The following is a 118,957-nucleotide window of genomic DNA, read 5'->3' as shown; positions in this document are numbered from 1 at the left end:
CATGTGCAGCCTACTTGGCCGCACTCCAAGAGGCCTTCAGGTGGCACCTCATGTATCAGGAGCGGGTGGCAGGTTCATTAATGAAAAGCTAACTGAGCGACCACACTTCACTATTGATGATAAAGTGGAGAGCCTCCCGCGGACGGTTGGCTGTATGTTGAGGCAGGCATTGCTCATTCACATCTGGTATCAGGGGTAAACCCGACCAAAAGGCTAATGAGTTACAGTTTAATCTGAGAAATTGGGGTTACCATGGCTCAGAGCGTAAATGTTTACTTACGTTATTCACTGAAGCCAGTACAACTGCTTTCTGCTTTTAGTTATTAATACATGTGTTTTCATGTATTGTCTTTTAAAAGAAGAATATGACATGAATATCTCATGGTATACATGTATTCTGAATGCATGCCTAATAATTGTTTTTCAGGAAATCTCCTTGTTGTGCATTACCCCAAACAATTTACTTTATTGTCAAGGAAACACTGAATTGCAGGGTACCATCCCATCTGGTGTAAATTACTAAATACCAACATATTCATGTCAGATGTGCAAACATTTCAGTCTGTGCAAGATGGAAAATGCAACCTTGAATGAGAAAAAACAGAGCTCCACTGGTGGACAAAGCCCTCCCAAGCTCCACATACTCCCCAGGACCGTGCATGGCTTACGGCGGAATATATTGGCTCTCCTCTCCCATTGCTTGCTTCACCATGACAGCAACGCTGGGGCAGATTAGCTGCCATTCCCGCAGTCTGTGCCGGGGTTTTGTGTGAGCCACGGACATGTGGTTCCAATAGAAGAATGCACAAACCCATCAGAAACACTTTCCACACCCACAGCTTCAAATTCCAGCCAGGCCCTGGGAGACTCTTACTGCAGTTACATAGCCCCCCTGATTAAATCCCAGATTAAGTGGAGAAGATAAGAAAAGCTGTCAGTAGGGATAAGGGATTGAGGCGATGGTCATCTTTCAGAAAGTTGAAGAAATAGCAGATGGTGGATCAATTTTAATATTTATTTTTAGAGATAGAGAGCAGGTTAATCAAATGTATCTGTCCATGAGCAAAAAATAGGAAACTCAGTGTTTTAGTCAGTCTGATTTGTGAACTCTCGAAGAGTCAGGACAGCTGTAATAGAATATTTCACAATATTATAAATACAGTCTGGTTTATTCCACCTTAGAAAGGACCTGCTATCCCGATCTTAAAGTCTTGATCAAGTTTCCATCAGATGGATTTGGAAAACGCTTTGATCTGTATTGACTCAATATATCAGCCTCCAAAGCCTTATAAGATTTGTCAGAAATGAAAAACATTGAGTTAAGACTGCACAATGCTGGGGGCAGTTATTAACTAAGCATCACTCCATCCTGTGTCAGGGTCATTGGGTGAAGACTGTCACTAGAGTCTTGAAATTACTATACCCTTAGCCTCATTAATGGACAAAAAAAATATGATTTAATGCTCATTAAAATCTGCAGAGCTGCCTGCTGGCCACTGTTCTGAGCTTTGATCTTAGCAAGATTTATCTTGGCCTTGAAGCGTAGCTATTGTGACACAGCAGATCCCTGAAGTAGTAGAACAACGTTAACACGTTCCAACCAAGCTGAAAAATATGGCTGCACACTCAAATGGTGGACTGAAGCAAGCTGAGCGAAGTCTGTCATGAAGTATTTGGTTGTATTTTTATTTGTCAGTAGAACCCTTTATATTAATAAGTTCCACAATCGAGTCCACTTTTTGCACCAAATTGTACAGTGTGCACAAAATGTTACTACACAGAGTTTAAAAGGGAGCTGATTTAAAAGGGAGCTGGTAAGAAGAGCACTGAAAAGTAGTGGGGGCAAAAGGGCACGGATGAAACACCTTTTTTTTTTTTTGTAAATGATCTTCAGGATGTGTAATTTTAGGCGGCGAAAATGGAGGATCGTGTGAGGTCTGTGTTTAACCCGTAAATAAAAAGAAAACAACTCTTTTAAATGTTTTTTATTTTGCTTCCCTCCACATTTATTACTCTTATTATTATTGCAATTTGAAAGTAAACAAAGTGTTCACAAGTAAAGGGCACTAACAAGTATAGAGGCCTAGTGTCATCTTAATGCAATGTGATAAAAATCCTATTGTTATTATTTTTTGACAAATACTGCTATTGTGACATGATCTACGATTAGTGGGAATGATTATCAGTGACAAAAAAACTATTAGAATCATGAAGATGTGACATTCGATGGGGTCTGTACCAAACAAACATGTCTTTCTTACATGTGGAGAACAAGATTTGACATGTATACAGCACTACATAATGCTTTTTCCTCACACCTTTGAGCTTTATCAAAACATTGCACCCTCTTGGGATTTGGATACTGCACTTAGCCATACTGCAATATTGATTATCACAACTGTGCAGCCCTACGACGTTTTAACTCTGAAGGCACTGAAATTCAAATTTGTATCATTACAAAAATCCTTAAATTATGACTTATTATGACTTATGTTTACTTATATGCATATACATCACAGGCGGTTAATCAGAAACTTGCACTTTCTACACAGAGAAAGGCCACGTGCCTTTCCAGGGTCATTTTTACGGATTAGTTAAGGGCTTATGGGCTACTGTACCTTTTGAGCTACTGCTCAAATACTGCCATCTTGTGGTTTACTTGCGTAAAACGTTTCCCATCTCTCCCAACTTAATGATCATTCTATTCACCTCCTGTGAAATCCTAGAGTATTTTTTATCGTCACAAAATCTGCTCAACTCAGATGTGTTGTGTCATCGAGTCATGTGACTGCGGAGGGACACAACAATCATTCAAGGGGCTTCAGATATTAAATGAATACTTTTCCTAATGCTAATATTATCTATTAGTGTGAGGCCATAAGCAAGTTTTTCTCTCGATGATGAAAAAACATACAATTAAACGTTTTCAACAGAGGATGATTGACGGGCGCATTAAAATTTCCCACCCACTTTTTCAACCAATCAGAGGGAAGAGGCGGGATCTCGCACTAATCCCTACAAAATGGCGGCTGTTGTTGTTTTGCCGCAGGGTCACTGAACAAATCCGTTTTTCGTTGCAATAATTTTCTGCACTAAATTGCATAAACAGCGCAACAAAACCAGACTAGGCGTCCCGACGGTCGGCTCCGTGTGGACTGAGATGAAAGGTAAAGAGCGGTCGCCGATTAAAAAACGCTCCCGGGCCTTGGACGATATTCGAGACAGGGGAGGATGCCACCCGACCAGCAAGAAAATGGGGGCTCTCTCCGTTTCCAGTGGGAGTAATAATGGAAACAGCTCGACCAAAAGCGACGGCGGCTCGACGAGAAGGAGCCTGCTCGGCGAAAAAAGAGACAGGGACTTCGACGGACATTGTAGGACTGGGAATAACCACAGTTTGTCAGCTGCCGCCAGCTCCGTCGGCAAAAACCACAACCTGAGCCTGACGCTGGATTTAGCCTCACCGAGGACAACTTCCCGGGGGGAGCAGCGGGTCCAGCCGCCCAGCGCCGAGAGTGAGTACAAGACCCTCAAAATAAGCGACCTCGGCACCCAGCTGAGCGACGAAGACATAGAGGATGGACTATTTCACGAATTTAAAAAATTCGGTGATGTGAGTGTTAAGATAAGCCGCAGCAACGACGAACGGATAGCATTCGTGAATTTCAGGAAGCCCGACGACGCCAGAGCTGCTAAGCACGCCAGGGGCCGGCTGGTGCTGTACGACCGGCCGCTGAAAATTGAGGCGGTGTACATCAACAGGAGGAGAAGCCGGTCCCCCGTGGAGAGAGACTTGTATGGTGCAGCTCAAAGCCATAGACATTTGCAGAGACCTCTCTCGCCCACCGGGCTGGGATATAGAGACTACCGGCTACAGCAGCTGGCCCTGGGTCGGCTCCCCCCTCCCCCGCCGCCCCCTCTGCCCAGAGAGCTGGAGCGGGACCGGGAGTTTGCCCTGTTTGAAGCCAGGGCACGTCCAGCTTTCATTGCAGAGCGAGCAGCTTTTCGTGAGGAGGATTTTATATCTCCGGAAGATGACCAAAGAGCCAATAGGACGTTGTTTTTAGGTAACCTGGACATAACTGTTACAGAAGCGGACCTGAGGAGAGCTTTTGACAGGTTTGGGGTCATAACAGAAGTGGATATCAAAAGACCCACACGGGGACAAATCAGCACGTATGGGTTTCTGAAATTTGAGAACCTTGACATGGCCCACCGTGCTAAGCTTAGTATGTCTGGCAAGGTAGTAGGCCGCAACCCTATAAAGATAGGTTATGGGAAAGCAACTCCTACAACACGCCTGTGGGTGGGTGGACTCGGACCTTGGGTCCCTCTAGCTGCACTGGCAAGAGAGTTTGATCGTTTTGGCACGATAAGGACCATTGACTACAGAAAGGGGGATACGTGGGCCTACATTCAGTATGAAAGTCTGGATGCTGCACAAGCGGCATGCACACACATGAGGGGCTTCCCGCTGGGAGGCCCAGAGAGGAGACTCAGAGTGGACTTTGCTGATGCTGAGCATCGGTACCAGCAGCAGTTCCTGCAGCCTCTCCCAATACCACCGTTCGACATGGTGGCTGAGTCGTTTGTCCACCGTGCCACTCCGGAACCTCTGCGGGTCAGGGAACGGACTCCACCGCAGCTTCACTTCAGGGAGAGAGAGCTCTTTCCTGCAACTGAGTGGCCCAACCCAGCTATTCGTGATCGGGTACGTGCCTCACCCTTTGAGCCTCTGGAGCACCTGGAACGTGAGCGGCGGGCGCGGGAGCCCTGGTCCTTGGAACGAGAGCTGCAGGGACGAGAACCTGCACGGAAGCGCCGTGTACTGGAGGATGGACGCCACATAGACCACTCCCCTGACAGTACCGATAGGACAGTAAGACGTAGGCGTGCTTCTCCAGATGGTAGTCCTGGAGGTAGCAGCAGAGACGGAGGGCGCTTCAGTGACTCAGAGCGCCCCCTGCGGGGTGAAAGACCCTCCCCCGCACGAGAACATCACAGTGGACTAGAAAGGGTTGGGGCTGAAAGGAGACTCAAAAGCCAGAGTCTTTCAGAAAAAGGACCTTCAAGCAGCAACGTTTTAGCAGTTGGAGAGCGTAAGCGCAAAGCTGGCGATGGTGGTAAGGGGCCAGCCAAGAGAGAACGTTCTGAGAGCAGCACCAAGGGTGGTCAGTCATCCAAACCTGACGGCACCAGACTCGGTTTGGCCTGGCATGGCATGCTATTGCTCAAAAACAGCAACTTTCCAGCCAATATGCACCTGCTGGAGGGCGATCATAACGTAGCCAGCGACCTGCTTGTTGAAGGCACAACAGGGAGGCAGGTGAATGAGCTAAAGATTACCCAACGTCTCCGTCTGGACCAGCCCAAGCTTGACGAGGTGTCACGACGCATCAAGGTGGCGGGTCCCGGAGGCTACGCCATCCTGCTAGCAGTTCCTGGCGCCACGGAGGATGCATCTTCATCTGACCCTGCAGCTTCAACTCAGCGGCCACTTCGCAACCTGGTGTCCTACCTCAACCAAAAACAAGCAGCTGGAGTCATCAGCCTGCCTGTGGGGGGCAGCAGAGATAAAGACAACACAGGGGTTCTTCATGCTTTCCCTCCCTGTGATTTCTCCCAGCAGTTCCTGGATTCCTCTGCCAAAGCTCTGGCTAAAAGTGAAGAGGACTATCTGGTCATGATTGTTGTTCGTGGAGCATCTTGAAAAACATCAGAACACACTAAGTTCGAGTGGTGTAAAAAAGAAAAAAAAAAAACCTGCTGTATGTCAGTAACTATTGCATGCTGTGTGTTCTGCATTATGGGGTACACTAGTATGGTTCTTGAGTGTTTGTATGTTGCCATGTAATCCACTAAAAGGACAAACACTGCCCTCCTACAAAATTCAAATGATGTGTGTTTTTGAAATTATTTTCAAAGAGTGCATAAATTGCTCTCAAGGTCATAAACCTGCAGTAATCCAGTACAGTGAAACAGGAAAATATGAGGAGAATTTGCCGAATCTATTTTATTTAAGAAGAGATGCATCAAATAGAAAACAAATATTTGGTTCATTCACAGGGTTAAAAATGTACCCACCCCCAGTTCCATTACAAGAAAAGCAAATGTAGAAATGCCATGAATGGACACAGTAACACCTCAGACTCCCTCAGAAGCTACTGTAGTGTCGAATGTCACATCTATCAGACACATTATTCACAAAATCTAAAAATGACAAGCTTAAAGTTCACTTATACTGAGCTGTCTGAGATCGTATAGGTGTTGTTGTGTCTATCTCCTGCACTGGTATTTATGAGGGGAAGGGAATGGGAAAACATCCTTTTCAAAGCTTTGAATTACAGTGCAATAATATTTCTACTATAATCACTTTGTTTGACGGATGGAGACAAAAGAGTGCATGACATTTTTGAATTGAAAGTTTTCAGTAATGGTGTAGTGAATGATTTGGTATTGCAGTTACAAAGCTAATCTCTTTGGAGAAGGAATCCTGGTTACATTTTGAAGGTCAGAGCATGTTGGACAAGTCTTCTTCAGCACAACACACTCGCCAGACATGTTCACCTTGCCTTCCACAAGTAACATACTTGATGACAAAAAGATAACTCTCCTGAATGGAGTTTGGTGTACTGAAGAAGAATTGTACGCTGTTTTTTTAATTTTAAAGGTCTCTAGATACAATTCACTATTTCAGTTACCTGTGTTGTGAATAATGTTTGACAAGTGACAGATTATGTTCAGGTTCATGGTTTGGATTTGAGTGTATCTATTTTTAACTTGTGCCGCAATGTCGGAACACCAAATTGCAAGATAGACAATGAACTCAGTGTGTGTCCACTGGTCAGACTACGTTGTCAACTCAATGTGGAATGCTCAATACTAACAGATGTGAGGGGGTTTTTTTTGCCTAGGGGACAGCCCATAACACAACACGTATAGCGTAGTAAATCAAATACTAACATGTTTTTCATAATTTCTTTTTTTACTCCATATTTTATTTCGTGCATCTCTATGAAAATCTACAGTAGTAATGGATGAAAAATAAGCTTAGAGAGGTTTGTGTTGTTTCATTTATTGCTCTGAAACCAGTTGGTCCTCCAAGAATAATAATATTCAGTATAAGTAAAATGTTGGTACAAAATAACCTGCTATTTGTTCAGTGTAATTTTAAAGTTTTAAAAACAATAACAGTTAATGTTTGAATTTAAAGTCTGAAGAGCTAAATTTGACAGTATTTTATTCATGCCTGCCAACATGTTCCCAAGGCCTACTTACCGTATTTGGTTTTGACATTGTATGTTCGTCATGCAATAGTTACCCACCCTGAATTATAATTTGCTGAGTTTGGTTTAATGTGTATTGAAAACATTGATATGTCAGAAAACTGTTACATGTGTGAACACGTCACACCCACTTCAGCGTTGGACTCATGAGGAACCAAGTGCAGAGCTGAACACCTCTGCAGAGAAGTGTTTGTGAGTCCTCGCTAATGAGGCAGCTTTTAAGTTGTGTGTCCCCTCTGCACCTGTGATGACTCCTGTTTTTAAATGGAAAATTTGAGCAGTGTACACTTGTCAACAATGTCATGGGAAAGGAAAATCCGTAGAGCCCATGCGAAGCTGTTCACATACCTGCAAGTGCGTTTGGGCACTTAATGTGACCGATTGTCAATAAATTGTTCATTTGAAGGGAAACATGTTTCTTCGATGGAAGTGAATTGAAGAAAAGAGCTGCCATGCCTTATTGTGTTTCGAAGGAGTTTGTCACTTGAAATTGTGTTTTCCTGCACACGAAAAAGGGAGACAATTAACAGTATGTTTAGCACCAGAAGAGAGACCCAGGATCACTGACAGGCTTGTTCCGAGCTTCTAAGTTGCCCATCTTAAATTACCCCCCTGTTACACCCACATCTGTTCCTGTTGGCATGTGAACACCTGATCAGGATCGAGGAACCTGCACTGCCCCTTGTTTACAGCCAGTTTGCAGTGTGAAAAGGTGACAGCTGTGCAGTCCGGGAGTCGAGGGCTGGAGCAAACAGCAGCACGTGCCAGTATCCTGTTGTCTTCCCTGCTCATTACTCAAATGGTTTCATGTGCGTTGTTCCTGGTTCTGAATAGGAGCTGAGGAAACCCCATCACCGCCTGTCACACACTCCACTCGGGAGATTGTGGGTGACACTGCTCCGAAATTTCCATACAGTTCAGGCTGTCTCGCTGCAGAGGCCAAGCTGAACCACTGGGCTGATTTGTCTTTATTAAACTTTGCCCAGTTTGATTTGATTTGACTAAATGTTTGGCGCAGGGAAGAGGATTGGCCCAAACCTCAGCTAGGAATATTGTTTGCTCCCGTCTTTGTGTTCTCCTCTGATTGAACCCTCTCCGAGGAGACGAGTGAAGAAGTGTTTTGCCGTGCCGAAGCTGTACTTCATCATCATCATCATCTGAGGTCGGCTGCAGCATGGAAATGAAACGTGAACAGGGCAGATTGTTTTCCCTTTTCGACATCGCTGGAAGGAATCCACGTTGCGGATGCCACCACTCCCCAAAATTCTTCTAGGAGACCTGTTTGTTTAAGTTTAAGGCTGCTTTACACAGGAGAGAAGGTTTTCCATTTCCTCCTGCCATCCATTTTAGTCATATTAGTGTGAAAACAAAAGCTGTGTCCTGTGCTGAGAAGGAGCCCTGCACTACACTAGAGAAACATTGCCATCTTGAGGACCGTGGTGCTCCTGCCTTCCCCTCACAGTCTACCTGACAAATCACACTCATGCACATCAGACAGCCAGGACAGAGCTGGTATCAGTGTCCGACTGCTGCGTAGAAATGGCATGAGGGTGAGTACAGAGGAAATGTGCTGTCTGCCAGGTCTGTATCGGTGGCTAAGGCAGCAGTGGTAAGTATAAAGTGTCAACACCACATGTTTTATAATAACAAATGCAAAGTGGCACACTATTTTTTTTTTTTTTTTTAGTTTGTTTTGTTTTTAACCAAAGTCCTTACCGACAGTATCTCAAATGGCTGGCATTAGTCCAGTTGTGTACGATAATACAATGACCCATCGCATAGCGCTGCTTTGAACAGCAGCTTAAGAGTCAACAGAACAACATGATGATGAATTGTCTCAAATGGTGAACACTTCAGTACCCAAATGTATTTTTTAATAATACACTCACACAGAGGCTTATGTTTACATTAATTGCAAAACTCATGTAAAAACATCAGAAGTATCATTCATGTGATGATTTATTATGTCTGATGAAAAAGAAGTACGGGCAGAGTGATGTAGGCCTCATTGTTTCTCGCAAAACAAAAACAGCTTCAAGCTGCTTGATTACATTCATATTGCGTACACAACTCTTGATAGATAATGTTATTGGTCCTGCTAAAAGGGAACCTTAAGATAATTTCTTGTGCAAGACTGAAGCATTACTATCAGTAACCAGCTGAGCAAACGTTATTCAAGGAATTATAATAACATTAAGAAGTTGCTTCTGCTACAGAATCATCTTTAGCATTAGGTGATGGGCCACAAATGATAACCCCCAGTTAATTAAATGGAGAATATTAATGTGATTTTCAGAGGAGGTAATCAGACATCATATGCCACCAGCTGGTGATCAGAATGTAGCTTGTGAAAATAAAATCAATCTCTTGTCAATAGGTGGTGAATCTAGAAGCCGGCACTTCACTGATAGTATAGTAAGGTTGTTTGAGCAGCTATGTGCCATCTGTCAAATAAATCACAGCCAGCTAAATATTTAATCGTCATATATCAATCTCAATCAATATGATTTGTGGCTGAGGGTTCTGTACAGAAAAAAAAAAAACATTCACAAATTATGGTCAGTAAAAAAAACAAAAAACAAAGAGAAACAAGTGTTTGTAGAAATTGATTTATAGGCTGGACCCTGGTTAGGTTTTGTCTTGAGACACTGTTAATAAAATAGGCAAATTTTTACCCCTTAAAACAAGGATAATAATAACCTAATATTTTACAAAATTGTAAGATGACTTTTTGAAGCAATGTACCAAAATCTGGAGAAATTAAAACAGTACATTAAATCCATCATTAAAATATATACTGACTCTGGTATTATTGCACCAGTTTTCCAAGTAAGTGTACTTACCTATAATCTAAAGCAATGGTAAATATTCTAATTTTATGCCAGTCATACTACGATATCTCAACATTCTGAAAATGCAGACTGTGGTAAGATTTGGTAATGTACAATCACCTCAGCTCAGCATTTCTCATTTCATAGTATTTGCTAATGCGTATTGCCAGAAAGGTTATCTGTTTTAATCGGAGCCAACAGTAATTATTCGGGATGATGACATGGATTTTTTTTTTTCAGCCAATACAATAACCGATAATTAGATGCTTTTTATGGCCGATAACAATGAGATAGCTGCTTATTTTGTATTGCTGTAGTTAATTACCTTCAGTTTATTTGAACCTCTTATTTTCCTTCTGGCAGATCGCAGACCAACTTTAAAAGTGCAGACCACTGTATGTAAGGGTGTAGACAGTCAAAGCAATCTGGATTCATATTATTTACTTTATTAGTTGGCTAAAGGTTCACTGATATTGATAAGTAGCAGATAAATAATATGAATTTCCCAGTATCAGGCCGACAAATGTATCAGTCCAATATTATTGTGCATCCCTAACAATTTATAAAGCCACAAATAATCAATTTCACACTTGACTTACGTTATCCATGCTGATCGCAGTGTAGTTCATCTTGGTGTAAAGCCCCTAGTTGGATATAAGGTTATTGATAAGCATTTATATCTTGTAAAAACAAGCATTAACTTGCCATAACAATCATTTACACTGTCATAGTAAACATTCACGTTTGTTTCCTTTACAGAGTTTCCTGAACAGGTGCATCACTTTGTTTCCTGGCACTAAACACAACATCAGCTGACGTCTACTGTAAGTACCTTGGCTTTGATACCATTATTTTTACAATTTGAAACAACAAGTGAAATAATCGGAAACATTTGTTGGATTTACTTTTGAAAACAAAATGAAAATGAATGTAATATATAAATGAATCATTTGTTTATTCAAGTCAGTATGTCTTAATAATGTCTCAATAAAACATGTTGAAGATGTAAAAAGCTGTGAATGTTTTTGTGGCCTCAGTGCATTTATTGCCGAATCACACAGGAACAGACTTGAGTCACATGTCAGTTTATTACAGCTGACCACGCACTGTTACAAGGCTTAAAAATGAACTCTACGGGCTTGGAAGAGGATATCTATGATTGGTTTAGCATGTTTCCTAATCTATCTGTTAACAAATGTAGGAGCAGAGTAGTGACAAAACAGTGCTTTACCCTTAAATGCATTCACTGCAGCAAAAACACAAAATCAAACGCCACCAAGTAGAACTCAGTTCCTTATCGGCAGAGTTTAAGACATACCAAAGGGACACAAAAATCCTTTCAAGATATTTCTCAAACATACATTTCCCTAAACCTAACAAGTAAAATAAACCCCAAACCAAAATCTACTTTAAAGCGTCAAATACTTTTCATAAAAGATTTATTATGGTACAAAATATTCAGTGGTCCTCAATCACAAAAGCATACTGGTGCTGAATGCAACTCGTGAGCCAAAAGAGCTTTTGTGCATGACTGTCGTTATTGAAACAATACAAAGAGCCTTGCTCAGTATTGTGAAAGTGAGTTGAGGGGGAATAATTTGGTACTAATTGAGACAGCATTCTTTGAGTAAGAGCGCTCCTCTGCCACACGAGGGCAGCGTAACAACACACATGTCCATCATTACAGTCTGGGCTGTCCTCAAGACTTGGAGATGACTGGATAATGATCATAGTGGTTTCAATTATTTAAACTCTCCAAACTGTTTATTATTAAACTAATGATAAGCTTCAAGTTGTAGGTAGGTTTCTAATGTGTCTTTGGCTGACATCACAGGAAGGTTAGTAAAGATACAGTACAGTACCTTATAAGGCAAACTGGTGGAAACACAAAAACCCCTATTACATAAAAAAAAAAAAGATTCAACAACCAACAGACTCCCATATATAAACAAAACACAACTACAAGTTGCAATGCCATTAATTGGCTGCCTGCAGGCACTGTTAAGGCTTGGCAACAGTTTCCAATCAGTCCAGTGGGGCGACGTGCATCCACACACATCTACAAGGGCAACTCCAGCGAAACATCTTTGTTACACAGTTGGTCAGATGATTTACAGACATACATGATTGACAAAATGACACGTTTCTCACCCTCATCAGCTCCGTCGCCCCTCAGTCTAACTGTGATCAAAATATTGAGGAATCACACTTAAATCTTGGCTTCAGGAACAACAGTTAAAATGCTGTCCAAGCGAGCTGTTAATGACAGGAAAACCCCTCTCTGTGTGCGCTTGCATAGAACAGCTCACAAACGATGAGCAAGGCGTGACTGTATGCCAAGTAACTGGAGTTATTAAAATTCACACTATCATTACTAACCCACAAACAGAGAAAGGCAGTTTGTAGATTCGTTGTAGCATTTAAAAGGTCACAACTGAGGTTTCGATTAAAAAGAAAGTAAAGAGAAATTGAAGTGTGCTCGTCTGCACTGAAAACTGTACAAACACTGTAAACAGGTAAAAATGTGCTTAAAGTTGGAGCGTCAGTGGCGGTGTCAGTTTGATGTGTCATTTGAAGTGTAAGCATGAAAAAAAAAGCTGAGGTGTGAGTTGAACTGCAAAGTGGCTGAAATAAGTTGAAGTGTACTGATTAAAATCATGTGATATGTGATAGCTGAAGTTGAAAAGTCTACCCTGTGTAAGCGGTTGGAATTGAAGCGGTTAAAGCAACATTATGTAGAAACTAGCATTGCGAGCACAGTTTCTGATTGGACACCACTGCCGTAAATACAAATCCCAGATCTGCAACAGTTTGGCAGGTGCTAACTACAAACGAAACTCACCATTCATGACAATATGTGTTGAAAGCTTGTATGTTGGAGTAAACATTACACAGTGCAGAGACAAGTGATAGGAGGGCAGAGTCAGTTTTAAAGTGCATTATGTAGTTTTGGGGACAAAATTCTAATCACTAGAGAAAAAGTGCCTGAGCAAACTGAATAAACAAACTCTTCATTTTGGCGGACCCTGCCACCTTTCTAGCTTCAAACAGTGTTCTGGGACCTTATTTTCCCCTGAGAACAACTTGTTTACTCAGTTCTGGAAAAATGAAACATTTCTCTGTTTGTATTATTACATCATTAATATTGTGAATATCAAAAAATCTGAGTTAGATTATCCTTTTCCAGAACTACATAGTGCACCTTCAAGGGTTACTTTATGTGAATCAGTAAAAGAAGTTGACGGGTCAGTTTTTGTACTGAACACAGCTGAGAATGTTTTTAAACTTCTAAATGCCTCTGAATGCTCTGCTGCAAGAAGTCGGTGCCCCCAGCACAGTATACACACATTATAACTCCTGAACAGCTCTGAAAAAAGTTTAAAGCTTCGTCTGTGATTCCAGAAAAAGTGTGATATATGAAAAGACTTAACCAAAGGGTTAAACTGTATATGGATGTAAGTAGGAATTATGAAATGGAAAAGGAGTTTGAAAAATGTTAAACTTTTGAACTTTCTGCCCATTCACTTCAATGGGAATATTGGTGAGTGTAGGTGAAAGAAGGCCTAAGTAAGTTGATGGACAAAAAGCGTCCAGAATATTATTGATAAAGATATAAATACGAGAGTATGAGTGTGCATCAGCGAAAGCGAGTAAGTCATACCTCGAGATGCTATATAATGCATGCCATACAATCTATAATTATCTTGTAGGGACAAGAGATACCGTTTCTACTGAAGCAGCTGCTGCTTTTTTGGCTTTAAGGAGCAGATTACACATTGTGTCATACAAGCAGGCTGCAGTTAAGTGGTTTGCTCAGTATCTTAACTATCTGGCAGTTAAAGGTCAGAGGAAATGACATGCAGCATAATCACATATTGGCCCAAAGTGCATATCAGTGAGTACAAGTTTACAGATAACAGGTAAAGGCTTCCCAAAGGATTCAGGTGATGAGTATTTCTTCATGGATGTGTGCTTTCATTAATGGAAAGAACCAGCTGAGCTCAACCACACAGCTTAGCTCCCAGCAGTATTGAGTGTGTGCATGGAGAGGTTTCTGCAGAGTGAGCGCAGTTTCGTTGTTGCACTGGGAAAAAATCTGTAATATGTTTTAATAAGTTATGGTTGCACAGCTGCTAATATTAAAATATATGCTTGAACATATTTGTAGGGGATTAACTTCAGGTCGGATGCATGTACCTCTGATAAGAACAATAAGAGGGGATAAAATATTTTGCAGAACTCTAAAATTTTGGCTTTTTAAAAGTTCAACTTAATCATCGTCCGGTCTACTGTATGTTCTCAGACATCTTAGGCAGGACATCACTTTCCTCTCCTCGGGTCACTCGGGTCCCGACTTTAAGCTGGAGTCTAGGGTATGCAGGCCTATGTCAAGTTATGAGCGTGCTGGCTCAAGATCCAAGGCCTTCCCTGGGTTTCATTCCTACACAGCGCCGTTCTGTAGGCGGTCGGGGGTGAAGCAGCCGTTGGTCCTACAGCTGCTTTCTGCCCTCTTGTCCCAGGTCAGTTTGTTCCGGGCCCTCCACCGCTGAGCCAGCGGCTCCAGGAAGAGGGAGAGGGAGGAGAGCAGATAGCAGAGCCCAGCCAGGTAGAAAGAACAGTCGTAAGTCTGAGTGTAGTCGTACAGGAAGCCTGAAATACACACAGACAACACAGGAGCACTTTCAAAAGTCTGGTTCATTCACAAGCTGTGGAAACAAACTGACGGTGCTTGGATTATTAATTTGTTTTTTTTTTTAAAGAAAATTCGAAAATTGGGAATTTACAATAGCATTTGTAGACTTTAAAGCAAAACTTAGATAGATAGATACTTTATTGATCCCGGAGGAAATTCAAGAAATATTATGCAGTCGAGATTCCCACATTTGGGGAATTCGCAGGGGTCAGCACGACCGGAGTGCAATGGCCGAGCCTCGCCCTGGGTGAACCACCTTCTTGATCATGGTGTCTCCCCTGCCAGGTAGAAGGTTCAACACAACAAGTATATATATATATATATATATATATATATATATATATATATATATATATATATATATATATATATATATATATACTTGTTGTGTTGAACCTTCTTAGTGTTTTGAAAATACCAATTATGATGCTATTGCTGAAGTGCCCCAGCACTCCCACTGAGAATGAGTTTGACCTGAAAATGAAAATACGGTAAATCATAAGAGTGCCTCTTTGGTTGTAATTTACATGAAGGTTTGACTCATATACATTCACAACAAAAGCCTAGGTTGCATTTTGGCAAGAGTTTCGCCTTAAGACAGAAAATCAAGCTTGGATCAAATTATTAAACATGATTTCATTTCTTAAAATGTGGCCTCTATTTGTGTGTATCATCAGTGAAACAATATTTTTTAACAAGCCTGAACTGTTCTGTAACGATAATGTGAGCAGCTAAAGATTTATACATTTCTACTGGAGCACATGTGACTTTTCTTGTGTTTTAGGTTTTGGCAACTTGGTTAAATCATTGGACTTGTAGCTGAGATTATACTGAAAAAAGGCACCATGCATGTGGGTAAAGAGAATAAAAGGTGGAAAAAGATGATGAATGACAATCAGAAACCCAAAATGACACTGGACTCCCACGGTATAACATGAGGTGAGAGCAAAAAAATCAGACACCACTGTCGAATATGGCACCGTGAATAAAGAGTGTTTGTAAGTAGGGTTTCAACGATATACCATTTTCATTTTGCATGCAACCCCCCTTTTTATTTTCAGTCCTACTAATAAAAACCATCGTGAAACTGTGAACCTGTAATATTCTCAGAGGTGGTTATCGCACCATGAAAATCTCATATTGTTGCAACCCTATTTTTTAGTTGTAGCTTATTCCTTTATAATGATCAATATTATCAAATTATTTAGCCAGTAATAAGAAGAATCAACAGTTGCCAGGTAGTGAAAATCCCCGTGGTTAATGTTTGATGTGTTTCAGCAAAACGGTTCTTTTAAAATGCAACATCTCAACCAAAATCTGATGATTAATAAAATGTATAGACATTTATAGCTGCAGACTCGATATTTTTCCTGAACTCACAAATTCCTTATTAATGATTAATTATTTTGTATAAGTGCAGATTTGGTTTGTTGGAAAGGGAAAACCCCAAGAGTGTTTCCTTATGCACTATGAACCTTAATAACAGCATTACTACCAAAAACTACAGGATAAACACCATCCAGGAAGGTTTTTCACAACCTGGCAACCCAAATACTTATAACTGCCTTTCAAATGATCAGTTAATGACAGAACCATTAAGAAAGCCATTCATTACAGCTAGACCCTTTGTAAAGGTTTCCTTTAAGGAAGGCGGCACTAAAATTAGATGCATTTCTCATTTGACATATTCACATTACAGCACGGCGAGGGATCACATGTTTAGCATGAATGATCTCAGTGTAAACTATACTGCAGGTGACTCATAACTTCCGGTGTTCCCGTGATTGTTGTCTCTGCATGATCCATGTTGACTTTTCAGTTCAGACAAGCGAACTGGTGTGAGACAAGAGCCCCTGAGCCAGATAAAACGCATGTTAGACAACAGCAAAAAGCTGCCGCTGTGGACATTAGCGGCCAGCTGGCTACCCTGAAGAGATGGACAAGACAACAGGAATGTTATCACGATCCGTGGCATGAAAGCCTAACGTCAGTTTCTGACTCGAACCGCATGGATGGTAAACAGAGCCACACGCTATTTCCATTCCACCCTGAGGGGGGTCATTAGTCACATTTCAAACTTGAAATCCATAAGCTCCTCTGAGGGGATTGCCTAACATGTCAATAGGTTCAAGGGAACCCCCCCCTGCTCTCTCTGGGGCCAAATGTTACCTCTGAGGGCAGGAAGAACATTTCCTAGAAACACACACACACACACACACACACACACTCACAGAAAAAAAACATAGTGTGGGTGGACATTAATCACAATGCGACATGCTCTGTTAAGTTTAAAGAAGCCTTAGTGTCCCATTTAATGAAGATTCAAAAACTGGTTTGGTTCATGCCCAAGTTCTTGTGCTAAGAACATGATTGATATCTGACCTAGAAAAGGCGCAGTTCAACTTGACGTAACACAAAAGCATGCGTCCCAGATTAGAAACAGCTCTCAAAGACAAATAAAGGCAATCTGCCATCACTTAAACAAAGTGAGTCAAAGCCAGGCATGAACACAATGTTGTTTTTCTTAGAGTTAGGTCTGGCTTAGGTGGAGCCAGGATGAAACTTGACCCAGTAACCCCTGCGTGAGCTTTTTCGTCAAGGCAACCCCAAAATCCCAGCCTGCACTGTGGGCGGCTCCATAACCAGCTATAGGTTGTTTTTCTCCTGTGTGTTTCAGTTTTCACACTCTGCGGTGAGTGCAAGCACATGGACGGGCAAACACACACTTTGAGGCGCTGGGAGGAATTCAGGGCCCCATGAAAATATGTACCACAACAGCCCCCCCCCAAAATATATCTTCATATATGTCCCCCCATTCGCTAACTACACACACACACACACACACACACACACACACTAGAACAAGCAGAAACGCATACAAACTTCACCTTGCCCTCTGTGTAACAAATCACTATCTGATACATGCATATGCAGTTCATATGTGTGCACTTGTTTCTGTATACTTGTGAAAAAGTGAGTTAGCACATGTCTAACTCCTGAAGGTATACAATGACGTGATCCACTCACCTGCCAAAGGAGGCCCCGTGAGGCATCCCAGGCCCACGAAGAACATGGAGAAGCCCATGGAGTTGTTGAGTTTGTCCGCCCCGACGAGATCGACCTGCAAAACAAGAAACATCACATTCCACCTGAATCTCTTCTTTCTTATTACATTAAACAAAACAAAAAAATAAGATGCATGCATGTTAGCACTGTACAAGTCACATATACATCACATTTCAACCAGATTATCACAAACATTTTTCAATAATTCAATTTGAAATAAAAAGCTACCAGACAACATGAAAGAAAAGGCGCAGACTCTGAGACACGTTTAAACTGTGCTGTGACTTAAGATAAAAAGATTATATAAAAAGCTTGTGTGTTGATATTAAAAGGTTTAAAATGCTTTATTATCAAAGCTGAGCGTCATAATCTATCTCAATTGTAATCATGTGAACTAAATCAACAAAGATAATTGGATATAAAGGTGTATGTCACTTCTTTTTAAACTTAACCGATAAGAATCTTTTAACTGAGTCAGAAAACATTAATAACTCAGATTTAGTTGTTCTCTACTGTGAGCTGCTGAAAGACCTGTCAGTCAATTTGTGAGTGACTGCAGGTTTCAGACTTGTTTCCGTTGTTGTTTTAATGCGTATGTCTGACAACACAAAAAATGAGCCGCTGCTATCCAGTTCAAACTAGATTATGATATGGGAGAGGTTAACAAGTACATGCCCTCCTTTTCAAACTCTTCTCATCAACTCGCTCATCACCATCAGCAGGCAGAGACAAGCTCTAGTAACGTTTTCAACCTGCTTGAGGAAGAAAACTGGTTTGACTGTTTCTTCCGTTCACATTCAAAGAAAAAAAAAAAAGAACTGATCGCACTTCTCTACATTTAGGCCCAGAGGCATGTCTTGGCCTATGAGACCACACCACCACCAGGTGAAATCACACCGCATGATTATCGTCCTCATGTTTTTGTTTTCAGGTGTGATATGACCTGACGATACTGGATACTCGCTGACTTAATATGTCGTTCCACCCAAATGATGCAGTTGGGAAACATCTCCAATGATCTACTTCAAGGATACTTTTCCCTCTCAGTGCGTGACACGATGATGTAATGTAGCCACTTTTAGATGATGCAAAAGCCCCCGCATGTAAACACAATTATTGTGAAGTCCCCAGATTTGGAGTCTGATACTGTCGCGGCACGTGGTTAATGAACTACAGACTGATAATGAAGTGAGACTGAAGAGAAATGATAATGATGCAGCACTATCTATGGGTACCACAGACTCTTCAACAATGCCTTGTTTTTGATTTTCTAGAAAATCTGTAGCAAAAGTTAGCTAACTGTTCATTTCATGAATTTAAAATGTTCTTACAATTTAATTGGCAAGTTCCCCGAAAAGAGTAAGCATGTAGAGTAGGTGCTGGCTCGTCATTGAGAGAAACCACTCTGATTGGCTGCTCAGGTAAGCGGATCAGTGTGCGATAAAAGATATGGAAAAAAATGCAGGAAAGCCCTAAATGATTTGATTCATTTACTCAGTTTCTCTTTAAGTTTTGTTTTCACCCCTTTGCCAGCGCCATTTGCAATTTTTCATGAGACATATTCTGTGGCTATATTAGCAAGTGGTGTCAACAACAGTCCACCATCGGCACAGCTCCGTCCCTGATGTCAGTTTGGTGTTTCAGGGCTGCAACGATTAGTTGATTAATTCTATATTCAGTTGCAAGAAAAATGAGTCACCCTCTATTTTCATAATCAATCATTCGTTTACCAGTCACTGGTTCCTGATTTTCTGCTTTTCATCGTAAATGAAGAGGCTTTACGTTTGGGATTGTTAGATGGACAAAAGAGACGACTCAAAGACGTCACTCTGGGCTCTGGGAAACTGAGCATTTCTTTTGCCATTTTATTGACTAAATAGTAAAACATAAAAGTAATCTGCAGATCGATAAAAGATAAACACGATCGTTGTTTGCTGTGATACAGCAGGAGTAGCTGTCGTCACAATTGTCCCAAAAAAAATATGTTTCCGCACTGACAGCTATGCTATTGTAAGATTTAGACTTTTATCCCCTGACTACTGCCATTTACATTTTTTATGAGGTGCACTTGAAAACATCATGTCGTCCCCGCTTATCCTTCGCCATACAGAGCGATGTAGAGTGTGAGATGTGCACCTGAATGCACCATCAAGTCCCTCTGAGAGTGTCAAACCCGGGCACAGACAGACAGACAGACAGACAGACAGCAGTGGAGAGAAGCAGAGACGAATCTACGGAGATCAACGCCACCAAAACACGACAGAGACGCGCAGCAGAGTTTTGTGGATACTGCATTTGATTTTGATTGTAGAAACTGACAGCTCATTTTGACAAATTTCCGTGTTAAACTGTGTTAAACACTTCTCCCTCACTTTAGTAAATCCCTGCAGACATGTGAAGACAGCGGGGCAGAGATGCTGATACATTACACCAGCGTCCAGTGCCAATACAGATGTCAGGTGGATGCTCTACACACATCAGGTGGGTCGGTCGTATCTGCCTTCTGTCGTTTACAGTGCGTGGAAGGCACGTGCCTGTTGGCATCAGAGCTCAATCATCCTGTGCATCTACGATTTATGTTTAATTGCTGAAATGCATCAGGAAACACGATTTCCTGGAGAAGACTCTTTCTCTTCGTTGAGCCATTGTTGTCACGACTGACACAGCTGTTTCCGAGCCGTGACAGCAGGGATGTGACTGCCTGAGAGTGCATTTATTACCATACCCTCTGGTCTACATTACAGTTCGGGCAGCCTTCCTGCACTTCGCAGAATTAACTTATTGGAATGAATCTGAAACACTGTCCCTGTTTGCCTACAGTAAGAATGAAAATAGCCCACTCCTTTGGATTTGGAGTTACATATCAGCAATTTCCACACAACTACAAAACCTGTGGGGTAAAGCAATACTGAATATTATGTCACTACTTGTAATAGTACAAATGAATAGGCATGTTCAAGATCAAGTGGTCTTCTTACTAGAACGGGAAGCAGCAGAGCCATGTATCCACCGCAGAAGATGGCGAAGAAGATGGCGTAAACCATCAGCAGGATGTAGGATGTCGCTAGTGGGGAGAGCAGGTTGACGAGGCCACAGAGGATCAGGTAGGCCTTGTGGTAGTGGTATTTATGGAACAGGTTCCTGTCTGTCACCCAGCCTGAGGCCAGCTGAGCGATGGTCTCTGTGATACCTGCGACAGACAGAGGCAGACAGGTGAGGCTCATGAGGCTAGTGAAAGAAAGGAGAGTAAAAAAACTTGAAGCTTCTACAGTTTAATGATTTTATACAAGTGTTCAACACAAACAATCAGTGGACAGATCGGTTTGTGATTCCACCGTTGTTGTTTTTTTTGCACCCAGAGCTCCTTGGAAATCTCTCTATCTCTTTCTCTATCTATAGTAAGAGTTTTATCTGATAAAATGTGAAGCAAGATGTTCCTGTTTCTTCGAGGGAGGACTAAGAGAAGAGGGACAGGCTGTGGAAGGCAGACAATGAAATATTCAGGTAGTAACAGGAAGATGCTCTGTGGTAATGGAGTTTTTGATGGAATCCAGAAGACAACAAGAGCATCGCTGCTCTCTTCACCTTTCGGACAGAAATCTCTGCAAAAGTCAGAAGCTTCACATTTGCTAATCAGCCCATTCATTAGTTGTGACTTTTACAAAGCGCGGAAATACTGTACTCTTATTTCCTTGTAAGATGTTTAAACCAAGGCTGTTTAAGCAGAGGAAATTCAAGAGAATCAAACTGTCCTAAATATGTCAATTGTTTTGTTTGCTGCACTTTTGTACATATAGTGTATTCTTTCTGTCATAGTGAAAATGAAGTGGAGAGATGTGTTTCCTGGACTATGACACTAAGATGGCATGAAACAATTAATACCTTTGTTCTTTCCTACACCGATGCAACAAAGACTGACAAAGTATGTAGCTACTCAGAAAGAGTTAAATGTCAAAGTCAGCCATGACACTGCAGGGTGTGGTTCGGGTGCAGCTGAGGCAGCCTAGACATGCGTCTACTCATAACAACAAGCAGGGACCTGTGCACATTCCACTTCTTGTTTCTTTAAAATTAATGCAGTTTAATAAAAACAAAGCCTTTAGGAAGAGGTGGTGTGTACCGATACCTGTGTGTGTGTATGTGTGTGTGTGTGTGTGTGGGTGTGTGTGTGTGTGTGTGTGGGTGGGTGAGGGTGGAGCAAAGAAAGTGTGCAACGGAAGGCTGATGCTCTGCAGCAAAACTACACCGGTCTGCATTAATATAAACATGATGTCTAGACGAGTCTACTTCCTGTTGCTCCCGTTCTCTGAAACGAGAATGCTGGCAGGAGCAGTGAGTGGCAACATGTACATTTCTTAACATCTGTAAAACACCAAGCAAACTCCTCATTACGCTCCACCCCATCTGATTGATTGCGTGCTCCAGCGGGGTATGATGACTGGGCAGATATATCCTCCTCTCTGCTGAGGTCAACTGGAACGCGATAGGCGGTGCGGAAGCTGCAGTGGCGTATTGACCGTCGCAGGAATAGCTACACACGGGCAGCCCTGAGCCACTGATCAATGAAACAAACTGGTTCTATGCAGATCAGAGATACCCACCCTCCGCTCCGCTCAGCCTCTGCACCACAACCGCACAGGCTGCAGCCACGGAGACACTCAGCTTGAACCCCAAACAGAGGAACTGCTGAATATGGATGAGCTTGCCTACAGTATGTATCACTAAGTAAACTTTTATTGTGGCTAAAACTCACATTGATCTACATGAATTAACATATCCCTGTAATAAAGGCTGACGAACGCTGAAATGCCTCGTTAGCGAACACCTCTGCCTTCCTTACATAACTGGCTCCAGAGCGTTTCTCTCCTCCAAGGTTACGGAGATGACATGAGGCAGCTGTGCAGTGTTTATGTGTCCTCCTCTAGCGACCCAAGACAGCGTCCTGGGGTGTCCCCTGCTTGCACACAGACAAGTTGTGAGTTTGTTTGTGTGTTTTAGTCTCAGCAGGTTGGTCCAGGCCTGCAGCTGTTCCTGTTCAAACTCAGCTCAATGCAGTTTAAATTTGGCTTTGCCAAGTAGCATCTTAAGCCAACTGCACCAGGGACATTATTGGTTCTGTCCCTTTCCCTCTGCGGAGCTGGCAGATATAAAAGGTGTATGTGCATGCCTCTGGGCAGAGGAACAGTTTGTCACTAAAATAAAGCAGAGGGTTGTAAAAGGCATGTTGGTTTTCCCAGCTTCTCTGATCTGCAGTTGGCTGGTCCTCTTGCCTCCTCTTTTGTACGCACTGCTCAGTGCTCCTCTGCAAAGTATCAGCCACTTTAGAGCTGGACTCGAACAAAATTGGGAGCCCCTCTTGTCACCACGCCAGCAAATTTACTCAGTTAGCTGTTGCTTAGCGACTTTGGTTAGCTCCAGTGTTGGCGGCTGAGGGTTGACGAACAGACTGACCCGGACGATAGCTGCCTCCCTCCCTCAGCCGAGTCAATGGGCCTCTATGACAAGCGCAGGGTCAGGGGAAAGAGGGACAGCGGGACACTGGCATGGTGTCTTTGTGGTGTGGGTGGCACCACATCTCTCCATCTCTGTCTCTCTTTCTAGCTCAGTGCAGTGCACGTGACCAGCGAATGGGACAGAACAAACGTGTGCGAATCACTGGCTAGAAGCTCGCGAGGAACCCTGCAGACCGCCAGGGAAAATTCAGACACCTATATCCTCTGGTTTTTGTTACACTTCCATGGAAACTTTGTCATTTTATCCAGCAGTGTTATTTGGCCTCAGTCTCAGTTGTGCCTAAATCCAAAAATGTTTCATCCCAGCTATGTAGCTTAGGTGCACATATGTTTTTCTTGAGACCTCTTTCTTTAATTCTTCCACATTTTCTCTTGTCGCTGCACAGCTATACTGACAAAACGAACCCTGAATTTTTCCTGACTGTCTGGATACAGTAATTTAAAATGACAGTCCTTAAGGCGCCCTGAGACCATTTCCTCAAAAGCACGGATGCATAATTCAAACAATCACATCACATTTAAGAGATGTGAGGTTAAAAATGGATTAAAATTCAGCCTGTGTGTATGTCTGCGCACTTCTCCCGTATCTTCTCTTTTCATTACCTACAGTAACTGATAACGATGATGTGCTTCAAACCATTTCACCGTCATTACTCTTGTCTACAAGACACCTTTCTCTAAAGGTGATGCTGTATCTGTTCTCTAACGACTGATTACTGATCGATGGATTACAAAACAGAAGCATGTAACTCATGAAGGTACCACCCCATCTGGAGCGTTTTAATAATTCACAAAGCCTGACCGAGCACTCGTAGAGAATCACATGCACATGTGTTTGCTGGTCAAGATGTTAATGCTGTTTTCTGTTCATATGGAGTGGCCTCATCAGTGGCATACTGCTGAACCCACCCGCCCTGGCCAGTGGACCAAAGTTCAGCTTTTATGTAAGCACATTCATTACATAAGACTGCAGAGTCTGAGCAGCTCACAAATAATTAATGCCTAGAAGTTGACTGAGAACTGTTTTTTTTTTTTTTTTTTTTTTGCATTGCTTCTTAAACCAAGCCTTAAAGTAACCTGGACCTCCCCTGGCTCAGTCACTGTGGAGTCCCTGCTGGAAGCTGCTTTCAAAGACAGACAGCAGGAAACGACTGTGTACTGAACTGTCTGTTATTTATAAAGAGTGTCTGGTTTATTATTTGACTTTATGCTGTGAAATAAATCAGGCACTGTCAATTGCATCACTGGTGTCTAATGTAGAAGACAGAGAGCAGGTGAGATGCGGTGCTGGTGTTGGATGGAGAAGACACCACATCTACTCTACAGTCAGGAGAAATACTGCACCTTACAGGGGCACCCAGAAGAGGAAGCCTTTTAAATTGCCTTGAACAAATGTGAAGTATTAGAAACGTATTACAAATATTCAAATGAATGAAATGCCTCCATTAATCTACATGCCCATGTCCTATGACTTGCCTTAGGGATACAGTATGTTTCATCAGTGCGTATACAACATTGACATCGTATGATAGAAGGAACATTTATTTGTCTCATGTGTCGGAACAACTCCAAGAGACGACCTTAATGAGTTTCCATCTTAAAGATTATTCACTTTAGAATAAAGTAAGATTGGCTTGACCCAACTCAACTGATACTAAAATAGGGAGCCATAATCAGTCTGACATTTTAAATTAGTGAGCTTTAAAGGTGTTGGTAGGAGGATTTTGTTACCTTAGGACTGTTTTCACCTGTTTCCCATCTTTCTGCTAGGCTAAGCTAACTTTCTGTAGCTTCATTTTCACTGCACTGATCATAAAAGTGAAGGTACTGCTCTTTCCAAAAGGTCAGACTAATCCCTTAAGGTGGACCATAAAAACACAGTAGGATTGGCTATTGGCCCGGTGAGTATCTTACCTGCCACAGAGATGATAAAGGAAGCATCCATGGCATCGATGCCCAGGGTTCTGGCACGAGCAGACAGATGGAAGTAAGGGATGAAGTAGGCCAGCTGGCTGAAGACCAGAGACCACGTGTAGATGCAAAAGAAGGGGTTCTTGAGCAGGGAGAAATCCAGTACTTTGGTTTTTGTGACAGGTACCTCAGTCGGCGTGCTGGCATGTGAGGGAAATCCAACAATGGTGGAGCCATTCATGCTGCCGTTCACCTCTGCAGGGCTGTCTGGAGTTGTGGGTTTACACTGACCCAAGTCATGGTGGGGCTCATGGCCATTCACTCCATTGAGGACCAGTCTGGTCAGTTCAGGGTTCACTGACTGGTCCTGGAGTCCCTGAGTACATTGGCTCCCCAGGACCTCAGTATCCCCATGAGGAGCAGGAGGAGGGGAGGGGACTGAGTGTGATTTGGAGATGCCATTGGATAAGTGAGAGGAGCCATTAGAGCTGCTCTTAGTGTATTCCTTCTCCGAGGAGCTCTTGATGGAGACAGCAGGGCTCTTTTGGATGGGAGAGGAGGTAGGGTTTGCCACGGGAGGCTTCACATTGATGGGTCGCAGCAGCATCCCCGTGGCCACCAGATTGAGCATGAGACCTCCGAGAATCAGCATCGCCCCTGTTGAGGATAAAGAGAGCTCAGGACCAACAATGTTACGTTATAGTTACTGTATTTCCTCTATACTCTCCATCATATTCAGTTTTTCTCCTCCTATGTTCCTGTTACTTATGAGGTCCCTCATCCCTGGGGTCATGTTTTCATTAGTGTCCGTTTGTTTGTTTGTTGGTTGGTTGGTTTTGTCAGCAAAATTACACAAAATGTTCAGAACAGGTTTCTACAAAACTTGGAGGGAGGATTGGTCTCAGCCCGGAACAGACCCCATTAACTTTTGGTGCAGAACGCAATTCTTTTGTTGGTTTCTCAGGGAATAATACATAGATCTTAAAAGAAAATTCATATTTAGGTGGCCGGTATCTATGAGTAAGTTGAAAACAGGACTGTTGGGCCTTGGTGGAGGTATGCACGCTACTGAGTGCCATTCCAGTTAGAAAGTAGTGCTGCTGAGCTATTCCAAACATTAGTTGATAGTTAGCATCAACATGGGGGAAAGAGGGAATTAAACATGTTTTAGATTGAGAAATCAATATATAGGTTATAACATGTGAGGAATTAGAAGGGGGGGGGGTTGTCAGGTGAGGGGGGTGATTCCTTTTACCTAAGGTGTTATCATTAAGTCAGATTAGCTAACAGTCGTTGTCTTGCCAAACATCAGAGGGCCACTGCCCCGGGAAAGGCATGATTATTAACTTGTCATTAACTTGCTTGCAGTTGGTCCAAAATGCAGCTGCAAAATGATGGAACTGGAAATAAAAAAGCATGAGCACATCTTCACTGCTGTCCATTGGCTCCCTGTTCATTTTACAACTCAACTTAAGACCTTGCTGATTATTTCCAACCCTCTCATTGGTCAGACTCGCTGTTACATCACAGGTCTCTGTATTCTCTCCCTTGTTGTTCATTGTTGTGTCTTTATTCCTAACTTTACATTTGAATGTTCTTTTGTGCAGCACTTTGATCAGTCTTAAGCTGTGTTGAAACGTCCTCTAGAAAATAAACTTGACTTGAATTATATAATGTGCACCAATCAAAGAAAGTGTTTTAGGACCTGACACTGCCAGCTCCTGAACAGCTCTGCCTACCTTGCCAAGCATACTGGTCCAGCAGCAGCTGAGTGAACGGAGCGAGGGCAAAGGTCAAACCCATGCCAGAGCGCCCGATCGCATACGCCGTCGCTAGCCTCTTTCTGAAGTACTGCGCTGTGACCACTGAGAAGGATTGGTATAGTAGAGCAAAACCCATTCCTAAGAGGAGAAAAAGAAGGTTACAGTGATCAGGTATTTGCAGACGGACAAGATGTAGACAAAACGTCCTTCATGACCTCTGATCATAAATAGCTTTCTTTATGCTTGGCTTCGCTTTGCTGCCTCAGAGTCATCAGGAGGGTGTGAGTCTCATTGAGGTATTTTGGCTCACACAGACTTCTACTCACCAACTATGACTCCCATGCTGATGTAGAGGAACACCACACTACTGGCGGAGATACTCATGAGGAAGCCTCCACTAACCAGAACGGCCCCAGCGATGGAGGTCACCCTGGTTCCCAGCTTAGCACAGGCCACAGAGGCAAGGGGTGCTACAGACGACACAGGAGAGGAAAACCTCAAACTTTTCTGTTTTCAGCACCCACGTTGCAACATGTGAGAGGAACTGTGGCTCGAAAATGTTTAAACTTTGCAATCTTTTTTCTTAGAAACTCATTTGGATCATGAGGGAGAGAGGACACAATGGCACAAAAAGCATCTCTGAGATATAATCATCTTTAGATCCAGCCTATGGATTCAGCGCAGAGCTGAGTCAGGGATGCAGAGTTTGCTGTTCTCGGTACGGACCTCCGGACAGACGCAGACTCGACATGATGGAACCGATCCAGCTGATGCTCTCTGACGATCCTCCAAACTCATCTTGAAATGCCACGAAGAAGATCCCAAAGCTTTTCAGGGTTCCCATCACGAGGACATTTACCTGCACACACACACACACACGAACACACACAATTGTCAAGTGACCCGTGCTTGCAGAGAAAACATCTATTAAAATGTGTTTGGCTTATTTTGTGTTTTAGTGAAACGATGAGCTCTGTAAAACAAACACGAGGGGGAAAATGAGAAAACAGAAACTACATGATTGAACACAGTATATTTGCATTTGATCACAGCAGTTGGGAAAACTACCAGCAGTAGTTGTAGAACTCCTGCACTGTTAGAAATGGTTGGGTTAAATGTTTGCCTGTTTGAGGATGAAGGATTGTAAACATTTCAGGTGGACATACCAGGAAGCAGTGCAGCACCACCATCCAGCCCCACCCTCCATCTGGAGGATCCTCGTACTGGATCTCTTTCTCCTTCTCCTTCTTGGTGGTCATGGCGTCCTTCCTGAACAGGTTCATGGCTGCCTTGGTTTCACTAAGGAAACAAAGAGAAATCATCCATCTCAGAAACGTTCATTGCATTACAGATCAAACAAATACAAACGTGCATCACACGTTTTAAATGTAGGTGATGTTGATACATACACAGTTGTGGTTGGTGTACAGTAACAGAGTAACACATGTGCTGTCAAGTGTTGATATCCATTCAGTTTATTTCTATTCTGAGAGCCAGTCGCTTGGTTTTGATGTAACAGCTGCAGAGGCACAACAGTGTGTAGCATATTAGAGAGTTTGAGGAGAAAGATGAACAAAGAAAAGCTTGAACACTTTCCAAATAAACCGCCATATAGATTTCTTCTGCAGAGCTTTTGCTTCAAGCAGCTTTCCAGGAATCCTTCAACCAAAAAAAAAAAACACCAAAAAAACAAATTTTGAGCCATTCAAGGAGACAAATGAAGATCTGTTAACTTCATGTCTTACAGTGACCCTGTGGGGATAACTGACAGTAGACAGTAATAAGGTATTAACTTGTTGAGTCACCGAGCTGTGAAACAGGCCAGTTACAGAACAGCTAACCCTGGTTACTTTTCCACCTCTTTTGCTCTGATTACAACTCCTACTGCGACTGAATGTCTCAGCAGTGTTTACATTAAGTGTGTCTGTGTCGCAGCAAGGATTAATATTCAATCATGCGTACTTCCAAGCTCCATCGCAGCATGGACTGTGTCAGCCTGCCATCTGCATGATGGCCAAAGTTTGCTTGGATGATGATGTTATAACTTGGTGAGAGGTCTCCTCTGGCTCATTGCTGTGGCTTTGCAAAGTTATCCCTATACTCAGTAAAACTTCTTCTAGGAACTGACTTTTGAACAACTTGAAACCAATGCCGCCTGAAAAACACGACTGACCCGCTGATGTTTTAGTCGGATTTGGAGATTAATTCATTTTCGTGCAATGAATGAAGTTACAGTGATGACTGTTCCATTCGTCCCACTGCTGACAGAAAAGCACTTTTCCCGTCACATAACTGGCACAATCGTGTCATAACTTGTGTTAGAAACCAACTTAAGTGTATTCATGGCAGAGAATTCAGTTCATGAAAACAAAGTAAGTTACGGTAGAATTCAGATTAATCAAGTGAACACAGTTTATTAGATAATACAGGTGGATGTCTGTACTGGTACACGGCAGAGGGGGGCTGCAGAGGGTGATAATGGATCACCGACTGCATTGATAATTCAGTGTGTCTCAGTTTAATGTCCTGTTTGGCATACACAATGTTCTGCAGTGCATGTGTGTCCACACGTGTGTTTATCCTATATGGTTTATGTGTAATTTACGAAGTTAAGACGTAAGCTGTTAAGGCTGCAGCTTTGTGAAATGACCCTGCGCTCCTGCTGTGTGGATTCATGCCTGTGTTATGAACCGACTGTACTGCAGTTTGACTCGGCACCCCAACATGCAACGTGGGACCTTGAATCACTTTGAGCCCTTCTTGGTAAAAAAAAACCTGCCAAACGATCCTGTTCTGACTCGTGTGAGCAGATATTTTATGAGAGGAAACATCTTTTCAGTCATAGTCAGTTATTTTATTTTTTTCACTGACCTTCTGATACAATTGATTATACAACAGCAGCTACACTAACCTGTTTAAGAGCTGCCATTATTATTACCATGTCATAATCAGATGCCAGATGTGAACTACAAGCTTGTCTCCAAACCATAAAACACACTGACATAACCTGAACTAACTAGACTGGCGCGTTCTGGCTCTCCTGTTTTGAGCCACATGAACTTGATAGACAAAACTCTTACTAGTATATATTTCAAATATAGCAATAAAATTAGTGATCTCGTTGTTTTTACTTGTTTTGGTAGTAAAAGTTAAATATTCCCATTGACTAAAAAGTAAACATCTATATTGACTGACCACCCCCCTGTATCTGCATGAAATGGTTCAGTCCTGCCTTAGCACACTTATCAGTGAAAGTGTTCAATTGCAGTCAGTAGATGAGCCAGAACTGCAGTGATCACAATGTCAAAAAGAAAAGAAAGAGAAGAGAGGAAAGACAAAAGAAAGGGTGTGATTCAGTTTTTCACCAATAAAGGTGGGTAGCCTTCAGCCTGTGAGTGGTATTAACCTGTTGGCTTAATGTCCATAGTGAAATAAGCTAGCTAGCTACAGACTAGTGTTAGCCTATATTTCATCAACATTTAATCAGTGCAGGGAAATGTTTAGCACGATATTCATATTCAATCCTTGTCCCTGCTTCTTCTAGCAGACTAAACAACAGATGAGTCAGCAGCAGCCCAGTCTCCCCATAACTGTCCCTCCCTGTCCCAGTGAAGAAGGTGAGCAACATTGTGTTCAAAGACATCAGCATCATTGCAGGGAGTCTGTGGGGATTTCTCTGTCGCTCTTGCTGTTTTTAACATTACAAAAAAGAAAATGAAATATTTATTAATGACAGAAATTCAACCACAAATTATTTTCTCACATAATGATCAATGAGGCAGAGTATGATTAAAACAAACATGTCGTTTGAACAGATAAGTCAAGTGCATCATCATCATCAGTCAGCCCCCTGTAAAATAAAAATAGCCTGTAATCCATATTTATTTCAGAATGATTTTCATGTATTAAAAACAGTTCTGAAATAAAAAGAGCATATGTATGTGTACATATGATATAATTCAAATTCAGCTATCACTAAAATAGAATGTTTGGTCAGTAGTTCAGGACTCTTGCCCCTCTGTTTTGCAGTAGAAACAGAGGAGAACATTTCTGGTGCATGCAGACTGTGTGACTCAATACAACTCTCAGTACAATCAGGGAAATGTTTATATTTTCTGGAAATCAGACAATTAAATTGCGGGACTACAAGCGAGACAGTGAGCAGTAACCACGTGACTGTCATGTTGGTATTTTCACAAATATAGGAATGATAGTCAAAAATATCATTAAAATGCATAGTTTTATATAAAAACGGCATCAGATTATACAAGTGCCCAATTAGATTTCTTTTCATGGGGCCCAAAATCCCTGGTGGCGCCCCTGGTTATACAAGTCGGACCTAGATAGTAATACTATGCTTGTGATGTCAGTAATTATGCTGTAAATCAAAACATAGTGCATTGTTGTCTCTGTTGGCAGGGAAGTGAGTTCCAACCTGTCAAGTGATCGCACTCAACATTCAGGCCCCTTTGCCAAGAAGTTTTCAATATGTACAGTGTGAGATAGCCCACACAGCTAAAATGGACAACATAGAAACTCAACTGCCTCAACCAGGTGATACATTCGAAATCAGTTCGAGGAGATTTCATTATACTTTACTTTTATGCAAGGATTACAAAGAAAACGAAGGGTTACAAAATCCTCAGTCCTATGGGCTGTTTCAAACGGGAGGGCTTCAGTTTGAAAAATTATCACTAAAAAAATATATATAAGTATATATATGAAAAAGGTGCATTTACTCAAGTACTGTACCTAACCTTATTTAACATGTGTATGTGCAATATGTACCGAGCAAATCAGCACATCCGTAACCGGATCTCAGGATCAGGTGGCCCATCGAATACTTGAACGTCAAACAAAACCACTTTGGTTGCATGCTTATTGAAACTCACCTGTCTTACACTGTCAACACACAGAGAGCGCGAGCAGACGTAGTGTAGTAAACCTGTGTTTATCAGCAGTCTTCTGTAGCCTGCATCACTCACTCAGTCTGACTTAGACGCGTATAAGAAGCCAAGGCCAAATTAGGCAGAGAGCGCAGAGCGGATTAAAAGGGGAATGAATTGGGCCAGTGTACTGTGAGGAAAGTATTTCCCCCCATGTGCTGTTCACAAGTTGTCCTCAGAGTGTGCTTGAGTGCATGTTTGTGAATGTGCTGGGGGTCTGAGGGTTTGGAGCGATGGGGGATTGGCGATCTGAGCTTTGTAGTGTGGTATTAACAACGTGTTCCTGCAGACTTCCACCAGGAGATTCCTCTCTCAGACTTTTACACCGTGAAATACAAAAAAAACAAAAAACAAAAACATTTCCTGTAAAAGGAGCCATCGAGATACAGTCAACAGGTCTTCTCACTGTCATTATCTAAGTCTGATCTGGGCAAACTGGAAAGACAAGTCTTAAAGGGGCCCTGTGGAGTCCACTTGTAAACAAACAACAGTTTATGTTTGTATTTGTGTTTTTCATCCTTAACATCGAACACATGTGTTCACATGTTAAAAATGAAAATAAAAAAATGTCTAAAGCCAAATCATTTAAAAGCATTTCAAATACAGCGTTGTTTACCTCGGTGTTTGCTAGCTCACAGTCCTCCACCTTCCTGCTTCTGCCTGCACAGTGCAGCGTATTTTGGCTCGTAACTGCCGACTGTTGATCAGTGAATTAGTGTGAAATCATTGGCAGGAGTATGTATAGAAACATGCACTTCAAAAGAAAAAGGGGACCCTCTCAGAAAAGAAAGAAAATTGGAGCCATAACATGGCTAGAAGTGAACAAAAAAAACTTGACAGGGAACCTCTTGAAAAGGAGCCTATACGTGTATCAGCTTTCAGTGAATTGCATGAAAATATTGATACCGCTCTCGTAACTGTCCATTCAGTATGAAGCTGCAGCGAGCAGCCGCATAGAAGCTGTAAGGGCAATAGAAATCCACCTGCAGCACCTTGAGAGGTCATTGCATCTTGTTTGTCTTGTTTGCTAATTCAATTTCAACTTGATAAATCACATTCACATCTCTGCACTTTCATGAAAAACGCACGCTTTCTCATTCACACGTAACCTACAAAGTTGGTCAGAAAAAGTCCAAAGTTTCAGTTTCTACCGTCCCTCTACCACAACTCAACAAGTTCCAGAAATGAAGGACCAACAAAACTTTAAAGTTGGAAGATACCAACTTGATTTGACTAATTCAGACTGCTGGAGCTCGACATTAACTTCATCTTAACCTTATCCTTCAGCTTTTCTGCGCAGCACAGGGATTGATGGATTTTGGAGCTTCTTAAATTGGAACATTTTCTGGTCTCCTCACTCCCCTATGACACTAAAGTGAACTTATTTGGGTCGTGGGCAAAACAGGACATTTGATATTGGGCTTTTGGAAACACTGATTGACATTTCATTCACCAAAAAACATTTTCAAATGTTTAGTGACACAGCAAAATAAATTAGCAGGAAAGGAATCTAAGACACCTGAGAAAGGCATCAGCGGCTCACTGTCAGAGATGTCCTGATCAAACCAGTCTTTATAATTACCTCTGGTGCTGATTTGTTCAGTGCCTGAAGACTCTGTCTTGAGATGACGGATAAACTCAGCAGTCCTATTCTCTGAGTGTCATCCTCAGGTTGGCTGAAGAGGCACTTGTAACTATGGCTGCATCAAGATTAGAGGTACACCTGCGACAAGAAGAGCACAAGGAGGGCGGTGAGAAAATGAATTTGAACATTAGTAGCACTCTCCAAACAACAATGTGGATGTGGGGTGGGAATATTTCTGTAATGACAGTATTGTACAGTCAGTCCATCCTGTGATTATCGACACATTTCCCTCTTATCCTCAGAAAGACAGAAAGGTCTTCACAGAAGTTACTAAATCTCATTCTCTGGAGATAACCAGCGTCTCTTATCACTGCACGGGCTCGAAATAAGACACATTAAAACACTTTCTGCTTCCTCCAGCCAGATGCCCCCTACGTTGCAGACTTCCGAGCTCTCCCCACAAGCGTCCACACCTGCAGGCATTAGGGGACACCCTCCCCCCCTCTTTCCACAGCTGTGCTTTAAGTGACTCAGCCGACAGCTTTTACAGGTTTTAAAGGTCGAGGTTTGTCCGGTCCAGGCATTCTGTTTTAGTCCAGTGTCCAGCTCGACGGGAACCTTTGCAAGAAAATATTATTTGAACCAGCACAAGAGTCTGAGGGTTGACTGATGGAAGAGCTCCGTGCATGTTAGAGTTCTGACAAGAGTACTCACTGACACTGATGGACAAAAACTGAGGACAGATACTGATGGACAGCTTACTCAATCTTTTTTCAGCTTTAAATCAAGAAATGACACTAAAGATCTCACAGAGGTCCAACATGAAAATTTGGATATGGATTTGTCAGACAAATGAGTGTAGATACCATATCACAATATTTAAACGGCACCTCCTCCTTATCCCTCAATATGCAAACATACTAACTGCTGGACACAAGATCAGCGTCAAGTCCATTCTCAGCGCGTGTGCACTGGAGGCTTCAAGTTACCACATCACACTGTGGCGTCCAAACTATTTGTGATGTCACAAATCACACCTCTTGAAAACAACATTTCTTCAATGAGTAGAAAAATGCACACTTTCAGCAATAAATGTGAAGGAAACATTAAACTGGAGGAAAGAAAAAGAAAGAAAACACACTTTTGCCTGGAGGAAGACTCTGCATGGACTCGTCTTGAGCTTAATAGCCACAGCCAAAACAGCAGACAAATCAAATGCTGACACTTTAAATGGGCCGTTCATAGGAGCCTAGCGCTAAGAGGCAAATCAGCCTCCAGGCAATTGTATAAAAAGTGGGTCAAAGAAGGATCCCGCTTCCAAAATAGTTACAAACTTCACACCACCTCTGCAAAAAAAAAAAAAAAAAAAAAAAAAAAGTATTCAGGTCTGCAGTGTGAAAAACGTCCACATCACATCAGCTGGGCCCCCCCGTAACAGATCTGTTATACACAGGGCACAGCTTGGTACATATGTCTCCCTCTGCATCATTACAAATGCAGCCTGTCAACTTTCTTTAAAACTCTCTGAAGTCCTCTCACACCAGTGGTGAAACATCCTGCTCGAACCCTTCAAGGGGATCAGAGGTGAGTAAATGCACGTTCAGTGCAGCCACCGTGTTCGATTGTAAAGTTTAAAGGCCCACCAGAAAGACACTCATTTACTCACCAAGTCAAAATATCAGGATTTTGGCCTCATTCCAATCCTGCCAGCAACCCACTTTTTTATTGCAGGTTATGCATTGATAGCTGGAGGGATTGCTGTGTTACTATTGTGAAAGTCATTTTCTCTTTTGTGTGTGTCTTTTATTTTATTTTATTTTATTTTATTTCACTATTTTATCCATCAAAGTAGAACCTGGAGGCTCCACCCCTGACCACAGCCCTGAGCTCTGAGGGCAGCCAGTCGTGAGATTATGTAGTGCGGTGTTGCGCTGAGGGCGTTTGGCTCGGGGACGCACACGCAAAACCCCGCATTATCGCGAGGAGAGAACAGGGTGGTCTCACCGTGTACAGCTGTGGACGAGTTGTTATCTTCACCCCACAGGCCTGTTGCATCGTGACCCTCACTCGACTCAGCACAATGCTGCTGGGGAAGGCAAGAACAGAGTCGGTCAGTCGGACGCACTTTACGCGTCGGGAAGACGTCACCTGGCATTTGACATCTGTCAGTAAAGAGGCACAAAACTCGCACTGACGCGAGAGAAAAAGAAAAAAAAAAGTTTTGAATGAAAACTACGAGCGCATTTGGAAGCGTCAGAGAGCAGTTTGCCGGAGGAGTTCTGTTTATTTCTCAGGGGAAAAGTTTGTTTTGACAAATAAATCACCAAAGAAAAAGTGACACAACAATCTGATCTTCTAATATCACGATGAACGTGTCAGTTTAAATAAATGTGCAATAATAATAATAATAATAATAATAATAATAATAATAATAATAATAATAATAATGAATAAATACATACCTGGAATCTTTTGAGCTCCTGTCCCAATTTTCACTTAGTTAAATCTGACGCGTAATTTGGAGGTTTGCCGCTCCGGAGTTGCGCGTCCGAGAAAGCAGTGCGTGTCAGCGGTGAGCGACTTTTGGGCTGAGACGATGTGCTGCGGGACCTTTTTCTCCGATGGTGACCGTGCCATAACTTTGCCTCTATGCGCGAGTCCCTCTGAGTTGCATCTCACGTTTCAGCCCCGACATCTCTGGCTGTGTGCTGAGGAGCCGCAGAGAGCAAAGCCTTCACTGAGGAGAGACACGTGACCGAGACGTAGCAGCAGTGAACCTCATCTGAGGGCTCACGGGGAGGGAGGGAGGAAAAGAAGGGGGAAAAAAAAAAAAAAGCTCTGCGGTCAAAACATCAGAGCCACCGCAGACTTTCCTCTGGTCCTGACTGTGAGGCAGTGCGCCACCAAGACGCACTGCACTGTCAGTCTGCAGCAGATAGGACACCGTGTGCTGTGACAGGAGGGGGTTCACTCCTGCGAGGGAGCTCTGAGATGATCTAGAGATACTGTAGGTGCATGAGACACCTGGTCCACCCCACTGATACCCTCCTCCAGTCACCCCTCACTGGCAGGACCACAGCAAAGCCACTCTAGAGAGACGTCTCGATTTGGTTGAGTGAAGTTGTAAAGCATATTAAAATGGGTTTAAACTTCTTGAAAGATAAAATTGGACAGTGTACTGATGACAAGGTGTTCTGATTGTTGTGTTGTGTTCTGAGTTCTGATACATCATATTATGAAAATGCTGTCTATGATGATTTGAGGAGGAAGAAGCTGCTCTGTGGTCTGGTGGTACAGCACTGTGGAGACATGTCTCCTCACCAATGTCACTGATGCTCTGTTGATGGGTACCAGTGATGTTGTGGGTGGTTTTAATCTCTCGCTGTGGAGCCTTCATGTCCCGGACCGTGCAAGTCTGGAATGTTTTCATCATCAGTGTAATTATTATGAAGAAAGGAAATTGTATGAAAATATAGAAACTGAAACATCACATGGCATCAAAAACTGCACAGTTGTTCACAGGACATACACAAGCCACAAAGTGAAATAAAAATTGAAAAAAAAAACAAAACAAAAAAACATTATTCATGAGAATGAAAGGAATATCAGTGATGTCCATCAGTCAGACGCCTGTCCTCCAGCAACCAGTGGTGGAATGTCACAGCAGATTTACTTGAGTCATGTGCTTCAGTACAATTTTGAGGTACGTCAGGATTTATTATTTCCCCATCTGATTCGAGTTTTATTATTATTATTATTTGTATTATTAAAAGAGTTGCACTGAAAATCTGTATCATTTAAGAGTTGTACTTATCCTGTCTGACCAATGTGATTGAAATAAGCATTAGCTCCATGTTATGAAGAGTTAATACATTGGAGAGAAAAGCGAGGGTATGAGAGCGAACACAGCTCCATTCCTGTGAAGGTCGTAAGATAATACGTTTTGTTTCGAACAGAGAGTTGTTCGTAAGAAGAGGCCAAGGTCACAAGAGATTGTCAGAAGATGAAGATGCTACACTATTTTTTCCCTGCACGTACATAATGTTCTTGAAAAATAATAAGTAACAATTAAAAAGCACAAGGTACCGCCAAAGGTCAGAGATGCTGACAATAGAGAGAAGAGGAAAGTAGGACAGTAGAAGGAGGTTCTCTCAACAGGGCGATGTCTCCCAGGATTGGACGGGTCGTGATGCCAAGGGGCAGCTGAGACCAGCTCTTCATCCTTTTCTGGGTAATGGGTTGCAGAGTAACAACACTCCGCTGAATGTGATTGGTCAAACAGAGAAGGTCCTTGCTCAAGCTTTGCTCAGTGATACAACTATAAAATAAATGGTCAAAAAGTACATTGTGATTTGTCTTCTCTCAAATGAACTAACACGCCTGACAGGTACTTGTACTTTACTTGAGTATTTCAATTTTCTAAAAGCTTGCTTTATACTTATACTTCAATATGTTTCAGAAGCAAATGTTGCATTTTCTTTAACTCTGCTACATTTATTTTATAACCTTAGCTCTTCTGCAGGTTACATGCTCCATTAGAGCCAAAGCAGTGTGTTCCTAAAGATGAAGTTAGAAATAACCGTCTGCTGGTCAAATTCATACTCAGAACATATCAGGGGTCAGAATATCTGCGAACTAAAGCTGCTGTCTAGCTGATCAGATCTCAGTGAAATATGACATGAGGGGTTTCACAGCAGCCTTAATTAATGATTGTTTAGCCTGAAGCAAGTTCTTGGCTGTCACCTGTATGTCTGTGAAGATTCTCACACAGCTGCCAAAGAAAGTTAATTGGTTAACCACAAAACACTGGGCAAAGGAGAAAATAATGAATACTTAACACAGAAGAGGGCAGCACGAAGTCAAGTTAAAGTTTATTAAAGCCTGTTATTCTGTGCATGACTGCCTTGGCTGCAAGTGTGTGGAACAGAAAGACACGCACACATCGCATGAAAGCAATAAAATAAAAGAAAGAAATCACAACATAGTAAAGTTAAAGCAAATGTGTTCTGGTTTAAATAGGAGATCAAACACACAGAAAACACAACAGACATGAGCAGAAAACTGACAGTCTTTACAGAGTTCATCGGGCCGAGTGATTAAAACTTGTGTGTGTGTGTGTGTTAACATGTACATTTCTTAACAGTGAAACTCCTCCGTGTGTCTTGCCGTCTTCAGGATGCTATCTTGTGAACTGCTACTGTGATGGTCCCATGAGTCCTCACCAGAATGTTTCTACAGAAAGTAACAGACACAAAACAATTCAATTGGACACAATTATTTTTTATGATAAAACAATAATCACACAGACACATAAAATGTATTAATCAACATCTGTGCATCTCTCTCTTTCGGACTGCTTTATCATTGTTGCTGATATTCTGACTATAACAATTATCTTTAGTATTCATCATCATCATCATCATCATCATCATCATCATCATCATCATCAACATCAACATATTCACATTGTGCCAAGTGTAAATGCTGTTTCATAGGATTTCTCAACCTCCCACAAATAAATTGGGTCAGTCCACACCATGTCCTGCCAAGTACACTTGGATCGCTTTTAAAGACGTATTTTTTTATGCAAAGGTCTTCTTATAAGCGTGTTTAAGTTTTGAGATAATTTTTTTCTTTTTAAATGACACTGTACTTGATTCTTCATATTGCATTTACGTCTTGCTCTATTTGAATGTACCCATTGCTTTGCCAACTTTTTATCTTTGGTGTCAATCATCCATTGTTATTAACTTTATTTGTCTTTAATTAGTTTGAATCTATTATTGTGTTTTTGTGTTTGTTGTGAAACACTGAAATATATTATTATTATCATTATCATGATGATGTTCAATCAAAAATCATAATGGTAAAAGTATCTGGAGTACAACTGTAGGATTTTGCAAGGTCCCAATAATTTAATAAAAGTTTTAACATAAATTAATTCAAGGAGATCCAGGACATAAAAAGGGAAAAGTTCTGTGTGAGCTGGCGTGAAATCACTCAGTTTTTTTTAAAAACAAATTTGCTATTTAAAAAGAAGAAATGTCGAAAGTCATTGAATGTTGACCTTAAATTCCTCAACTTCAGCACAAACCCAAACTGAAATAACTTGACCGAGCAGTTGAATATGGATCAAATGGATAAATGCCCGTCACATTTTGTTTTGAAACTGAATATCTCTCCCAGTCATCAGGTGATTGATTTACAACTTGTTGACAGACATTGTAATCTTAGAAACCAGCCTACAAGTCACAACAAGACAGCAGGCTCATCTACTGAGTGAAGACAAACACAGTAACATCTAACATTTTAACCAACTTCTTTCTATTAATAATAATATCAAAAATAATGACAATGATAAGTCACTGATATACATGCAAAAGGTGATGCTTTGTCCAGAAGGTGGCAGCACAGTCATGCAAATGAAAATAACCTCCTTTGCCAAGACTTTCAACACAGTCTGAGGCGCAAATAATGAGCACTCAATCTTTGATTTTGGATCCTTTTCAACTGTTTGCCCAGGATTTACTGATTCTCTCTGACTATTAATCAAGCCCACTACAGTCAGAACTCTTAAATTCACTGAGAAGGAGAAAAAAGAAGAATCAGTCAAGTGAGAAAGACATAAAGGTTGCGTTAGTGCTCACCCTGACTCAGACTCCAGGCAAACAGTCGGGCTGTCCGTCGGGTCTCTGGTGAGAGCTGCAGCTTGTTTGGCCAAAACTGACACAACACCGCCGTGTTCATCAGACAGGGAGCCTCGGCCTGGTGATTGTTAGATAAATACAGAGTTTCAATGTGCAGCACTGAAAAAAGAAAGAAGTCAAAGGAGGCACTAATGGGTCCTGAGGTAAATGAGGTGCATCCAACCATCTCTTGTATCTACAGCTACTAGTTGTGGCTCTCCAGAGTTAAAGTAGAAGTTAATCTACTTGTTTATATCATGTTGACCAAGGAGACGTATTTTCACAGCAGTCAGCTTCCTAAATGTGAATGTTTTTCAGTCTCTTTGCTCCTCTATGACAGAACACTGAATATCTTTTGGTTGGGACAAAAAAAAACATTTGCCGAGATCATGTTGTTGCTCCGGGAAACACTGTTAGATACTTGTCACCATTTTTTTCTCCATTTTATAGAAACAAACAACTAATCAATCAACCGAGAACATAGTCAACATTGATTTTCAATAATAAGCATTCATTAGTTTCAGCCCTATTCACTTCCAAGCTGCTCTCTAAGCTGTTGAATATAAGCTGAAACAACATGGAAATAATGTTTGTGTTGTACTGACGTGGATTTTTAGGTGTGACTGTTTTCAGTCAATTAAACTGTTAGATGCAACTAGGATTGCTCTACACTCTCCTCCCTTGAGTATCATCAAAACATTGGTGCTGGCATCTGACTTTGTTTGGGGTTACCAGGATGGATGCCCACCTTTCCCCCCTTTTTCTTGGTCTTCTTGTGTTTCTTTTTTCTTTACACTGGCTGCAAAAATGAGGTATAATGAGATGTGGGGTTTTTTGACATTCAGTTTGACATTTCTGTTACACAGAAGGTAATTACTGTTGATAGGAGACAGAGAGGTGAATATATACAACTAGAAACCAGTAAATAGACTGTTTGAACTAGTGTTTTTATTACACAAGGTTAGTGTCAATGAGAAATGACAGCGTGAAACACTAGTTAAGTGGCACCTGTGATACTAACACTGTTATTCAAACATTTCACTGTCTTGGCTTGGGGTACTGTGTAGTTTTGGAGAAGAAATTCAACCTCAGAGTTTTAATATATATGATATTAATGAGGTATTAATACAAACTAAGAAACATTTTGTGTGTCCATTGCTGTCATTGAAGATCTTTCTCTTCTGATTAAATAATTTCTTTCCTTTGACTCATCAGTTACATCTTTGTTACTGGACTACAATGAGTAATAGTTTTCATAATCAGATATATTTCGTATTAATTAATTACTCTGTTGGTCTCTTGAATATCACCAAATAATGAAGAATGGTCATCAGAAGTGTCCAGAGCCAAAGGTTTGCTTGACAACCATTGAAAACCCCAAGATGTTCAGTATAAAATCATAAAAGACTAAGAATACCTGAAAATAGTCACATTAGACAAGCTGCATCCAGTTTGTTTTGGCCATTTATGCTTTGAAATGTTGATTTACTTGTTAAGCAATTAACAAAATGGCTCCCAAGCATTTTCGACTGTTTTAAGAAGATTGTGTTTCAGGAAAATGTTGAGCAATTGAAAAAAACAGAAAGACTATAGACAAGTTTTCTTTAAAGAAATAATCATTGGACAAGTGTTGTGACACCATCATCGGTCAGTTATTTGAGTGATTGACATGAGTCTTTCCTGTCTGAAGCAGATGTGCTTGTTTGGAGTCATGTCATGTCATGGGAGCTAACAACAGAGGAAACCCTCACTGCCCCCGAATGCAAAGGTAAGTTTGGTGTAATTAGTTTCGAGAAAACACATTCCTGAAATATCTCAGATAGATCAAGCAACTCTGTACTCTTACAGCCGAGGTTGTGTCCCTGTTGATCCGTGCACAGCACCCCGACCACTGCTGGGTTTTTCATGCTGCCAACAAACAAACAAACAAACAAACAAAGAGCGATAAGTCGTCTTTAACGTGCCGACATTTAAAATACAAACTCACAGTGAGTCTGGTATCAACTTACGTGTCATCTAGGTGTTGTTCGAGGGTCGACTCCATCATTAACGACCGTAAACAACCGCAAAATGTAAGTTTTGTGGAGGAAGTTTTGTTTTGTTGTCTGCTCCCTCAGAGCTTCCGGGTGCAGTCAGCTGACTGTCACGTGAACGAAGGGTGCCTGTGAGGACAAACTACACGAAAGGCGGCAAAATTACAGCAACCCCCGAAATTGACGGCAAAAGTGTTATAAACTCCCAACAAATGACGACTATGAAATATACAGTGCGTTATTATTTAGATACATGCATTTTATATCTGCTGTCTCTCCTCACACAGACATATAAACACCACATACCCTACCCATAGCTACGTGGTGTTTATATGTCTGTGTGAGGAGATTTCATATTCTGCCATCAGCATTTGATATATAAGCTAAATATACTGTTGATGCAATTATTATTATTCGTGGCTTCTTCTCTGTGGCTGGACTGAAATCATTTTCTCAATTTGATTAGTTATGTGATGAAAGCCTGCCTCTATATTTCATCATTCACATGTCACTCTCTTCATCCAGGCCTCAGTGAGAAATTGATTTCGATATTCAGAGTTGCATGAATTTAAAATTACATTACTTGAGCTATTTTTTTTTCTCCCCCTGGAATCCTTATTGATAATGTAGCTCACACTTTGTTCCCACAGATTGCACAGATGGCCACACTCAGTCCAGTCTCACAAATAAGCTAAAAAGGCTGCAGAGTCACATGCTCCTCAGTCATAGAACAGATATTTGCAGACACGTGAAGTTGTTGTTTTTTGTATTTTTGTTTTTTTGGCTTTAGAACACAAGAAGATAAAAGATAAATGCTTACAACATTTCTCAGCATAATATGAACTTTACCAGTGTCTCATCCTTATTGAACATAAAATATAGTATTAATATTATGAGTGTAAACCAGGAGCCTTGTTTCTCGCTGCCTTTTGATGACAAATTTTATTAATGTGTTTTCTTCAAAAGTTGGCCAGAGGCCACTGCCCGGGCTCGCCTCCCTGCATGATTTCTGCTGCCTGTCCCAAGACGGTGAGGCTTCAGTGCTCCTGCTGACAAGGCAGAAATGGGTGAATGTAATTATGTGGCCGCTGCATTGGAGGAATCCATCACCTGAGCAGCAGCAGGGTAATGTCCTGCTGACTAACCCATGGGGTACCCTCCCCCTCTTCTCCTCTAATTCCCATCCTTTCCTCTCCTCTTTGCTCACTCATATTTCTCTCCACGCTGTTTAAATCACAGCCCGGCTGCTTCTGCTGACAAGCTGCTGCCTGTCACTGTCTGATGGTGCACGTAGGCTAACACATGCACAAGGCAAAGTTTATGCATGCATAATGATTTATAAGGTCCGCGTGCATGTGATATCTTCTTGTCTTGACACACACACAAACATGTATCATCGTGCATTGCACGCGCGCACGCACACACACACACACACACACACACACACACACACACACACAGGAAGGAATATTTAATCTTGTCTGAAGGGAGGTTGGCATAAAGAGTAGATCCCATTATTTTCTACATATGGTCCCTTCACAACCACAGTAAATCTCCAAATGAGCTGAACCCAAAATAGAGATCTGACTCAGAGTCAGTGTATCATCACCCTGACATGTACTGGAGAACCACTAATGTAATTCATGGATTTTGCTTTTTTAAATGCAATTTAGCACATAATCATGTAGTTTTATTCATATTCTTTTATCCATTATGTGACACTGTTGCTTATCAGGCATTTTCAGAGAGGCGTAATGAGCAGGAGTCTTTCCAACCTGGAAAAAAACTGAACCAAGTTATTTCTTCACATCTGACAAATTCTAAACACATTTTATCATCATAATGTATATTTTGAAATATAAACCAAACGAATATATAAAGGGGCTCTGTTGAACGTCTGTGTTGTGCTGGAAGCCGGACATTCATTTAGGTTAGTGGACCCCATTTCTAAATTAACGTTAGCTACTGTTGCTCTCTGTGTGCAGCTCTGAGAGGAGGCACTTGAGGACGTGCAAATAGTCACATCCTTTGGACTGCCACAGAAAATTTAAACCAAAGTCCCTCACAAGGAAATCCAGTCCAGAAAAGTAAAACAACTTAAACAAATCGTCCATGGGCTTGTATAGGCAACCAAGACAGATGGGGAAGGTCTAATTTTTCATTTCATGTCACAGTCTGCTCACATATGACCAAAATAACAGTGATTTAATGTAAATTGATACAAATTGTTGGATAGAGTGACTTTAAGATCACATACATCACATTGATTACAGAGACTTTTATGTGACAAAGAGAATAATTGAACTGTGCAGGCCTTGTTTTAATGTGGTGATGTCTTAAACACGACGACTGTCACAGAACATGGCATCCTGGAATATATCACCCATAATAAAATAAGGAATATCACTTTCCAGCAATATAAACAATTCACATGACGCCCAGTCCATGAGTCAGTTGGTGATAATTTGAGTAAACTTGTTATATGGCCTTGATGTTGATTTGTCTTTTCCTGCTGCTCAAAACTGACAAATAACTCTGGATTTCATGGCACCTGTGCCCTTTTTCTCTCATGGAGGTGTCACATTCATTTCAGCTCATATGACTGTCATCGGTTGTTGAGTTTCATACTTTTTGTGTGTTAGCTTGGACCACCTGAGTCATGGAAACACTCTCAGCCTCGGCTTTGAGCAGATGTGCTCAGACCCCGAAGATCTACAGGTGGAGGGGACGACTGTGAGCCTCCATCAAGCCAACTTTGGGATGAGTAGGATGACGAAGCTTCCGATGAGAAGGCTGAGGGGATGTCAGAGAACAGGAGGGAGGGAGGGAGGGAGGGAGGGAGTGTTGGGTGGGGGTCTGAGGTGGATAAAGAGAGGGAGAGAGTGCAGCTCCCCCCTCTGAGGAGTTCTGGGAACCTTTATGAGTGTCTGGAGAGCCGGGGATCCAGTGCGAGGTGCTAGAGAGAGCGTTAACAGCTGTTGTCCAGTGTTGAGGGTGTCGTGAGAGTCCAGTTCTCCTGTTGCTGTCATGGGCTTCAGGGCGGTCCTGCTGTCTCTGCTGCTGGTGTCTCTGAGCCTGACCAGAGGAGCTGTAATCACCGGGGTGAGTGAGACAAATCTGGTAAAGTCATTTTCTGTCTTTTTTATCTGTAAACTAGATTCATGTTTAATCTGTTTTTAGGATAGTTTCAAATTACTCAAAATTATGAATGACTGTTTTGAGTAATGTCTTATTAGAAATAACTCTTTAGATTTGTTTATTTATTTGTTTATTATCTGGTCTTTGTGTGATCATGCATTGAGACACTCATTGATTTTACACATTACATGGCTGAACTTAACAGTTATTTTCATTATCACTTAATCCAATTTTGTTTTTTATTACTCAATTAATCATTTGGCCTGTAACATGTAAAATACTGACAAATGCCCATCACAAGGTGGCGATAAGTTGTTTTTGGTCTTATAGAAAAAGTCCAAATACCCATATATTGAATTTACAACAGTATAAGACAGAAAGGCACCAAATCCTCACATTTAAGAGGTTAAATGGTTGGTTTAGTATAACAACACTGGCAATTTGTTTTCTTTTGATGAATTAATTGACCAGTTATTTCAACACAAATGTTGTCTATGCATTAAGAAATGTGCTGTACTTGCACCTTTATATATACTTTGTTTTACGTACTACCGGCCCTTGACTCTTAATCTTTGGTCGCACGTTCAGACGATAAATGTGCCCATAAAAGGAGCTATATATGCAAACAGCACAGTCCAATTTTCAGGATAATTGTCTAAAATTTGATTACGCTTGAGTGACAGGACGACCACATCCTCCTCCGCTTCAAGCCGGCTGGAAAAAAAAACGAGAGGAAATTATCTCAGCCCTCTGATTGATATTCATTTGTAAATGGATTAGGGAGATGACAGGCAATGGATGAAATGTCTCTGACTGTACGAACATGAGAGGACGTCTCTATTAACGCGGAGCAGAACAAAACTGAATCCCTGGCATCAAAAGAACTCCCCTCGTCTGACCTTCTGCCTCTTTTATTCTCTCTCTGTCTGTCTCTCCTGCAGGCCTGCGAGAGAGACGTGCAGTGTGGGTTCGGTTTTTGCTGTGCCGTCAGTCTGTGGCTGAGGGGTCTGAGGATGTGCGTCCCGAGAGGTGTGGAAGGGGATGAATGCCACCCCTTTAGTCACAAGGTGGGGAGAAATGTGAAGTCACTGATCCGCCTGCGTCACGGTCTCATACTCTTTTTCTCTCTCGCCCACACTTGTTCTGAGCGTTAGTGGAAACTCAGATGATATCAGGCGCTGGCAGGTTGGCTGAAGATTTAGAAAAACTGCTGATAACTGCGAGAGGCTATTGATCTCCTCTCCAGCGTGAAGCGTCCAATCAGAGCCATACATCACTTTGATCAAATGGCAACAGTTAGTTGTTGTAACACCACTGATTCAGAGTTTTAAAGAGCAACTCCACCTGTCAGCCAATGAAGGATTTAAACTGTTAGATTTTATCATCTTCTCCTCCTCCTCTTCTTCCCACTTTCAGGTGCCCTATCCAGGCAAAAGGCAACACCACACCTGCCCCTGTCTGCCCCACTTGGTGTGCACCAGATACGATGAGAGCAGGTACAGATGTACTGACGACTTCAAAAACATGGACTTTTAAAACACGCAGATGAAGAGGAGCCTAACAGAAACGGCATTTGGGAGTGAAAACCAGAAACATATTTTATCTTCACCGACTGTGTTCTTCATTTGTGTTCTCTGTGCACTCTGATATTTAGTTTTGATTCTATTAATCCACATATCAAGGACAGAAAAGACCAGAGCCCCAGTAGACATCAGACACTTTTTACCTCTTAAAATTTTTTTTTATTTGTGATTGTTTTGTTCTTCCTGCTCATTTTATGTTAATTTATCGAGAGAAATGTATAAATATATTATTGTCAATAAAAGTGTAACAACAACATTGCCATTGGCTGCATGCCCTGTGGATTTGTTTTTTTTCCATGTGCAGTTTGTGTTGCTTGATTAAACATGATGTGTGTTATGGGATGGAGGTGTCAGGCGGTTTTAATCACAGTGTGATTAAGATGAAGGTCACAATCAGAGTCTCTGTTACCTTCGTCAGAAAGCTCTTGACTTTGCTGACTAATGGAACTGAACTGAAAGCATCTGACTCGTGCCAAATATTTGACTTCTGCAGATGTCAGTTAAAGGGCAACTGCACCAGAAAGCAACACACGATTTAAGAGTTTTGTTTTTTTCAAATACACATGTACTAACTGACTTTTTATCAATTAAGGAATAAATAAGAAAAAACATTATGATGTGTGAATGACATTTCTGGGCATAAGATGGTTTTAAGTAAAATGAAGTTTTTTGTATAAGCAAGGCCATATGAATCACATTATTATCACTGATAGTAGGAGTGGTCCAAGCAGCAATATCAGTAAATTATCAATAAAAAAAGATTATTTTGATAGAAACAAATAGATTTGCATACTAAACAACAGACCAATGGATTTCCAGATGTAGAAATCAGTACAGTACAGATGTTTTCACAGTAAATCTACTCTCAATGAATGTGCTTTTTACTTTACTACACTGACAGCTGTGGTTACTAGTTACTTTGCAGTTTGCAGATCAAGTTACCATGCAAGAAATTAAAGGAGCAGTTTGTCTGTGTTGTTCCTCTGACTCACTCTCTCTTTCCTCCAACACAAAAGTTCTTTCTTAGTCCTCCAGTTCTTTAATGCTTTTTTTAAAGTGTTGTGAGCGGCTTCTTTGTGTTCCTGTCTTAACATGTGTTGCTCTGCCAGAACTGCAGCGTGCTGATCAGCATGATGCTCCTCGGCTGGCGTGTCAGTTGTTTCATCTGTTTCTTTTCTGTTGCTCTCTCCTTTTTTTCCCTGCTTGACGCGACATTGCCTTCTCTTTAGGGCAGTGTTGACTTCATTCTTTTTCTTACTGTTTTTGACAAACATGCTAGTTTTGTCGGGGGTTTTCAGGGAGCAGTTGTTCTCATGCTGCCACCTCCAGCAAGACACCAACGAAAGTCTACAGTTCACCCAAAAAATTACAGTCATCATCTACTCATACCGATGCCAATGAAAAGTCAGTTGAAGTTTGTAGTAACATTTCTGGAGCTTCATAGCAAAACACTGTTGCAGCATTCTCCGAAAGTAATTTAAATTAATTAAATTAAAGAAAACCAATAACATGAAATTGCTTTATACAGCTTGTCCGGCATAATCAAAGTGTCCAGAAGCCCAGAGAACCCAAATAGAGTTATACAATGTTGTTTACACCCTTTTTTAAACTGAAATCTTCACTGTAGCTGCTAAGCTAAAAGCATCAGCATGCCATGAAGTGTGGGCAGGAGCTCAACTGCACATCAAGGGTGTAAATTATTTCTTATTAAATTAGTTTTGGATCTCAAGGGATTTCAGAGACTTTCATTACACCAGACGAGCTCTAATGGAGTGATTTTACAGTTTTATTCATAGTTTTTCTTTTCCTCTTTAAAACAAGTCCTCATCTACTTCAGAATGTTTTGCTTTAAAGCTCCAGAAATGTCACATCAATTGCGAAACTTACAAACCCAATGCCAAAGCCAAAGGTGATGAAAGTTCTGAGTGGGATTTCAAATTAAATGACTTATGAAACATAAACTTTGTCGGCACGTCATGAAAACAACTTGCTAGTCACATTCAAACCGCAGTATATCTACTCGGTTTAGATTAAAGTTCACAGAGTTTTGATGCTGTTTGTTCACACTTCAAGTCAATTCCCTGATGTCTTTGTTATGTGTATTACTGTTATCAGCTAACCCTGCCCACATAACAGTTCACACCCTTGAAACACGTGGAAAGTTTCCATATCAATCTTAAACAGAAGTTTTGTTCATCAGAACATCTGACCTACGCACAGTTCACACTGTGTCACACTGTAAACACTTATCCTGCACTTATATATTCAGATGGTCAGTTAGATAATAAAAGTCAAAAAATTATTTTGCTGAACTGTTTTCCACATTAAGGAATTTACATCAACAATGCTGAGATAATCATTAGTAATGTCACACAAAACATTTATTTTATCAGTGTGTTTGACATATTCATTAAGATTATTTTAACTTTATACAATCAACACACAAACTGTTCGTTTGAAATAAAAACTTTAAACTCGAACTTTAAAAAGCAACCTTTGTTTCACAGTTAACATGTTGCCACAAAATAGTTGAATGATTCTAGCGAAACTCTTCATTGTTTAATTGTTTAATGGAATATTTGCTTCTAGATAAGAGGCAATTTATCACCACACTGCAGATTTCTTATCTCCAGCTGACACGTGATATCAAGTTATGTAGAGGGGCATTTCGGAGTCACAACCTTGATACGATGTATAAAAAGGCTGGACTCTGCTGCTGAAACTTCACTCCTCTGAGTCCAACAGTAAAGTGACCGACATGATGAAGTGGCTCGTTGTCCTGTCAGCCCTTGTGGCTTTCTCCGAGTGCCTCCACAGGTAAGTCTCACCTGGCTGGTTGAAAAGAAGCTGCTCCTCTATTTCTTTGACACTTTGTGCCTCAACAGGCAAAATTACTGGAAGACAATATTTGCATCTAATATTCCTGAGGGAAACATCAAATTCATGTTCATGTTTTCTGTCTGTAGGATGCCCCTGATCAAGGGGAAGACTGCCAGGGAGACCCTGCAGGAGCAGGGAAAGTGGGAGGAGTTCAGGAAGCAGCACCCATACAACCCAATGGCCAAGTTCATCCAGACTGGAACTGAGTCCATGACCAACGATGCTGACGTAAGTCCAGACCAGTCACCATCTTATTGACTGCAGCCTCTGGTTGAATAGCAAACATACATATAGAGTTATGTCTCTCTTAGAGCTAATAGCAGGTATTTGTAAAGACAAACACATTTTGTGCTTTGAATCAAGTTGTTAATCTCTTTATTTGTCCTCCTCCATCCCTCTAGCTGTCCTACTATGGTGTGGTCTCCATTGGTAACCCTCCTCAGTCCTTCACCGTCATCTTTGACACCGGCTCCTCCAACCTGTGGATCCCCTCAGTCTACTGCAGCAGCCAGGCCTGCCGTGAGTGTTACAGAGACCACTAGCACGGGCGGTTATTCAGTCAGTTGAACTCTCCAATCATTCTGATAGTGTTTTCAACAGTGGTGGAAAGTAAACAACTATATTTATCAAATTACTGCATATAGACATGATATTGAGGCGCTTATTATTCTTTGTACTCCGCTACAGTTATGTGACAACTGTTGCTACTTGTCACTGTGCAGAGTCAGATTTTACATAGAAGATATAAAATTATCATATAAAATTAAACGCATGGATCATCATAGATTAAATTAACTAACTGTGTAAACTAAATGTGTAACTAGTATAACAGCACTTATCTTGATAAGTCTGTTCCGCTACTTGATTAAACTTTGATTTCTGGATTTTATCTTGCTATACAGTCTTAATTAGGTGGTTGTGTTGCTAATTCAACAACAAAAAGGTCCAAATACTCATTTATCAACTAATGCAGTAATTAGCAAACTACTATAATAGTTTCTTAAAGCAATATATGTAGAAAATGGCATTTTGTGGGATTTCGTGCCTCCCACAGGTTGTGATTGCAGCACCGCTGTCCTAAATACAACAATTTGTCGGATGTAATGTAGGTGCTAACTACAAACACAGTATAAACATAATGTATTATAACAATGTGACATGTTAAAAACTTGTATGTTGAAGTAAACATGTATGTAACACTGTGATCCTACCTTCTCACTCATGTTACACAGCGCAGACACAAGTGACAGGAGGGTGGAGTGGAGAGTGTAACTTATTACAAGAAACTTAACGAGGAAAATTATTTTCATTTTTTTGAAGCTGTTATAAAAAAGTATCATAATGTTGCTTTAAGTACAAGCAGTGGTACAACACTCAGTAATTGCACTTACCCCATGACAAAAGATGTTCCATGTTTTTGTGGCAAATTCCTGAAAGTGCACATTTCCCTGCAGAGAACCACAATAAATTCAACCCTCAGCAGTCCTCCACCTTCAAGTGGGGAGACCAGCAACTGTCCATCCAGTACGGCACTGGCAGCATGACCGGATATCTGGGCAGCGACACTGTTGAGGTAACTCAAAACCCCTGGAACAACATGCACAGTCTGTTTAGACTTCAAACATGCGTGTCCCCGCGCTCTGTTGAACTGTGACTGACAGCTGCATCGTGTATGCAGGTGGGCGGCATCTATGTGGCCAACCAGGTGTTTGGACTCAGCCAGACCGAGGCTGCTTTCATGGCTTCCATGGCAGCTGATGGCATCCTGGGACTGGCCTTCCAGTCCATTGCCTCTGACAACGTCGTGCCTGTCTTCGACAACATGATCCAGCAGGGTCTGGTGTCCCAGCCAATGTTCTCCGTCTACCTGAGCGGGTACTGAAATAGGATGGAGATCTGTTGGTTGAGTGCATGTCTGTCATTTTACTTTAAATTCATGCCAGACATTTGTATTTTCACTCTCTTACAGCAACAGTGAGCAGGGCAGTGAGGTGGTCTTCGGTGGTACCGACAGCAACCACTACACTGGACAAATCAACTGGATCCCCCTGTCTTCTGCCACCTACTGGCAGATCAACATGGACAGGTATTAATAACAAAAAACATAAACTGAGCCCAAAACATTGCACAAAGCCTTCTAGCTCAACTACAATCCCCGTTCTGCCGTTCCTCCTCACAGCGTTACCATCAACGGACAGACCGTGGCCTGCTCTGGTGGCTGCCAGGCCATCATTGACACTGGTACCTCCCTGATTGTTGGCCCAACCAGTGACATCAACAACATGAACTCCTGGGTCGGAGCCTCAACCAACGCGTACGGAGAGGTGAGTCATACCATCACACCATACCATGTGAAGTAGATTTTCCCCCATTTTCTGAACTCAGAGTAAACAGACTTTAATGCTCTGACGTCAAAACTCTCAAAAGAAAATAATTAAGCAGGACTTGGTTACTCGCTTTAGCTGGAAACCTGTAAAACACCAATAAATACATCTTCTCTGTGCGTAATGTTCTTCTCACAGGCCACAGTGAACTGCCAGAACATCCAGAGCATGCCTGATGTCACCTTCACTCTCAATGGATACGCCTTCACCGTCCCTGCATCTGCCTACGTCTCTCAGGTCTGCTGGATCCCCGACAACCACTGAAACAGAAAAGCTTTCAACACTATAACTGAAGTTTGGGGGAAGTAACTCTGTTTTCTCTTGTCTCTCCTCAGAGCTCCTATGGTTGCATGACCGGCTTTGGCCAGGGTGGCTCTCAGCAGCTCTGGATCCTGGGAGATGTCTTCATCAGGGAGTACTATGCCGTCTTTAATGCCCAGGGTCAGTCTGTTGGTCTGGCCAAGTCTGTTTAATCAAATAAGGCAGCTGATGTATAATCTATAAGAGTGTATTTCCCTCTGGGGCCTTGTCTGATTGAAGATTGGATGTAAAAATAGTGCAAATAGAAGACTCTTGACAGCATACACATGACTGTGTTGTAGCTGCCTTTTCATTAAACTGATTACAGCAACTAAAAACATTCTGCGTGTGTTTTGTGTGTGTGTCAGTCTGACTGTGGTGACTACAGTGGAGATCGTATGTCTTAAGTCAGTTTTGTGTTACAGTGCTGCGCTGAAATGTCACAGGAATAAGAATTCGTCCCGTCTCTTTATTCATTTGCTCTTAAGAGAAACTTGACCTTTAAGAGACGATACAAAGAGGAATCGCCAACAGCTTTTTTTGTGTATAGGGAAGAACAGGGCCAGGAATAGAATATCGAGCGGCTCTCAGAATAGCGGAGGGCCAGGTTTCCTCTGAGGCTGTAATAGAGATGAAACTGATAAGGAAAAACATTGATATGACAAAAGATAACCTGATGACATGATCTGACAACATTGCTGCTATCTCAGCCTGTGAATAGGGGCACGGTGTTCAGAGGAAACCACATGGAAACAAATGTTTTGTATATATTTTACCACACAATTAATTTCTTTAATTACATCATCACTTCATTTTCATTTAGCTTATCATTTTCACAATCCATACATATTTTATACATTTAAAGGTATTACAAAGTTATTACAAGTTGTTTAATATGGCACTTCCATAAAGCTGGATGACCCATGACCCCAGACAAAAGAGAAGTTTAAACCAGCGGAGGCCAAGATGTCATGAGATTTAATTCGTTATAGAGTTCAAGCTCCAAAAATGCTGGATCCTTCATTTCCCATAATGCAACCAAATGCCTCTTTTTGTTATGTCCTCCCTGTCATGTAAATGTCTTAAAGGAGAACTACATAGTTTTTTTTTTTTCATTTCCTTTCTCTCTGTCCCACACAAAATACTGCTCCTGAAACACCTCATCAGAAGTCCCACCTTTAATTCTGTGACTTTGTGACATCACACTCTGTCACAGAGTCACACATTTGCATAATTTATGCTCAACAGTTAGTTTTGCACATATGGATTAATTTAGCACAGCTGCTCTGTTGTTTGTTAGCGGCGCTGGCTCAGGCTTGTGTGAGCTGACCAATTGGAGGAGACTGGGTATTCAGGAGGGGGGACTGTAAAGAGACAGGAGCTCAAACTAACCATTTCAGACAGAGTGCCTCTAACCCAAAATAAAATTATGACCTCAAAATGAGCAAACTCCATCTCCTTTAAAAACTCAGGCTAAGTAGTATGAACCACAACCAATACTTGCCATTCCATTCCTTTACAAACACACAAAGAACAAAGAAAACCTGTCTGATTAGAATCCGACACTGACTAAAGTTTCACATGAATTCACTGGTGGATTGCCAGTGTGGAGTACTCCACCACCCCATCACCCTCTGCTCTCCAGGTGGACTCAGGGGCTCCCACTTGTGTCGTGTGTGTCCTCAGGTTTTCATATACCTCCATTGGCCTCTGGTGAGCTCTGAAGTCCACTGTGGTGTAAACTATGCCGCACGTGTCCTGTGGGAGACAAACATTTTCAGGAGACAGTGTTGTAGAGGAAGTCTGGGGCACAAACAACCAATGTGTTACTAAAAGCAACTGACAATGAATCATAGTGGCGACATGTTCCCTGTTTAGCACTTACCGGGGCCTCTTGTTTCACTGACTCACATGGAGTTTCTCCATATTTGTCTGCAAAGAAAAACAATATCGGTTCAGTCCAATTGACCCTTTCCAAAGAAAATGCACAACATGTTTTTTTTTTTAATGCAAATCACTAATCTAAGGAAACTGCTTACACGACTGTTTACGTTTGGGCTTGATTCTGCAGAAAACCACACCGATAATGGAGGTGATCAAAATCATTGCTGCAAAGGACACAATGACAGCTAGCGAGAGACCGAAACTCCAGGGAACTCTGGGAAGGAAGAAAATACACTGCATTCCAGATCATCCATTATTCAGCAAGGGAGCAGCAGAAGACGAGCAGTCTGCAGAGTGAATACCTGAGGCTGTCACCGTGGTCCTCTGCCAGAGCAGCTCCAGTGGAGTCTATGAGTGTTGTGGAGGTGTTTGGTGCTTTGATGGCTGTTGTCAGTGCAGGCTGAGACTGGCTATGGTGACCGGTAATCTCTGTAAAATGCAAGAATTTCAAATAAGCTTCCAGAGTTTCAGGCGATAATTAACCTTTACTACTGTTTCGACGCTTTAGAAAACAAACTTAAATATCCTTTTGCAAGAAAACATTTATCTTATGAAGCTGTAGTAATCCAGTTTTGGCCTGAGCGTTAGAGGCTATTCCATAATACACATTAATAACGTCACATGAGTGAAGATTATAAGACTGCTTACCAGAGACCTCCACGTAGTAATCACTGTAGACGCGGTTTTGAGTTCCCAGCACATAACATCTGTAATAGCCTCCGTCCTCAAAACGTACATTCGATATTTTAAATTGTATCCAGCCATCACTCTCGGTTATCGTCACTCTGCCTTTCAGTGAATCACAGACGTATCCTGTGCTGTCCAGCAGATTATAACATCCTGCTGGATAGAGTTTACAGCAGGACTTGTTGTAAGTGTTGTAAAATGAAGGGAAGGCAAGTCTCAGCACAACGTGTTCAAACTCCTCAATCCTCTGCTGCCCCTTCAGATGAGGGACGTCTGGAAAACAAATATTAATCAGGTATAACACTGGAGAGCAGAAAATTATCAATTTGCCTTTTTGCAAAAAAAGAAATAATTTAAAAAAAATAATCATACCTAATAAAAGTAGGAAGAGAAATGAAATCTTCATCTTAAGTTTAATGCTCAGTGACGCTCAGCAATTTTTGACAGTTTCCAGTCTCTTGGGAAGATCTGAAGCCCCTCCTTGGTGAAGGAAAGAGGAAGTTCATCAGCTGGAGGGAACAGACTGATGTGTCTCATGCCAGGCTGTCGGCTCTTTGAGGATTGGTGTGGCACACCATGGATATGTTTCATATTTAACTTCTTTTTTTTTTTTTAACTGAATGTTAAATGTTTCCATATAATGCAGACACACGCAGGGTGGACGCAGGAGCAGGAACTCCTGTGATGTAACCTACTACAACACCTTCGAAACTAATGATGATGACAGTCAGGAGGATGTCGATCATTTCTGAGGTCATAGGTTGTGGCGTATTTGGGGTGGATTACATTACATTGCTCAAGAGTGGCTGTCATTGCATCCTTCCCTGTGCAAGAACTGTTGACACAATGCTGGAACTGCCTTCAGCACACCATGGTGCAATGTAACACCACAAATTACAGCCTCACATTGAGTTGCATCAACTCATTTCTGATTGAATGTGCAAGCAGAGTGAATGTTTTGTAATAGACTGCATTCACATGGTGGCCATTTTCCTCTGACATCATGCTCAAAGTGGGAAGCTCAGATATTGGTATAATGTCATGTGACTGTGTTTCAGGCTGTAAGTGATGTAAACATAATGAATCTGACAAACTGTGAACAATATAAAAGAAACACGGTATAAAAGTATTTCCTGTCGTATTGTGTAGCACTCATACAGTAATGTTAGCTGGGAAGTGGTTCAATTTTTAACTTAGCTGTTGTCTAAAGGAGGCCAACAGGTTATCACGCATGTTGTTTTACCTTCATATATGACCCAATGTCCCTCTGGATTATCACTGTCCATCGTCTTTTTAGTTGCTGGTCAATCAAGAGGTGGTTAAATGACAATAGGTTGTAAGATTTGCTATGCTTAAATGACTTACAACCTTGAACACAGCAGTATGAAATTTGAGCTTCCCATCCTGAATGTGAGAGGAAAATGGCTGCCATGTGAATATAGTCCGTAGCTTTGCTTTTTTTTGTCCACGGCATTAAAATATAATGACACTTTAAAGTGGATATACCTTAAATATACGTTTAGTAGTCCCATTTCACGCTCATTTTCAGATTAATATTGTATTTATCAATGACATTATTTTTTTCATACTGTCCATTTCTGCTGGTGGTGACTTATGCAAATCCCGATGGCTCATTTGAATGGACAGCTTTGTATTTGTCTGTGAATTGAGCCTTTTAATACATCACCTTGACCTGCTTTATATTGAAAAATGAGAGAAGTATCAATTCCTGCAATATGGGATCCATCAGAAGATGATCTTGACATAAAAGTATACATAAAGTGATTTATTTGGTGTCAGCTTTCAGCTTATTAAACAGTTCATATTCACCAAATCAACACATATCCTCCATCACAGAACAGAAGACAAATGGAAAAAAGTATGTACATATTCATAAAACACAACGCTGCGGATTAACAACAATCATATCTGATTACAGATGAAAAATAAACACTGCCTTTTCATTCCCCCGTTCAGAAACTTAAAATGTTCACTTGGATGCGCTGTATAATTTCTCCAACATGACATAAGCCATTTGATTTTTGTTGATAACATTGTCTTGCAAATGGAAGCAGTTGAGGCACATAAAGAAAAAAAAAACATTTTTAAGAATTCAGAATAGACCAATCTTGCCTAAATTAACTCTGAAATGCACAACCCCTATGATTAAGTTAGAAGCAATGGGTGCAATAACTTGACTTTACAAAAAGCTGTTCATCGAACAGTGTGATCGCCCTCGAGCAGATGATTTTGTAGTTCACGGCCAGCTGAATGCATAAATAAGTTGAGGTCACTGAACTTGTCAGCTCATAGTGGTTTGTGTTGGTCCTGCACTGCGCAGGTTTGTACCTAGGTAGGCTTAAAAAGCCATCTACTCGTCTGTGAAGGTAATGACGTCATAGTGGATGCCTTGCTGCTGCAGCTGCTCCAGCTGTTCAGGTGTAGCTTCTGTGTAAAGCGTCTGGGTCTGTGCCATGGCTGCATCTGCTACAGCTGCAAGAACAAAGATCAGAATTCATGTTATTTACAAAAAAAAAATAACATGAATTCATGAAATAACATTCATGAATTCATGAATGTTATTTACAAGCTTTTGATGATGATGATGACGATTATTATTATTATTATTATTATTATTGATGTTGTTGTTGTTGTTGTTGTTATTATTATTATTATTATTATTATTATTATTATTATTATTATTATTATTATTATTATTATTATCAATAATAATAATAATAATAATAATAATAATAATAATAATAATAATAATAACAACAACAACAACAACAACTAGTTAACAAGTACATCATCATAGCAATTAAAACAGATTGCAATACAATGACAGTTTTATATTGATATAAAAATAGTCTAAGAGGATACAAAAGGACACAATAAAACAGTCATGAAACACATGGTTAACCAATTGGGGTTACTCTTTCATTTAAATTTCTGATGACTTTTGCAGCCGCATTTTGAATTAGCTGAAGTCTGGAAAAGTTGGGTTTGTTTCAGCATGAGTGGAGTGAGTCACAGTAGTCTAAACAGGAATGTTTCCAGGTTCTTGGAAGACAGAAAGAACCAGATCTTAGACATTCTGTGTAACTGCTAAAACAAGATTGGGCAATTATTTTTAACATGCTGATAGAAACTGATATTATTATCAAAAGAAAGATTTCTGCAGCTAGAGGTGCCACTGGTGGATAATGAGCCAAGGTGTGGTGAGATGTGATTGTGTGTGGTATCTGGGCCGACACTAATGATCAGATTTGCCTACAGTTGAAGGAAATTATTCAACAGACAGATTTTGTGAGGAAGTTAACAGCTGCAAGTCAATTTATCAACCCCGATTATTGTGGTATACTTTGGGAAACATTTCATTGGTATAGTCCTCACTGAATTTGGTAAATATAAACAAACTAACTGTGGTGGAAGACAGAATATAAAACAAGTGAAGAGCAATCTGCTCCCTGTGAGAGCCAACCTGTGACAGCAGAGTGGGCGGCAGCCTCCAGGTCTTCAGGATTCACAATCTGTTGTTCCGAGCTCACAGGTAGGTACTGGATCTGACCATCATGACTCACAGCAATCTGAACACATAAAGAACAAAACAAATAACCTCTCACTGTAGGGAATTTGAGGTTATCTGCCAACTTTAGACTGTTCTAAATGATGAATATCTGCCTCACCTGTTGCTCCTGCAGAAAGGCCCCGTCATGCTCGTACTGGATGATCTGTCCGTCTGGCATCTGACAACAGGAGAGCAGTTTGAACAAGACATTATCACCTTAAACAAGGCATTTATCCAGCAGTTACAGGGACTTCTCGCAAGGTAAAACACTGACCTGTATGTGGTTGCCATCAGCAACCACCACATACTCCTGAGGGATCAAGTGCTGCACTCCGTCCTGTGAGATGATGTACTGAACCTGAAACATGTGAGGTATGAGTTGAGATGAAGGAACGTAATATGGTTTTACTATCTAAAGGGATAATAAGTAACATTTATGCAATAAAATGCCACAATATCACTATAGATTTGTAGCTTAATACACATGGGAAACCTAACTTTTTCAAATCAACAAGAGAAGTCAGTCTGATATTAGAGCATTTAGTCTGACTGGGTTCTTCTACACATGGGAGTTTGTTGCTTGTGAGTGACGTGGCGGATTTGCATGCACAGCACAAATTTCTTAAACAATTAATCAAACAAAGCACAGCCTACTTAACATATATTCATCTCTGCTATTCCACTGTTGTCAGGATCATTAAAACAGGAAGTGATAGAATCCTTACCTCAGTCACCTGGTTGTCTCCTGTCATCAAGTGCTGAACTGTCTGTCCGTCTATGGTGGTTATCTGCTGGATATATGTGCCCTCCTCCTGATTAATGTACATTTAATCAATTTAGTTATAAAAAAAAAAAAAGAGTGGCAATTCACAGTAGGTAGAAAACACCTATACTGTATGAGACTATCATAATGAGTCCATTATCATTTCTACCTGGTCTGATAGTGCCTGTTCTTGAGCTACGATGATGTGTTCCTGTCCGAGGGTCTGTAATCGCTCTGGAGTGATGACTGTCTGATGTGCCTGCAGGGCTGTTAGACACACACAGCAAAACACACACATTTAATTAGACATTTTTGTGACTTAACTTCTTATCAATCCTTGTCTATTTTAACCTGTTAGCCTGTTTTGAACCATATTATTGAGTACTATTTTTAATTTTGAGCCTTATTTTGTGTTCCTTACACTGTAGTGTGGCCAGGGCCTCCTCATCGCTGTTCACTATGATGGTTTGTTGAGATGTGGTGCTGCGATTCTTGCGTGTAGGATGATCCTGATTGTGAAGACGCTCCATGTGAAACTTCAGATGGCCATTACGGTTAAACCTGAGATGTTAGACAAAAAAAACCATCAACATTGATGTTTGCACATCATCGTCACTGCAGGTGTGTTGCATTCAAACATTTTTCTCATTTAAACCAACATATTATCTGTGACTTCAAATGAGGTATGCTCCCACCTTTGTCCGCAAAGTTTGCAAGAAAACGGTTTCTCATTGGTGTGTGTCATCATGTGGCGCCGCAGGTCTTTCTTGTTCTTGGAGGCAAAGCTGCAGCTTGGACACTTGTGAGGGCGGAGATAGGAATGTTGCCCCATGTGAGCCTAAAGACAAAAAGATACCAATTGCAAGGTTAGAAGATTCAGGGCAGGAATGCTTTAGACATAACAGAAACACCTAAAAAAAAGTTGATATTGACAGTTAAATTACATATAACGGTTGGAAATTACAAAAAGTTGAGCAGAGAGTTGAAGACAGAGAGACGACTCACCTTGACCTCGGGCCAGGAGGTGGAGGTGAATTCACAGTCAGGACACTTGAAGGTGTTTGTATCCAAGTGCGCCCTCTTGTGGTTCTCCATGTCAGAGCGTCCGTGGAAAGACTCCATGCATATCCGGCAGGAAAACCTTTTGGTGCTCAGACCGGGAGAGCCCACAGCAGAGGGAGAGGCTGGGGCTTCACTGCTCAGCTGACAGAAAACACAAAACACAGTCAGAGAGGAGGAATCGTCTATGTAAAACGGAGCTTTACATGCCAAAAGATCTGATCTCTCTTGTAATTACCTCCACCTGCTGCAATACACCATCAGGCAGTGCTGAGGCGAGGTAGAACTTTTCACTTTTCAGGCTCTCTGACCCCGAGACTTCCACAGTCTGAGAAGGACTGCTCTCACCATTACTGCAAAGATAACATTCATAGAGGTCATCAGTCTTATTCTAATTATTCATGTGACTCTGTTTTCCAGCAACATCTGTACCTCCTAATCCGAGAGAAGTGTGTTATATTACCTGAATTCAGGGCTAGGATTCTCTTCAGCCGTCTGTTCCACCACACTGAAGTCTCCTCCACCATCGTAGGCTTCGATGGCGATCTGGGTGAGCTCTCCTGTTTCTGAGGTGGCTGCCTCGTAGGCCTCTTGTAGAACCGTCTCGCCGTTCTCAGACACATGGAAGGTCACGACCTTCTGGGCCTGACCCGGCGCTGCAGTCACAGTACTCCATGTTCCCTTTTCTAAAGCTTTGCCCTCTGACTTTAGCACTGCCACCTGAGGAGCACAATCTGTCAATTCTTCCATTTTACTGCTTATTCTCTGTTAAGTGACTTTCTATTTTAAATGAGCCACAGTACAAACCTGTAAGGCGTTTCCAACCAGTTCCCGGGCATTGCTCATATTAAGCAGCAGGTCGAGAGCATTCTGTGCGGATAGATCACTGGATTCAGCTGTAGAGCACATGGAGAAAAGTCACAATGTGTCCTTATGTTGACACACATCACCAGAAATACTAATAATGAAGTCTCTTCAGTGACCTTGTTCGTAGATGATGGTGGTGTTTCCTAATGCATCCTGGGACACTGAGGCATTTTCCATACCTTGCATGGCTTGTAGTGTCGCAGAATCCACTGCAACCTAATAACATGAACATTTTTTTTTACAAAACTATAAAAACGCCAAAATTAAATTCAAATGGGGCCTAAAGTAAATAATGCAACTATAATAGGCTTACAATAGTGTTCTGCAGGCCCTGTGTGTCCTCGTGTTGTTGTTTAAGCTCCTCGATCTGCTGCAGGGTAAAGAAGGGTCGGCGTCGCCTCCTCACAGGCTCCTCGGGGTGAGATACGGCCCACTCCTCAAATGCCTCAGGGTGGCGACACTGCACATGTAGACGCAGGTTCTTCCTGTGCTTTGTCGTGAAGTGACACATTTCGCAGGAGAAAGGCTTCTCTCCTGCAGGACACACATTCATAACCCAGCGATTTGTCGTGTTTTACATTCATGAGGTGATGATTAAATAATAAATAAATAACTTTGTAAAAGCCCTTCTGCCACACTGACCTGTGTGTTTGATGGCCAGATGGGAGACGAGGAACTCCTCTTTAGAAGTGGAGTATTTACAGTAGTCACACTTGAAGGGCCGGTCGTTAGTGTGGGACAGCTGATGGTTGAGCAGCAGCTTCTTGTTGTCGCAGGTGTAATCGCAAAATTCACATTTGAACCTAGCATAAGTACAAGTTATTAACTGAGATGATGTCATCATTGCTCACATCAAACAAAATGACCAATGTTGATTCATGAAGGCATATTGTAACAAAAATGTATCATCAGAAAATTATGTGAAAATTCAGTGTGTCTTAGAAACACACACTCACAAAATAAATGTTTTGAATACTGACTTGTCTCCGAGGCTCTGGATGTGGGTCAGCAGGTGCATTTTGAACGTGTACCGTTTCTTGAAAGATTTCCCACACTGCAAAGACAGAAAGGCATCTTCAACAAGAGTTTTGGAGTTGATTAAAAAGCCTGTTAAATGAAAGGTTTAGGTTTTCTACAACATTGTTGCACGGTGACATTGTTCAGTTCGGGCAAGTAAATCATGCACTCAAAGAAGGTCAGTGAACCCAAAATCTTCAAACCTTCCGAAATCAAAAATATCTTTATAGGTAATCCTCAATCGGTAAATGGTGTCCAAGGATTCTGGACTATTAAGAATTAAGTGCAAACAGAGAATGTATGGAAAGTTACTAAATTGTCAGGGAAGTACAGGTTGTGGTTAACCCATGATTCAAATTCTTGAGTAATTTTTTACAATCTTTGTTCTCTGACCTTGTCACACATGTGTGGTTTCTCTGAGCTGTGGGTCTTCATGTGTTGGGTCAGTCTCTTCTGCATGGGGTAAACTCTGTGACACACAGGGCAGAGGAACTCTGACACCTTTGGTACCTGAAAGAATGAACAGGAAGTTGACAGGTTAAATGGCCCAAAACACAGTGAGAATGCTCATTAGCATTTTACCATCATTCAAATATGGAAATGTCTTACCGACTCTGTCTTTCTTTTTCTGTTGGATGGAAAAGAAACAGAAACAGAATCAATTTTTAATAAACCTGTAAAACGTGCTCTGGATTAGGAATTATTTATTGCGCATGTACTGTATGTTGTTAAACAAGCTACTTACTTGTCTTTTTTGTGGACTGCTGAATGACGAATGACATCTTTCCTATAGACACTTGTGTAATCACACTCCTCACACTTGAATGGCTTGGTGCCCTCATGATTAAACATGTGTTCCTGCAAAATGGACAAGTTTTAGGAAACTGTAACTACAAACTGAGGTCAACCTTAATATTTTGGTCTATTTTACTACAACTGACCTTGAGTGAGGACCAGCGCTTGCATCGATAGTTGCACTGAAGGCACTTGAAGAGCTCGGGGTCATTGCCCTCATGAGAGTCCACATGGAAGCGCAAATCTTCTTGAGTGAGGAAGCGCGAGCCACAGATCCAACAGTTGTGAGGTCTCAGGAGCGGTTTGAGAGACTTATAATACCGACTGGAAGAATTTGAGAGACAGACACAGTTAGCTTGTTGTATAAGTTATTTTACAGTGAATTTTGAAAAACAACCGTGGACATATACCAATTTGACACTTACTTTCGATTCATATATTTTTTATACTTCTTCCGAAGAAAATGCTTGGAGGGTCGACCGCGCTTCCTCTGGTAGAACTCTTCCTCTGGCTGTGTGTTGGATGAGGGGTCTTTATTCTCAGAGTCTGATTGGCTAATTGCTGCCTCAGCTGTGTCACCATCTGTCACCATTGCAGGAACATTGTTTAACCCAGAGGAGCTTGCCTCTTCGGACACACTAGCATCCCCATTAATCCTGGGTTTTTTTGCAATGCTCTCTGCTTCTGTAACATAAATTCAAAACAAGAATTAAAACACAGGAGCCAGAATTGTAAGCTTTGTGACAGAAGTGATGCATCATGTACTAAAACTGACCTTTGGGGATGTAGCCTTCATCTAAAAGGCTGTACTTCCTCGGACGGCCAACTTTACGTCGAGGACGCCCTGTAGAGGAGGAAGAGATCGGAGGAGCGGGCTTCTTCAGAGTAGCTGGTGGTCTCCCATTGCAATCCTCCTCAGCTGGGTTGTAGTCACTGTCCTCTGTGGATAAACAAAGGAGCAGGGAGGGAGATGTGTGAATATGATTCCTATCTTTTGACTAATTCACTGACTCAGAAATGTAAGAATGAATCCATTTAATGAAAATCATCCTCACTGACCTTCAGGATCATCAATTGCTCCAGCGTCTACAATATCATCCTCCTCTTCTTCTGCTGCTGCTTGCTGAGGCTCAGCAGCCTTCGATTTTGCTGCCCTCCTCTCTTCAGCTTCCTGCCTCTCTGCCTGGCGACGGGCCAATGTCTCACTTTTAGGAGGCCGTCCACGTTTACGCTTCTTTGCATTGTCCCCTAAAAAACAGATATTACACCAAGAATAAATTACAATTTAAAAAACAGAAGGTCCATCTCTTTGCAATAAAAAATCAACCATACCACTGGACATTACCTGCAGGTTTAAAGTGTTTGTCTCTCATGTGGTTGATGAGTGTGTCTTTGGAGGCGCTCTTGTATGGACACATCTTACACTTGAACTGCTGTACGATCACCACTTCCATCATCTCCTCAAGCTCAGCCAGGTTTGGGGGTCTGTCTCCAGAGCCCTCTGCCACTGTTGATGTCTCCATCTCCCTGACCAACCCACATTCATCCTGTGGCCCCTGGGAGCCTTGAGGCTCCTCTTGGCTGGGTGAGCACTGCTGTGCCAGCTCAGGCTCTGGATTGGATGTGTACGTCCCGCTACTGCTGATGAAGGGCCCAGGCTGACTCTCACTGCACTCCAAAGCCTCTGGGAGCCCGCCCGAGCCTGCCGTGTCTGCCAGAGGGTGGTCTGATGACGAGCTGTCATCGGCGTACAGAGAGGCTTCTGGTCCGTTGCTGCTCTCCATGTAACAGGAGTGATGTGGCTGCTGTTGGGAGTGCTGCGGCTGATCTGGATCCTGGTTCTGCTCGTCATCCTCATCATCGTCCCTTGACTGGTATCGAGAGCAACCTGGTTGCTCAGAGTCTGCAGCTGCGACACACTCCGCTCCATACTCAGCCCCATACTGCCGACTTGTCTGTGTCCGGTGGTCTGCACTACTGTCAATGTAACTTCGTGAGTGATGCGGTCGCTCACCATCGTCCACGGCACACTCCAGGTACCCAGCGCTGCACTCCACCACATAGTGGCCTCGGCTGGTCGGGTTTGAGTCAGCTCCGCTGCATTCCACATATCCAGGCAGGTCCTGGTCACTGTTATCCCCACTGTAGTCAGGGAAACCAGACTGGGAGCGGGTCTGGTCAGGTTCCTCGCCCGAACACTCAACATAGGAGGATGAGGACTCCTCTGTCTGGTCTGGACCATCTGCACTGCAGTCCATGTACTGGGAGGGGTGGGAGTGCTGGGGCTGGTCAGGTTGACTGCTGCTGTCCTCTGGGTAACCCGAGTGACCCGGCTGGTCGTCAGGCTGGTCAGGTTCAAGGTTGCCCTGCAGGTCTCCTTGGTCCACACAGGTGGATGTGGGGCCCTCTGCAAGAGCTTCTATGGATACACGATCAGAAAGGGCTGAGGATGACATGTGGGCTACCATAGGAGCACCTGTAGTGGACAATTATTTTAAATAAAAACTTGTTAGAATGCTAAAATAAGGTTTATTCATAACAAGTTGACACAGAAAGGTTAAATAATTTCTCTGTCTGATGAATACAAACTTTCTGAGTAACATCGAACCAGAATACTCTGTATATTGTTGCTTTTGTCATGACATTCAATGAGTTAGCGGTAACAACAGCACACTTACCGTCATCTGGTCCTTGTAATATCAGATACTGGGTTGTTTCTGCACCTCCGTCTTCTGCACTTGTCACAGCTATGCAGCCTAATAGAGGAACAGTAAATAAGATTTCAGATTTCAGCGACTTAATGACAAACTAATCAAAGTGACACAGCCTCAAAGCTGCCCAGCTCATGATATAATGGAAAGAGGAGTCTCAGTGGAAATACCATTCATGATATCAGGGCCGATTGTTGACTCTATGATCTTGTCAATAGCAGATCCCAGATCTGACGAGGTAGAAGCTGTTGAGTCAGAAACCATCATGGCTCCCTCAGACACAGCGCTGGAGTGGACCATCATTCGGGGTGACTCAGACACCAGCACTGACTGAGTCACTGTGGACACGCTGGACACACTGGTGGACTGGGCCACTGAAGAAGAGTCTGGGAGGTGGACTGATGAAACTCTGACGTCTGTACTGGAGCTGGTTTCTGGGATGAACACCTTGAGGGGAGGGGCAAGAACATGATATCAAGAAACTTTTGTCATGAAGTTAAAAAGCCTGGTTTTGTTGCCTTTAGTCCAAGGCTGTTTCTTCACTCATGTTCACACGGTCATCCTTTTCATTAGCTTACAAAAAGCTTACCACAACTCCCTCTGAGCTCTGTCCCACATGGCAGTCGGACTCTGGGGCCTGTGCATGAGAGGCAGCAGCATCGCTGCTGTCTGCAGACATGGCCTCCGATGACTCCATACCCATGCCGCTTTCAGACGGCTCCTCCATCCCTGAGGGACCTGCATCACTGCTGCTCTCCACCTCATTCTCCTCAGAATCCATAACTATCCACAAAAATAAAAAAAAGTTATTTTATGACATTTTTTCAAAGCATACTTACAATCACCTGCAAGTTCATAACCCAATTCTAGTTCCTTAGTTACTTGCCATAGGACAGCTGTTTGAGTGTTTGCATGAGTTAAGGTATTTTATAGTTCCAGCTAATTTGCCCCTTGATAAACAACAAAGAGTGTAAACAGTAAGACCTCCAAGACCTGCTGGAACACAGATACTTTTTCAAACTTTCTCAGCTGTGAAGAGGGTTAGATAAGGTAACTAAGGGCATGTTGCCTATGCTGAGGTATAACAACGACTTTAATTGTTTTTTTTTAGCAAAGATGTTGACTCACTGTTTTGATGACTTGACAGAAAATACATGACTCGACTTCAACTTGGAAGTTAAATACTTGTAACTTGATGACTCAAATCTGTGTTCAGTTTTCAGTGTCCTGTATTGTAGTCTGGCTGTTAGTATTTAACTCTTTAAAAGTGATGGGATGGAATACTTTCTGAGGAGCAACTAAGAAAGCTTTAATAAAGTGTTTTATCGTTTCATTTATTTCACTGAATCTCTATAAACAAATTAAATTTGTTGCCATATGTCTTAAATGGTCGGATAAATTAGACAATAATGTTATTATTTTGCAGGTAACACCTTGTCTTTTCTTTTTATGATGACCAGATGCTGCAGTTAGGACTGAAGTTTCTTGGGTGGGGAAAAAGTGACTGGACTTTTCTTAAGCAACCTTGAGATGACTTACCCAAGAAAAAAAATATTTGGGACTTAATGAGACTTGAGCTTACTGACTTGAGTCAAATGTCTGGTTTGTACATATGTAAATGGGTTCTTTCCAAATGGAAAGCACATGGAAAAACAGTTGTAATAGCCCCTGTAAAGTCCTTACACAGTGGTGGAAAGGGACAGTATATTTAATCAGATCCACAATTTTGACTTACTCACACTTAAAACTTTTGCTCCACAACATTTGCTGGTTGACATCTACAGTTCATTTGTTCATGTAAGATCAAAACATTTCCTCAAATGCAGGTGTCAGATTGTAAATCTCCTTTGGGCAAATTATGTTGTCTTATCCTGAGATAAATAGACTGGCATGATTTATGAAAAATGTTTTTATATATCAAGACAGTTCCTTGACTGCCAGTCTTTTGCACACGATCCCGTTTTACTATATTCACGTCAGTAGAGGAGTTAGCTGATGAATATCGATTATGACGTGGTTAATCATACGTGCTCTGAACAGTGTTTGCGTCAGTAATGTTAAAACCAACGTAACTGCTCCTTGAGTTTATCTACACAAGTAACACAGCTTTGACCCCACCAGATGCATGTTGTCTGTACACATTAGTATTAGCAATATGAAGTTTCTTTACTTAAGGATGTGTAGTTGTTGATGTTGAAATGTATCTACTGCAAGTGTGAGCAGTTTTAACTGGTGAAGTATGACAATACTTGTGAAGTGACAGCACCCTTGGTCAACAGCTAGCTAAGCTACATAGAAACTTAGTGCCAACGTTAACAGAGCAGCTAACGTTAGCTCTTAGCTGGCTAACTAGCAGTGTTGTCACGGTAGCTCGGAATCTTATTTAAAGACGCTGCACATCCCATACAAATGCCTTGCACTTATACAATGACAGTTTCTGTGTTTGAACGTGATACCGCTACTGAACGAAGAACTTGTCACTGATCTAAGCAAGTTGACACATCAACAGCGTCCAACACAGCGCGTGTTAGCCGTTTAAAAACGGGCCTAGCTGCCCTTCATCCTGCCTGCTCCGCGTCGCCATTTTACACCAGGCAGCCCGATTTTACACTCAGGCATTCTGAGAGCTCTACTGGGGACCTCGAGGGCCTCAGCTGCGGCAGACCGCCCAAATTCTCTCCCTGAAGAAAATGAAAACATTTCCCCTCCCCGGCACTGGAATCTCCACGCTTTTTTCTTACCGTACGTTTTCGTGTAGAAAGGTATCCTTAAGTGTAGACGCGCTAAATAGAACAGAAATTAGTAACCGATAATTGTTGCTTCTTTCTAGTCGGGCGCCATGAGACTCTCCTTGCTTCCTGTCCGTGCAACCGGATCTTATTTATTGTTTTGTCGAAAACTGGTTCGATGACTAACCAAACATTTTTATATATAAAGGATTATTTAGATGTTAGTGTGTAGAGTCTGATTGGCTGCTTTATGTTTCTTCAGAATCGGTTAATATGATGTTTACAATCACTTGGTGGACTATTGTTTTTCGAGGAAGGCGTATTACGCAATTGGATGCGGAGTAATATGTATACACTTCGGACTGTGCTGCTAACCAACGCAGCAGAAAGTAAATACGTGACAGGTCCACAGTATTATTATTTTATCTTTCCTTCACCCTTGAGGCCACTTTCCTGAAAGATTAAAGACATTTTTGTGTGTTGTGTTGTGAATGATGAGTGTTAGACAGGATAAATGGTAAACATAACGGTTTTCATCAAATCCAAATCCATTATCAATCAGTTTTTAATTTCACAGGCATTTTTACCCCTTTGTTTTCATTCACTTGTATTTCTATCACCTCCATTTTTCTCATTTATCAGATTTATTATTGTCTCTATTTTTGAGACTTACTCTTGTGTTGCTACTTGTTTTCCCTCTGTACTGCTTGTTACCAGTGAACTTCTCCCAAGGGGGATCAATAAAGGAATATCTTATCTTCTCTTGTTTAATTGTTGTTACTTCCACCCTTCATATGCTACGCAGAAATAGTTTGGGATATTTTGGTGTTTATTCTGTGACATATTGATGATATCATTTTACTTCAATTGTATATCCATGCACATGCATGTATGTGCACATATCCCAAATCTCCCTAACTCATTTTTAGTAGCATAGTTGTTGGAACATGGATTGAAATGTCACATAGTATCGGATGTGGGAATGATGCTGTGGTTGTCAGATAATCCGTGTGCTATGGTAAAGGATTGAGACAGAGGACAGTGGCAGGTAGTTCTCATGGAATGTTTATTGCATTGAAAGTTAAAACTTTAATACAAAACACATCAGTCACATAAATAATTTCAGTGAAGGAGACATGCATTGTCTTCCAGTGCAAGTAATTGGCTTTAAAAGCCATAGTTAGAAATACACACAGAATTATACAAAACAAACAAGCCTGTGGACACAATAATAATAATAATAATAATAATGTTAAGATAATTGCTATAAATACCAAAATAATCCAATACTGTTCAAAGTCTGAACCCGTCAGACATAAAGAAATTATAGATCTGGAATCTGATCCAGATAGTTTTTAAGAATATTTTAATTGTGTTTATGGCTCTGAAATTTTAGACCACCATAATAAATTCACAGACGATGGGACTGAGAGCAGGGCTGTGTCTTGCTCTCTTTTTGGGCCTTTGACTTAATTTTAAGCCAATGCTGTATGTTTTTGAACAGTGGTGGCCACTTATTCACATCCCAGAAAGCACAAACATACAACAGGTGCTATACACAAATACTGCATCTCATTTTCCCAGGAGAGATAAATAAATGCTCCCACATTACAGACGATTTCCAGCTCATCCCTGTGTGTTCGTCTCCTTAGTACCCAGAGCCTGAAGAATCTGAGCACTTGAGGAGGTCGTATTTCACGTAGCCGACACGATCCACCTGCCTGCGTGAGTTCATGCGCCAGTAGAAGCGGTCCCGGCAGAAGTAGAAGTGACCTAAAGCAAAAATGAAAATAAAATGAGGATTCGTACATGTAACAGTCAGCTGTTATTTGCAAATATTTTTATTGGGCTCAGAAGATAAAGATTTTGAATTGACTTGGTTTATTTACCTTTGTACTGGAACACATCATGGGCGTCAGTGGGGACACCACCGAAGACAGCATCTGTGAATCTGGGGTACCCTCTGTCAATTTTCTGGGCTTTCACATCAAGCCTGTGTCGATCATACATGAGAATGTCATCAACATGGCAAAAGTAATCACAAAACACAGAATGACTAGTGTCAAAGCCGAACAGAGAGGGTCAAATTTAAGTGCTTCCAGAAACACCCACTTCCTAACCCAACCGCACATTTTAACTCACCTCCAGAAGTTCTCGCCACTGAACAGCAGCACTTTGCCCTTCCCCCTCTGCAGCGCTCCCTCCACCTTCTGGATGCTGCTGGGGAGGCCGAGCTTCTCAATGCTGCGGGGACCCAGAACACTCTGGCCTGTGTACACCCAGAATCGGGTCCCTATAGACAGAAAACGTTCATTATAGAAATTGTCTGCACTGTCGGTTTAATTGTCAGTGGTCCCTTATACAGTGTGTAAAACTTAATTACCTGAGAAGAAGTACAGTTTCTTGGTCAGAATGTCCTCAAAGGCAGAGTCGATGACTGCTGGCAGGGCTGGCCACTTCTGAGAAACTGCAAATGGTCCTTTGGTTCCTGCATCGCCCGTGCTGGACGTCTTCCAGTAATTTCTGTCAATCAACGCATATAATAAATATTTCCAATTTTTCACTATGTTGCTGGGTTTTTGTTTTTGTTTTTGTTTTACTTCTGTAACAAAGATGAACAGACTGATTTGCTCACCCGTCCTTGAAGAAATGCAGATCTCCCTGAATCACAGTGATGGTGTCGAATTTGGTCATCTTGCAGGCGTCTTTGGTCGGGTCCACAGGTCGTGTGGTGGTAGTGGGGGTGGGTTCAGTGGGTTCAGGCTTGTCTGTGGCGTCGTTCTCGTCGATGGTTGGGTAGATGTCAGTGGTGGGGTTTGGCTGAGGAACGGTGGGAGCAGGGCCCGTTCTGCCTCCTGAAAACAAAATATTGTAGGTTGAGAAAAGTTGTTGAGAAATGTTTTTTTATGTGATTTTGCTTGATAAAGCAGTTTGTCATGAGCTTACCATAGAGATACTGGATGCCCTCAATATCGTCGTCATGCAATTTGAAGTCCTCCACATAGCTATACATGGGGAACATGAGAGCCTCTCTGATGTTGGAGTGATCCAGGCCAAGGGCATGTCCGAACTCATGGGCTGCCACCAGGAACAGACTGTAACCTGGAACACATTCAGAAAGGAATATTAATGAATGACTGATGAATATCCAAAACATTTGACATGTAATCTGCTTTTAACCATTGTATCTTTATGTGACTTACCCCGGTCAGGACAGAAGCCCCATTTCTTGTCATCATCGTAGTTGTCAGTGGTAGCGCACCACAACTTGCCATCTCCTCTTCCCTCACTGGTACAGGCGTCGTACTGTTTACCCAGGAACACAAAGGGGAAGCGGCAGGGATCTCCTTCAGAGTTTCCACCGATTGTAGTGGTGTCTGTCCAAACACAGTCATCCCAACGACAGTGAGAAAAAACAAAACAGGCCACTACGGCAGCACTGGCATGGGCTCACTGTGGTTCCTGTCACTCACCTCTGCTGGGACAGAATCCAAATTTCTTGTCGGTGTCAAAGTTGCTCGTGGTGGCACACCAGCGGTAACCGTCACTGCGGCCCTCTGTGGTGCAGCTGTTGTACTCTTTCTCCAGGAAGATGAAGGGGAAGACGCACGAGGCTCCGTCGGCGTTTCCACCAAATGTGTAGAGAACTGTCAGGATGAGAATGTGGGGCGAGGATGAGCGGGTGAGGCGAGTCAGCGCGCCTAACAAACAAATACCCTCATCTCTCTGACCTCTGACCCCAGCAGAATAAATTGCCAAGCTACAGGGACAGATACAAGGATGAGCGAGGGCTTCCACTAGAATGGATGTGTTTGTGTGTGTTAAATATATCTTTATATACTATGTTATAATTGTACATATAATACATGGAATTGTATATAGTTAGAAGGGCGTGTGCAAAGGTACACGAATGGAAGTAAATTGATCGTGATGAATTACTTTGGTGTGGAGAAGGGGGAGGATTAAATATGTGTATACTTCCTCCTGTTCCTTTGAGGACATGTCAGTGCTTGTTAATAGAATATACTTTGTAACATGCTTATCATCGTTTTATGCTTATTTATCGAACTAATTCAACTTTTTGGGTGTGTTTTTATGTTCGAAATAAGTGTGCATTCATTCAAGTATTCATTCATCAAGCTTACGTTCGCTCGGGCAGAAGCCGAATTTCTTGTCTCTGCCGTAGTCGGCCGTGGTGGCGCACCATGGCAGGTTGTCCTGGCGGCCGTCAGTGGTGCAGGTGGTGTAGGATTTGCCCTCGAAGGTGAAGGGGAAGTGGCACATGGCTCCATCCGCGTTCCCAAAGCGAGTCTTCACAGCTGAGGTGACACAAACGCGTTTTGTTTAATATGTTCAGTGCAATACACAAAGTGAACACGTGGTGGCGACACAGCCAGATGAACTGTCGGTGGAGTGGGCGTCCCTGCGTGATTACCTGGTCCGTTCCCCAAAGTCCAGTACTCGTCGTCGTCAAAGTGGGCGTCTCCCTGCACGCCAGCACCGGGGGGGAAGGCGTGGGCCAGGAGGCCGTCCTTACCATCGAACGGGTACCCGTCTCCGTGGTCTGAGCAGAGGATCAGATCACACATCAGCACAAGTCTAGCGATCACAGGCCAGCAGTGAGACGTCATTAAGAGCTGCACAGAAACATACCGGCTTTTCCGAATGAAATCATGATGTCAGCTGTGCCTTCATTGAGGCGCTTGAATGTCAGAGGGGTGACGTCACTCCACACCTTGAATGCTCTGGCGAAGGCGTCATCGATCAGAGAAATCTCCATGTCCGGAGAATAGTTCAAGACCCTGTGAAGGAGAGCAGAGGGACACTGTGCAGTCAGACTGACTGTGGTAACATGTTCAGGGCTCAAAAGAACCTACATTCACTCAGGTACTGCACTCCTGATGCACTCATGCCTTAGTATCTCTTTTTTTTTGTACTTTGTACTTCTACTCTTCTACTCTACTGCTACATTTCAGAGGCAAATGTTTTAGGCTACTTTTCATTCCACTTTATTTGGTGAAAAGTTTAACTGCTAGTTACTTTGAAAATAAAAAGTTTCTATATAAAGAAGGTCAGGCAAAACCCACCCACAACCAGCCACATTCTGACAGTAATATTATAACATTAAGTATTATCAGTTTATACAGTATAATACTTTTTACTTGTACATTTCTACTTTAAACTTAATTAAATCTTGAATTGCAGGACTTTACTTCTACTTACTTTTTTTCTCTAACACTGTTAAATTCCAAAGTGAAAACATTATAATATCACCAGCTCTGTTCTTTCTCTCTACTCACCTATAAGTGACATCGTTATGGTCCCATTTGAGGTCGCCATCAAATGTTTTGTAGTTGGCCACATCAGGAACCCCACAGCGAGGCTGCTTCATGGCAGCCAGGGTGGACTGATCCAGCTCTCCAGTCTCCTCCAGCCCCATCTGCCTCTGCATCCTCTTCACAGCCTTGGAGGTAGACACCATAGACTGGAAGCCGCTGCGTTTCAGCGTGTCCATGTAGCCAAACCTTTTCAGATAACTCTGGCAGGAAAACAGAGAAACCACATTAATGACTTTGTCCCCAGAAAAAAAAACCAGAACAGTTCTATCATTTTTGAGTCTCTTTAATGAAGAAGGAAATATCTTTCTTCTCATTATGATTTGGATGTCTGTGCAGGTAATTACCTCCCTGCACAGCTTGATTGCACACATTTTTTTGGGAATCTCACTTCATCAAGACAAAATGAACCATCTGCTACTCACTTCTGCCAGCTCCGTATCAGTCATGTTTTTGATGACATCTCCCGGGAAGGTGACAAAGACGGACTTGAGGGGAATGCTCCATCCATCCTGAATGCTTATCCCCAAAACTAAGCACACAGCTAAAGCACAGAATCTCATGATGAGATTTTAAGTAAGCTGCTGCAAATATGTATGTAAAAAAGGGTCTAAAGTCTTGCAGTGAACAAGCGCTCAATTAGACAAAAAAGAAGTGAAAATCGTCTCTGCTGAAGGTCAACAGTGTCTCTCCTCCGGTGTTCGCTTCCCTCTTTGTTTTGACTGGTGGCTCTTGTTGTTGTCTCTCTGCTTTGTGCCCTTGCTTGAGCTTGTGGACCTTGTTTTTATGCAATGTAAAGCCTTAGTCACCTCGCTCCCGCCTACTACAAACCTCAACCCTCCCACTTACATCTTGACAGACGGTAGTGGTTTAATGGACGTGGGGAATTTCCAAAATATCCACATTTAGCTTTACCTAACAGCTAATGAGTGGCAAACCAATTGTTCTTGTTTGGGGATATTTCAACCCAGAAAGGGGCGTGGTGTGTTGAGTGAACCATGGCAGTGGTAAATGAGACAAATTATTGTGGCAAATTATTATGGTTGCATTCATATTATGGTTAATATGATGCCTGGAAACCCACACAAATTATTAACCAAATGACAAATAACTGCCAAAACAGCTCTTAAAGTAGCTGTCATGTAAGAATTTACATGATAAAAAATGTGTAGGAAACAATCTATAGAGAGTATAAACACAATGTTTGGATCCAGGTTGTGCCCCAGCTTTTTCTCTTGATGGGTCAAAACTGAAACTCATTGATAATTAATGTGCTGATTCTGCCGGCAGTGCTCAGGTTGTGAAAAGTAACTAAGAAACAAAACATCAATAACATGATTCACATATACTGATACTAATTAATAATTAATATATTATATCATTTTTATTTTTTCTTTTGCTAGAATCATCTGTCTGGCCAGATCAAACCTATCTACCTATTACTGTACATTTCCTGAGTACAACACACTCATCATGGGACCTTTCCAGACACTTCCGTTATTTTGATGCTTAAAGTAATGACATAAAAAAAAGTCTGCTTCCACTTTTTTCATAAATAGAAAATTGTTTCCTCCTTATCTATTGTTAGGTACTGAATAAAATGCCAAAGTAGGTCAAGCACGAAAGTAGATCAAATTTTATTTAGCTTTTATTTTCTGCAAACCTTTGGTCTTTCTTTCTTTCTTTCTTTCTTTCTTTCTTTCTTTCTTTCTTTCTTTCTTTCTTTCTTTCTTTCTCTTGAATCTTTAACTTTTCCATGATGAAATGATCGAGGTGATTAAGACATCCTTGTGTATTCTTTGTTGTATTGCTGCACTGTTCTTGGCAGAAGTTTTGGGAACTACCTGCTTCATCATCATTATACTGATAGTGATGCAATGTCCCTAAAGTGACCCAATTCATTAGCAATGATTTATATGCCTCATTTTGGCAATGACTGTTGCACCTAATGGTTCTCTATTTTTTTCCCCACAATGAGGATCTTACATCTCTATCACTCATGCACATCTCTATTGTATAACAGTCTCAGTCATGTGTCAAAAAACATTTTCCTTTTCTTTCTGAAGAATCACTTGTGTGTAATCTGTCATCTTCAGAGTACCGGCTATGTGCGGTAGTGTGTGTGTGTGCTGGGTATATGTTGACAGTTTGGGGTATGTGAATATCAAGGTGTTGTGGGAACGGTTATGTCTCGGCCAGCATTTCATGACTCACTGCATTCCCACATGAATGACCAAAGCTGCAGATGAGGGGCTTTTTCAGTGAGCACACCACTGACATCCTTTTTTTTCCTGTGCAAACATGTTTACTTAATTGCTCTGCTGCATTTTCAGATGCAGGAAAGTAAACAGCTCTCTTTAACTGATGTGCCAAATCAAAATACTCCATTAAAAGTCAAAAGGTTAGGTCCTGCCACGGCCCCTGTGGAATAATGTTTTGTTTTTGTTTTTTCTCCAAATCATACATGTGGATTCAAAAAACAGCTGCACTGACTTTTTCTTAATTTGGAGAGTTAGGGGGAATTGAATTGACATACGCTGACATGGATTCTCTTGCCTTTTAAGGTCAAACACAATCTTGCACGTATTAATGCCCTAATGAGACAGAGGTGTGATGTTGCTTTGAAGAGGAAGATATCCTTCCTCATATTTGAGATGGTTTCCTGATGTGGTTGATGCTTCACACAATCTGACACATGCGTCATTCATCCTCTGCTTTTTAACCCACTATTCAATTGCCGGGGAAATGTTGTCATCATGTGTGCTTCTCAAAGCGTAGTTCTTCGCTCGAATGTCATTTCTGTTATTGGCCGGGGTTCATCCACGGAGAGCAGAATCCACGATAATTCATATCTTTGGCATAGTTAGATCAACATGTCTACGCAGGTGCTTTAAAGTTTAAATCTATCACAATACACATACTTCTCCAGATTAGGACAATGATACTGACAGGTCAAAACACATTTGTTTTCAGGGGGGGGTGGTGATTCAAAAAAGTGCGTTTCCTTTATTTTTTATGATGCTCGTTGTCCTTTGCTCAGTCATTAATTTATAAGCATGTTAACATAGAAAGAAACCCAACACATTATCGCTGGAAAAAATGTCCTTTGTTTTACGTGGGTAAAGACATTTACAACAGGCATTTGGCTGACACACAAAAACAATAGCAGCTCCAGTTTAGATACGTTACATACATTCATACTGTACATCTATTTTTGGTCACATGGATCAAAATTCATTCAGACTAAAGCTGCTCTAACCGGCTCCTGTTGTTTTTATGCTCATTCAGACGCAATCAGAAGGTTATTTCTGTCTAAATGTGGCTCCTCAGAGGATCCCCAGGCCTCCTTTGAAAACATCTGCCACTGATTTTACATGGCGTCAAAGCCTTAATGAATACGGCTCCTTGCATTTTAACAAATGCCACATTTCATTTGGTTTCGCCACTTTGCCTCCAAAAAGACGTCTGGCACAGAGACCTCGAAAAATACGCATTTTTTTTTTTCGTCTGGCATTCTTCCCAAAATTGCCCTCAGTCACAGCACAGCCCGTTGGCACACAACACAACTGTAAGAGTGGCCAACTGCGTCATAGAGAGCTGGATAATATCATAGTAGAGCAACAAGACCCTCACGAGCTCACGTGGGCGAGATCTTCATGAACCCGTGCAACGTCAGAGCCATGGAATATCAAAAAGTCTTCATTTATGACCCCACTCTGTTTTTTCTGGGGCTACTTAAAACACAGCGACACAGATGAAAACACAATCACTTTTAAATGTCCCAGACGTGGTCTAAATGTTGGCATTTTAAGATCAGTAATAGCTCAGGGTGAAAACTCAGCTCTACATATGAAACGCTGAGTTTAAATCAGGGCACGATTTTCTTTAGCTGATCTAGATTTTCAGTCTTTACAGCCTATTGCGCAACTTTGTGCTTAATTGAGACATGCCCTGTTTAGACTCTAACTGTCTTGTTAAAGCAAACTGTTTATGTCTTATGGTATGTTTCTAGCAGGCAGTTATAAAGGGAAAAATCACTTCCTGTCTGCCACAGTTGATGTGGTTCCTTAGCCAGCTTCCTTGTTCAGCTGCGTTGTGTTTTATTACGACTGGTTTGTTGACTTTGTGGTGGGACACAGAGACTGTGCAGCACACAGGACCGTCACTGCGTTTGATGTGGAAGGGGACCGTTACCCCATCGGCCACGTCCAGGTACTTTACCCAGCCCTGCTGAGTCTGCTGTTCCTCGGAGTTATTCTGGGAATGGTTGTGTTTTTATACCCCACTAAACTCTGGCAACAGTTGACTCTGGCTTTCCAAGAAGTTTGCCTCTGCATTTCCTCTGCCTTATTTCTGATCATTCGGTGTTGTCATTATTACAATGAAACCAAAACAGAAGTGAACATGGTGTCTAATGTATTGTCTCTGAATGTTCGCAGCTCTAATTTGTCAAGACAGTATGCATGCTTGTGGGTGAAGATGGCATGCTAAACTCCTTAGAGCACAACAAACAAAACAAGTGACACAACCAAAACAGAAACTGATCAAAACAAGCAAATCGCCTGGGCGGATACCACGTTCTGCCCTCCAAGCCCTCAAGTGTCACTCATAACATCTTGTCTGTAATGAGTCATAAGTCAGCTGGCTAAGTTCGGCAGAAATAATTCCATGAAGAAAACTTTAAACAGTGTCCATAAAGTTGACTCATGTTTCCCTGGATCAGCAGACGGGAGTGCTACTTCTGCTTCATCAAACACAAAATGTAGACTATTAGTCACCCCTGGGAATATTTCTTGGCCCCTGTGCTAACACCTGCTCAAATGATAATTCAGTGTGACAACCTGATAATCAGCTGTAAAGATTATGAGATTTTAATACAGGGGGAGGCAAACAAAAAGAAATTAATCATGTAAACAACACACAAATATAAATATATCCAGTGGTTTTAGATGCATTATAGTACGTTCAGATGATGAAATGGTAGACACAGTGACATTGATGACTCATATTGATGAGTCCTCCTTTTCGTAACCAGTTCAGGATGAGCAATATAAGATACTAGGATAGGATTAAGTGCTGTGGGGCATTGTAAAAAAAAAAAAAAAAAACAAGATTAGAGCTGATGCGGTGAAAAAACTAGATAACTGAGCAAAACACAGTAATTTGTGTTTATCTCATTTCATGTTGCTGCAGTTACCTACTGGTGTCTGGCAAAGATCTGTTCTTGGTTCAGTCCTATTCAGTCTGCTGTATATCAGCAGTCCTCCATCTGTTTGTTCTGAAGTTGAAACCAAATATACAAAGATGATACTGTGTTATTTGCACATGGCAGAAACAAAGCAGACTAAGATCACTAGTTGAAGGTCTCAAGAGTGTATGCTGAATCAAAGCAATTCCATTCTCGCTCAGTTTTTAAGGAAAATTCAGATCTTAAGTGTAGATAACCTAATGATATGTTCAAACTTAGTCACTCAGGACTTAAGTCCACCACCAGTTGTGGCCCATATCTACAGCAGAACTGATACTGATCATGCCAGTTCAGCTACGTACCCTGTGTTGTTTAGTTTGAAGCCCAGTGTTTTCTTCTGCTCTGTTTTTTTTTCTTTCTTTCTTTTCTTTTCTTTTTTTTTGTTGCTATGTGATATTTTAGGAATCCTTTTGAACACGTTTGCCTTTGGGACAACAGATGATAAAAACCCTATTTTCTAATACTGGCATCTTCACTCATGTATTACCATGAGATGTGTTATTTTACGCAGTCCCTTCTTAATTAAACTGAACTAAATCTGTGACTCTTGAAACCTTGAATCAGGATCAAGACTTCATCTGGCTAATGCTAGCAGACATCGCTCAATCTGATGTTCCACCACACTGCCGAGGATCAGAGCACGGTGCCACGTCAAGCTGATCAAGCCTGTTTAAATGCATGACATATAAACCACTACTGCTTATCACTGTTTTCTTTCTAATTTCTCAGGCACCAAGTCTTCGGTGGTGACCGCAGACCAAAATGTGCCCACTTCCTCTTCTTCCGCTCAGGTACTCTACAGGATTGGGACATAGGCACAGATGAGTGAAACAGGATATGACCGAATCCTCAAAAAACAACGTGATGTATGTTTATTGATGTTTTGCAATGACTTTGCATGTATACACACCGTAAATGATTATATCATTTGTGGTACTTGTTGAGTAACTCGTGGCTTCACGGGAACAAAACACATCATCTTAGTTATTTCACCTGGGTTAGAATAATTAAATTATGATGACAGTAACTGATGGATATGTACTGTATAGCAGACTGTCATAGTCAGTTCTGTCTCCTTTTATTGTTGTTTCTGGGTTTTCGTGGTGTCTTGGCTGTTGCACATCTGCCTTGCATCATACTCATTCGCCCTGCCCTGGTCCCAGTGTTTTTCCGAGCCTATCGGCTCCTTCTCTGCTCTTTTGTTCTGTCACCTCATTACCTTCTGTCCATCTCTGCCTCTCTTCACCTTCACCTGCACCTCACCCCCTCATCTGTTCAGTTTGTATTTAAGTCCAATTTTAACTTCAGTCTTTGTTGAGCTGTCAGTCTAGTTTGCCTCTTCCTGGGGTTTATTTTGAATAATGGCCTGTGCGCCGTCTCTTTGTGCAACATATGCATGGTCTACACACCTGTATTTTGGCATTTTCTGCTTTTACCAAGATACTGAGAGTGAAGAGATAACAGGAAGTGGGAGTGAGTGTGAGATGGGGAATGACTTGCTGCAGAGGTTCCTTTTTGGTAACAAACCGGGGACATTGTGGTTCATGGTCGGCGCCTTAACCCTGATGCCACCATGCCGTCCGGGGAGTTATAATTTTCAAGTGATACTGTAGACAATTTGTATGAGTTCTTGTAATTATATAATATCGCTAAAGAGCAGCAGGCGTGTCTGGATAGGAGCCATTCATGAGGGTAGACTGCGTCTGCTGAGGCGTGGGCTGCCACTGCACAGCAAATCCTGGCAGGCGGAGCTGTGTTGACTTTATGGACAGCCATCTTTCACCACCACCGTTAAAAGCTAATTACTGCCAGTCATAAGCAGTGGCCTTTATGGGCGTTCCATCCATTGCCATCCAGAGCACAGCCACAGGGAGTGACAGCATGGGTCACGATGGGAGCACTGATTGCGACGAATATTATTATTGCTTGTTTAACTTCATACGCCTCCATAACGTTTTAAAGAGTTGTTTTCAAAATCTGCCACAGGGAACGGAGAGCCCGTAAAGCAAAACAAAACAGTCCTTTGTTGCAGATTTTTGTATAACAAGGACGTCGTATATGGTAAAGTCCATTAAACTGGTTTTTCAAAATGTTGTTTGAGAAAATGGGGAAAGGGATGGGAATTTCCCCTTCCTGATGAAGGACAAGCAGCTGATAGCAGGGAAATGAGTCAGGCACTGCACTTCAGCTGCCTCTGCAAACTTTGGTTCAGACTTGTTGAGGCAGGCAATTATCCCTCCTTCTGATGTGTAACCATGTGTGTGGGGTTGCCAGAGTTTGAACTCATGTGGCCGAAGATAAATGCTGCATTTCCCTCCAGGACAAAAAACCTAGATTGTCATATGCAAGCTGCGTCATTTCCCAGAAACGCAGCTCAACAACAACCCTGACATGATTGTTGGTGGTTATACATTTGCTGATGACTCTGTCTGTGTCATTAATGAGCAAAGCAATGCATCTAGCTTAACATCATCCGAAGCATGTGTCCCCAGCGATCCTTGAGGAATGAAGCAATAAAAAGTCTTGGAGTCACAGTCTTTTGTCCTGTTAGGACATTACACTGACGCTCATGTTGACAGCAGAACAAGCTCCTGGCACAATGACAGCGTGTAGGTGATCTTAGAATGTGGATGTGGGAACATTTTCCGGGATCATACCTTTAGTATCTCTGAGATAATCAACAACTGTTTCATCCTCACAAATCTAGAATGAAATAAAAAAAATGTTGTTTGTGATAGAAATACATGATGAACTCTCTCTCTACATTCTTTTGAACTGCGTTTTCTAGTTTAAAGAGTAACAATTTTAAGCGTTAATGTGTCTTTAAAGATGTGAAAAAGTAATATAAAGCCATTTGTGGCTCCAGAGGAAGCTGCACATAATCTGATAAATTGCCTCCAGTGATGTCACTCAATGGCTAATTGGCATTGTGGGTAATGTAGGCACCAGGTTTTAAAAAGCAGTCCACTGGTCTAGAATTGCACTCCTATAACACTGTTAGACTCATCATAGAAAGTAAAAAAATATATATATATCATTAAGATCTTCTTTTTTTCCTAAACCTGGCATGTATATTACCCACAATGCAATTTAGCCCCTATGTAGTTTTGGGGAAGAAATTTTAATCAGAAGAGAAAGATCTTCATTGGTTGTCTTTTTATATACAAAAACTAAATAAACAAACTCTCTTTGTTATCATGACTGAACAAACTGAAAAAACAAACTGACCTTAAAGGACAACACAGTTTCAACACAACACATATTTCATTTGATACAGTTTACTTTGTTTATATTTGGCGGACCCTGCCACCCTTCTAGCTTCAAGCGCTCATCTGGGGACCTTATTTTGCTCTGAGAACAGCTTGTTTATTCTGTTATGCAAAAGAGTTTGTATTATTATAATTCTACATTTGAATTTCTTCTTAAAAAAAAATACATAGTGCTCCTTTAAAACAGAGCAAGTTGTGGACATGTTATTTCTGAGCACAATATGGCTAAATTGTGTATTTACTCCAGTGTGCATGCAGTGGTCTTTTTGTTTTGGCTCTTTCATCCATGATCTATTTCTGGTGTCTTGAGGATATTAATTAGCTGGTCTTTGGAGTATTTGGAGATGCCTTCAGAAGATTTTAAATAAAAAGCCTGTGGACGCTGAAGTGGCCATCCGGACCTGTGGGAGAAGCTTAATGAAGGAACCAGATGTGACCTTGGTAGCCTCAATCGGAGAGCCAGATCAACTGTGAGTCTTCCTGGCACTGCTCCGTTTTAATTAAACATGCCAACATATTCTTTACCAGCAGGGGGCAGTCTGCCATAAGGACGAGCCAGAGGAGAGTCAGAAATAAGAGCTCCGGTACAGGGAATTATTGTCAGAGAGAAAATGCAGCATCAAGCTTTAACAGCCTCTACTGTATAAGGAAAATCTCTCGTGTACAAAAGGAAATGAATTATGGCATTAAACAAAGTGTAAAACCATCTGCTGCTCTATAAAAACGTCTTTTTGAATGAACCATTTATTGCATCTTGTCTTCAGTCTGGGTTCACACAGGAGGCAATCTTCTCCTACTTTACAACCTTTCGTCAAGGCTGCTCTTTCAAAAATACCTCCTAAGGCAGAGATTTGATCTAAAAAAAAAGAAAAAAGAAAAAAAGATGGATGATAAAATATTGATGTTGTTCTAATTTTGTAAGCCTGTTCGGTGAATAATTGATTGTAAGCGGGAATGAGTTTGCTTTATTTGCGGGGCCCTAATGCTGTTTTATTGAAGGGTTTCTCACATGCTGTGAGCCCTTGTTGTTGTTTGCTCAGAGTGGGATGTAGGACAATTGATCCTGTTGCAGCACCTTCAGGTTAAATTCACAGCTAAAGATGATGGCACTTAATCAGCTTTGTGTAATTGCTTTGCGATATCACAACTGTTTATCTAAAATATGGTGCATGTCATTTCATCTTAATGGGCCCTGCTCAGTTGTTGCTGGATGCACATTTTCCATCTGCTGCACATTTGCATCCACGCATATTTTTTTTGGCATCTTCTCATTTTTATGCTCATCATCAGTCCAGACGCAGCCAACTAGGAATTGATGTTCCCACACTGCTGAATCCAGACGCAGATGAGTCTGGTGCAGATGCGCTTTCAGCAGAGGCAGAACCGCTGGCCTTGTTTTTATGACTGATTGCTTTTCAGTGAAATCACACATGCAGAAGAATGAAAACAGTCGACTGTACGTGATGGTGGAAATTGGTCTGCGCTTTAATGTATGACACCATCACGCTATGAATCCTGCTGTGACTGGCTTGCAGTGCTCCTTTTATGACGTGCTGCTCTGCACTGGAGCCCTGTTACAGCTGTTCGCTGAGACAGATGTTGTGATGGTGTATAAAGGGTTCTGACAAGGAGCCTTGTTTCCTGTTGTGCCGCCGCACCGGGGGCACAACGTGCTTGCTTATTCATGATGCCTGATCAGAGCTCAGGTGGATCAAACGCTCCTCCATTTTTAATGAAAAAAGCCCTTCACTGGCACATAAATATCAAGCTATGCAGTTTCCCCTCAGCCTGCACTAGTGGAGGCACAGGGAGTCTCCAGGGGATTGGAAGGTTGGTGTCAGCCAGAGCCTCAGATAATGTACTGAGCTAAATATTGAGCTGAAACATGGTTGAAACAAACCATCGTGAGGAGATATTGACCCAGAGCATTTTTACCTGAGGGGACCAAGGGCGAGAAGAGGAAAGGTCACTTGCAGTATTATTCACAATACTCTGATACCTTGTTACGCTTGCAAATATGCACCAAAGCATTAACTGGGTCTAATACAACATTTCATAAAACACAAGGTCACTTCACCCTGCACTGAAGAATGTGAATTTGAAGTGGTTGAAAGGGAGGCTCCTCTCCATCTCTGCAGTTAAAACCCACATTAGACCCAAGGACAGGAGGTGACTGCAGGGAAAGGTCACCTCTGCTGTTCTATTGGACGCACGCTGCTCCAGTATTTCCTTTCCTCTTATTTGTAGTTCTTATCTGAAGTCTCCCTCAACATGATATTCAATACTTCCCTCAAACTCAGCACCTTTGCCCAGGAAGCCACGCCAACACGATAAGAATAGCCTCCAAAGACTGAATGATTCGTGTTATACTGTGTGTAAAATGTTCATCATGTTGAGCCAGACTATTGATTTTGTATAAGCTTTCAGCTCAGAACTCTATCACATAAACGCGTGCACATGTTTAGTGTATTTTTCTGTCAGATGGATCCTGGATGAGTTCTATCTGAAGCGCAGACGTTCACAGCGAGAGCGAGCAGTCCTCACAAGGATTACGAGTTCTTTCTAGGAACTTTATACGACGACACATATCAAAAGGAATTCATATTTTGAGAGGAGAAGTGGTTTGTCAGACCTCTGATAAGTCTCAAGCATTATCTAAGAGCCACTTGCTGCGTTATTGCATCGTGGTAATGAGAATTCTTACAGCATGGCCGAGCTGCAGCAAGGTAGCAATAAGGGAAGTTGAGATATCCGGTGTTATTCAAGTGTTGATTGTTGTGGAATAATTACAACTCAGGAAGTGCTGACTTGTCGACGGGACTGAATAGGTAGAAAATAACCAATTTATCATTCTTTAAAAAAAATAATAAATGAATAAATGCAGAGGCTGGGTGGGTTGCTGTACTTGTAGTGTATTCTCAATTAGCATACAGGACGTGCTGGCTTCACATGAAGAAGGAGCAGATTCATGAGGGCTATTAGAGCCCATCTTTAAATCTGCATTACCTGATTTTTTGGCAACACCGACATTGTCAGTGAACAGCTGGTTATTTGCACAGCTAGCAAATGTGTACCAACATTAGGATTCATTTGGAGTTATGTTCACAACTGAATAATGAGCCCAATATTAAAGCTTTCCTTTTTATCTCCGTCCTGATCTTGCTGACTCAGGCGCAACATGTCTGAATCCATCCTAAAATGCTCAAATTTCAGCACCAGCTAGATGCAATCTTTGTCTGCGTCAGCGGCCCGCCTCTGCTAGAAACAATGATGATAGTGTTGGGACCAAACCAAAACACTGAAGCTGCAGGCCACAAAACCAAAACAATGATCTGAAAGATGCTGGATGTCCAAAAAAGCTGAATGTGAACTGTATATTTTACAAAAGTGGTCACATGATTCATCATAAATGTAGACATGCTACTGGAATGAGTGCACCAGGGATTTGTACTTGTGCAACCCCGTTTCCTATAAATTATGTTTTTTAGACAAACATAATTGCTACCTGAATTATTTTAAGGCAACCTTTTTTGATTTTTGATTTTTTTGGTTGAAGTCAACTGTGAGCATACAAAATTCTGACACCAAAGTCTGTTGTTCAGACCTCCTGTATCTGTCCGTGGTTAGGTCGAAGCAACAGAAGCACTTTGGTGGATGTCAAAGGGAGACGTGGTTTAGTTAAATGTTGATGAACTCTAATGCTTCTTTGGTAAAAGAGAGAAGTTTGAATTCAGGCACATCTCCCAGCTTCAACTGCAGGGGCTAACAGACTATTACCTCTAGAGGTACACAGTGGTATTAGGAGACAGGGCGGGCTGAGGCTAACTGTTTAGCATGCTAATGTCAGTAGACATCTCTACCTCGACGTCTTTGACAACGGCAACACTTTTGTTCATTCAACTGTGTTAGTTCCTTTTTTGAATGTTCAACCAAAGTGCGTTTGCTACCCATGAAAAATTTCACGATGCAGTAGCCACGACTGATGCTTCTGTATTGCTACATTGGATATTGCAGTGGGGGGAAAAAATGTCAATTTTTCGGAGGCATTAAGTTACAACATTTTTGGAATTTACCAGATACCATATTCTTTAATTAACAACATTTTCTCATCAGGTTTATAGAAAAGGTTATGCATGTGCTGCTGCAGATTAGTTATTTATGTAATTTCTAGGAGTCAGTGTTGGACTGTGTGCTCAGTTGCCACATATGCACCAGAGATCATTCATCAAGCTAGAAAATAAGATAAAATAAAAACACAAATACTGCATGTATATTCCACTATTCTATTGGAGTCATACTTAAAAACCTAGGTTGTAAACAGCATTATCTATGGAAAGCACATTATGTTACACAATTTTGCATCCTCTTTTCTTTTCCTCAGGTGTTGTGGATTGCATTAAGGTTCATGTTGGCACTGTCGTCCTAGTGACTCAAGTCGGGGGGAGTGATCTGTCCAAACAAATAATATCACTGTCTATCTTAATAAAAATCCATGATCTAAATATTGATCTTCAGTCGGCTCTTCATTCATGATGCTGCTTGATATAATTCAAATTGTAATATTTACAATACGACACCACAAGAGGAGTCAAGTGTAGTGATTTGTCCAATCTTAGTGGTCACACTGATTTGTCATGTATTGTTGATCCTGCTAGTCAGTGAGGTTACATGAAGTTTTAAGGTTAAGATTCAGCTGAAGAGTCGATCGTGGCTGCTTTAAAGAGTGATTATGATTTAAAATCGTCAGATCGCCCACCCTTATATCCGAGCGTCAACATGCTCAGTGTCTGCTCCTGCCAGAGATGTCTGTCAAGACCGCATTAAAAATCTCTCCCCCTTACATAAGAGATTGTCACCCAGTTAGGAGAACACCAGTGCACTGTCTTGTCCACAAATCTGAGTCTTTACAAGAGACATAACAGAATCACTTTACATTCTCATACAGTGTTTTTTTTTTGTCAGTGGTATTATCATAGTTTAATCACTAATCTACAAATGCTCCAGTTTGGCAATATGCAAAATGTTGAGCACACGGTATAGTAAAGATACTCACAATCTTCAGGTTGTCTTTTCTTGTCCAGTCCATACTAAGTAAAACACTTAATAAGGCCATGGAAGCCACTGTGCCGAGTGGTCACTTGTAATAAGGTTATTATCAGTCCATGAAGGGGAAAAAAAGAGGAAACCCCTCCTCGCCTGACTCCAGCTGGCATGGATAAAGACGAGCTTTAAGTGCATCTTGTCTTTCTCCCCCCATGAGTAGCTGTCACCCTGCAGCAAGGAGTCTCCTGCACGCAGCCTCTGAAAGGTTAAAACCTCCCATTCCCTCCAGCTGCTTGTTTCTTATCCATGTCCATCTCCCCTGTAATGGATCAGAGCTCCTGGATCACTCAGAGACTCCAGCGGACGAGAGTTAAGGGATTACAAAACCCTTCTATCAGCACGTGCACACCTCCTCGCTGCAAAAATCTCTCCCACAGTGCCACTTGCTCCACCACTGTTGTGCGATTAAGACCCTGCAGAAGAGATGAGCGCTCACAGCTAGTCCATTATTTACAGTATTATTACATTCATATTCTTCAGCCACTGTCACTTACACACACACACACACACACACACATATACACACGCAGACATACATGATTACAGTAGTAAGATGAGGCTGCTCTATTTGAATAAAAAAAAAAAAGAGTTGTAATGTTTGATACTGTCCACCCACAATAACTTATATTGCACGTTTCTTAATGTTCACACCAACTGTTTGACAAAAATGAACATTAAAGCTTAATGTCTTACGTCAGTTACTAAGATAGACAGCTGCTGTGAAAGACGTCCATTATTGCGAGTTTTTGGGGAACCCTTTTTTAAATCCACTCCTCCTGCGTAACCACACATGATCTTCCAGTGAGATTTATCATCCCAGTTGCCTTATTGTTCACAGCACCAAAGCACTTCACGCTCCTCATTCAGATGAGGACAGAACCAATGCTCTTGCAGTGATCAGCATTACTTTCCCAGCTAGGGATCAGCTCCGTTCCTTGGATTACACTGCGTTCTGCTCCAGTAAGGGCGGATGTTCTTTGGGTTGCTGCTGTGGTTCGGGCGTCTTGTCCTGCTCCTCCTCAGGCGGCGGTGAAGGCGGAGGCTGCTGCTGTTCTGTCGGAGCAGAATTTAGGATTTTCTTCTGAGGCGGCTGTGGGGATGCCACCTGCTGCAGCTCCGGATTGGGCATCTCTTTCCTGTCGCTGGGCTGAATCTCCAGCGCTGGCGTGTCCTTGCAGCAGAAGTACTGTTGCCAGATTTTCCTGAAGGCCGTGCGGAACTTCTTAATGCGGAAGGCGTAGACGATTGGGTTGACGGCGGAGTTGCCATGGGTGAGAAGGATAGCGATGTAGAGGAGGACGATGGGCGTCTTGCAGTCAGGGCAGAAAAGTGTGATGCAGTTGATGATGTGGAGGGGGAGCCAGCTGATGGCAAAGAGGAAAAGGACCAGAGCGAGCGACTTGGCAAGATTCAACTCCTTGTCATAGTACTTGTTGGGGTCTGTGTGACTGGTGGTGAACTTCTTGCTGTTAAGTTGCTTGTGGATCATGTAGAAGATCTCCGCGTAGATGAGCAGCATGAACACCAATGGCGGCAGCACCCAGCCGAAGAAGTTGAAATAGACCATGTAGTCCATGCTGATGACGTTCTCAAAGCGGCAGGTGATGACGAGGTCAGAGCTGATGGAGCCGTTCTGCTGGAGGCGCCTCAGGTTGTTCCAGCCCAGCATGGGTGTGAGCCCCACGATGAAAGCCACCGTCCAGCATATCACCACCGCCAACCCAGCTCGCCGAGGGGTCACCACCCGCTTGTACCTGCAGGAGCAAACACATGTCAGCACTTTCTCTCACAGCCCTGTCAGGGCACGCACACTCTCTTATTTGCTTCCATTTTTCATGTTGGCAGTTGTTCCTGGGCTGATAAAAGGTGTGAATCATGAGAGGGAGTTATTGTTTAAAAATACAAAGCACCTTGACACTTTGCACACAGCTCCTTGCGGCATATTTCTGCTTGAGCAAGACAGTCTCTGCAAACCTTTATCAGCAAACCTTGCCCTTAGTAGCTCTGCTGCTTTTCGTTGAGGGCAAAACTGAATTATAGTTCCTGAAATTGGCTCAATATTATCTGGCAACTTATTGCAGTGGAACAGTGGACACAAGCTGCAGTTCTTGGCTTTCACAGGTTTGCTTTTTTTTCCTTTGTTTAACTTGTTTCATGTGACCTATTAATGACAAAGAGAAAGTGATGTTTGCTGATGTTGTAATTGTAAGGGCAATATAAACATTACAATAACCTGACCTTTGCATAAGTGCAGCCAGATGCAAAACAACAGCTCTGCAATTTAGCCTGGCTATCACCAGTGGCATGTCCTGGATTAGTATTGAGGGATGTATGTGTTAAGTTAGTCTGAAGCACAGCAAGAAGATCGTTTATCACCCACACTGAGCCTGGGAGCCCGGAAGAGATCAGATACTGATCGAACAGTATGGGGGGAAAGGGAGAAAATCAGCACTTTGTAGAGTGAGAAAGAAACACAATGTCAGGTTAATGATTAGCTAAGATTTTTCTACTTACTGGGACAAAGACTGCTGCAATACTGTAATCATGTTTTGTACTAGCTCCTGGCTACTACATGCAGTATATCATCTTAGAGTTTGGATATCGTTGTATTGTGATATGGCATAAGGACACACGTTAAGCGTTTTCATTTTCTTTCCTTTCCTTCAGTGTGTTACATATGTTCTTGTGCATGTAAAAGATCTTCAAACTTGAAAAATTCAAAGTCCGCACCAACAGAAGCTCCTGTCTCCCACAGAAAACACTGCTCCTGAAATGCCTCGTCAGTAGTCCCACCTTTTATTCTGTGACTTTGTGACATCACAGTTTGTCGCCACATCAGACATTTGCATAATTTAAGCCTAGCGGCTAGTTTGACACGTACGATTCCTTTAGCTCAGCTGCTCTGTTGTCATTAGTGATGTTGGCTCAGGCATGTGTGAGATAACCAATCAGAGGAGGGTATTCAGGAGGGGAGCCTTAAAGTTTCAGGAGCTAAAATAGGTTGTTTCAGACAGAGGAGGAAGACAGCGTCGCAGCCCTGGACAGTATGAGAACTCTGGTGTGTGTTTGAGCATTAAAGTATGTAAACCTACTCTAGTAGTTACCCAAAATATAAAATGATGAACCTGAAAATGAGTGTTATACTTCTTACTTACAGGACCTTTCTAACTCGTCACCTTTCAAGCTTCAGACAGCGTTATGTCGACCTCATTTCCTTCTGGGTGCAGCTTGTTAAGTCAGTTATGGAAAAAGAGTTCCCAGTCAGTTTGTACCCTTACCTCATTAATATTGTAAAAATGACCTTAGAATTCCTTTTACAAAACTACATAGTGCACCTTTAAAAGGCTTATTCTGGTATGAAATGTTAATATCAGCCCATGCCTAATCGCAGTAAAGCCTAAAAATATTACACTATGACTTTAAGGCAATATCCCTGGCCCTGCTCCCTCCTGATAACAAAAATAAGTTGTGGGAAGAGGGGACTCCGTCGGTAGACACAATTGAGCTGGGATGATTTAATAGTTAATAAGACTCAGCAGTCAAAATCTTGAATTCCCGATAAACTGCTATCATAACCCCGGAAGACGTAGCTGAGTCTTAGACAGGAGATTACACTTTGAGACAATTTTCTCAGACAATAAATTCCCCTCTTCTATGAGCTTATCTTGTCAGCCTCTCAGCACCGCCCTCAGTCTTTTGTCTCCAGCCTGTCCTTGATAAACCACCGGTGGTCCTGGTTCATCAAACACCAGAGAGGGAGGATGAACACCACTGACAGCAAATCTGACCTCTCCTTGTGCCCTTCCAGAAACACAGGATACACCATGCTCCTGCACACACCCCTACAGCCAAATGCACTACCTCTGTCAATGCACTCTTTCACACTTAATATCAACCCTAACGACAGAGGGACTAATCGAAGCTGTTGGCTGATCAGCCATGCTCTAGTTAGCTGTCATGTCAGTGCTGGTGAGTCAGATCTATATGCATATGAAGGGACTGGGAGGAGGGACGCATCCTGTGGAGTGAAACAAGACCCATGAGGGAATCGACGCCGGAGCACAGGAGCTTCCACCACCTTGCCTTATGGCTCAGGTGGTAAAAATAAATAAATAAATAAAATAATAACAAAAAACCCAACAACATTTCACCTCATTTACCTGGTAGGGATCTTGACCCTGAGATAGCGGTCAATCGCAATAGCCAGGAGGGCCAGGATTGAACTTTGCGTGAGCACCAGCACCGTGCACGCCACGAGCAGGCAGCTGTAAAAGTGAGTTTGGAGTCCGATGCTGATGGTGATGGCCAGGGGGATGACGAGGGCTCCCACCGCAATATCCGCCAGAGCCAGGGACACGATGAAGCAGAACGTGTTATCTCGCAACGACTTATTAATTTTCACCGCCCAAACCACCATCACGTTCCCGATCACAGACGCGAGCGCGATCAGCACCTCCATCGCGATGTAGAGCGACTCGGCTGATAGAAGTGCTCCGGGCATCCTTGCGGATAGATGATTGTGTCCTTGATGGGAAGAAGATTGATTCTAGTGAGGCAGAAGAGCAGCTCTTGGTTTCTTTTCTTTTGTGTGTGTGTGTGTGTGTGTGTGTGTGTGTGTGTGTGTGTGTGTGTGTGTGTGACTGGTTTTCCAAATGAACCGCGCGTCTGTCCGTGTCACGGTGCCCTAGTATTTCACCCAACTTGCAAGAAAAAGAAAAAAAAAAAGGGAAGGTTGAAAATCCAGTTATTCTAAGAGAGAAGGAACTTGTCAACCAGCAGCATACACGAGGATGAGGAGGTTATCCTTGTGGAGCAGGTGTTGTGGTCCGGCGGCTGTTGTGCGTCGCTCCTGCCTCCCTGTGCCCTGCGCCTCCTCCACTTGGCTGAATTCACCTGCTCCTGGTGAGGGCAGCATCCTTGCAGTGCATGCGCTTCGATTCATCCAAGAGGGCGCTTCATCTTCATCAGGCTGCACTTCTTCTTCTTCTTCCTTTTATTTATTTGATTAAACAAAGCAAATAAGAAACTATCTCCTGGATGAAAGCGCGCACAGTTGCAGCTCCTGAGCAGGCGGCTGCCCCCCCCTCCTCTCTCTCTCTCTCTCTCTCTCTCTCTCTCTCTCTCTCTCTCTCTCGCTGTGTTTTCAGTAAGAGGAATAATGCTTGTGCCCAAAATAGCCGCGCGATTTTCTCGCCTCTTTTTTTTTTTCTTTCTGTTCCATCCACACGTGTTGTTTTTGTTTTCGGTGAAATATCCTGGTTTCACTCTCTGCTCCTTCGTCTTTTTTTCACGCTGAAATAAACCCACGCCGCTGCAGCCCTCTGCGGGACTGTCCCAAGGAAGTCAGGTTGTGCAGAGGCGATTGAACTCACACCTATATTCCATGTAACGCCATGCACGCCTTTCTTCCCTCCCACGCCCTTCCGAGAGCTCATGGACCTTGCTCATTCGTGCGTTGTGCTGATAAGAGTTGCATGTATAGCGGACACAAATAAAAACAGATGGAAAAGGTGCTGTAGTTTAAAGGGGCACTGTGCAGGTTTGGAGAGGAAATGAAAAACTCAGTAATGACACAAACCTTTTTTTTTTTTTTTCCCCCATAACTGAATAAATAAGCTGTTCTCAGAGGGAAATTAGGTCCACAGAACTCTGTTTTAGGCTATGAAGGTGGCAGGGTCCGCCACATGTACACAAGGAAAAAACGTATGAAATTATGTTGTCCTTTCAGGTCAGTTTGTTTATCCAGCTTAGTGAGCCTGGAAAACAAACAGCTGTATTTATTTAGTTTGCTTGTCTTTCTCCTCTGATTCAAATTTCCTCCTCAAAACTTCACAGTGCACCTTTATAAACTCCGATAAGTGATAACGTACTAAGTAACCACTGGAGACACACGCATCTTGTTTTCCTCCCTCGTCAACACGCTCTTCATTTCATCCAAAACGCACCACAGGAGTACACATCTGTAACACAAAAAGATATTCAGGTCATTCTAAATATATTCATGCGATTCAGACTTCAAAGAACTCCACGCTGAGCCTCAGGCCAGCCCCGCATCCTCCAAACTAATAGGAAATCTATAACAACAACAGAACACTGGAAACCTGACTGATTGCATTTATTGATCAGACTTCTGCAAAAATGATCTGCAGCTTCCTAAGAGGTATATAAAAAAAAAAAGAAGGAACATTTCCTGTTTGTGACTCATGACACAATAACCCTGCCCCATCGTTTTCTGGGAAACACACGCTGAACCTTGAGCCAAGCATTGCAAGCGTACACAGTAGTGACAACACTGACATCTCCCTCGCTGTGGTTCAAAGGTCAGCAACACGCAGCAGAGTGATCTCTCTTTTCGCATATGAGCAGGAGTGACTGAGTAGACTGGGTGTGACGGCGTCCCAGATGGAGCTCTGCTTACTCACTGCATCACATGTAATAAGAAAGGAGGAGGTGGCAGGGTGGAAGTCCTGGATTTCACCAGACGGTTGGCATGTGATTCAGAGTGAAACAAAAACAAAAAGCAAAGCGGGGTAGTGCTGTGGTGAGTGTGCCGGCAGCACGGCCAAGAGTCAGCAGGAGCCCCGCTGAAGACAGCCTCCATCTGTGACCAGCATCATGCCCACAGATGCCAGCGTGAGGTCCAGAGGTCAGCCAGCATACAGTGAGGAAGGAAGCAGCCATATGGTGGGCTCGCAGTGATTGGCATCAGACCTACTTGTGGCACTTCAATGAGCGTGGTTGTAATGCATCGGCAGTCCATCATTATAGAGCAAATGGTGCGGGCGGACACACTTAGGCCCACAATTAAGTCAACAATTAAGAGAGAAGAGTCATTTCCTTCCTTCCTTGATGAGTTCTTATTTAGTAAGAATTCCACTAATAGTTCATCAAACCAGCAAAGGGGTTTGGGAAAGAGGATTACTCCTTTCAGCAGAACACAGTTGTGCTCATCATGGCTGCCATTATTGTGTCATCCTGGAAAACCATAATCTCTTGAACTTTAAGAGTTTTGGGGCCTAACCTTGCCTTCTTAAAAGAAATTCACCAGACTGAGGGCTGACAGTGGCATCAGCACCACAGCCACTACTGGAGGGGGATGGTGAGGTACCTAATGGGCAGACTGTGCTATTAGAGAAATACATGTTGGATTGACCCACCACATGCAATAAGGGAGTGCCCTATGCTACACTGAAGGGAAACATATTATTCTCATTTTCAAGTTCATAATTATATTTTGGGTTACTACTAATGGCAGAGAAGTGTTTTCTGTGGGACAGAGAAGCTTCATTGGCACATGAACATACAGTATATGAAAACATCCCAAGTGTTCACCGAGGACATCTCTGCAGCTTGACAGTGTGTGAGGTGTAAAACATTTCCATCTCACGCAGACTTCCTAAAATAACTTAACTTTGCTGGCTGTCAAGGTCTTTCGGGGATGAATTTTAACATCCCTGAAGTACTTGTATGACTAACAATTCAGTTTCACTGACTGCCGTGTCCACAGAGTACAAAAATGAAGAAATGCTCCAGTAAACTTTTGTCAGATTTTGCCATTTGGGGATGTGTGACCAGTGGAGTGCAGAGTGCTTCATTTTTATCAGACAGATTCTACAGTTCAGTGCTCCTTTCCTGCTGCTGAGTCAAAAATCCAAGATTTCTCAGTGGTTACAAATGTCTACAGTTTATATGTGGCCTTCAAAAACCAAGGCTGGTGAAAAGGAAGCTGTTTAGTTATTAGATTGACTGCTTTTAACGTAACCTCTTTATTAAGCATATATAATTCTGATAGATGACGGAGGGAGACAGTAATGGGCGCAGGCACAGTGTGATGCCCCTCACAGCTTGTGAAGCACATCAACCTTTTTGCTCTGACATCGCATGATTTATAAGTAGGGCTCAGCTGCCTGGATGAAGAAACTGGCGCTCAACCATGTCCACATTCAAACAAGAAAAGATCACATAGTGGCTTCCTCCCCAGTGTCTTATCTGCTGAACTGGGTTCAAAAACAATATTGCTCAGTCATTAAAAAGGAAAAGAGCCAGCGATGAACTGCAGTGGCGTTCTCAGTGGACTGCTGAACCAGACGGCTACAACATCATTAAAACTGCCAAAGACTGGAGACCTTATCCTATTAGCCAACACTCCCTCCAGGAAAACTGTTTAGCAGTTTCAAACAAGGCCGGGGCCGTCGAGGAATACAATTGCAGTGTTATAACAAGAGATACTCCAGGAAAAACAACACAAGATGGATGGGCCTGACTCAGCCCTTGCTCAGAAAGGCCTTCAGTGAAAATCTCAGATCGGAGGCAATATAAGAACACTACAGGACTCATATGTCCTGGACGATGGAAAGGCATCCAAACTATTATAGCCGCTGGGATTGACTGTGGACATCTGTGATTTACATGGAAATTCTCAAGAAGGTGGTGCAGCCCAGAAAAACAGAAACTCTCTAATCTGTTCCATGGAAAACGTTTGTTTCCACTCAAACAGAGCCATTAACCAGGTAACAGTTAACAGCTGTACACGACAAACTGTGAAAAGATATCATGAATAATAGATTCCATGGCGTTGAACAGGTGACGTTATGGACATGAATACTGCACACTAGATTGCTTAACAAATACATTTGCCATTATCAAAATTTTACGTTATCCATCTGACCCAGATTTTGCGTTACAATTCACAGCTATGATAGTATGAGTCCTGTCTGTTAAGTTTCATTTCGGCTCATCAGCAGCATGAAAAGTACTTCACTCAGAGAAAACAACCCTGTGGACACAGTGATTTTCCTGTGAGAGTTCCTCCTAGAGCTGCCAGCAGGCTGACCCACGTCACCATCGCCTACTCGAGACTCTCAGTGTGCCGGGGAAATTACCCACCGCGTCTCCTCAGAGCTTGAGCTGACAGGGTGAAAATGAAAAATGTCAACAGCTAATCCGGCTGCTCGCTGTCTCGTGTAATACAAAAAGCCCCTCCGTGATCAAACCCTGGATATTTTGATGTGTGCGCCGGTCAGTTTTGGCCGGCTGATGATGTTTTATCAGATAACATTCTTGACAAGCACGGCTGCAGCCAGGAATTTAGAAACACTGAGGTCATGAGCCCCCACCACTACCTTTTATATAAATTATTCCAAGGCCAATAAGCCATTCAATTGTGTAGTCTCTCAGTAAATGTTATATCCTCACATGATGATCTAAATGTGGTTCCAAATCCGTCTTAATGCTTCCAGGAGTACAGAAATGTATTCAAAACTGTTCTGTTGTTTTTTAATTTTAGCTTTGTTCAAAATAAGCCTCAAGAATGTAGAAAATTTATGAATAAATTGATCACTCAGGTGACAGGTGTTACTTTTCTGTATGTATTACTGTCATTGCCATAATGGTATGGCCGTATTGCAATTAAAATATTAAGTTAATTAGTTATTTTGCATATTAACTTCTCTATCCATGACCTGATATGCCTTAATGTTATGGCATAAGTGTTCTGTTGCTGTGCTCCTCCACAGCGAGAACATAATTAAATGTGGACCAGCGAGGGATTTAAAGGTTTTAACAAGCCAGCGTCCTCAACTCCAACACATGTCATACTATTGCCCCGGACAAATGGCAAAAAATTAACGTGTGTACCCGGGGGTTTGAGTTTTCATCACAGCTGATTGGAGCCAGAGGCGATAAATACCTGTCACTGATGCGGAGTCAAATGACGGATGCCAGATCTTAGTGGGGTTTTTTGTCAAGTGTGAAAGGGGTAAACGAGGCAAAGCCAGGAGGTGATTAGCCTATACAGACTGGAAACAGGGAGAAAAGTTAGCCAGACTCTGTCAAAATCCACCTACCAGCAGCTGAAATTAGTAGTAATTAAAACATAATAATTCATATTAATGAAGCCCTCAGCTTGTTTCCAGTCATTATGCTAAACTAAGCTAACTAGCTGCTAGCTGTAGCTTCATATTTACTACAAAGGCATAACTCTCAGCAAGAATACAAATAAGCATATTCTTATTGTCAACATAGTCCTTCAACAATATTTTCCTCTTTATATATTTGTAGGAAAAAATTGTCTACCATGCAATATAGTCATGTCTTTTTATAATTGTGTTTTTACAGATTCTCCTTTCGGTGGTTCCCAAATAGTTGGTGTATACGGGATTCCCTGGTGTATTTTTGTCTCCGTACATGTAAGAGTGTGTCTTAGTATGCGTGCTGGAATATGAACAGGAGGTCCACTCCAACAGAAAAAGCTAAACCCAAACCACAGGCTCCCTAATGCAGCTCCAGGGGGAGAGTGCCTCCATGCATGTCATCCGACACCCGCCCTAAATAAGATTACTGTGCAGAAAATACTGTATCTCCCACAGCTCTTCACTCCTCAGCAGTGGGTGGCACTCTGCATCTCACAAAATATCAAGGTTAAATATATAATTCTCACCTTGCATGTTGACACGGGCACGACAAGCAGCTGATCTGGGTGCAAAATCCGCTGCACCCATTACATACAGAACTGTTTGTTGAAAAACCCACATCCTGTTTGTTATGCAGGTAGGTGAGCTGGCTTTGCTTTGTGTCACTTATGCCTCTGACCACCATGAGCCCAGTGTGGCTGATGTTAACAAAAAGACCTTTGATTATTTTCAATTTCCCCTTGTGGTTGTGAACACATCGAAGGCCTCTGGATAATGAGAAGGAATATTAAATGTCTTTTCCCCCCAACATGCTCTCCCATTACAGCCGCATACTGATAATTGGAAGCACTTTGACAGCATGTACCGTAATGCATGCCTCCCATGATCACAGCTTGCGAATGAAATATTGATGCTCTATATCATATCAGCTGTTGATTGCAAATTTCTAATTTGTAAACAAAGGTGATCATTAGGGTGTAACGGCATGCTCTGCATATGTGCTTATTACTGCATAAACAACACACACCACATAATTAGATTGCTCTGTATTCAGAGGAAGTGGAGGAGTAAAGCTAGACCTGAATAATTATGGTTTTCAGAACACATGTCAGCATTTCTCTTTGAAATCAGGCCCTTGTTCAACAGCCCTAAACTCTCCCGGCTCAGCGTATAAAGTCAGACACAGAGGAAACTGGTGGAGAATCAGTGAAAGGGAAAAAGAATATAATTAGATAGAGGAGCAGGAGGAGAGAGGCATCAGATAGGGCTCTGCGCTGCGACGAGATAGATGAGAGAGGAGATGAAAGGAAATGGAGGGAGAGGTGGAAAAAATGTGTGGCTTAATGACAAAACTCTGAATCTAATCTGTTTAAGAGGTGTGGTCAATCCTGAATCAAAAGGACCTGATGTGGCCTCTTGTGCATTTATCGCCTCAGAATGTGCCTTTTAAGTCCCGACTGTTGTCGGCACACTTTGCTGTGATTTCCCTTTTGAAAAGACGCTTTGGAAAAGCGAGTCCTGGCGAGTAAATGAAAACTGGGTCAAACATGTAGTTTCGACTCTCTGTGGAAGAGGACGTTGAGCTCCAGCCTCAGCCTTCTTTGATGTTGGCTCGGTGAATTTTAGAGGCTGTCAGGATCCAGTGTTGTAAATGAGAGAATTAATAATCAAGTCTAATTCTTCAGCAGGATACATCAAGACGCTCCGTGTGCATATCTGCATACTAAAGACTGTGTGTTTGAATTCTGGATCCTCATAATCATGTCTGTAGCACACAATGAAACTCGGCTGGGACTGTGGATCGTGGTTTATCTGTGCACAGCAGTTTGCATGGCATTAATCAGACTCTGACATACTTTGGGATTGATGCAACACAAACAAACACATTCTAGATGCTGCTGATTAGATAAGCGGGAGGCATTTCATCTCCCAATTTATTCCGCTTTCTCTAACGTGTGTGTCTCATTGTTTGTCTGATTGTCTTTAGCCTGTGTCATGCATAACATAGCGACTGCCCACAATCACCTTGTTCTGTAAATTCAGAAAATTGCATTGGCTGACTGAAGGCAGGCACCGCAGTGTTTGTTAAATTAGGTCTGACAAGGAAATCAAGTGGTTGCCTAAATAGATCTTACGTTTTTGCAAAAAAAACTATCTGGATGTCCAAAATGACTAGGGCTCATGCATGACATTTACTGTGCAGATTCATACTATTTGATCTGGTCAAATACCGCCATTTTGTGTCATGTCAGTCATTGTAGCATACAGACGCAGTAGGTACTCTTTAGCACCTGTATGGTGATGCACCAGGCTTTACATTAACTCCAATGTAAACCCGCCCATATGAGATGATCAGACCAACTGATCCACCCGACGTGGTATAGAGAGTGACGATGTCCCAAGAATGGTGCAGGTTGAGTGGGTCTCACACGTGACTTTCTCCAGAAGACTTGGTGAAACCAAGTGTAATTTTTTTATTTTTTTTTTAAACCTAACCAAGAAGTTTTTGTGCAAGGACCTAACCAAAGTGTCGATTCAAGTTAGCACTTGTGCAGCTGTATGAGAAACAAATGGGTCTGACAAAGCAATATTTGACTTCGGATCAGAACGTGTTGCACTATCAAAGGAAAAAATGCAGCCTTGATGACATTGTGAGCCTTTGTTTAGCGATTCAAACTTTCCTCTATTTTAATGACTGTACTCCCCGACCAGCTGGCCATCAAGTCACTGATTTTGCTTACCCAATGTCCTCTTTTTTCTAGACTTGAGGCAGTATTATCTAGAAATTGGCTTTTTGTATGATTTGATGCTCTCCACAGTTTCTGAGTGCAACACCCCTGTCTTAAAAGACAAATCCCTGGTCAGTAATCTTTTTCAGGTGTTAACTACAAACAAAATCATTACTTGCCCACCATTCACTCTATTACAAGACAAAACAAGTGTACTTTCAAATGATGTGAAGTTATTTTTTCACTGAGCTCCTGAATGCTCCTCGTGACTCTGTGTCAGTGAGCATCAGTTTAGGTCAATCGGCATCTCGAAATTACTTGTAGGTGTGAACGTGAGCGTTAATGGTTATCTGCTCTATGTGTGTCTTGTGACTGACCGGCAACCTGGCCAGAGTGCGCCCCCACCACTCATTCAGTGTGAGCTGAGATCGGCTCCAGACCCTGTGACCCTAAAGAGGATAAGTGGATTTTATAGCAAATGGAGTGATGGATGGATGTACTTGCCTCACAGCTTTTCATGAGAGAGACACGATGCACAGTCTCCATTAAGCGAAGCCCACCACCATCAACTTTTGTGGATTGGTAGGTGTATAGAAGACCAACCTCGGGGCCAACATCTGCTCCTCCCACAGAATAAATGAGGCAGGGTACAGTGGATGTGTGCAGCATTCACATTGCATGCCTGCCTGCATGGCTTGCTGCGGCATTTTTCCTGTTCACCACCTCTCAGCTGTGAGAATGCCCAGACTGAAATGCGATGCAAAAGATATGTTAGGGGGAGTTATGTGGGTCTCCTAACACTTTTGAAATATCCAGCAGATGGTGTAAACACTTGGGGCCAGACGGCATCTACTTATCTTTACCACCTCCAGTGATGACAAATCTCTATGCATGAGACACTGTTATTTGTGCAAAAAGCAGTCTGCCTTGTCTTGTTTTGCTATGTATAAAAATAGTTGGTCACACTTAAACAATATTCACAATTTTACCTCAGCTTGGCAGTAACAGTTTACATGGAGGCACTTCACAAACCAATACCGTCTTTAATATTGGACAGCCTCGGGGGGGAAAAAAACATTATCATCTGTAATGCTTGAAAACAAACAACCACTTGAGTCAGAAAGAAGGAGGAAGGAGAGGTTTGGGCAAATTGTTTCACCCAAAGACTCATTTTTTTCCCTGTCAGTTTTTTACAGCATGTATATCCCTTTCTCTGAAAGAGAAAGAGAAAATTAATTTAAAATGCCCTCTGCCTCTTGCCACTGTGAGTTCCTTTGAAATCATCCAGGCGTAATAGTTTATTAATGAGATAAATCCCTGCACTCTATGGCCACTTGCCATTTCAATCTAGGAGCAATATTGCAAATGAGGGAAATTGTTGGCACTTCTGGGATTATAAAGCAGCATTTGGAGAGTAATGCATGCATTTTTGTTTGAACAAATGGGAGAGCTAAATATTGGAGCTAAGACGGGAGATAATTATAGCAATGTGAAATGCATTATTCTTGCCTACATGCTGGAAAGTGCCAGGCAGTAAAAAGAGTTCTGCAATGGAAGCATTTCTGTCACTGGGTGAGAGGATAAAATCCCAGTGAGATATGAGGATGAATTATTAACATTCAGAAGAGAATGAGTATAGGCACCATTTTAGTCAGGCATTTGAATTGTCATGATTAAATTATCAAGGCAATCATCAGTGCAGTGCACTGTACCCTGCATCTTTAAACTGAAATAGACTTCACTGGTTTAGCTTTGACAGGTTTAATGTACACAGGTTTTCATGAGATTTTAAATCACAGAGTGGTTTAATTGAGGAGGCAATGAAATGAGCTTCCATGTAAGAGACTACAGTACAGTTTCAGAACTCAGGGTCTAAACACTCATGTAGTTGGTCATCATAGTCAGGCTCTCATTTCACTGATGTTGTGTTCAAGTTTGACTTTTACATTTATCCAACCATCCATCCTTTCAAAACAACCAATCCATATAACTATTATTCATTCTACCATCATTTCAAAATTCCATCCATCCATAAACCAACCAGCCAACCAACCAACCAACCAACCAACCAACCCATCCATCCATCCATCCATCCATCCATCCAACCATCCATCCATCCATCCATCCAAGTGTTTCTGATTGACTCTGATCCTGGCTGATATGTTCACAGGTTATGAGTTCTTGTTGCCATCACCAACCATTAATATTTATCAACGCTATGACACTAACATAAACTGATGTGACTGTGCTCCCCAGTATACAGTATCCATTGAGTTGTTTCTTTTCGTGTGTACTATTACCATATGCAAATTGCTCCATGGCTTTGCATATTTATAGGAAATTCTCTCTGATTACTGTTTGACCCAGTGACCCTCACAGTGTATGTGACAACCATGCAAAAGCTCTTGATTAAATTCTTTGTTCGGCGCCAAATGCATTCCATATGCACTGGTGTATGCACCCTTCATCATCCACCACCCTCAATGATCCACCATCCTCCATCATCCCCCGACTGCCATATGGGAAAGTTTGTTTCTATGGCAACAGATATCAATGACGGGAATGATACATTTTTACATTTTCGGTGGAGAGAAATGTGACATTTGTAGTGTTTAATGACATAATAATGCATTCGGACTCAAACTCACTTAAACAGCTGCACGGTAGACGCTTATTAATCGTAGGGGAATGAAGCTGAATGTTTCAGTTCACGTTTGAAAAAGGCAGGGGAGGTAGACACCTAGAAAAACAGATGAGGCTGCTTTTGCGAAACCACCCAGAGAGCATTTTTCCCCTCATTCGCCCCAAATCCTTTTAACCCAAGCATCCAGACCATGGCTGCAAACAACCTAACTGTTTTATGCCTGAGCGGTCCAAGTCCATTCACAGAGCGGTGGAGAGACTGAATATTGCTCGAGAAAATAAATAAAGTGAAAAGTAGGATGTGGTCCACTGGGATCAAGACCTCTTATTTGCAGGTGTATATGGGACCATTAAGGACCAGATGGACCACGGGTGTATGTATTGTTTTGTGTGTGTGTGTGTGTGTGAGTGAGTGCATGTGTGTGTTTTAGTGTTTAATAATAGTGCAAGACAAATGGTAAGACATGACGAGTCAAGCAAGAGAAACAACAACAAAGAAAAAGTCAGAAAGACATACACGCTGCAGTAATTATCTGGGGGAGAACTGCATGGGTAAAATTTGATTTCTTATTGTGCTATGTACACAAGTAGACGTATGTGTGTGTATGGGAGTTGTGTGTAGAGAAGGACAGAGTGGGAAGAGCGAGAGAGTGGGATAGGAGAGAGGAAGACAAAAATGTAGGGGGCATCTTCGGTCGGGTCCCAGGAACAATGAGGCGTCGGTGTGGAACCAGGACAGGCGAGGACAGTTGAGTCTGGCCAGTTTTATTTATTCAATTATTTATTTATTGAGCTCTGATTCTTTTATCCATGTATCTATCAATTATGGTTTGACTTTGTTTTCATTTTCAAGTTTTGTCCCCATCCTTGCTTTCTTTGCTTTCTTTGCTTTCTCTCACTCTGCACCACCACCAGACCACTGGGAGGTTTCTGGCCTGATGCAGATCAAATCCTCTGTAGAACAGCTCCCACTACTAATGGACCTGTTGTCTGAGAGAAAACTTTCCATGTGAAAACAACAGTCAGCCGCTCTTTCATCATGCTCTACCATAGTTTACCCCTTAGAAGGCGACATATGTAAGAATTTCAGTTGAAAGCATTAAAGAATACATATACGTGGTGCCCTTTTTAGTTTTTTAGCTTCTGACTCTCAAACATTTGTTTTGAGTATTAATTGGCAAGTGCCACTTCCTAAATATAGCACCTTTAAATCTCCTTCAGCTGCCAGGAGAATTGTCGCTTAGGGGAGTGGTGGAGAGATTAATAATATATAATTGAAGATGGATAAATAACAATAACAAATCAGTAAATGAATAGAAAAATAAATGACACAATAAATGAATAGATGAGTTGATGAGTGAGGAGGTTCTCTGTTATTCTAACTTGTATGTTTGTGTAGGTATTCACATGAGGATATCTGTGTATTGCCTTGCTTGTTATGTGGTAGAAATGGGCATATGCTCATGAAAGGACTGTTAGCTTCTGGGTGAAAAAGTGCAGAATTGCTCAATAAATGTGAACTGATCTGGAAATAAATTTAAGTGTTTAACATCTCAGGGTTTAGCTAAATTGACTGTCCCTGAGAGGATTTACATTGGCCTTTCCTTCAACTGACATTTGCTTTTCCGGTGGCTATTGAGTCGCTCGTGCCTCATTACGCTGCGCTGGAGAGAGGGAGTTTATCAGTCGTCACAAAATTCTTCAGGAATGCAGTAAGGACAATCTTGTACTCAAAACCAATCGCTGTCAGTGCTGACAGCAGACAAACTGCTGACTGACTAAAGCTGAGGTGTTAGAAGACTGTGAAACAGCCAGTGGCGTCTTCCCGCTCTATTAGCATATTCATGTGCAAGGACTGATTCTGTTTGACACAACTTGAACACACACAAGCTGCAGCTGCAACCCCAGGCATTGTGCTACCTTATATGATACTTTACATTTTGAACAGGGTAAGTAAATGTTATTCTGCTGGCGCAGAACAAAACAGAACTACACACCGACTATGACAACATCTGCCTACCTTGCCATAAATGTCGAGACCATGGCAGGGAGTAAAACGTCATGTTTGAACCTGGTGAGCTCGTTTCTTGGGTGCCAGTGTTATATACCCTCCATAAATGAGTCCACCTGTACGCCATACTTCTCTGGGCAATGAAATGTCACCTGCCAAAGTAGTTTTCATCAAATAAAGACTGACCCCCTCAATCACGGACTAGCAAGGTCAGCACACATTAATTTTAGCTCAGGGTGATGGAAAGCCTTGGAAGAATTTTGGTTTGAAACCTTGATTTGAACACAGAACTGATTTCCAATAAACACTCATGTAACTACAAGGTCACTCCAGGACCAATAGTCCACCGTTATTTAATGTGGAAATCCGAGGGCAAAACCACTTTATATGTCTGGACATATTCCCAAAACTAATCAGGATTATGTCAAAATATGCTTGTGCCTAGCTGAGGTGCCAATTTGAATGTGAGAACAATTAGAGCTGGGCAATATATATTGTTAATACATTGTAATCATGATCTGAAACTACATATCTTCTTAGATTCTGAATATACTTATATTGTGATATGGCATAAGTGTTGTCTTCTGCTGGTTTTAAAAGCAAGAAAAGTGATGTAATTTTCTGTACTTACCAGACTGTTCCACTGGTTCTAATACTGGTCTTTACACCCTTAGTCATTATATCAACAGAGTGATTATTTATCAAACATTGTATTATATTAATAGCTATCAAAATACCAACAGTCATTCCAAAAAACTGTCACATATTGGATTTTGCTGCCCAGGCCTAGCATTCATGAATCCGTTTTTTGGTACATTTCAAAATATCAAGATATATATTACGTACCACAATACAGTCTAAAATGAAAATACTTTAAGGTTATATTGCCCAGCATTAGTTACATTACAGAATAATCAGTATTTATGTTTCCATACCCACACCTTCGTTTGAGAAAAAAGCATAGTTAAAAGTCATAATAAAATTAATTTTATACAATTATAACATCACCATACCTTCCAACAACAGTATACCAGTTCTACCATTAAACCAGTGTCCTAGAGCGCTCCATACCTTTGCTTTCTTTATTAAGTGTGAGCAGCTACATGTGCCTGTGAATGTGATACTGGAGTCGCTGTATTTCTACTATGGGCTATGTTTTGTCTCAACAGAATTTCTTGCAGTCCAGCTGTTTCTGCGACAAAAAAAAAATAATAAAAAAGGTGGTGGAGTTACAGCTGAGAGTGCTGGCATTTTTGTCGACCAAACCAAGTGGTTTCTGTGTTAAAATCTAACCAGGTCACACATCAAATAGAAATCTAAAGAAAAATAAAGGCGCAAAATAAAGAAACTTCAACATATCTGCGGTTTTCAGAAACATACATTGCAGACATTTCGACATTCTCTTCCTTTGTCCTATTTCATTCCCTATCTTGCAATGTTAACAAAAATGAAAAACAATGTAATGTGTATATGCCACTGTGATAGGGATTGCTCTGAATATAATAGGTTCTCTTTTGGATGATGCTGATCTTCCCTGGCAATGAAAATCAGGACAGTAGTGTGTTTTTCCATAATCCTGCTGACAAACAAGCAGAACTGAAAACACAATCTCCCTGGCTTAATAATAAGCTTATTTCAAACATCTTGCAAACGCACATAATTCTCCCCACAAAACAAAAATCATCAAACAAACCTTCAGTAGATGAAATGAACTTCAAAGTTTGTCAATCTTTTGGCACATTTTAGCCTCAGTGTACAACTGGTAACTGTCAGAGAAAAGATCTGAGACAATATCTTTGTTCTTGACGTATCAGCAAAGCAATACAAGCCTTTTTTCTTTGCTGCAATGTTAATAAAATTGGGAAGACATTAAAAAAAAACACAAGATTGTAAGTCAGAAGCTTTTCTGCATTCTGAACTGACTGCAGGTACTGAAGAATTTTTAGAGAATCTAGAGAGTTAAAGTAGTCAACGCGAAATGGATCAAAAATATAAAAGAAATTCCCATGGAGAGCAGCTTTCATAGTAACTTCCAGAGATTTATGGCTGCTTTGAAAATGGGAAGGTCACTGTTTCCCTTCAGGACCCAGCAGCGTACAGTCTGCAGTTTGCAGATGTACTGACACTGTATCATAATGGCTGAGAGACCTCGATAACAATACGGACCAATATTCTCTTGCTAAAGTTTCGCCTTGACACTGTTCTATGTCGTGTCCAGCCCCTGCAGGCATTTATAAGCAGCCTCTGTCACTGTAAATGTACTGCAGAGGTGTACGATACTGTTACTGTAGTGTCTTAATGCGCATGTGTGTCAGCGTGAGAGATGAATATTTCATGCAACACATTTCAATTCACACATACTGTAGGTTGCAGTTGTGGTTCAGGAGGGCAGATATAGGATAACTGGACAGTGTCCCTAGAAATAATGTGCAGTAAAATAAACATTCATGTAACAATTTGTTATTGAGTTTTCTCATTTCCTTAATTTCCCTTGATTGTGTCTAGCTGGACTGACGCCATCACAAATGAGTTCCAGGGGACTGCATGAACCGTTACTACAGATTAATTTGTAAAATTAAATTTTTTCTAGGAGAGGGCTTGAACGTGTCTGTGCACAAACTACTGAAATCTGTGTCTTGACGTTACAAGAACATGTGGGACTGAAGATATGAGCATTTATGAGCAGTTTAAAAACTGGAGGATTAAGTTAGTTCACATGATGACTTCCACACAGTCTAACTTAATTTATCTCATGGGGCAAATTGTGCATTTATAGAAATGAGTTTATGACCAGCAACTCTACAACAAGAGTAGATGGAGGCCATGGTTTGTGGTGCTGTTGTGTTGACTTACTTACCACATGTCTGTTCAGATAAACTGCAGTACAGTGAACTGGGATTTCTACTATTTATTCAGTCTCTGTATCTCAGCACCTCAGATGACAGGTGACAGGAAGTAAATCTTTAGACATATTCACTGTTTCCTGATGATGAATCTTAATGGTTTACCATCTCCTGCTATACTCTTCACTAACACCACTTTTCATTTATACACAAAAAGTGTTCAAATTGATGGTTTTAGGCAATATTTGAAATGCTTTTTTAAAAATCTTATTTCATTGTATATTGGTTATTTAATCCCACTTTCTTCTCCAGATTTTATCATTTGCAATGCTGAATTGTATTAATTTGGCTTTCATTATTATCAGTTACATTTGATCCCACACTTAAATCCAATCATTCTGTATGTATATAACCTGTCTTAGTGTGTTCTAATAACTACTGCAGCGTCTAGAAGGTTGGCTTTTGTAATTGTTTTTTGGGGGGGTGGGTAGGTGGGGGACATAAAGGTGCTCATAAATATTTTTGGAGCCTTATTTCTGCCAAATAGAGAAAAACTAAGATGATCTCTATCTTAAAGATGCCCATTCATCTCATGGGAGGCATCTGAACCAGCACACACTGTGTTATATATAGCCTTCATATATTGTTATTATCAATCCTAAAAGCTTCGGTGGCATTGCACACTGAGCAGTGCTCTGTGAGGAGGAATGAACTCATCTTAGCTGAATTCATGTTTTATGGTTTATGGACAAATGAGAGCACATATTTTAACACACACATGCGTGCGCACACATACACACACACACACACACACACACACACACACACACACACACACACACACACACACACACACACACACACACACACACACACACACACAGATGGTGGGATCCGGATAATCCCAGCGTTGTCAAGGTGTCTGCTGGGACTCTTTGATGTGGTGAAGTCTAAACAAGCGTCAACATCGTCCTCTGAATTGTTAAAACAAGAGAACAGCAAAAGAAGGAAGCGTTTGAATTTCTGTTAACGTTGTTAAAGTTGTGATTGTATGGAATTTTAGAGGAGAACTTCATGATCTCATTGTAGATGCACATGAATAATAAATGCCAAGGTCAAGGTCTTTTATCAATTCGCTTTAAAGGATCTCCTGAAGTGTCTCGGCCCTTATCCAAGGACAGGACATCGGGTTCATGTTTCTGCATACTGATTACATACAGTAAATAACCTTTCACAAACAAACACTGTGACATGAGACAGTGAACACAGGTTTAACCTCATGTTTGACCCTTTATACAAGCCAATTTTTCACTGGTAAAATACTGGGCTGTTGCCTCCATCTTGGTTATGTCCAAACACCTGCACCTGTAGCTGGTGTTAACTGCTAATGTAACATGGTTATAATGCTTCCACTTGTAAACTTAATGTAACAACTGGATGACACAGCAGTTACCAGGTCAGATCACAATTAATTACTTATGGGCTGGATGTCAACTCATTGTACATAAATAGGCCATGTTCAGCATTTCAGTGGCTACCAGTGAGCAGTATTTAACATTTAACCTCTGTTAAACTGTGGTTGTGAGCACAGCTGTGAATCCAGGTCTGATAATCTGCATTGACCCATTTACACCGAGGGCAACATGGATGGTGATGCTTCACTGTGGTCGAGGTAAAGGATTAACCTGCCTCTTTCACCATTTCACAGATGCATTCCTAATTAGGGACAAAATTATCGCTTTCCAGTTTCACCTCATTCATCCTTCCAGGAAAAACCTTATCTAAAAATCTAGTGCTCTTCTGTGCAACGCGGAGGTTTGACTTGGAGACCCAAAGGTCATTTTGAGTTAATTAAACACTCCACCACAGAGGATCCGAAGGAACACCTGATCTAAAATCAAATCAACAGCATTCGGCAGGTCTAGTCCTGGTTGTACCGCAGACAAAGAGACCGGAGAGAGCACACCAACACTCTAAAATAAGCAACTGCATGGGACAAACCTGCTAAATTATAAATGACCTGGTCAACTCAAAGTGCAAGTTCCCTTAATGGAAAACTTTCTAAGCAATGCTGAGAGATGGGGAGAGTGGAAGAAAAACAGAGAGAGAGAGAGAGAGAGAGAGAGAGAGAGAGAGAGAGAGAGAGAGAGAGAGAGAGAGATTTAAAAAATGAAGCTCTGCATTTTAGTAGAGAGAGGAGAGTTGCCAAGAAAAAGACTGTAGGTGTGCCTCAGAAAAGCTAGGTGGGCCACATCTGATGTTTAATAGGCTAAACTGATGTGAACAAAAATGTGACTATTATTCTCATATAGAGAAGCCCGTAGTATTTCCATCTCGCCAAACAAGTCAAACAGCAGCCTTCATTATTCCATGGGAGTCACACTGAAAACAATTGTTAAGCAGTCAAAATCCACAATGAATACAAATTCAATTCACTCCTGATGGGCACAAAATAACCTGCTGTAGAGGGCACATGTGAATCTGGGAACTTGGAAGGTAATTTCCTGTTACAAGCGCACACAGTCTCCCGACATCATTTTTCTTCGTGACGTGCTAAGGAAGCCTGATGACTCTCTCAAGTTCCCCGTCCGAGTTACTCCTTGAACGTAATAAAAAAAAAGCGTCTTTCAGGAAATCGATCCCATGGACGCAATCAGTCAGCAAAACAGATGAGAACTGTGGGCTTTTTGTTGCAAATCACTTCCACTGAACACCTCAGAAAATGCTACATAGAGAAAGATGAATCTTTCAGTCTGTATGTTGCAAGAGAGATTTTGGTTTGGCCAGAGGTTTCTGCAAACTCCCTTTTGAGAGCTATCTAATAACTGTGGAACACACGAGTCTGTTGGGGTAAGTTCTGTTTGGATGCATAGAAATGGTGCAGTGAAACATCAAAAAAGGGGTCACAGTCAGAGACGCTTTTGAAGCTGTTGAAAGAACGAGATTCAGGCAGTCAGACTGGTAATTTGAATACATTGCATGGGGGAAAAAGTTCAGCAGCACCCCAGCTTTACAGAATCCCTGAGGGGCAAAGGATGCATGCTGTTCCTCTGGTGATCAATTTTTTTCTGATCTAAATAGTTTTTCTCTGTGTTTATGAGTTGAGATCTTGAGTTCCTTAAGTTTTTTTTATCTGAGAATACAATTATTTTTATTAAGGCTCAGTTTGACCACAAAATGGTTAAGCTCCCCACTACCTCATCTTCTAAATAGGACTAAAAGCATCCATGTTTTCTGCCAGGGGAGTTTTAATGTCTCCATCAACACAATCACAGCACAATACATCAGCATCCACGTGATAATAAACCCACTGCTGAGACATTTTTCAATTTACGTGTGGAAGACGGGTGGAAAAAATGCAACAAAGAAAAAAATGACATATCTCAATGTTATGATGCGCACGGCCATGCCTCTTTTGGTTCCGCAACACCGGCACACTGTGTGAAATGACACACTAGGACGACATCATGCTGGCACTGCTTGGTTCAGTGTGAACAAACAAAAAACAGTGTAGTCGTTGTCGCGCTATTGCGTTATCTTCGTGTGAAAAGGGTCGTGTTTACTATTTACACTGCTAGTCTCCCGTGATGCTTGCTGAAGTCACAGGTCAACAGTTCCCTGTGCATGTACTGTATAGGCTGCTAAAAGTTTGTTAGGTAGGTAGCCTGCTGTTGTTGGACCAAAATGCATCAGTATTTATCTTGACTTTAACAATGATTATAATCAGTCCACATTAGCCTTACAGCCTAAGCCCCTGTTTAAAACAAATCATTGTAGCCAGCTGCCTGCTGCACAGGCTCATCCATGGGTACGCCATTGGTTTCGAATGAATATTTTATCCCTCTTTCTCAATGTCTCCGCTCACTTGATCTTTTCTTTATCACTCTGTTTCTAACAAGGCAAGTTCTGCTCGAACAGACTGTCAGCCTTCTGTTGAGGCGTTTTGCGGCCTTGGCCACAGCCTCAATCTCAGCCCCTCGCTCCCACCGAGACCAATCATGGGTCACGGCTGCCTTCAAGTCGTGGCAGCCCTGTGCTGACAGCCAGCCAGTTGAATTTCAGATTTAATACGGTGGAGATTTCTCTTGCCATCCAGTCTAACAGTCTCTTTTATCACACCACTGCATTCCCCCATCTTCTTCATTTTTTTTAAGCATGGTTCTTCTATTTCCCTCTGCTGTCTCTAACGCACGTGCCATATAATGTCTTTTTTTTTTTTCGCTTCACCTGTCCAGTTTTATGATGTTTCTGCTTCAGATCTGCACTTCACTGAGCCTTCTTTTCGCTCTCTATCTTTTCATTTTTGCTCTAATATGACATACAGTATCTCGCCTCCCACACCAGCCACCCACAATGACATTTTTTTTTAGCTTTCTTGTAACTCTGAGCCTGTGTTTTATATTTCACCATCTGCTGCCACAGTAAGCATCATGCTCCCGCTGACACGAGGGCGTTATCAGTTACAGGAGGACTGTAATGTCAAACTCTGGGTTTCTCTCAGCAGGAGGCTAAGCGCCATTTTAATCAGAATACAATCAGTGATGACACTTAGCTGAACCATGAGTCTGACTGCTAATCCCTGACATGTCATCACAGAAATGCCAATTTAATGGTGATGCTGGAATTTGCTCCCCACATCTTTTTCCAGATCATACTGCCACATTATTTTGTTGTCTACAATGCTGCATGTGAACACAACTGAGTGTGTTTCCGCCATGCTCACATTTGCCCATCATGCCACATCCCTTGCTAATTGGCACATGCCAACATTGTCAACCTGACCTGATGGCAGCTGTAACGAGCAGCAGTATTCCTCAGAGAGCGTTTCCTGCCTCTGCTCCATCACTAACAGCTCTTAGAATCACCTGTCTTGCTCTGAGGAGTCTCACTTACAGGGATGAACCCTGTGCTACAAAACTGTCGCTCTCTCTCTCTCTCTCTGTCTCTCTCTCTCTAGGGGGGTGGGGGACATGAAGGCTTGTCATCGGCTTATTCTGCCGCTCTTTTCTCTTGAGCAGGTCATTCAGCAGTCACATAGAAGGTTTGAAAAGTTGTCTGTACTGAAAGGATGCTCTTGTGTATCAAAAGCGAATGCGCACACAGTCATCAAATTAAAAAGGGACAGTAGAATGAGCTGTGTGAAGTGTGAATAGTGTTGTAAAAAGTCAGATTTCAAAGTAAAGCGATGTGTAAAAATATGACTTTCAAAGTCACACATACAAATAGTACTTGTGAAGTCCTGAAGGAACAGTTCATCCAAAAAAAATGCAATTTTACTTATTATGTACTCAGTCTCAATGGAAAGTCAGAGGGAAGCATCGTAGTCCATGAATAATTTCTGGAGCTTCACAGGAAAATAATGCTGCAGCATTCTCATAAATAACTGAAGTAGATGGGGACTCGTTTAGAATATAAAACAAAAACATACTGAAAAATACGTAAAATACCTCCATACAGCTCGATGTAATCCCAAATCTGCATATGTGAGCTACTGTGAAGATTTCTGTTTAAAAAATTTTTTTAAAAAAGGTGTGAATTTTGTCTTTTTAAATCAATCTCAGGTCTTAGAGATCCTTGGATTACGCCAGACAAACTGTATGAAGCAATTTATCTACATTTTTAAAAAGTACACATTGTTTAAGAGAATCCTGCAACACTCTTTTTGGTGTCAAGCTCCAAAACTTTTTGTAGACAACAAACGTTCAAATGACATTAACTAGACATGAAGGTGAGAGGAAATTAATGGCTGAATTTTTTATTTTTTGGGTGGACTGCCCCTTTAACATAACTGCTATTATAAGTACTTGTGTACAAAATATTTTGCAATCAAATATAAAAGCATCCCATTGGAAACAATGTTCTGCTCTGCTCTGATACAGCATGCCATCTGCAAAGTAACGCGTAATCATATTTAAAAAAGTAAGTAAAAAGTACAATCTTTGCCTCCACAATGCAGTGGACGTATGAAGTAGCAGAGAGGAAATACTCAAATGCAAATACAAAATTACAAAAACCATCACTGCGTGCAAAGACTTGTACAGTGCACAGCTGCAAACATATAAAATCTATATATACTGTACATAAACGGCATACTTCTGTCGAGTGCTCTTGATCACATCAATAATGAATGCCCACTCACGCTGCTCTCGAAATAGTCTACTGTCAACATGGCAGCCTGACATGACACTAGGAGGATACAGGATATCGGATTGCATCTCATCGCTGCAATCAATATCTGGCACATCAACGTCTCTTCAGTCTCAATATCTGACACACCAAGATGAAAAGGATGTTCAAGGTTGCGGAGAGACTTGTGTGTGCCTTCAAACTCTGTGTGAACGTGTCAAAACGACCACAAATGGACCAACTTCATGCTGGCAGGGAAAACCAAAAGGAACGAATAAAAAGCCCTAACAGCAGACAGTTTTATTTCTCACTACAGAGCAAAGTGTTTTGGCCGTTTCGATCCTTCCCTCGTGCTCTAACTCACAATGAGAAAATCTGGCCTCAAGGAAAACATTAAAGCGAAGGCAGATTCCTGATTGAGTACCATTGTAGTCCTCCTCCTTGTGGGTTTTCCTGTCCATGATATTCATTGCGAAAGCACTCCTCGTCGAGTCAAATGACGTGAGGGCAAGAATGAGTTTTGTACAATATCTTCTTACAAGATTGCTGCTCGGTCTTTCCAGGCGCCGCTTGATGAACCGGCTCAGAGAACGTGAGAAATCATTCGTCTGGAAGGTGAGGATCTGAAGGATTGCTGCTCCTTACTTGACAGTCAGGTCACATTTAAAAAAAAAAAACTCCTTCATGAAAGACTTCTCTATTAGTCAGGTTTTTTCACACAACTCTCAACCTCTGTCTTTCTGTGTCATAACAGGCTTGTGAATTTCGAGCAAGCTACCTTCCGGAGATAAGGTTAACAACCCTTTAAAACTGCTGAGGTGCTGAATCTTCCAGCAGTCATTTCTCTCCTCTTGCCTCCCCCACTCTCTTCACTGAGCTTATCTTTTCCTGCAAGATGAACAAGCGCTTCTCTCAGCATATGAAACACTGAAAGCTGCTTATGATTTGTAAAGAATATCACCGACATGAGTAGCCTCACTGGTGTTAAGTAATTTGTCCGAGTAAACAGCGAGATAATGAAGACTCTCGGCTACAGCCCGATACAGAGGGTGATAATGGGCTGCAGTGTCGCAGCAGCGTGCCAGGACTTCTTAGTTGTTGAGATATTGTTCCTTCTTGTAATTTAGTTTTAACACAGCACAAATACTTGAGCTGCTGCATTTAAAATAAGCTCCAGTTTCACACTCGCATTGATTAGTCCTGCTGCAATCAATAGAAACTTCAGAGGTGCATTTTGCCTTAATGATATCCAGATAGGGATAACAGATGTGGTAGGATTTTGTTGTAGTAATTGGGAGGTTTGGAGACTAAACCAAAATGCATGCACCTGAGAGGAAGAGCGCATTAAAGTCGAATAATCTACACGCTCCAACTTCTTGATCCCAAGCCGTTATCAGTTCTGCAGGAAAGGTCCCAGCACAGATTTGGCATTAACTGTCTGAGCTCTGGACATTCAGTCCCTGCAGTCCCCAGCCTGGGAAGATACTAAAAATATCGAGGGCAAATGTCTGAATCCTGTTTTAAGTTAATTCACTCCAACAGACTTCGAGGCGTACAGCACTCTGCCGAACACTCTCTGCCAACTGCGCTTCATAAAATGGTAATGAGAGCGCTGCTGTCTGCTGACAATGAGATAGACGCAGCCAGCACTGCCAGCAGATCCAGATTGGTTGCTTATTTCACTGTTTGAAAAAATGCTGCATACAGAAAAAGACAATCAGCTCGGGGAGAAATGCATTTCTGGTATTTTGATGTTGTCTGCCACAATGTCTACATAGAAAAGGAAAAAAAAAAAACAGAAGGGAGCAGTTTGTTCTGCTGACGCTGAACGCCATGCTCTCTAAACGATAGAGCTGCGTGCGCGACTCCTCCTGTCATCACTCTGGCAACCTTTCATATTTGACAGCAGCGGAATCAAAGCAGTAAATTAATTTATCATAACCCGTCTATTTGGGATAAGGGCTTTCAAAACTCGAGTTCTCCCTCGGCTCCAATGAAGTGAGCTCCAAAGCGCCCTTGCTGCTATTTCTGCAATCTAGCTGCACTCTGCTGCAGTCCCCAGTGAATAGCAAACATTTTTTGTTAACACTTTGGGCCTTGTGTAAGACCTCGACTCTCTGGGGGGCTTCTGAGGGTATTAATATTTCACCCGCTGTACATAAGATAAATTTTAAAGACCATCAAAGTGACAGAGAGTGTTTACCTAAAGGGTCAGCTGACACAACAGGTGGAGGGAGATGAATGTGGAATCAAATCTTTTCCATCTCAGTGGAGGAGAGTGTGGAAATCTCCCTCCTTACTTGTGCAGCAACATACAAAGAATGAAGTGTTTCCTGCTGTGTAAACCACCACCAGGATGCTACTGTTCCTGAGCAATGTTAATGTAAAGCAGGAGCAGTGTTTCATAAACCTTCTTCATTAACTTCTGAACATAAATGACCTGTATGGGCTGCTGAATAAATAATAAAAGGGCTGTGCTCAATATTTTTCACTTGCTCTTTACAATGGATCACATGAGTAGGTTAAAGGATCACAAACCCACGGAGAGTTATCACCTGACTCTGCAGTTCCCCTAAGCTCTACAGCACTGGCTGCTGGTTTCAGAAAAAATGAAAAAAAAAGAGAAACACACACATGCACGCAAGCACACACACACACACACACACACACACACACACACACACACTGTGCACTACCTGCAGCACCAGTGATGAGCTGGTAAAGACAGTTAAGTGGCTGAAGGGCCGGATATTTCCCTCAGGAGTTGGTAGAGACCACACAGAGCTAATAGGACCGTGAAAATTGGATTTAGATTTAATCCAGTGGACAGCGTGACTCCAAACGACCGTGTGCTCCATCTTTACTTAATAAATAATTATCATTTTAACAATACCTGCTTATCAGCGAAGTGTTGACAGCCTCGATAACATCAGTTACTACGGGTTTTAGTCGCTGATTTGATGATTGCTTCATCAATTGTTTGTTACCTCACTTTTTTCCATATGTGAGGCCATTTCCTTGATTGCTCTTAGACTGTTTTATCTATGACCACTTCATCTACACAGGCTATCATCCTGGTGTACAGTTGATTGAAAGAAAATTGATTGCAAACGATTTTGAATTTTCAAGCAAACATGTCAAACATCTGCAGGTTCCAGCTTCTTGAGTGTGAGGCATTTGCTACTTTGTGATAGTAAATGCAAAGTCTTTGGGTTTCAGGCCGTTGTTTGGACAAAACTAACAAATAAAAGATGTCACTTTGACCTCTGGGAGATTGTTCTGAGCACTGATCATTAAATAACTGACTAATATGAGTCGTCATCCCCCCACCCCCGCTTAGTTAATGGTGCTCGGTGGGACAAGCTTGACAGTAAGAAACATGGCAAGGCCGGTCCCATTTAGCTGCAGTGTTTCCTGCATTACTCAGGTAAGGTAGCATCCCATGGCTGAAGGCAAGGTCTACAGCACATGATATTGATGTTGTTTTACGAACACAATCAAACAACTCACGAATTGAGGTCAAGTCATTCTAACCTCAACGAAAACAAGAGATGCCTCAATCTTTTCTGGCAAATGATAATTAATGTCATTTTAAAAACAGGCCAGCAGCCAACGCTTGTGTCCTTTTCCAAACATTTTTAGTATTACCACAGAAATTAGGAGGAGGGAGGATCACATGCTAAGCTCACTCCGCTTGACGTAACGTTAGCTAAGTGTTACACATCAGCTTGTAAGTAAGGTAGCATTATGCTAACAATAGCTAACCTAAGACGTGGCTATACACAATGTGATGTGTCAGTGAGGTTTGTGGCATCTATATATCGTAATGTTGCCTTTGAAGAAATATATGTGTATTTAGTGATTGTGGTGAGGTCCAGCTGATGTTGAGGTCTACCCAACAGCCTAATCCACTTTTTTATTCATCAGACAAATTCTGTCCAGGTTTTGGGGACCGAATAAGTAAAAAAGCCTCCCACTCAGTCAGGGTATCAAGGTACAGCTACATATAGTAGCACAGAGCACATCACAGGTTGTCTGAGGTTCATCTGGATTCAAAGCTTGCTCGATGTTTCATGGAGGACAGTGAATATGGGCAGGACTTTCAGGAGGGGCCAATCATGAATATAAATGATATTTGCAGCGCTGGTTTCTATTTTATGTGTGTATGATGTCATTCTAGAGATCTTAAAAACACCGTCTTTAATGATTAATTTCACCCTCTACACACTATTCTTTGTACACGACCTTTGATTTAACAGTTTTAAACCCTGACAGAGAAGGCCTTGTCAGAATGTATAGTTAATATTCTAATAAATAATTGCACTGAGCTACTGTACAAGTGAGTGAGGCTTCCTCTTTTATTTACCTTGTGTGGTCTGCACAGCTGAATACTGCTCTGCCTTAGTGGATATTTCAGCTGAAGCTCAGTCTTTGAAGTCTGTTAAAACGAGACAACGAGTAATGAAGACAAATGACGGCTTTCTGTTTAGCCTCATTATCGGAAATCGGTCTTCTACATAAATGTGTAGCTCTGAGACTTCAGAGGGAAACGTCTGCAGTCTACTTACTCACTCAAGGTAAGGCAATTTGCTTCCTGGCGGAGTCAAATTGGCGGTTTCAGTTCGTCAGAATGACACAGACTGATTTACCAGCTCATTAGAGCCACAGTCTAATGCAATCTAATGCAATAACTCTGCAATAAAAAAAAACAAAAAACTATTAGGTTTATAATCAGTTCGTGTTGACAGCAGAAAGGCAGTGGATCCACTGCTGCAGACATTTGGAGTTGTGGTAGTTGTATTGAACTGCATTATGTTTAAAGATGTTTTTGAGTGGATGAGGGGGAGACGGGCGTTGCAAACTAGCCTCAGCTGTAAATGCTGTGGTATGTGGCATCGGTCAATGCCAATAAACCTTAAATTAATTGGAAACGCCTTTCAATACAGTGCAGTCCAGAACAACCCCACCACTAACAAGAGCTTTAAAAATGACCATAG

The 118,957-nt window shown here is 41.8% G+C and overlaps 9 protein-coding genes, 1 long non-coding RNA gene and 1 pseudogene across 20 annotated transcripts; 4 read left to right on the top strand and 7 right to left on the bottom strand.

Moving 5' to 3' along the window:
* Positions 1-2,998: 2,998 nt before the first annotated feature.
* On the top strand, positions 2,999-7,697 carry rbm15 (RNA binding motif protein 15). Its single transcript, XM_037103000.1, has one exon. It carries the CDS (start codon positions 3,161-3,163, stop codon positions 5,708-5,710), a length of 2,550 nt encoding a protein of 849 aa, XP_036958895.1. The 5' UTR covers positions 2,999-3,160; the 3' UTR covers positions 5,711-7,697.
* A 3,356-nt stretch (positions 7,698-11,053) lies between these two features.
* Positions 11,054-37,873, bottom strand: slc16a4 (solute carrier family 16 member 4). Of its 3 annotated transcripts, none has more exons than XM_037103002.1 (11): positions 36,057-37,873; positions 35,599-35,680; positions 33,592-33,732; positions 28,230-28,362; positions 27,790-27,922; positions 27,390-27,533; positions 27,040-27,201; positions 25,304-25,957; positions 20,855-21,066; positions 17,838-17,931; positions 11,054-14,767 (listed from the first exon to the last, which is right to left on the bottom strand). In XM_037103002.1, exons 4-11 carry the CDS (start codon positions 28,344-28,346, stop codon positions 14,559-14,561), a joined length of 1,725 nt encoding a protein of 574 aa, XP_036958897.1. In that variant the 5' UTR covers positions 28,347-28,362; positions 33,592-33,732; positions 35,599-35,680; positions 36,057-37,873; the 3' UTR covers positions 11,054-14,558. The 3 variants fall into 3 exon arrangements, with proteins under 3 accessions (XP_036958897.1, XP_036958898.1, XP_036958899.1); XM_037103003.1 differs by having other exon boundaries at positions 35,599-35,677; XM_037103004.1 differs by lacking the exon at positions 35,599-35,680.
* Positions 14,951-15,103, bottom strand: LOC119023630 (annotated as a pseudogene).
* On the bottom strand, positions 22,026-42,446 carry lamtor5 (late endosomal/lysosomal adaptor, MAPK and MTOR activator 5). 2 transcript variants are annotated; one of them, XR_005075881.1, is made up of 5 exons: positions 42,290-42,446; positions 42,127-42,188; positions 40,242-40,359; positions 38,699-38,826; positions 22,026-22,057 (listed from the first exon to the last, which is right to left on the bottom strand). XR_005075881.1 is itself a non-coding variant. In XM_037103005.1 (4 exons), exons 1-4 carry the CDS (start codon positions 42,325-42,327, stop codon positions 38,766-38,768), a joined length of 279 nt encoding a protein of 92 aa, XP_036958900.1. In that variant the 5' UTR covers positions 42,328-42,446; the 3' UTR covers positions 38,448-38,765. The 2 variants fall into 2 exon arrangements, 1 of the variants encoding a protein (XP_036958900.1); XM_037103005.1 differs by lacking the exon at positions 22,026-22,057 and having other exon boundaries at positions 38,448-38,826.
* Positions 40,366-45,105, top strand: LOC119022299. The gene is made up of 3 exons (XR_005075882.1): positions 40,366-42,048; positions 43,280-43,438; positions 44,956-45,105. It is a non-coding gene; the product is annotated as an uncharacterized LOC119022299 (long non-coding RNA).
* Positions 45,106-45,203: 98 nt separating this feature from the next.
* On the top strand, positions 45,204-47,271 carry prok1 (prokineticin 1). Its single transcript, XM_037104934.1, has 3 exons — positions 45,204-45,415; positions 46,393-46,518; positions 46,868-47,271. Exons 1-3 carry the CDS (start codon positions 45,341-45,343, stop codon positions 46,985-46,987), a joined length of 321 nt encoding a protein of 106 aa, XP_036960829.1. The 5' UTR covers positions 45,204-45,340; the 3' UTR covers positions 46,988-47,271.
* Positions 47,272-48,337: 1,066 nt separating this feature from the next.
* Positions 48,338-52,920, top strand: LOC119022982 (pepsin A-like). Of its 2 annotated transcripts, none has more exons than XM_037104528.1 (9): positions 48,338-48,438; positions 50,001-50,142; positions 50,316-50,433; positions 51,369-51,487; positions 51,593-51,789; positions 51,884-52,000; positions 52,094-52,238; positions 52,437-52,535; positions 52,634-52,771. In XM_037104528.1, the coding sequence occupies exons 2-9, from the start codon at positions 50,002-50,004 to the stop codon at positions 52,769-52,771; spliced, it is 1,074 nt and encodes a 357-aa protein (XP_036960423.1). In that variant the 5' UTR covers positions 48,338-48,438; position 50,001. The 2 variants fall into 2 exon arrangements, with proteins under 2 accessions (XP_036960423.1, XP_036960424.1); XM_037104529.1 differs by lacking the exon at positions 48,338-48,438 and adding an exon at positions 49,755-49,851 and having other exon boundaries at positions 52,634-52,920.
* Positions 52,921-53,071: 151 nt separating this feature from the next.
* Positions 53,072-55,758, bottom strand: LOC119023150. The gene is made up of 6 exons (XM_037104852.1): positions 55,602-55,758; positions 55,191-55,502; positions 54,845-54,971; positions 54,638-54,756; positions 54,484-54,530; positions 53,072-54,356 (listed from the first exon to the last, which is right to left on the bottom strand). The coding sequence occupies exons 1-6, from the start codon at positions 55,633-55,635 to the stop codon at positions 54,186-54,188; spliced, it is 810 nt and encodes a 269-aa protein (XP_036960747.1). The 5' UTR covers positions 55,636-55,758; the 3' UTR covers positions 53,072-54,185.
* Positions 55,759-56,994: 1,236 nt separating this feature from the next.
* Positions 56,995-69,472, bottom strand: LOC119023196 (zinc finger protein 335-like). 6 transcript variants are annotated; one of them, XM_037104939.1, is made up of 28 exons: positions 68,754-69,472; positions 66,602-66,795; positions 66,183-66,459; positions 65,980-66,057; positions 64,647-65,777; positions 64,361-64,549; positions 64,077-64,241; positions 63,727-63,985; positions 63,448-63,625; positions 63,252-63,364; positions 63,116-63,134; positions 62,900-63,016; positions 62,470-62,543; positions 62,132-62,292; positions 61,803-62,023; positions 61,606-61,705; positions 61,430-61,518; positions 61,086-61,342; positions 60,861-60,975; positions 60,569-60,766; positions 60,259-60,401; positions 59,985-60,124; positions 59,733-59,830; positions 59,526-59,612; positions 59,075-59,158; positions 58,919-58,978; positions 58,714-58,819; positions 56,995-57,722 (listed from the first exon to the last, which is right to left on the bottom strand). In XM_037104939.1, the coding sequence occupies exons 2-28, from the start codon at positions 66,791-66,793 to the stop codon at positions 57,601-57,603; spliced, it is 4,773 nt and encodes a 1,590-aa protein (XP_036960834.1). In that variant the 5' UTR covers positions 66,794-66,795; positions 68,754-69,472; the 3' UTR covers positions 56,995-57,600. The 6 variants fall into 6 exon arrangements, with proteins under 6 accessions (XP_036960834.1, XP_036960835.1, XP_036960830.1 ...); XM_037104940.1 differs by lacking the exon at positions 68,754-69,472 and adding an exon at positions 68,469-68,620; XM_037104935.1 differs by lacking the exon at positions 68,754-69,472 and adding an exon at positions 67,748-68,615.
* A 316-nt stretch (positions 69,473-69,788) lies between these two features.
* On the bottom strand, positions 69,789-74,841 carry mmp9 (matrix metallopeptidase 9). Its single transcript, XM_037105567.1, has 13 exons — positions 74,503-74,841; positions 74,042-74,280; positions 73,395-73,543; positions 73,177-73,305; positions 72,887-73,060; positions 72,215-72,388; positions 71,945-72,118; positions 71,688-71,843; positions 71,377-71,596; positions 71,125-71,264; positions 70,884-71,034; positions 70,631-70,734; positions 69,789-70,514 (listed from the first exon to the last, which is right to left on the bottom strand). The coding sequence occupies exons 1-13, from the start codon at positions 74,638-74,640 to the stop codon at positions 70,390-70,392; spliced, it is 2,073 nt and encodes a 690-aa protein (XP_036961462.1). The 5' UTR covers positions 74,641-74,841; the 3' UTR covers positions 69,789-70,389.
* Positions 74,842-85,533: 10,692 nt separating this feature from the next.
* Positions 85,534-93,052, bottom strand: adora1b (adenosine A1 receptor b). Of its 2 annotated transcripts, XM_037105621.1 has the most exons (3): positions 92,482-93,052; positions 91,858-92,221; positions 85,534-89,451 (listed from the first exon to the last, which is right to left on the bottom strand). In XM_037105621.1, the coding sequence occupies exons 2-3, from the start codon at positions 92,196-92,198 to the stop codon at positions 88,638-88,640; spliced, it is 1,155 nt and encodes a 384-aa protein (XP_036961516.1). In that variant the 5' UTR covers positions 92,199-92,221; positions 92,482-93,052; the 3' UTR covers positions 85,534-88,637. The 2 variants fall into 2 exon arrangements, with proteins under 2 accessions (XP_036961516.1, XP_036961515.1); XM_037105620.1 differs by having other exon boundaries at positions 91,858-93,052.
* Between the last annotated feature and the right edge of the window lie 25,905 nt (positions 93,053-118,957).

The sequence above is a fragment of the Acanthopagrus latus genome, chromosome 7 (genome assembly GCF_904848185.1).
Source record: "Acanthopagrus latus isolate v.2019 chromosome 7, fAcaLat1.1, whole genome shotgun sequence".
NCBI classification, from domain to species: Eukaryota; Metazoa; Chordata; class Actinopteri; order Spariformes; family Sparidae; genus Acanthopagrus; species Acanthopagrus latus.
The sequence above is the reverse complement of the archived record's forward strand: the minus strand, read 5'-3'. Positions and strand labels throughout refer to the sequence as shown.

Excerpts from the sequence above, each read along its gene's own strand:
- LOC119022982 (XM_037104529.1), top strand. The coding sequence starts at position 49,793 with ATGATGAAGTGGCTCGTTGTCCTGTCAGCCCTTGTGGCTTTCTCCGAG. Across the intron at positions 50,143-50,315 it reads CCATGACCAACGATGCTGAC|CTGTCCTACTATGGTGTGGT; the intron begins GTAAGTCCAGAC and ends CCATCCCTCTAG. Across the intron at positions 51,790-51,883 it reads TTCTCCGTCTACCTGAGCGG|CAACAGTGAGCAGGGCAGTG; the intron begins GTACTGAAATAG and ends ACTCTCTTACAG.
- LOC119023196 (XM_037104935.1), bottom strand. The coding sequence starts at position 67,790 with ATGTCAACCAGCAAATGTTGTGGAGCAAAAGTTTTAAGTGTGA. Across the intron at positions 63,365-63,447 it reads AGCGCTGGTCCTCACTCAAG|GAACACATGTTTAATCATGA; the intron begins GTCAGTTGTAGT and ends TCCATTTTGCAG. Across the intron at positions 62,544-62,899 it reads AACCACACATGTGTGACAAG|TGTGGGAAATCTTTCAAGAA; the intron begins GTCAGAGAACAA and ends CTGTCTTTGCAG.
- lamtor5 (XM_037103005.1), bottom strand. The coding sequence starts at position 42,327 with ATGATGGAGTCGACCCTCGAACAACACCTAGATGACAC. Across the intron at positions 40,360-42,126 it reads ACAGGGACACAACCTCGGCT|GCCGAGGCTCCCTGTCTGAT; the intron begins GTAAGAGTACAG and ends AACAATCACCAG. Across the intron at positions 38,827-40,241 it reads TGCCTGGAGTCTGAGTCAGG|AAACATTCTGGTGAGGACTC; the intron begins GTGAGCACTAAC and ends TACTTTCTGTAG.
- rbm15 (XM_037103000.1), top strand. The coding sequence starts at position 3,161 with ATGAAAGGTAAAGAGCGGTCGCCGATTAAAAAACGCTCCCGGGCCTTG.
- prok1 (XM_037104934.1), top strand. The coding sequence starts at position 45,341 with ATGGGCTTCAGGGCGGTCCTGCTGTCTCTGCTGCTGGTGTCTCTGAGC. Across the intron at positions 45,416-46,392 it reads GAGGAGCTGTAATCACCGGG|GCCTGCGAGAGAGACGTGCA; the intron begins GTGAGTGAGACA and ends TCTCTCCTGCAG. Across the intron at positions 46,519-46,867 it reads GCCACCCCTTTAGTCACAAG|GTGCCCTATCCAGGCAAAAG; the intron begins GTGGGGAGAAAT and ends TCCCACTTTCAG.
- LOC119023150 (XM_037104852.1), bottom strand. The coding sequence starts at position 55,635 with ATGAAGATTTCATTTCTCTTCCTACTTTTATTAG. Across the intron at positions 54,757-54,844 it reads GACCACGGTGACAGCCTCAG|AGTTCCCTGGAGTTTCGGTC; the intron begins GTATTCACTCTG and ends CTTCCTTCCCAG. Across the intron at positions 54,531-54,637 it reads GCCCAAACGTAAACAGTCGT|ACAAATATGGAGAAACTCCA; the intron begins GTAAGCAGTTTC and ends TTTTCTTTGCAG.
- adora1b (XM_037105620.1), bottom strand. The coding sequence starts at position 92,198 with ATGCCCGGAGCACTTCTATCAGCCGAGTCGCTCTACATCGCGATGGAG. Across the intron at positions 89,452-91,857 it reads AGGGTCAAGATCCCTACCAG|GTACAAGCGGGTGGTGACCC; the intron begins GTAAATGAGGTG and ends TTGCTCCTGCAG.
- slc16a4 (XM_037103002.1), bottom strand. The coding sequence starts at position 28,346 with ATGAACCTGTTCAGGAAGGACGCCATGACCACCAAGAAGGAGAAGGAG. Across the intron at positions 25,958-27,039 it reads GGACCAGTATGCTTGGCAAG|GGGCGATGCTGATTCTCGGA; the intron begins GTAGGCAGAGCT and ends TATCCTCAACAG. Across the intron at positions 17,932-20,854 it reads CTCTGCTGCTTCCCGTTCTA|GTCGATCTCGTCGGGGCGGA; the intron begins GTAAGAAGACCA and ends CTTGTTTTGCAG.
- mmp9 (XM_037105567.1), bottom strand. The coding sequence starts at position 74,640 with ATGAGATTCTGTGCTTTAGCTGTGTGCTTAGTTTTGGGGATAAGCATT. Across the intron at positions 72,389-72,886 it reads CGGCTTCTGCCCGAGCGAAC|TTCTCTACACATTTGGTGGA; the intron begins GTAAGCTTGATG and ends TCATCCTGACAG. Across the intron at positions 70,515-70,630 it reads TGATGTGTTCCAGTACAAAG|GTCACTTCTACTTCTGCCGG; the intron begins GTAAATAAACCA and ends TTTTTGCTTTAG.